The sequence below is a fragment of the Rhipicephalus sanguineus genome, chromosome 8 (genome assembly GCF_013339695.2).
Source record: "Rhipicephalus sanguineus isolate Rsan-2018 chromosome 8, BIME_Rsan_1.4, whole genome shotgun sequence".
NCBI lineage: Eukaryota > Metazoa > Arthropoda > Arachnida > Ixodida > Ixodidae > Rhipicephalus > Rhipicephalus sanguineus.
This window is the reverse complement of record NC_051183.1, coordinates 72,522,534-72,666,712: the sequence shown is the minus strand read 5'-3', so window position 1 is coordinate 72,666,712 and position 144,179 is coordinate 72,522,534. Positions and strand designations below refer to the sequence as shown.

The window sequence follows — 144,179 nt, the reverse complement described above, 5'->3', positions numbered from 1 at the left end:
CGAGCCTTGCGTGGCTAGTACCTTCGAATCGCGTGTAATTTACAGCACTCGTACTTTGGAAAGTTTCTGCGACATCCTCCAGGTCCTAGTTTTCAGCAAGCCGTGTCAGGGTTTCAGTGCTCTTATCTCTGAATGCACTACTGCTCGTCTTGTCGTGCGCGCTCAGGACACAGTTAAAGTCGCCCAGCAAGATTAGCTGCCTTCCCGAACAGAGCCGTCCTTATACGCCATGAAAAAAAGAGGCCCCTCTGTTCAGCCTTATTGGGCGCGTATACGCACACAATACGCCACTCGGTGTTGTACATCGAGAAGTCAAGAAAGGCACACCGGCCCGACGCACAGGAAAAGTGAGCATTCACCTGAAGCCCCGGCAATTTTTTTAACAAAAAGTAAGCATCCAGCCGATGTGCCCACTGCATGACTGACTACAACAAAATATCTAGACGCGAAACGTTGCACCATGCTGCTGCTCTCTTCTTCTCCATCGACTTTCGTTTCCTGAACTGCCAGCAAGTCTATCTCTCGTTCGGGGACACGTCGGTAAAGCTGGCTTTGTTTTCTTTTCCCTGCAGGTCCTCTAACGTTTACCGTCGCGAATTTTAAAGGGCAGACAAACGCCATTTTAACGACAGGAAAAGGGACCAACAGCATGGCGCCTACCTCTCGCGTCTAGCACGTGGCTAGACGATGCCATTGCCGGCGCTGCCATCTGGCGCCGGTACTTGGACTTGGCCTATGGGCTCCGCGTTGCCGCCGCGCTTGTCGGAAGACACGTTCGGGCGCGGTCGCAGAGGTGACCACCGTACTTGGGCTGTCTTTGCCGGGGGTTCCTCGACGCCAGGCGCCGTCGGTTGGGTGCCATGGTTGCTGGTCTCGGGGCGGGGTGGCTTCGATACGGTGGCGGCTTTGGTAGGCTTGTGGACGCCACTCCTTTCCGGCTGTGTCTCTACCGAGGTCTTAATGTCACCGACCTTGGCAGCTGGTTGACTGTCGGTCGCTTTCCCTACCGTCTCGGTTGACGCAGCCCAGTCTACCGCCGCCCTTTGTTTGCTGGAAGGACACCTTTGCCGATGTCGCCTCCTGACGACACTGCATGCAGAACCTGTGATGACGGCTCGTTGCCCGTTGACCCAGACGCGTCGCCTGCACTTTGCTGCACCCCAGGACAATCCGCCTTCGGGGCGTCACTGCCGGAAGGCGCCGTCGTGTCCTGTGACCCCGCCTGCTTTCCTGCCTCCTCGGTTCTCCTCGTTGCCTCCTCCGCCTTGGTGACATTCATGAGCTCTTCGTTGTCGCCGACCTTTGGCCGACCGGTAGCCGACGCGTAGGTACGGACGTAGTCTGAGTCCGCGTGTCCGTAACGCCGGCACTTCGGACACCGTGGCGCCCTGCAATCCCGGCGAACTTGTCCCGTGTCGTGGCAGCGCAGGCACTGCATTGCCCGGCCGGGCACCACCACGAGGGCCAACTCGCCGGCGACACGAACCTGGTGGGGCAGGTCGAAGACCTTTACTCCCGGCTTCAGCTTGAACAATACGGTCCTTGTGGTGGAGCCCTTCTCTCGCATGCCTTGTACGCGCCAACGCTCTCGGGTAACCTCGGTGACGTTCCCGAAGGTAGCGAAAGCGGTCCGGATGTCGTCGTCTTGGACACCGTGAAGCATCCAGTGCAGGCGCAGTTTGACCTGCTGGTCCTCAGGGTCAAACCCCACGCACCGGCGGCCTTTGACCTTCAGCTCCTTAACCGCTGCTAATTTCTTCGTGGCTTCACCGGATTTCAGGGTCATCACCCTGACGTGGTTGATCTGGTACGACCCTAACGCCACGACGTCAGGGAGCACCCCAGCAGTGGCGAGGGCGTCTCGGAAGTGTTCGACCTTGTAGGGCCGCTCACGCACGTCTCCGTGCGAAAACAACGTGTTGAGAACAACAAGGCCAGTGGGCAGAGTAGGCAGCACAATCTCGTAAGTGTTATCTTCTTCGACAGCCATCCTGTTACCGCGGCCGGCACGGGCCGCTATCGCCGCTCCATCGGAGCCGTTCATCCTTCGACCATTCGCTGGCGCGTCCGGAAGTAGAGTGCAGAGCACGCTATTGCTCGAAACTGCTTCGAAAAAAAAAAACACTTTATAAATGTGATGTACTAGAAGGAGTCTCCTTAACACATGTAATATTGCGTAGCAAAAGAGAGCAATCGCACCTGGCATCAAAACAAGTTGATTGAGCAACGAGTGTGCATTTTAAAGGCCCACCGCTTGCAAATGGCTCAGACACTTAATCATCATCAGCTGCAAAACCATCAACAAAGTCAGCGGCTGCCTAGGTTCGCGTGTCGCCTTACGGGTGCATAGTAAGCGCTTCACGAATTCGAAAACGGAAGAAATATGAGGTAGTGGGCACTTGAGATCTGTAATTGCAGTAAACATTCTGTGATAATTTGAAACGGTCAATGTTAGGCGTACAGTCGTTCGTTTCCTTACGGCACGGTTGATGCATGCACTTAGACCCCGCCACTGTGGTCTAGTGGTTATAGCGCTCGAATGCTGACCCGAAGGTCGCGGGATCAAATGTTAGTCTAAAAATGTATTGTGGGATTTTCCTTTCACTATTGTAATAATCGCCGTCGCAAGACTTTTTATGTCAGCGGTATCACGCAGGTAAGCTTCAGTTTACAATGTCCTTTATAAGCCGATTTCATTTTACACATGCATTTTCTGTTCACTTCATCACCACTCCTGACACCTGGTGGTCCTCGGCTCCGTTCCCATCACTCGGTGTCAACTGTGTCTGTTATCTGTCCTTCATATTAAGTGACCTGCCGAAGAGAACGCCTTTTTTTAGATTCGAAGCATCTCATGGTGGAGCTCAAACGGTGCGCGGCGTGACGACCCTTACTGCGCATGCGCAAACCCTCTCCACACACCTCCTCTTCACCCCCTTTTCCCGTCAACGTCGGCGGCAAACTGGTAGGGATAAAATGCGGGCTCGACATGCCGAAACGCAACGGCAGCGTCGGCAAGCAAACCCCGCCGTACGCAACGCCGACGTCAAAGCCAAGCGTCAGCGTCGAGCCAACGCCTCGGCTGCGGACACAAGACGCGAGTCCAACGCCCGTGCAGAACACCTCGCTAGAAAACTTCAACGCCCGGGCTTAGACGGTGCCGACGCCCGGTTACAGCGCGAATTCCTCGATCGGAGCTTCGGACACACCTGCAATGTGTGCGACCGACTTTGGTTCGATAACAATCTGACCGAGGTCGGTAGCATGCGCAACGTACCCCAACGGAACGCGATCGTGCAAGTGCTCCGGCTTCGCATCGCCTCGTGGTCCCCTTTAGCGGAAAATGGTGCAATTTTTATCCTGATATTAACTAGGATACCGGCTACCCCTGTTGCTTCTCCAACATGGTGTCGTCCAATTGAATCCTTTTGCATTAGCAACTGCCTATGCCAGTGCTTTTAGAGTGAAAAAATACGAACTCATAAAATATCACAGAGAGACAAGCGTAGATCAACGCACCTACTTGCGTTCTATTGAAAGCCACACAGTGTAGGCGTAATAGGGAGAACGTCCATAAAAAAAGATAAAACAAAGGACACACCGTAAATATCAATACAACAGACGCAAAGGGATGACGAACCCACGTTTTGCGTTGCGTTAATTTCGGTGATAGCGTAGTTGACTGCGATTTTTTTCGACATTTTTCCGTTGCCACCTTTATCCCAATGTGTTCGGCAATTTGAGGTAGCGACATTTGTTTTTACTCTCTTTAAACAAACCCTCTGCGGGGCACAATATAACATATAGTGCTGTAAAAAAAGATAAAGTCATGTTAGGTGTTTCTACATTGTTACACCAAGAACAGCGGGGAATGACGACAAATTGCTAGCACTTTGTTCTCACCCACAGTGCTCGCTTTCCCTTAAACAATGAAAACACGCACACTTGCATTCAGCAAATTTTTCAACTGCCTGAGTAACGTGGCTGTGATGCAATGTAGAGCACCGTTTCCTGAAACCAGGTTTCTCTCTAGTTTGATTAAAAGGAAATGTTTCGTTCCTGGTATTCAAAGTAACGATCATGAATATCTTGTATAATACTGAGGGTAACCGCACGGGCCTACAATTTTCTAACTCATCGATGGCTCCCTGTGTATTAATATGGGTATTATTCCAGCACAAGGCCAGATCTGCGTTATTTAGATATTCTGTGTAGAGCGTCGTGACAGCTTTTAATATGACGTTCCAGCCATCATTGGTAAGATCTACTGTTATGTCGTGTTTTCAGGCAGCCTTTCGGCGTTACATATTTCGGATGGCATTTAAATCTAACCTCAAAGTAATAGCACACGGCATGATAGTGTCCTGTTTAGCTTTTATTTAAGTTTGGTAGGACAACCTCTCTGCGAACTGCACTGTTAAGAAAAAACTACCTAATAATAATAATAATATTATCCGGGGTTTAACGTCCTAAAACCACAACATGATTATAAGAGACGCCGTAGTGGAGAGTTCCGGAAATTCGGCCACATGGGTTCTTTAACATGCACCGAAATCTAAGTACACGAGCCTCAAACATTTTCGCCTCCACCTAAACTGCAACCGCCGCGGCTGGGATTCGATCCCGCGACCTGCAGGTCAGCAATCGAGTGCCATATCCACTAGACCACCGTGGCGGGGAGAACAAAAGTCTTCTGCCACTTACACGTCATTGAAATCGCTAATATTATGATCCTGCTTATATTTTAATGTATGCTCCTTCGGATGCATAGTCTCTCTCTAGCTGATTCGATGTTAGCGCCTCTGTATACACATATCTCTTTGGCGTCATCATTCCGTATGTCTCCGGCATTCCCTTTTCTTGGCCATCTTTGATAGTTTCGCATATTCCATCTCCTGTGATACGAAAGCAGGGAAATTTAAGGGCGCGTTTTTTTTGTAACGCAGATGCCCCAGTGTAACCCTGGCTCTATATTGAATTTTTTTCTCATCAGGCACGGTGTTCCACCCCCTTACTACGCCACTGGTGCAGCCTATGAACATATTTAAAAAATGAAGATATTTCATTTGGGACCAAGCACTCATGTGCGGGCAGGATCTTCAGGATCTTCTGTTTGAGACCCCTGTTTCACAGCATTTTTATCAAGGGCAATCCTAAGTACCGGTGCTTTCATCCTTGTTGGTGAAACTTGCATTGTTTTTCAAAGTCGGTAACAAAACTCACAGGGTTCCTTGTGCATTCACCTAAGATCACTCGACGGAAAAATCTGTTATATCGTTCTTCTGTGTCCATGTATGCAGGAGATTACATGACTGGCCGGTCTTGTTGGCTCCCTAGATGTATTTATCCTGCCGCGCCACCTCCTAAAGCTTTGTGCACCGAGCGCGGTTTGGCACTGCATCCATGATCGAAGGCACCTCACCTGGTTTTTCACTGCTTCCGAGATCAGTCCGCCTTTGACCAAGCTACAAGGTCATGTGATGACGGTGTAAGCTATGCCACAGGAATGAAGGAACGACACAAGTGAACCAGAATCGACGCCAGCGGAGCACACGAGCCGTGGCTTCACGTGCCACTGCGAAGCGCCGTCTTTATTTTCTTCTCTTGAGGTCGCACGCTCTCTGGTTTTGTTCGCCGCCCAAAGAAGGGCGCGACAACGGCATTATGTGGCGTTAGGGCACATGACGTCACGTCAGCATTTGTGACGGCACGATGACGTCACAGATTCTTGCAATATCTGACGTCATGATGGCGTCATATGGTGACGTCATCACGTGACGCTTTTTTGCACCACTCGTCCCCAACGCCGAAGACGCCAGACGTCACCGACGACGCGGGAAGCCGACGCTGGCGGTCAAATTTTGTGTTTAGTGAGGCATATAAGGCTTTCACCTTAATATCTTGAATTAAGACTTTGCCTCGTATTTTACTTCATTCTGCGCTTTTCTTTTCCTGAAATTTGAAGTTTAGAAAGGCATGTCTTATATATCCTAAATGACTTCCTGGCGAAGATACCTGTGTGTTTTGATTTGTGAAATAACTTTTTCAAATAGCAACATATAAATGAAATTTAGAAAGGACACTATCAAACCGCTCATCGCGCTATCGCCATGCATCATCTATTTGCTGACATACCATATTACAATACACAAATGGTCTAGATGGTATCAAACCTTTTGTGAAGTACCTACAGCGCAAGCAAAGTTTGTAGGGTTTTGTGGCAGCTGCTAGCCCTGAATCCTATAGAAATGAGGCCGAGACAACAGCGTAAACATCTTTACTGCATCGAGCCTCGGCCGCAACTGCCCGCTGCTGGCGGCTGCCGCGTGACACGAGCGCACATGCGATCGTCGTTGTCTTCTATGCGCTCACAACCGCCGAGCGCCCCCATACTGCCCCCTCCCCTCGGAAAAAAGTGAGCGAGAATTGCGTGGGCAACTTCACAAGGCTAGGGCGCGCAAGTGTCTTGTCCTGGCTATCCTTGGCCACGGCGGACTGCACGTGGCACACACGACCACATGCCGGCGCTGTCCGTCCACAACACCTTGTGGGACCTCTCGGGCTGTTGGACGCCGTAACCACTGACTCGCGCAGGAGTACCGCAGCGCTGCCGCTGATGTATGGCGCCGTTGTCATAGTGGACGTCTCGGCGAGTCAGCTTTTCCCGTTGTAGTCGTCCGGACCATTCCCGTACGGGTGGCGGCCACTCCTCCAGGTAGTAGTCGAACGCTGGCGACTTCGGCAGCCATGGGGTCGCGACACCCGCATAGAAGGCTTGATTGCCTTTGCCTCCAGCGCTCACTCCTCTGTCCTCTCTGATGTTGGTACCTGATCGCCTTTCGTACTCTCTCTCGACGCAGCTTTGGTCCTCGATGACAGCCACATAGCACGCCAGGTCAGACACGCTGATGCAGTTGCTCGCGTTGGCCGCAGCTTCCTCCAACTGCTCCACCTATGCTGCCACCCTCTCCACGAATTCCTGCAGCTGCGTCCCCTCTTCTTCCAGTTTGGATTGTTTGTCTGCTTGCTTCTGCCTTGCCTGAAGCTTCGCTTTCAAGCGCCCGTTCTTTATCTCTGCCACGGCCAGCACCTGTTTGAGCTTCGCAAGCTCTTCCTTCGTGGTCTTTTGTTCAGTCTCGTTTTTCTTGAGGTTGTGCAACAAAGCACGGAGCTGCTTCTCCAGTTTTGAGACTTTTGCCAACAAGGTATTCTGGCCGGCCTCGAGCCCTTGGATCCGCTCCTGGTTCTCCTTGCACTCGGCTTCCTTCTTGCTGAGTTCCGCAGTTGGTGCCTGCGCTCGACTGAATTGTCGGTCGCAGTCCTGCTGGGCCTGGGAGAGCTGCGCACGGAGATCAGCCGCCTGCATCCGCAGCTCGTCCAGCTGATATTCCTGGAGTGCACGCTGTCGCTGGAGCTTTTATTCGTGGGTGCGCCGCACGTTTGTCAGTTCAGTGTCCCTCTCCAGCAACTGCTCCTCGAAATTGGCATACTGCTGCTGCTGATCTTTGAGGCGCTGCTGAGCATCTGCAAACAGCCTCTCCATGCGACTGCACTCCAGCGAGTCCGCGGCCACCTCGTCCAGCTGCTGTTCGAGCTGTTTCTCCAGAGTAGAGACCATGTCCTTCAGGTCGGAAATGTGGCGGTCCTTTTCGTTAATCATGGTGGTTGCCTTCGCCTTGTAGACGTCGTACTAGTGTCTGAGACGATCTACCTCAGCTTGAAGGGCAGCCTTGTCCCTCTCAAGGTCACAAGCGCGGACCACCTCAGTGCGGGACTCCGATACGTCTGCTGTTAGGCTCGTGTTCCTGTGTTCCGTTACCTTCCGTTTTCTCTTCGCATTCCTCGTCTTCTTCCTTTTCGCCACTGCCGTTGCATCGTTGTCATCCCGGGACTTTCTGACCTCTGCTTCAAGGTCGTCGCAGTCACCGGCCGTGTCACCAATAGTCGAGTCTTCCAACGCCATGTTCGCGTCACCGTTCCTGGATGCTGCACCCTCGCTGGCGGACGATGCGTCGCCACCGCGTCGCTGGTCGTCCCGCGGTACCAGCCCACCGCACGAGCTCGCACAAGCTTCGACGCCGACCTCGTGAGTGCACGCGTCGTCGACGCTTTCGTCGTCGGCCTTAAGTGCCGCCTCGCCACACGAGCGCGCCGGACCGCACTCCAATGTTTGGGAAGCTTCGCGATTGCTTGACATCATTTTGTTAAGATTAAGCAGAGGACGCGAATAGTCACGTTTATTCGAGTTGTTTCGCGAGCACCAGCGATAACGCTAGAACATTCGATGGTACATATATCAATCTCGACGCGCCTTACCAGATATATCATTACCGTCCGCCGACACTCTGTTCGCAGAAATCAACGTACAGCGTGTATTGTTTTCTATTTAAGATTTGATCTTTCCAAGCAGGAGTTCCCCAAACTAGAAGTTACGTATTTCCGAGTTCTGCTAGAGCCTCCTTCATCATCGCGGCCACGTGAAAATAAGGTAGTTTTCCTACCCGAACGCGCTATAGTATCTCATATCAGTCTTGCGCTGTGCATATGATTACGTGTCTCCGTTCGTTAAAATTCTTTATGTCGATATAGCGGAATGGATGATGGATGAAAGAACTTTATTGTTTGTCCGGCAGATTAACGCTAAAGAACTTAAAAGTATACTAGGCTGGTATGACGAGGCTATGAGTCCCATATGTATGAACGCAAAAAAAATATAGTATTTGGTTTTCTTTTCGTCATGATTCAGCGCGCCGACTATCGTTTCTTTGCTGCGCAGTTGAGTTATCCACCGAGAACCGAAGTCAGGCTAGCCATTGAGAAGGCACTGTGCACGGGGCCAGATTACGCTATCGCGTTCTACTCTTGAAGGCGAAGATCAAGCGTCATCCAAGTTTGTTTTTTTTCGCTGGTTTAGTGTTGCCAAATTCAACGCATCTGGGTAAATATGTGCATATGTTGCAGGTAGTTCTGGTAGAGTAAGATGTACAGATTTAAGTAACGTGTCCAAACATCTGTGAAACAGGGAAGCTGCCACCTTTTTTTTGAAAGTCACACTGTTTCCGCGCAATAAGAAGAACATCTGCAAAATAGAAAAAAAAATATATGAAGATATAACATAGGACACCTCGTAAATGTCTTTGCAACATACGCAAGCAGATAGGCGAGCCAGTCACCCGGGTTGTTTGATTTTGAAACACGAGAGCGACATGCACTTATGTTGGAACATTTATTTGACTTTCTTCGGTATTTTCAACAAGTGACATCTATCGTTGACTTTAAACTGGCATGATGGGTCGAGTCAGAAAGGGCATTGCTCGCTGGCAAAACGAGAACTGTCTGACGTTTTAAAAAAATCGTGCCACATTAAAGAGCATAGAGGGAACCGGCGACAAATAAACGGTGTTTCAAACTCATCTACTACGCACGCTTTCTGCGTTAAAAAAGACAATGGGGACTTCTCTGTAATTGTTGATGCATTACGTACGCGTCTTCCTTCCAATGCACGTCCCTACTGCAAGTCCTTGGTTTAGTAGGTGCGGTACTTGTTGATGGATAAGCTGGATAAGGCGGATGTGGTCGAAACAATAGTGGATGAACTCGAAATTGTGCTGGTAAGAATGGCGTATGATTGTGAAACTGCAAAAAAATGGTGGCTGATGGGGATGGTGGTGGCGAGCTTCTTTTCGTGTTCCAAATGGCCAATCATGGTGAAAGTGTAAAATGCTGGCTGATGGTGGGATTTTGGTGGATGGCTTGGTCAGCAACCTGAATGACGGTGGCATGATGGAAGGAAGCCCGGAGCAGAAATTAAGTGGGCAACACAATGGCCGCACAAGTACGAGTAGCTGGGAGCATGTGGCAATATGTGAAACCAGGCGGAGCGTGTAGCTAGGATCACTGGAGCCCTGGAATAGGGACCCGCCTACACTGCTCTTTCCCATTCTACCCCTTCTCCTGAACAATCAATAAAGAGTTTCCACCACCACCACCACTGTCATTTTTAATGTTTCCTTGTCGAATGTGCAGAATATATGTAAAAAAATCAGAAGCCAACGCCGATCGTGCCGCTTCCTAGCACGTGCTCCTTTTTTTTTTAAATGAGAGACATTTCCTAGCGAACCTTTGGCGCTTTGAGCGTTGCTCTCTATCTATCTATCTATCTATCTATCTATCTATCTATCTATCTATCTATCTATCTATCTATCTATCTATCTATCTATCTATCTATCTATCTATCTATCTATCTATCTATCTATCAGCCGCCTACGTCTGGGTGCTCCCAGGATCGCCTCCTTAACTTGGTGTACACCAAAATTGGCATGGGCCCCGCCACGGTGGCCTAGTGGTTATGGCGCTCGACTGCTTACCCGCAGGTCGCGGGATCGAATCCCGGCCGCGGCTGCTGCATTTTCGATGGAGGCGAAAATGTCTGAGGCTCGTGCAGGTGCACGTTAAAGAACCCCAGGTGGTCGAAATTTCCGGAGCCCTCCACTACGGCGTCTCTCATAATCATATCGTGGTTTTGGGACGTGAAACCCCAGATATTATTATTACTAAAATTGGTATGGGAGGGTGAGAGGGTTTGACGAATGTGACCGTCAGGTTATGACATGAAAAGTCGCAGTTTCGCCGCAAGGGCGAAGCAATGATTGCGATAGCAAGAAAATGGAATGTCACACGAGGAGCGACAAGCAGCTCGATACTTGCAGCACGCCGCTGAAGCACATAGAAGGACGCCCGAAAAGAACGCACAGGTATACACAGGACATGGCGTGTGGTTGAGTTGTATAACGCAGCGCGCTGGGGAGCGAAGGCTCGAAGGTTCCAATCCCCGGTCGGATGCATCGGAATTTTTCTTCTGCTTTAGTTTTGTACCATATATATATATATATATATATACCCGGGGCATGACGGTGACAACGACGACAAAAATTCGCCTAGAATGTCAATAGTATTGCTTTCGCAATAATAACGCGAAATTTCTGTTGCATGCGTCGTCAAACCCTTTCCTCCAGACACGTGTGACACATGCCCGTTTATCACGGGCCGCGATGTACGGGTGTGCGCCACAGGTGATTGACAGTTTATATCTACCCCGGAGCGGCGAGAAGAGACATTGGTAATTTAAATGCGAGAGCGTTAAAAAGCCAACTTCGGCAGCGTTGACCGAACGAATGCAAAGAACAAAAATGAGCATCCCAGCAGTTATCGAACCCAAGCCTTCTGCGTTGCAATCGGGTATTCTACCACAGAGCCACGTCAGATTTAGAAACTGTTCGGGAGAGACATCCTGTGCAGGCGCAATGTCGGTGGTATGCCAATTGTGGTTGTGGTGGTGGCTATCTAATCGTACAAGAAAGCAATAAACACTACATATTGTTACAAGTAGCTTGTTTAATAACTATTCACAATGCACAGCGCAGGGTGGACAAGATGGCGACAGTTCAGCAACAACCAGAAAGCGACGTCGTATTTCTTATTCATACACATCTACACAGATGTGGTCGAAGGAGGGTAATAAGGCTTGAGTCGAGACACGTGAACGATGTTGCTCGTAGCTGACGATGACGTCGTTGGATCGGCTGCGATGATCTCATACGTGACGTCAGTCACCTGGCGAACGACACGGTATGGTCCAGTGTACCGTGACAGCAGTTTCTCAGAAAGCCCAACACGCCGACTGGGTGACCAGAGAAGCACAAGAGAACCCGGGGAAAACTGCACGTCTCTATGACGACAATCATAGAGCTGTCTTTGGTGCTCCTGCGAAGCTTCTAAGCGGTTACGGGCGAGTTGGCGCGCGTGGTCGGCGCGGGCGATGGCTTCGGCGGCATATTCGGTGGCGGAGGGCAGCAAAGTATCCAAGGCTAGCGCGGGTTCTCGTCAGTATAGGAGATAGAATGGCGAGTAGCCGGCAGTGTCGTGACGCGAGGAATTGTAGGCGAACGTCACATATGACAAATGATTGTCCCAGTCCTGGTGATCAGCCGCAACGTATTTCGCGAGCATGTCGGTTATGGTCCTGTTGAGGCACTCCGTGAGACCGTTCGTCTGTGGATGGCACGAAGTTGTAAACTTGTGCTTGGTATTGCAAGACCGCAGGATTTCTTCAACGACAGCTGAGAGGAAGGTGCGGCCACGGTCAGTGAGAAGTTGGCGTGGGGCTCCGTGCACTTAAATTATGTCGTACAACAGAAAGTTCGGAACGTCGGTAGCGCAACTCGTCGGAAGTGCTCGTGCGATAGCGTACCGCGTCGCGTAGTCTGTGGCGACAGCAATCCATTCATTTCCGGAGCTGGAGAGTGGGAAAGGGCCAAGCAGGTCGAGACCGACTCGAAAAAAAGGTTCAGCGGGAACCTCAATCGGCTGACGGCAGCCAAGTGGAAGGGCAGACGGCTTTTTGCGGCGCTGGCAGGGCTCACAAGCGGCGACATAGCGTCGAACAGAACGGGCAAATCCAGGCCAAGAAAACCGACGACGTGCACGGTCGTATGTGCGGCAAACGCCCAAGTGGCCCGCCAAGGGAGCGTCATGAAGTTGTTGAAGGACAGTCGAACGCCGATGTGCCGGTATGACGGGGAGTAATTCGGAACCGAGTGGATCGAGGTTGCGGTGGTATAGGATCCCGTCTTTTACGAGATACATTAGTAGAGGCGCGTCACGAGGTGCTGGCTCAAGTTGGTGAATGATGGCTCGTAAAGATGCATCCCGGCGTTGCTCTTCGCCAATTTTGAGCAGCTGCGACACAGAAAAAACGTCTGCGATGGTGTCAGTATCGGCTGCTTCCTCCACAGGGTAGCGGGATAAACAATCCGCATCCTGATGCAATCGCCCTGTTTTATACGTTACAGAGAACGTGTATTCTTGCAGGCGTAGTGCCCAGCGAGCAAGTCGTCCTGTGGGATCCTTGAGTGAGGCTAGCCAGAAGAGCGCGTGATGATCGGTGACGACACGGAATGGGCGCCCGTATAAGTATGGACGAAACTTGGCGACTGCCCACACAAGAGCGAGGCACTCGCGCTCTGCGATTGAATAGTTGCGCTCGCCGGAAGATAGCAGTCGGCTTGCATAGGCTAGAACACGGTCGTGTCCACGTTGATGTTGCAGTAACATTGCTCCTATGCCGTGACCACTGGCGTCAGTGCGGACCTCGGTTGAAGCTGATGGGTCAAAGTGGGCAAAGACTGGCGGAGTGGCAAGCAGAGTTGTAAGTTGAGAAAAGCATGAGGCTTGATCAGGGCACCAATAAAAAGGGGCGTCTTTCTTCAAGAGCTCGGTGAGGGGGCGTGCAATGGTCGCAAAGTCCTTAACAAAGCACCGGAAACTTGAGCACAGTCCCACAAATCTTCGAACATCCTTTGGGGACCTCGGAACAGTAAAGTTTGTAACGGCGCGAATTTTCTCAGGATCTGGGCGCACGCCTGTGCCATCGACTAGGTGGCCAAGTACAGTGATTTGACGACGAGCAAAGCGGCATTTGGAGGAGTTCAATTTAAGTCCGGCTCTACGGAAAACGTCAAGAATTGCCTCTAAACAATCGAGATGCGAGTCGAATGTGGGTGAAAAAACAATAACGACGTCGAGATGACAGAAGCACGTGGACCATTTTAACCCTTGGAGCAATGAGTCCATCAATCTTTCGAAGGTGGCCGGCGCATTACAGAGACCGAAGGGCATCACCATGAACTGGTATAGACCATCACGAGTGACGAATGCGGTCTTCTCGCGGTCCATCTCATCGACGGCTATCAGCCAGTAGCCAGACCGAAGGTCGATAGTTGAAAAATAAGTAGCCCATATAGGCAGTCTAGGGCGTCGTCGATGCGGGTCAAAGGATAAACATCTTTTTTTGTAATCTTGTTGAGGTGCCGATAATCTACACAAAAGCGCCATGTTCCATCCTTCTTTTTGACAAGGACGACGGGAGAAGCCCAGGGGCTGCACGAGCGCTTGATAATGTCTTTCGTGAGCATCGTCTGGACTTCCTGTTGTATTACTGTACGCTCCGCCGCGGAAACACGATAGGGACGCCTGTGGATCGGATTCGCATCGCCAGTATTGATGCGATGCGTAACGACGGTCGTTTGGCTTAAGAATGTACTGGAAAATTAAAAAAATGTCGCAATGGCGCTCCAGAACGTGGTAGAGAGCTTCAGCTTGATCTGACGTGAGGTCCTATGAAACCATCCGTTTAATGTCGACGCCCGAGGAAGGTGATGAAGTTGAACCTTGGGCTGAGCTGCAGCAATCATCCACTCTGAAGGGCTCGACATGGTGGTCCTGAAGAGCGGTAATTTGGGCCAGAGAGATACCCAGAGGGAGAACTTGTGCCGTCAGCGCGAAATTGACAAGGGGAAGGCAAGTGCGGTTTCCCGTAATTGTCAGAATCGTGTGCGGAACAGCGACACCACACGTAAGCATCACGGCAGGAAGCGGTGCAACCATGTAATCGCCGTCAGGTACAGGTGGCGTGGAGGATAAGTCGACGTGTGTAACGGAGGACAAGCCACCACGTAATACGAGAGGGACAAGGACATGTACGCTTCAAAGCACCTCGATGAAAAAATGCATTTTCTGTGAGCTGACTGGGCATTACACGGAAGATTGCAGAAGAAGCATAACGATGGACCAGAAGAAAGAAGCCTTGCAGCGGGAGAGAAGGTGTTTCAGATGTACGAGGCCTTACCATACGGCGGAGATATGCCGCGCCAACGTACGCTGCAAGACATGCAATGGAAGGCACGCAACATCCATATGTCGGCCACGAACATCTGGAACGTCAGCTCAACAGTCAAGCAGTGGTGGCGGACAAGTACGTCCAAGCGCCCAACTTGATCGGGCAGACGCCAGCAAGTCCTGCAACATGCACGCACAGCAGTTTGGTGAGCAGAAGTGCATACTACTGCAGACAGCCTTTCCATGGACTGAGGGAGAAGAAAGTGGGTGCTACGCAATGATGATGCGGGACAATGGGAGCCAGAGGACATTCACCCTCGAAAGATTGTCGGGAACACTAGGGTGCAAAGTAAAAACACCCGAAAAAATCACCCTTGGATCGTTTGGAGAAGGAGAGGTGGAACTCGACTTGAAAGTCGTCGAAGTCAACGTGAAGAAGGGCCCTACATCCGAACACATCACTATTGAGGCGCTCGAGATAGAAGTGATATTCTGCGACGTGCTACCATCTCCACCTTTGGAAGTGCAAGAAAGAGTAAGATCTCCAGGAATTTCTTTGGCTGATGACAGTAAGAAGGCGGGCAATGATGGCGAAAATCTCGGAACTTCAATATTAATTGGAGCACATTATTACTGGACCGTAGTCACTGGTTGCATTCGCGAGATACAGCCGAAAGTAATGACAATAAAAACGACGTTGGGATGGACGGTTCAAGGTCCCGTAGATATTCGTTCTGTTATGTTATCAACGGTTATTGTCTTCAAGGTCAGTGCCAACTCTGACACGAGCACCGATGAACTGCAGAAGTTCTGGGATTTGGAATGCATGGGAATCACGGAGAAACCCGAGACAAAGCCAAGCGATGACCGTGTGATGCGGTACGTCAGAGAAACAATGAAGTTCAAGGAAGAAACGTATCACGTGCGGCTACCATGGAAGAAAAACGTAACGTTTGGCGACAACAAGGCAGTTGCAGAGACGAGGTTTATGCAGGTGACAAAGAAATTATGAAAACTCGCGATGACCTTCAAGCCTACGACAAAGCTATTCGAGAGTACTTCGAGAAAGAAAGAGCAGAGAACGTCGAAGAACCTGCCGGATCAGACATACGGGACAAATTTGTCTATTATATTCCCCATCAGGCTATGATCAAGAAAGAAATAACGACAAAGATACGGATCGTATTTGACGCATCGTCAAGTCAGAACCCAGGGGAATCACTGAATGACAACTTGGAAAATGGGAAGTACGGACTGCTGGGCGAGTTGGTAACTCATCTTAATGCTGTGGTGCGCAAAGGAACGAAACACGAAGGAAGTTTCGTTTGCCTTCCTTCGTGTTTCGTTCCTTTGCGCACCACAGCATTAAGTTGGAAAATGGGCGAAACCTTAACCCCGATATCACAAGTTTGCTGATGAACTTTCGACAACACAGAATTGCCATGTCATCAGACGTGGAAAAAGCGTTCCTGCAGGTAGCAATACAAGAAAATTACCGAGACGCACTGAGATTTTTGTGGTGGGAAGAAATACCCAGCGAAGCTATGAAAAGCCCGGAGATAAGAACATGGAGGATGACGAGAGAAGCTTTCGGCACTACACCAAGTAGCTTTCTTCTAGCGGCCACAATTCATGGACACTTGGATGACTTCGAAAAAAAATATCAGTCAGTTGTAAAGCAACACCGGAAAATAATTTACGTCGACGACGTCTTACTAGGAGCCGAAGATTACTCGACAGCTTCTAAACTGTACAAAGAAGCAAGATACCTTTTTCGTGGTGCAGGAATGAATTTAAGGAAATGGACTTCAAATGACGCCAAACTACGATCTATCTGACGAAGAAGGAGAAGATTTAGATAGAAGAATCAGAAAAGATGGACAAATCAAGGTTCTGGGTTTGAAATGGAATTTCATAGACGACCTGCTGAGCTTCCCAGACACTACGGGCGACAGGACATGGATACAAGACAACTTTCAAAACGCCAGGTTTTGCAAGCTACGGCAAGGCTATACGACCCCTTAGGTTTTTTGACACCATTTTCTGTTAGAACAAAGATGTTGATGCAGAAGATTTGGATAGAAAACCTAAAATGGGACGACCCGTTACCAAGCCAGCACCGATCAGCGTGGAAGGATTGGGCAGAGGAGCTTCAGCATCTGGATAACTTCACTATTAGCAGACGCTATGACTACAACAAGCAAGCTGAGGTGAAAGCATCAACTGTACAAGTTTTCTCAGATGCAAGCCCAATGGCATACGGAGCAACAGCATACCTTGTAACAGAATACTCAGATGGTAGCAATGAAGGCAGTTTACTCATGGCAAAAGGTAGAGTCGCTCCAATCGAAAAGATTACACTGGCAAGAATGGAGTTGGCCGCCACAGTATCAGTTCGATTGGCCAGTACTATAACCTTGAATTTCGTCAGGAAAGCAAGAAGCGTGAGATTCTGGACTGACTCTGAAATTGTGCTTTGTTGGATCCAGTCAAGCAAGACGAAAGTTCAGTTTGTTCGTAACCGCGCAGCAGAAGTCAAGAAGAAGTCCAAAGAAAGTCAATGGGGTTATGTTAAAAATGATGAAAATCTTGCGGATTTGATGACAAGGGGTGTGAAGATGCAACATTTACTGAACAGTGAATTATGATGGAATGGCCCAACTTGGATCGGGAACGAAAAACCAAGGCCCGATTATGACATCATGCTAGAATCGAACAATGATGACAACAAACACGACGAAGAGATCACGACAAGCCTAATTACCAACACGAGTCAAGAAAAAAAATATACGATGTTAACAGGTTCGGATCGTATGAAAAGCATTGCGAGTTAGAGCCTGGGTGATGCGGTACATTGGAAAGCTAAGAAGACAAGCGAAAATAGGTTCGCTAATAGGAGAAGAAGTGGACAAGGCAGAGTTGGTGCTGTTAAAGAAGGAGCAGAAGACGTTACAAAACGAAGTGACACGAATAAATGGCAAAAATGAAACTGTACAGCACGAAAATCTTGGAAGACAATCAAGGTGTCGTAAGAGTGCAAGGGAGGCTTCGATGGAGTGATTTAAGCTTTGATGTAAAGCACCCCATTATTTTGCCAAGGGAAAGTCGCTTGTCAGAACTCTTAGTACTGCATGCGCATCAAGGTACCATGCACAGTGGCATTGCATCAACATTGATACACCTAAGGACTGAGTTTTGGATCGTTCGGGGAAGACAGATGGTAAAATACGTTTTAAAGAAATGCATCACGTGTAGGAAGTTTAATTCCCGACCAATGACGCAAGAAACGGCACCGCTCCCAGCTGACAGGATAACGCAGACGAGGCCATTCGACATAGTTTGTGTGGACGTCATTGGGCCGCTAAATGCTGGAGAGGAGAAAGGCAGCAAAAATTACGAAGTTCTATATTGTGATATTTACGTGTGCAGTACAAGAGCTGTACAACTAGAGTCGGTCAAGAAGATGTCATCGGAAGCGTTTATACAAGCGTTCACAAGATTCGTAGCTAGAAGAGGCTTGTGTACAACAATTTATAGTGACAATGCAAGAGCCGTCAAGCAATCTGTGAAAGAGATAAACAAACTAATAAAGATGGAAGACGAAATGGTGCAACAATATACCAGCAACCTGCGAGTAAAATGGAAGTTCATTGCAGAGTTAGCTCCATGGTGGGGAGGATTTTATGAAAGACTCATCAGAAGTTTTAAGACGTCAATGGCAAAAGCTATAAAGATCGACTTCTGGATGAAGACGAACTACGGACTGTGGTTGTTGAAGCAGAAGGTGTAATTAACAACCGGCCTCTTACGTGTATGACGATCCCAACGAGCCACAACCCATTACACCGGCTGATGTTAAAAGAGGCAAGCAAGTAATCAACAAGCAAGACAACAAACCTGGTGAATACAGTTTGCTGAATTACTGGAGTAAAAGAAAAGAGGCAATGATGACGTGGTGGATCAGGTGCAAACAAGAGTATTTAAGGGAACTGTGAAGTGTGCTAGCAGAAAAACGGCTGGTCACACAGCTATACAAGAAGGAGATGCGATTCTGCTTGGAGAAGCGCGTAAAAGGACTCAATGGAAACTCTGTAAAGTTGAAAAGATTTTCCAAGGCAGGGATGGACTAGTGAGGGCATGTTTGCTTCGGACACCTGAAGGAAAACTGGTCAAGAGACCGATTCAGTTGCTGTATTCGCGCGAAGGCTGCATTGGTTGAATCTGGCTGGCGGGAAGATGTAGAAAACAGATTGAAGATGGAGCTGTCGACGAGGAGGAAGAGGTGGCCAGGGGCACGCTCTACATCCTTATTTTTTATTTGGTCGTTCTGACAAAAATAAACCGAAGACGTATCGGTTCTGCGGTCTCTCTCGTACATCTGACACACATACACATACCATTAATATGGTATGTGTTTCAGATGTACGAGAGAGACCGCAATAGACTTGTAGGAAGAATGCTTCTATCTTTCACAGCAAGCTGTCCACCACTTCAGTCCCTTGAGCAACTCTACGATGAATATTTGCATAACAGATACCACAAAAAGTTACGTCATCTTGCGCCAAAGAGGCCTTACAGTACACAAGCAGTAAATGTTGAACATCATGGCTTAACACAGGCATATCATTATATACAAAAATCCTACTCGAAAATGGGCCCAGGGTGCATTAAGAACAAGTATTCGAGGAGCAGTGGCTCACAGCAAACAATTGTAATTACGCATTAGCTGTCGAATTTTTCTATCCTTGTGTATTACAAAAAGGTGGAATATACAGCCTGCCATATAGGTAATTTGAACACAAGAAAACTCCAGGAGCACTTCTATCAAAATATTAAATAAATATATCTGTGATCAATGTGTAGCATGGATAACAATAAAACCATTTATTGTGTCACATCATGAGTGCTCAGCTATCAAAAAGCTTAAGATTCAGTAAAAGACCAAGAATGCCAGACGGGACAGAAAAGATTGAGTACTGTGTCAGTTTTTCTATCCCTCTGCTGTTCGTGCAGTTAATAAATATTTGGCATGCTTTAGCAACATCCCCAATTTTCTTCTCTTTAAAAGCCATCCTTGCTGTAATAAAGTCCATTCATATGCAGACCTGGTCCTGTACTCTAGAAGTGTCTGTTAAATTTAATGACCCCTTGATCCACTCCCCTTTTGTTCTTTCATAGCGAGGGCCTCGTGCCAGCAAACTTGATGCCCTCAGGTAGCACATGAACGTTATTGGTCAGCTACTAGTCCGTAAAGAGTTCACAGGCTATGCGACACCAGCATGGCTAAGAATGCTGGTGTGGCACTGCGGGATTACACACACAGCGGTGCCCAGCGGTGTGGATGAGAGAACGACTACATCGTAGTGGTGGAGTGTCAGGTGCAATACTTTCTTGCAGGTTCAGGCCTTAGCAGCAAAATTTTGTATTTTTGTCCACATTAATTCCTCTTGTCTTATGTCATGATCACCACACTAATTCAAAAACGACGAATATTCTCCCCAATGCCTTTCTTGGCTTCATTTTTTGTTGGCTTGATCAGGTTGTGCGTAACAAAAAAACTCAAGCAGTTCAATTTCCCAGTGCAGTAAGCACGCCTGAGAACATATAACCTCAATATTGTCTGCAAACATGTATACACATATCGGAAATCGCATTCTCTAATAACGTCTTCATAAACTAAAGCAGCATTGTCACCGGTTTCGCTGAATGCTACATCTTCGTTTTGCATCCTGCAAATAAGAACCCCCTTTGAATTTCCTCCTTCTTTAGCAAAGCACCAAGGAAAACAAAAATGTACAGTACAACACAATCAAGTAGTGTTTCGAAGCACAAGCACAGCCTAGACCATTTGGGATAAGTTTTGGTATTATGTTACTTCACTCTTACAGAAATTTGTATTAGAACAGGTATGCTTCATCAAAGAAAGAAAATATGAAATGACATCTCAAATATCTGACCCAATTTTTATCAGACACAAACACAGCAGCAAGCATATCATGTACTTGCTTAATAAGCTTAATTGAACTGAGACTAATTATCAAAAAATCGTTAACTACTTTTTATTACAGACTTGAGCGCAGCTGTTTATATTAGAAAATTGTGGTGCTTGACAGCTTCTCGCATACCAATGTTTGCTTGAAATGTCGTCGCTTTTTCGTCACGTGTAGTTCAGAGACATCGCGTTTCCTGCGCTCCGGGCGCGCCCAGTTTTGATATCGACATTAAAATTCGAAGTTGAAAGTCTCGGATTACGTGCAAATTCTATGATTTCAAAAAAAAGAAAGGAACAATTGGCACGCCATAACTTGGCGCGCGTTTTAGCGTTTTAATATAAACTACTGCCCACAATAAATAAAAAGTGGATGAACGAGTTGTTTGCGGTAATTTTGCTTGCGGTAAAGTGTCTCCAACTCGACCTCAGGTTTTTGTGCGAAAATGACAGGTACCTGACTGTCACACAACGTTTATGAAAAATATATAATGCCTAAACAGAAAACACACACTACATGCATGCTGTGCGACTTCCCGTTGAATATATTTGCCGTTGTATGTGTGTACTTCCTGTTACTACCGGTATCCATGGCGTGACTCACACAAATTTATCGCTTGCTGTGGGCATCCAGCACACATCTAATTGCTACGAACCGCGACCTTGCGCAGCCAGATTATTATACTGTGCATAACGCAATTTTCCGATTTACTAGCAAAAACGACTCAGCACGGTACACGGCGACGCAACCAGAGATATATGCTCTGAGCAGTATAGCGTGTGCATGACAGCAGTGTGTCTTTCTATCTGTGTTGCCGTCTACCTTTGCGAGTTAGTTTATACCTATGTTTAAGGAACTATAATTTCAATTGGATTTATATCATAGAAAGGGTGTGGAACGACCAGTGTGTTTAAAAGCGGACCCACTTTACAGTGACAAGGCACTGTGTAAGTCTCTCCAAACGACGATCTCGCGCAGCCAAGGTTTAATGGCTCAACAACACAAGGCTCGCGCGAAAAAAAAGCACAGAATCCCGTAATGGAATACGCATTCTTGAGCTTGTTTTCAGCTGTAATCAAGGCACACCGCAACCGCTCCGTAGAAAAGTGTAATGAAGTACTTTACTCAGTGTATTGAAGAGCTAGAAAGCAGAGATACTAGCGCAATGCGTATTTTCGTATCAGGCCATTTAGGTTGCGGAGCATCCCTGCTGTGGTACCTCGCCGCCCGCCTGGCCACGCTTGCCTGTATAAGAGTACTCATGCACTAAGGTAAATATATAGCACCATTTGGCGACATTCTTGAACTCACCGAGGTGTGGCAGCCGCTGCGGCGACTGTCTCGTCAAAAGGCCCGTGCTTGCGTGCTTGTTCAGACAAACCTGCACGTCCGTTGTTTTACCCAGCACTACGTTCGCAACCACATCGCAAACACTTCGTTCGCAGCCAGAGCAGGTATCTTTTCAACGGGTCTGAAACAGCCTGAACTTCACTGCGCCTGCGCGGTCTGTGCTTTGAACTGATTGGTACTTGCTCAGCGGGCGATTTCAACCTTTGAACTGAGTTGCGGCAGCGCTCTCTTCGTCCGTCTGCTGCACCTTCCTGTTCATGGCTTCCGAAACTGCGCCGCCGCGCAATCTCGGGGGCCATGCCTTGTTAACCACTTCTTTATTTTATTTATTTATTTATTTATTTATTTATTTATTTATTTATTTATTTATTTATTTATTTATTTATTACATACCGCTGACCTGTTTACCAGGCCTTAAGCAGGAATGAGCATACAGAAATCTTCGCTGCAAAAGCAACAGAAATACCATCACACAGGCATAGTGACGTGGGTAATAATTACAAAAAATAAACTATACAGAAAACACGATATACAGTGCAAAAAGTATGTATTAGAACATTGCTGTAACGATTTAAGAAACACAAAACAAGAACATGCATTGCAACGAGTAGCGTGATTTTACCCACTGAAACACTGAACGCAAAGCGAAACGTTGCAGATTTCTGAAAAATGTGTGGTTATACATTCAATAATAGCACATTTTGTTGATACTTGTTTAGTGCATTTACAAATAAATCAAGTGTTGTACATTCCACAACATCGGCTGTTAGGCTATTCCACTCACGGGCAGTTCTCGCAAAAAAAGAAAACCTGAACGTACCTGTGCGGTTTGCGTAATCTACAACTTTCTTTGAATGACATGAGCGTACAGCACATTCAACCAACTGCTTAAAACGTATTGCTTTGCTGATTCCAGTCTTGCCATGAAAAATGAGGTAAAAAAGCTTCAGCCTCTCCGTTCTTCTTCTTTCTTGTAGTTTTTCAAGCTCGGCTTTAAGCAAAAGAAGTGAAGGTGATGTGCGCCAGCTATAACAGTTAAACACAAATCGAACAGATTTTCTTTGAACCATTTCCAGTTTTTTTTTATATTAGACATAGTAAACGGATCCCACACATCAGCTGCGTACTCTAACGTTGGTCGAATAAAAGTTTTGTATGCCAGAAATTTGATGTGTGGTGTGGCATTTACGAGCCTCCTTCGCAGGTAACCAAACTTTTTCATGGCCTTTCTTTCAATATATTCAGCTTGTTCATTCCATTTTAAGTCTGATGTGAGTATTAGTCCTATATATTTGTGTTTAGTGACCTGCGATAAAGCATCACCATCAATGTGATAGGTAACCAAAAGCGGTTGTTTCTTACGCGTAACTCTCATTGCCACTGTTTTTTTTTTATAATTGTCACCTGCCATTTTGTGCACCACCTTTGAAGCGTTGCTAATGCTGTGTTTAAGGTTTCTTGATCAGTATAACTATGAATGTCTCTATATAATAATCGTCTGCGAAAAGCTTTATTTTAACGGGTAAATTTAGCACAATATCATTAATAAATAACAGGAAGAACAACGGCCCTAAAATTGACCCTTGAGGTACACCTGACTTCACGGGGGCGGAAGCCGAGGTTACACCATCAATTGTTACACACTGGCTTCTCATTGAATGATAGGCTTCTATCCACGCAAGTAATTTGCCATTTTGCAGCATTGGTTTGCGTTTAAGTAGTAATTTCCGGCGACTCACACGATCGAAAGCTTTTTCGAAATCCAGGAATATAACATCTACTTGACCATTCATATCGATCGCTGCTGCCAGGTTATGAAACGTTACGATAAGCTGGGTTACCATAGAATATCCTTCGCGAAATCCGTGCTGAAGGGGGGTAATTAGGTTATTACTTTCGACAAAGACAGTCAGATGCTTGAATATTATATGTTCTAGAATTTTCACACTAGAACATAGCAAGGAGATAGCCCTAAACGAGTATACAAGCGAGTGGTCATCAGTTTTCGGTACTGGCGTGATCTTAGCGTGCTTCCAATCCTTGGGAAGCTCAGCGCGCGAAAGAGAAAATTTAAAAATCAAGCTAAGGTATTTGGCACTCCATACAGCATACATTATAAGAAATGCGTTAGGTATGGAGTCGCTTCCTGGCGATTTTTTTGGATCGAGATTAAGCAGAAGCGATAAGACACCTTCTTCAGTAATACTAACATCATCGATATGCGGTATGACGTCATAGGTAGTGAAATCAGGGGCAATGTCATTATCACGCGTGTATAATGAACAGAAATAATCATTAATTGCCTCTGCTATTTCCCTCTTATCTGTTATAAAATCGCCATTAACGGGTGAGCTTGACACGGTGCTTTTTTTTGGGTGAAAGGTACTGCCAAAACTTATTTGTTGACGTCAAGAGGAAGTTTGTCAAAACCTCACTTTGATATTTTTCTTTTGCGTTTTTCAAATTGCCTTTCATTGTATGACGCAACTCTGATATTTTATCTAATCCAGACAATGATGGCTGTTTTATTTGCTGCTTTCTTGCCTATCTGAGCTTGCGTCCCAGGCGCACGATTTATTTCGTCATCCAGGGGGCTAGACCGGTTTAATACTTTGCGTTTATGAGGAACAATGTTTTGAATACATTTCGTTACTAAGTCCTTGAAAAAGCACCACAATCGATCAACAGAGCATTCATTTTCTTCAGAAAGCGTTAGGAAATAGGAATAAAAATGGCCGATAGTGTCTATAATGTCTATAACACTAGCACGCGAAAACACAGGTACAACGGTGGTGTTTTTATGAGGCTTATTTGCGAAGCATTGTTGAAAGCATAAGGATACGATTTTATGGTCCGAAATGCCGTCGTAAATTTCTACTATCGGACTGCGACGATCTGTACCTTTTTTTGTATACACTTTTTCGATATATACTTTTTCGAATGCGCGCTTGTAGTGTACACTCTAAGCCGAAAATGGAAAAAGATGAGAGTAACTGCGGGTTTTAGTCCTAAAGACCAACTGTTACTCCCCAAATAGACCAAGTGGAACAACATGGCTGACATGTCTCAAGTTGGGGGCGTAACCGTTTAGCGTTAGGTTGGAAGGGGGCAACAGAAGGACGAACGGCAATAGTTGATCTCGGCGCGTAACCGTTGCTCTCCTGCAGGACGCACCCTGTATCGGTCGATGCATGGGCCACATTTTCTTGCGTGCTGGCGTAAGGAATCTACTTTTGTAAACTGAACAGAGAGATATACACGCTAATAAGGACATTTAGCTTGTACGTATACTTTTTAACGTTAGCGTGTTACCGGAACACATGTTCTAGAAAAGTTTAGCTCCCCGTAAATGAACGTATACGTACGTACGTAAACGCATACGTTTACGTTTGAATAAACCACGAAATGGTGAGAATAACGTCATTTAAATTATATTTAATGTAGATAAGATTGTATCACCGCTGCGGCAAAATCACCAGGGGTTTTTAGCGTGCACAGCATCCCGATATACGCAAAGATGTGTGGATACCGGGTTATCCGACGATGGTGTCGCCATCTTGTGACGTCTCGCGCAACCATAGTCATGGACACGTTTGTTTTTGTCCAGTGTTTTTGAGGGAAAAAATGGCTCAAAAGATAACTCATTCGTAATTACGCCGCAACAAGGCCTGTTTCCTTTCAGACGGCGCAGTAGCGTGTGGTAGCGTTGTGGTTAGCGTACGCGCATGGTGAATAAGTGGTCGCGAGTTCGAATCATGTGTGTTTGTTCGAAATTTACTGAAATTTATTTCTGATTGAGATGTATGTATATCGTTTTACATCGAGACAAATATTTGTTTAAACCTCAGTATGCTCTATAAGTAAATTAAAAACGAATTTTTTTGCCCAACAATAAACCAAGCAGTAACGGGAAGGAGTAACAGTTGGTCCTCAAGGAGCAACTGGGGGGACTAACTGTTCATCCCCTGAAGGAGCAACTGGAAGGAGAGCAATAACGGTTTGTCCCCTTGCCGTTGCTCCTTTTAGGAGAGTAATGGGGGTGGCAATGTACTTGCTCCCTCAAAGGAGGAACCCCTATATCCCCGTTGCTCCCTATTGGCCTAGCGTGTACAATCGGGTGGCCGCAATGTGTCATCTGCGTCTGATCGCTTCTTAATACTACTACTGCGCTTTTGATGTTTAAAAATACACAGCATCTGTAAACGAGTCGTGCGTTTTAATTACTACTAAAGGTAACAGCTGCTGTATTTACGGCTGATTAAATGTGTACGTCCGTGTGTGTGTGCAAGCACACGCATGAACATACATGAACATACATACAAACACACGCGTGAACATATATGAAGGGCAGTTAAACCCACCCCCAACACCCCGGAAAAAACATTCTGGTGACGCCCTTGATGCATACCATGCACACAATTTGTGAACTTTCAAACCATGCCTCCACGCCCAACCCATCTTGATTTTTCAGTCATAGCGGGAGGTACAGGCTTCACAGTAAAGGATTGGTCGAGAAGAGAGAACTGCGAAGAATGTTCACAAAAGAAACGTAGAGTTTCAAAGGTAAGGGTGCGAGGAAGTTCTGTAGGTCCGGTGCACATATGGTTAGAGAATTGAAAGGGCGTGCTTACGAAAATTCTGTGCATTCCAGTGGTTTGTGAACGTTTTGGCAGTGGCACAGCCTTCGTCACAGTCAGCACTTTGATCACCACGCACGCGCATATGTGTGTGTAGGTGTGCGTGTGTGTTTGTCTTTGTGTGTGTTGGACTGACTCACAGCATTAAATTTTATTCGGGATTGATCGTACTAAGTGAAATAAATGCGGCTGAGCAGGGGTTATTGGCGCGGGAACTACTTTAAGTCGCGCGACATTTCCATCGGCAGTGAATAATGCATCGATGGTATTTTCATTGGAAACTACTCAACAGAAATACTGTTGATGAAATATTTCCTCAAGTGTGTTTCGAAATAATTGCGTCAATTGAGTTGTTATTACAAATTGCTCAAGAGAAATATTGTTTGCGAATTATGTCCTCAGTGGTATTTCGATCGAAAGGAGTGAGTGAAATTGTTTATTGCACGTGCTAAACAGGCATATTGTTTAGGAATTATGTCCTCAAGGTATTTCGATTGAAATGAGTCAATAAAATATTTATTGCAAAGTGCTCAAGAGAACTATCCTTGAGGAAATATTCCCTCAATGCTATTTTGACAGAAATGAGTCAATGATATTTTTATTGCCAACTGCTCAACAGAAATTTTGTTGACGAATTATAGAAGCAGATGAATGAATATTGCGCAGTCACTGATAATGAATAAGGTCAATAATTCGATCATACTCCAAGAGAGGTCAGTTGTCGTACTTGTTGCGCTCCTTGAGCAACAGGATATATAAAGCGACGCGGCGACATTTGTAAACGTAGCTTTTGTGTACATCTCGTGTACCTCTGAACCTCGCCACGAAAATCCCGGGGTTACGCGTTTCGTCTTTGATCCAGTATAATAGCGTTATAACGCACAGGCAGAGAAAGTATAATGGACACAGTGAGTTTTAAATGTAAAAAAATTGCACAGAGTCTACGAGTGTACACGTGCTTTTTTATTCATTGCTCAAGACTGCTGTTCAACTATATCTCAGTAGTTATGTCTTCTTTCGTAGAAATGTTCGCATCTTCGGAACCATCCTCATTCGGCACTGACTTGGTAGTGCGTTTTGCTTTTTTGGTTCTACGTGTTGCGGGTCTCTCATCTGGGACGCATTCTCCATTTATACATATCTGAGGAAGGAAGGTAAACATCACTAGGTAAAATAAAATTAGTGCATGCAAATAACACAGAAAGAGCTTTACGATTTCCAGTGACACAAAACGGCGTTATTTCAAGACAACTCTACGTTTATCAGTGGCAGCATTGTATAAAAATAGTGCCATTTTACAATGCGTGGAACAAACGATTACTTAGAAGAAATAATAGGACCATATTTTTCGCAATACGCACTAGCAGGATGGGCGCTAATATCTTGAAAAATCTGCATGCAAACGTTTACAAATACAGGATAACATTTCTAGAAAAAAAAAGGATAGTGCCACTGAGCTTCGATGCGCATGTTTTGGTAAACATCACAAGTACAAAATTGGAACTCGCAATTATGCTCGCTATGATTGTTGTTATATGCAGCTGTGGTGAAGTTCATTGACGCACACCGACAATGACAGCGAACCGGCTACACGAACACGCAAGCACGACACCAGCAGCAGAAGCGTTCAACCTGTCGTGACAGACGCTTTGCTACATGGGCCTGTACGGTAAAAAAAAAAACGTAAGGTCACAGTTTCGCCGCAAGGGCGAAGCAACGAATGCGATAGCAATAATTTGGAATGTCACACGAAGAACTACAAGCAGCTCCAGACTTGCAGCCGCCGCTGGAGGATAAAGAAGGGCGCCCGAAAAGAACGCTAAGGTTTACACAGGACAACCGTGAACTGAAAACTGTCACAGTTACGTCTTTGTGCTTGAGCAACGCGCTGCAGGAGTCGACAATGCAGAATCAGACGTCATAGGCGATCGAGTCCACGACCTTTCGGTCCGCGACAACCCATGCCGGGCGGCAATTCACTGCTCCACGGTCACATAGCCTAATTGCTTGCAAGCGCCCCTTTTATATCTCACACTTTCACCTCGCAATGCTCTTGGTCGGCGGGGTGGTGTCGGCGTCTGGGTACGTTATAGTGAAGTAATGCATCATGACCGGGGCCTCCGTGGTTAACTCCTGCAACGTGTCTGTTCCATTGGGCGCGTTCCTAATGTCAGTGCATTTTTTGAAATCCTTAACACATCCCCATGTGGCGACATCACCCTCGTCCTCGCTCATAGCATCCATCCATATTAAAAAATCACAGCATATCCACGGAGTGAATGATGATGAGTGGGCGAAGCTGCGGAGTTTCATCGGTAAACCGTGAATCTTCCGTGAATTCTGCCCAGTACATCATCACCGACGTGAGATCGGGCGCGTTTATACTAAAGGTTCGATGAGTTATGACGACTTGCAGCTCACTTTAATTTTACATGTACGCTGTGAATTTTCATTGTTTAGAAAACCATTGCTTTAGAAAAATCTGGCGTCTTTCGTTAAACAGTTGGCGTCTTTTCGTTTTGCTTTAGAAACATCTGGCGTTCTTTCGTTCTGCTTTTACAAAACATCTGGCGTCTTTCGTTGGTTTATTTCCTCAATCAACGGCGTTTTGAACAAAATTTTTATTGTTTAATCACGCACAGGAGAAATCTCACCAGGCACTACCTTGGAGGTAAACAATGGCTGCTAATGGGAATGAGAGACAAAAGAAGTCGGCTTTTAGCTAACACTTACACTTCTACTTCTACTAACGTTTCCTACTGGAACATGCCAATGGCTGCTAATGGGGAATGAGAGACAGAAGAATTCGGATTTTAGTTAACGCGCACGCTGCGAATTTTTTATTGTTCAACAACGCACAGGAAAAATCTCCCACCGGCACCACCTTGGAGGTCAAAGCGTAAGACTTGTTACGGACTACGACTACTACTACTACCACTACTACGACGACGACGACTACGAGGGACGAACGGGTGCCGCCTTAAGGAGCTTCGCCCCTAAAACAGCTCTGCGACGCGAGCTTGCCTTGACCTAAAGGACATGCTTCTGGGCTAGTTGGTGCATGTATTGCTTCTCTGTCTTCTCTTCTGCTTCTCCCTTTTTCAAGAAATGTATTTCGCGCCTCAGTCTTCTGTACCTAAGCAATTGCCTTGACCTACCTCGCCTAGCTGTAACACCGCGTTCCCCGCTTGTGGCTCATTCACAGTGGGGAATCCGACGGCCACAACGACATGAATTCGAACGCTGCCGAAACTCCACATTGTTCACAGTACTTAGTAACCACACCGCCAAAATGTGGGCGCCTAGTTGTCATCGTTCCATCGCACGAAGGAACGCTGGCATCAACGCGCTCTGCGTTGTGTTCGCGTTTCGTTATGGCGAAGCAGGCACAGCAGTGCCTGCTGTGCCTGCTGGAGAGCAACTTTCTGGCGATGTCAGAGAAGGAGAAACATGCATTCGCCGAAAAAGAAACGAGGCAAGCAGTTGTGGTTGGTTCGTCCTGAATTGCAAGACAAGAGAAGTTTGGTCGAGCCGAGATATTGCTACCCGTTCTCCGAGATCGCGATGGTGCAAAGATGTTAATCGCGACAACACTTGGCCGATGTTAACAACTACATGATGATTACGAATGACTTCGCTGTCGCTACGGGCGTCGACGACTGCGATATCACAATCAAGCCGCCATTTTTCGAATGTTCCACGGTTCGACTCTCGTTCAGTGTTTAAAAATAACTACAAGCGTGACGCGAAAAAGTCTGTCACTTCTGTTTCAGGACACCGCGGAATAAAAAATATACTGTATCCATAGATCTTCATCCAGAAGAGCGTTTGCGTAATTCCTTCCACCAGCGCATCCGGGTTCGTAATCACTTTTGCGGTAAATACCCCCTCGAAGGCCCTGCCCTTTCGAGCTCGTGAGTGATAGGGTACGTCGCAATTCGAGTTTATTGCTTGATTGTTTTTTTTTTAATTTCATTGATAAAAGCCTGCCTCCTGGTAGGAGCAGCCGTAATTCAGTTTTAATACGCTGAATTTTCTGTTGTGGGCGCGTCGCTGACGGCCCTGACGTCGGAATGCCCATTGTGAAGCGGCCACGCCATGTTACACGTCCTCCCTTCGCTTTCCAGGGTCAATAGCCGACAGTTAAAATATCACAGTTTCGGTTACGGGCGAAGCAATGAATTTGATACCAACAAATTCTGTTGGTATACGAAGTAAGGCTAGCAGCTAACACTTTTTGGATACGATCCCGCGTAACTCAACAAAACGCTAGTTTAATTTAATATGGCGGTCCCGGGAACCAAAGCGCTTTTTGTGCGGTCAGTTATTTAAACGCGAAGTAGCGTTCAGAACACAGCAAGTTCAGAACACAGCAAGAACACAACACCTGGCGTCCCTGTATGCTCCTTACGAAAAACGAGCGGAGCGTTCCCTCTCTCTTTGATGAAAAATAGATGGCAGGACTCACACGCGGGGTGATGTTATCACATATGCGGCCTCTGTGGGACGGAGACGGCCGGCTCGTTTCATCCCCGCTTCAGCCTTACTTCAGCCGCATTCGTCGCCATAGCTCGCGATCTTTTACTCCAGGGTAAAACATACGATGCGCGGGGTAATTTTATCTATTTGTAATTTATCGCAACATGACGGCGACGGCAAAAGCCCGTCGAGGGTGTTCGTATATTTGTTATTTCAATAAGAGAAAGAAATGAGGAGCAAGTTCATTTTGTGAGATGGATGACCAGCGAAGATGTTTAGTGTGCGGGACAGTGGCGACATGGTGAAGGCCACATCGTTTTATACAAGGCCAGGCTGTTAGCGTTCAATACGCAATATTATTGTGAAACCCTCAGATGTCTAATCAAACACGAAAATTGACCATCGGCTTTGGCAGCGCCAACAGGCGTGATGCGAAAAACATCATCACGTGATGACGCCATCATGACATCATCGAACGCTCAATCTTGTCACGTTATACACCGTGGAGTCACATGATGATGTAATCACATCCCATGGTCGCATTGCACTGCCTCATTGATCGGTGCGCCGATCATGAAGACAGTGGAAAACCAGGCGAGGTGCAGAATGCTTGCAATGCCTCCGATCCTGGTGGCGGTGCAAAACCACGTTAGGTGCAGAAAACTTTGATAGCAGTGCGGGGGAGGATCAATACATCGAGTGAGAAGAAAAAAGTTGACTTTCATCTTAGAGTCGTTTTAGGCAAATGCATAAGCTACCAAGTGAGTTTTTTTTTCCTTTTTGCACTGGTCCCTAGAGGGCACTAGGGATTTTTTGGCGTCCAATCGGAATTTCCCAGCTATATGCAGCTTCGCTCTAAAAAGAGAGCGAATATTGTTAAATCATGTAGTCCCCCACTGAATGCACTTTCGGGCATTTTCATGGAACCTTGACTTTGAAGCGGAACTCCATCTTCCAGGCAACCCGCTGCATGCTCATATGATCGCCTGGAAGCGTTGTGACAACGCTGTTGCTACAGCACAGAGAGGCCTCAAAAGAGGAAGGGAGTTCCAGAAGAAGTTCGTTTTTTTAGGCTAGCTAAGTGACGTCTTGTTGCACCCAGCAGTACAGTCGATTGAGAAGAAAAAGAAGGTGGCTGTCGCCTTGTATTCGTCTTAGGGGAATGCATTTGGGGGATTGCATTTAGCAATGACGCACTCTTGTAAGTCGCGGCATTTGTCTACCGCGTTTGCTGACAACGATAAAAATGTATTTAGAGTGTTACTTTCATTGAGCCAATATTCCGTTTATTCCATACTTTCAAACATAATCGCCGCAGAGTTTCTTCCAGAACACGCGACTGCATGACCCCCGTATTTTTGTATTATCCAGTGGAATATGGAGTGCTCCTGAGATGATTGGGCCGATGAGGTTTAGAATGAAGCGAAATATTTGTAGCTCTTCATAAGAGTCCCATAATAATTATTGAGGTGCTTGAACGTAAATACGACGTGCTTCTCCAGTGTACTGCAGGATGCAAAATAGCTGCTCCAGAGTGCTCCCAGGTGTAAAATTACCTGCTCCAAAGGGCTCCCAGATAGACATTTTCGCTACTCTAAAGAGTTCCAAAATGGAAATTTTACTCCTCCGAAAATTGCTCCAAATGAGAAGTCTTCAGTAGCATCACTTGACAAGTGAAAACGTGCCTGATGCGAAGGAGGTGCATAGGGAAATCGAAGGAGGTGCATAGGGAAAACCACGACATGGTCTAGGTAACAGACGCACATAGACCAATATAAACCACATAGAGTATTATCCATAAGTAGCTCAAACATAGCAGGCCGTTACAAAGCCGAATAGACATGACGTTAAACTCATGTAGTCCGTCAGGCGTAATGAACGCAGTTTCCTGGCGATCGGCTTCAGCCATTGGAAGTTGCCAACAGCCAGACCACAAGTCCAGCGACGAGAAGAATTCTGCTCCGTGAATGGCGTCAATGCCGCCGTCGATGCGCGGAAAAGGATAAACGTCCTTGAGGGTTATCTTATTCAAACAACGGTAGCCCACACAAAACCGGATATATCCGTCTTAAGCACCAGGACGGCAGAGGACGCCCAGGGAATGTGCGATGGTGGAATAACGTCTCTACGAAGCATATCTTCGACTTGGTCGTTAATGAAGCGGCGTTCTTCAGCGGAGACACGATAGGGTCCTTCATGCAGAAGCTGGTGTAAACAGGTGTCAACGTAATGTTACAGTTGCTACGTGCGGCCCAGTTGAGTTTACGAGACATCGAAAAAATTCCCGAACTCGTGCAGAAGATCAAGTAGGTCAGCTTGTTCGGCTGGGGCGAGGGTATCAGCTATGGCACTGGAAAACATGTGGCTGGACGACTCCCCGAGTGCCGATAGGGCATTTGGTTGATCGCAGCAGTCATCCGGGACGTCAAACCGAGACGAAGAGTCGAGATCGTCCACGCGGCCGAGACATTCGCCTGCAAGTAGCGTGACATGTGCGGAGAGGGGATTGAAGGCGAATATATTGCTGCTGCCGGCGGCAATGTCAATCGTTGCGAAAGGTAGCGGCAGAGCTCTGCGATGCGTGAAGACATTGGACGGAGTGAAAAGACCGTAGCGTCGGTGTGGGCGTTGCAGGAAACGGGAACGAGTGCCAAAGTGGCAGGCGGATTGTCGGTATCCTCACGAACGAGCAACCTAGGCGGCTGATGAAAAGAGTCAAATAATGGGGCGTCACACATAAGTGAAAACTTAGATCGGCGCGTGCGCAGTCGATGACGGCATTGTAGCGGTATAGGAAGTCCCGCCCGAGGATGACGTTATGCGAACAGGCAGAAACGACAATAAACTCAACGATGTACAGATTGCCTCCAATGAACACTCTTGTAGTGCAGGCTGCGAGAGGCGTCACTTGCTGCGCGCTTGCGGTGTAGAGCGACAGTCCCAAAAGCGGCGTTACCTTGCGTAATAAACGATCGTGATTAGTGGGTATGACAAAAACGGCTGTGCTGGTGTCTAAAAGTGCAAAAGTACTAACACCTTCAACACTTATGGCAACCACGCTAGCAGGGGAGGAGTGGGGGCTTCGACAGATCGAAGGTGGAGTAGATGTTGCCTCTGGAACTGCAACGGTTAGTTTTCCTGGTTGGAGGTTCCGGGACGGTGACGCATGGGGGAGGGCGATCGCCGCCGAGGAGATGGTAAGCGCTGCGGCTCGATGTCAGGGCGGTGAGTAGGGGCATAGCGCGGTGATTGGCCAGGAACGTATTAGGGGAAGGGCTGACAGCAGGAGTGCGACGACCGGGCACGGTCGCCGAAAGTTTGGGGGCGACGGCGGCAATAGCAGGCGACGTGTCCGAGAGTGTAGCAGGCGTAGCAAATAGGTCGATTATCAGGCGTCCTCCACCAATTGGCGATTGTCGATGCTGCCCAAGATGCAATATAGACAGGCGGTTGCGTGGGCTGTGAGTGCGTGGTGTAAGGCCGTAGCAGAAGCCTACGCACAACGTTCGTATACGTGAGGGGCGCGGCCACTGGCTACACGGCTTGCACATAGGCGACAGGAGCGGCCACAGGCTGCGCTTCACGCGCGTAGTGAACAGGGCTGGATGGAGGCGGCAACTTCCTCACAGATGAAGTCTCGGACCTGCTGAAGCAACTTCGAATTGTCAGACATGGTGTCGAGACTGCACAGCGACTCGCCACCCCGCAGAGGCTGCCGAGTGAGGGCGCGTTGCTTCTTCAACTCGTCGTAGATTTGAGACAAGTTCGCGACTTCTGAAACTGTGCCCTGGATTCCTAGCCAAGAGCATTTGGAATGCGCCGTCGTCAATGCCCTTCAGGAGTTGCTTGATCTTGTCAGCTTCGGTCATGGTGTCGCTGACACGTCTACAACGGTCCATGACGCCCTCAATATAATTTGTGAAGCTTTCTCCAATCTGCTGTGAGTGCGCGCAAGCGCTGCTCTGCGTTCTGATTGCGGACAGCTGGTCGACCGAACACTTCTGAGGAGGACGCCTTGAAGAGGGTCCATGTGGTGATGTTATGTTTGCCGTTGTTGTACCACAATTCGGCGACGCCAGTCAGATCAAATATCACGTGGCCTAGCTTTTTGGGGTCATCCCATTTATTATGCGCGCTCACCAGTTCTAAGTGGTCAAGCGAGCCTTCCACGTCGATCTCATCTGCACCGCTGAAGACCTTTGGGTCCCGTAGATGAGGAAGCCCGGTGCAGGTGACGCAGAGGGGCGAAGGCGCCGGTGGGTTTGCGTTGTAATTGATAATCGGCGGAAGCATCCGGCTTCGAAGCTAGGGGTGTAGCAACGGGGATTAACAGCACCCTCAACCAATTATGAAGAGGATTGGTTGTTCAAGAACGTAATGGTTGTCAGCTGCAAGGCAGCGAGAACAACCGTCCAGAGGCACAGCAGCATTCCGAAACACGAGCCGAGCGAGCCGACCTTTGGCGATGCTGCTAGGGGGAGGCGCATCTTTCTCTTCACAATGCAAACAAGTAAGCAAAAAATAACAACCTTCGGTTCCCTTCGTATTCAACCCCAGGCCTTCTGCATGGCGCTCAAGTGTTTTTGCCGCTGAGGCATGCCGCGCTGGAGGCTGTTTCGGAAAGAAAACCTGTACAGGCGTCATTTATTACCAGATATCGCCATCAACACATGCAATATTTCGTGTCAGAACAAGGGTAGTGTCACAGCATTCTTCACAGCATGCGAATTGCGGAGCGAATAGGTGGTTTATTGGCAGACCGTTACAGAATGCTGCGGTATAATTAATGATCATAATTATCATCAGCACCGACAAGGTGTGACGCTGCGCCTATGACGTCACTGACGCATAGTATTTTCTTTGATCGGCAATATGGGAATTATGGCGTTATGGGCACTTCACAACTTCGCTCTGTGCGCATTCCGCTTCCTCCGTCCTGTCCATAGTCAAAGCAAGGCAGATGGGATGTTAAAAAAAATATTTTTTTAACAAGGCTCACACGTCCTCGAGGGCACAAGGCAGGGCAGGCGGAATACAGCACGCGAACAGCAACATGCGTTGCGCAATCCTCTTAGAAGCCAAAAAGATCACTGTCCTCAGACGCGCGCAGGTGGCCTCTGACACGGAGCACACGTTGGCCACTACAATCGCCATTGCACACCACACGGCGTTATGAAGCCAGCACGCTATACTGGTTCCCACAATTAGAAGCAGGTATGCATTCTAGCAGGGTACGCCCAAAGACGACTCTTTCGTCGCGGCACGGTTGGACTGTCTAAAGTCACTGGAACGGGAAAAGTACCGCGACCGTCGTGCGCGCCGCCATATTTGGTCCAGCGCGGCCGAAGCTGCGGCTGTGCGGTGTTGATTTCACGTGGAGTAACTCATGTTTTACGCATTGCGTGCGCTTTTTCAGCCCGGAATGAAGCATACCGTTGTTCTCTGACTGATTAGGAAAGAAATAGCGGCAATTTTCACTTGCCTACATGCGCACGCACGCGTACTAACGCGATAAAGAAATGCGAAATGCGCGGCATTTACGCGCTCGGCTGTCTGCATTTATTAAATGCAAAGCATTTATTAGCGAATTTCTGTGACTTTCTTTCTATCTATCTATCTATCTATCTATCTATCTATCTATCTATCTATCTATCTATCTATCTATCTATCTATCTATCTATCTATCTATCGGCCCCGGACTTTGTGCTGTCCTGGCCGCTTCGTTAATGGGAAGTACACCAAATTTGGTATGGCGTAACATGACTGTATGACGAATTTAAATTAAGGTGATAACATGAAAAGAATGACATGAATGCCATGTACGGCATGATTTACATGCCACGCTCAGGGTGCGATCGCGGCCGCTTCGATAGCTTGATACACTTCAAAATTGGTACGGCGTGACAAGAGTGTATGACGAACATAAGTGACTGGTTATAACGTGCAAACATGACAGACATGCCATGTAAAATGTGATTTACATGACATGGTTTCGGGGCGCTCGTGGTGGTTTAATGAAATGCATATATACCAAAACTTTTATGACAAGCAATTTCTGTATGACGAACGTTAGTGATAGGTGGTAACATGAAAATCACGACTTCCATGTCATGTACGGCATGACTTACTCGCCACGCTCATGCTGCGATGGCGGGTGGTTCGCTAGCTTGAAATGCACCCAAATTGGCATAGCGTGAGGTGACTGTAGGACGAGCACGAATGACAAGTGGTAACGTGAAAATCATGACGGTATTTATGTTGGTCATACAGTCACGTCACGCAATTCGATTTTGGTGCATATCAAACAAGCGAACTGGCCGCGAGAGCATCATGAGCATGGCATGTAAATCATGCGTTACATGACATGCGTGCCATTATTTTCATGTTACCACCTGTTATTTACGTTCGCATTACAGTCACGTCACGCAAACCGATTTTGGTGCATATCAAGCAAGCGAACCGGCTGCGAGAGCATCATGAGCATGGCATGTAAATCATGCCTTACATGACATGCATACCATTATTTTCATGTTACCGCAGGGTATTTATGTTCGTCATACAGTCACGTCACGGAATACCGATTTTGGTTCATATCAAGCAAGCGAACCGGCCGCGAGAGCATCATTCATTATTTTCATGCTACCACCTGTTATTTGTGTTCGTCATACAGTCACGTCAGGCAGTACCAATGTGTAGCAATCAGTTTTCATAGCATGCTGATCATTATATGTGAACCCAAAGGCGTCAATTTTACGCCAAACATAATAAAATGTTATTGTGCATGAACCTCCTGCGACAACTACGCGAAACAAGCTGCACTAGTGCAGGGTAGGCGCAAACATTCCCCGAAACATTCGCGAATTCTCAATGAAGCGCTTACCTGACAATGCGAGTATCAGTCGTGAGAACAAATTTTTCCCGCGTAATTCTGTGCAGCCACACAGCCCGTCGTTTGGCATCCTTTTTCCCGCCGGGAATAGCAAAGACGGCCTTACCCGGGCATTCTTCGATGCCTCGATAGTCTTTCGATGAAGTCTCAGAACGATACGGGATGTCGTAATGTTGCTGCACGCTTTCCTGAGCCTATAAAAACAATCGCCCTCCAAAGCGCCGTGCGTCTGCGGCCGGGAGACACTAGCGAGGCGAGCGAGCTGGACCATTTATGTGGCGAAGCCGCCGAAAGGGCGCGGCGGCGAAGAGAAAAGGAACGCGGTACTTTTCCCGTTACAGTGACTTTAGGACTGTCCACTGAGAAGCGACGCCTGGCGACAAATGAGCAGCTGATGCGAACGGGGTACGTTGAAGCTATCGTTTTCTACTTTTGAAGGCGAAGCTCAAGCTTCCTCAAGGCTTTCACTTTACAGAACTAAGTGCATTACTTTGATAAGTCGGAATCTTACCATTTTTCTATCGCTTGTGCATGGACTGCCATCTATGAGCCACGCTTCCCATTGGTGATCAGCTGCTTGGAACTGATATCCATGAACAAAACAGTGTATCATGCAGCCTTCGTTACCCAGATCCTGCAAAGGGCAAACCACAACTATTTGAACCAAGAGCGCTGTATTTATCAAGCTCCTTTTGCCTCACGATGTAAGCGAGAATGTCCGCTCCAACGCATCAGCAAGATAATAGCCTATAGTGCATGGGCAAAGTTCAGTTGCTAAGTGCACCCTTTTATATTTTGTACCAAAAGATGAAAAGAAACAGAGAATAGTATTCACGCTATCTGTTTTTACTCAACAGATAGTTGAGGCGGCATTCTAGTTCTGGTGTGGCGACTGGCGTGTGATCGATCGCTAATTTGCTGCGTGCTTATTATTACTCTTTACAACACGTTAAATGTAAATCGTAGCTGCAGTGCATAGAGTCTACACAAATGGTCTTTTAAGCATATACGACCACGAAAGATCACGTTAAATGTAAATCGCAGCTACTGTACATGGAGTCTACACAATTGCACTTTTAAGCATATATGACCACAAAATATTGTTACGCAAAATGACACGAGGCGTGACTATTTACAAGTGTATTTACACTGATGTGCACAGCATCCATCAATATGGAGGACAGCACCCACAGCAGAGAGACAGGCCAGTCCTCTTTGTCGTCTTCTGTACGCAGAATGTCTGGCTCTTGATGGGTTACCTACGTAGCATTACCCCCGGCGGGAAAAGCGCCATCTCGGTGCGCTTTAAACATGTTCTTCAGAAGGAGGGCGGCATTCTTTTAGCCGACTGACGTGCACTACGTCACTGGGCGTGTTTGCAGGCGGGTTAGTCTCGGAGACGGGGACGATCTCGTAGGTGACATCCGTTACCTGGCGGACGATACGGTATGGACCGATGTAGCGGGATAACAACTTCTCTGACAGACCAACACGACGAACTGGGCACCACAGGAGAACTAGGGAACCAGGCGAGAAACGAACGTCGACATGCCTGCTGTCGTAGAGGGTCTTCTGGGTTGCTTGTGAAGCGGACAGCCTAGATCGGGCGATCTGACGCGCGTGGTCGGCACGCGCGATAGCATCCCGTGCGTATTCGCTCGGCAGAGATGTAGTAGCCGGAAGTAGGGTGTCCAGTGGCAACGTCGGATAACGGCCATAGCGCACTGCATAGAGTCTACACAAATGGGCTTTTAAGCATATACGAACACGAAATATCACGTTAAATGCAAATCGTAGCTACAGTACATGGAATCTACACAAATGCACTTTTAAGCATATATGACCACAAAATATGACGCTGAATATAAATCGCAGCTGCAGTACATAGAGTCTCCTCAAATGTTCTTTTAAGCATACACGACCACAAAATATATCTCCATTCTTCTGCCAGCCTACCTATTTTCGTAAAACAGGCCGTGTGCTTAGATTGAGGCGCGTGTTAAAAAAACGCAGGTGGTCGAAATTTTCGGAGACGTCCGCTACGGCGTCACTCATAATCATATTACCAAGCGCGCTCATTATGTTATTTTACGTAACCTAGTCCGTTGCACGCGTAGCCGCTGCCTTGCGCAAGCCGCAGCCTATTGCGACTTGCGAAAGCCAGCGGCTACGCGTGCAACGAACTAGGTTACCTAAAAAAATGTCAGTTTAGCCGCAACGGCGAACCAATGAATGCGATAGCAATAAATTGGAATGTAACGCGAAGAACGGAAAACAGCTCGAAATTGTCAGCGCTTCGCTCGAGCCCAAAGGACGCACGAAAAGAACGCACACAGGACGAGCGCGAACTATCATGCGTCGCAGCTCGACACTTGCAGCGCAGTTCTCAAATATAAAGCAGGATGAAGTTCACCAAAGTGGTAAAGTGGGCATGTTGGTATTCCATGTTTAAGAAGGGTAAAAGCGCATTGAAGACGAACACACAATGAAGGCACACACACTATGCGTTATGTGCGTGCGCTATGTGTGTGCGTGTGTGTGCCTTCATTGTGTGTTCGTCTTCAGTGCGCTTTTACCCTTCATAAAGCAGGATGCACGAAACCAACGAACAGGTGCACACAGGACGAGCGCGAACTAACTGTCAAAGTTGTTACATACTTCTGTTTGAACAGCGCGCTCCTTTCGTAAACGCGGACGCTGAGCTAGCGAAGTGACCTTCATACGCTCTGTGACCAGCGCGGACATCGCGGGGAAAGCACAAGAAATACAACCGCCCACTCCAACCCCCCGCCCGCCCCTTTCTTTCCCCCATGACAAGCGCACGAAGGCGACCACACCCTGTAGGGCGAAGAGCAACGGCGTTTTCAGGAGCGGGGCGACGATCTTGAAAGCGCGCCACGCGCGCCATCTATGTGGTGACTAAGAAGGCATGCTGAAGTGCATGGTGTATATAAATAGTTCGCCGTTAGCATGCTGAAAGACGCTACTGTTGGTGACCTAACCGTCTAACGCCGAGCGCTGCAAAGCGAGAGGTCGCCCGTCCGATTCCGCGTGTCAGAGAGTTTTTCTGAATTATTTTTCTTTGTGGCTTATATATATATATATATATATATATATATATATATATATATATATATATATATATATATATATATATATATACGGTGCATGACGGCGGCGACGGCGAATATTCGCCGAGATTGTCCATATAATGCTATCGCAATAAAACAACAAAAGAAGCGCGCATGGCAATATCCTTCTTTTGGGAGGTGTAACCACAAGAATACTTAATGAAAACACTTCTAAACCCGATGACACACACAGACTGGTGTAGTTTCTGCTTTTTGCTTGTATGCAGTTGCTGAAAATAATGCATGAAACGTCTAAGTAGCTTTCTTCCAGTCTTCCTCAATACACGCAAAGACGTCGTATGTGTTCTTGTATTTGTAGCAAAAAATCTAAAAGCACGCTGGCGTATTTGTTCACAATAAAAAGAACATCGCAGGTTTCTCCTTCGCATCATGATGTGGAATTCTTGTGATGGGGTTACGGAAGTTGAATATTTAAATATGGGCATCACTTTTTTACAAAACCATGAACTAGGTGCCTGCCGTCGCTTCCGAATCTACTTCAGTTTACCTCTACATATGTTATTTTGTTTCAGTTTTCTTGTCAAAAAATATCTCGTCACTTCTCCGTAAAAATAAGGGTGCTTTTCATGGAATATGATGGTGTTGCTAGCTTGCGCGAGTTGACAACCAAAAAGGATTCCAATAACACTTTTTTATATTCTTTCCACATTCAACATGCTTCCAGCACCTTTTAGATAAACCTTGGGCTATTCTTATATTTCGGCCTCTGAACCCATTCATTCATGCGTCCTATTATCAAAACCCTTATTATTTGTCTACCTAATTCTAATAATTCGCCGATATAGTCAGTAGTACTAGTTACTCTGATGTTGCCAACAGTGCTGAAAAGTGTTTTGCAGATTTTTTGAATCTCTTATAAAAGAGAGAAAATTGGTAGAAGAAATGACTGCCAGTATTTGAAGTTATGTGGAATGAATCTGAATGCACATAATAAGCTTTGTCTTTTCAAAAATTTGGATGCACATCAAGCTGAACAATACGTTGGACTGTGCAGGTGTGATCACAATTTGAAATCTTGATGACTGAGAGCCTCCTTGAAGATATACAAAACCTGTAAAATTTCTGTATATATATATGGTCATTGATAAGCTGAAGCTTGTAAACTCGAACGATATAACCGCTGTACCTATGTTGACTATAGGACGTCCTACTTTCTGTTTGTTTGTTCTGCAGTTCTAACCGTATTGTGTGCTGCAAACTGATACTGAAACGGCCAGCCGGAACTGATACGCGCAAAGGCTATGGAGCCCGGGATTCAGGGCCGAAATTACCGAGGGTCATTTGTCCCTATTTCGATAATAAAAAAATTGCACTGGCTTAGCTCGGCGATGCCACTATATACGTAGCGTTAGCAAAGGTTCGGCTGATTATTCTTAGCTGTCCATATTTTCTAGTGTCATTAGGCTTTTTCTGTTCATTCTTCGTACGCGGAACCGCTAATTGCCAGGGAACGACTTTGGGATCGAATGAGATAAGCTTCTCGCCTCTTCTGCGTCGTTGAGCACCATTTGCGCTCTCCTTCTCCATGGCGTTGTCCACCTACAAACGCCAGTCAGAAGCGCTATCACACGGCTCCAGCGCTGTGTCAGACGGCGACAGCACAGCGAAGGCGAATAGTTGCGCGCGCGCTGGCGCCAGTGTTTCTACCATGGCTACGACGTCACTCCTCTCGAATGCGCAGACCAGCAGCGGCGAGTAGCGTGCGGCGGTGGCGGAGAGCGCGTGAGTTCGCGGTGGCGGAGAGTGGTGAGCCAGCTCTGGACATGTCTGAACCTTGCGCATGCGCAGCACGGCTCATGAGGATCGACGCGAAATCGGCTCCGGCTAGGCAAGTGTAGCTAACGCTACGAAAGCTTCTCTCTCTCTATCACTCAGCGCCTTCAGAGGTTCAGGTCATGGTACATAGAGAGAATATCTAAGATATCGTTCTAAAGTATTTTGTTGATTATTTTATTGAGCAATATAATGTACTCGTCCTCGTGCATTGTTGCAAACATCGTATATTATAGTAACCGTCAGTTCTTTATTCTGTACATGTCTCTAACGTAACACTGGTGTTCTAGATAGAAAAGATTATTTAGATATACAAATACCCTATAGCAACGGTGCTCCCGTTGACGACACTTGTAGATCGCTGGAGGCCACAAACTTAACACTTCTAAGTACAGAGCATACCGCAAGGGGAAAAAATAGAAATAGGTCAAAGTTCTACGTTGTGTTTGTTGGCATATCCTACTTGAGGATAAGAGTGTAGCGAACCCGACATAGGACGCGGGAAACACAGCACAGAAACGCTCGCAGGTGTACGTTTTTTATTCACTCGTATGCTGTGTCAGGCGCCATATGCCACTATTCTGCAATAGAAGTAACCCAGATGAGAAAAAAAAAAGGTTCACTGACGATTACGATAATGCCTAATGCGAATTCTGGGCGCAACTTCGTGTTGGGGCAACGTCATAGATTTAGTACAGGCTCTAGAGGAAAAACTCCCCATGGGACCCGTGCAATAGAATCTCTGGCCACAAGGCGCCGCCAATACTGTAGCGCGCGAGCGTTACGAGCGTCTGAGACACATGCTAGGCTTCACGGTAGTATTAAGTTTTCATCGTAATTAATGAAAGTGAGCTCACGTGAAGTGGAGTTGTACGTACGTGTCAACAGAAAGCGTAGAAGGCGACGCACTGCGACTCACAACTCGGTCAAAAGACGCGCAATCGGCCGCGATATCGAACTCAAGTGTATATGGCGGCGCCCTCTGGTAAAAGTGCCTGCGAACGCATCCTCCTTAGTCGCGGTTCCACGCACAGTAAAATGCCTAATTGGACTTAAACCTTGCTTAGAAATCTTTTAAATAAACGTTAAACACTGTCTACATGTTGTTATTTGTGAAAATTCCCGTGTTTGATTTTTATTGCCAGTATTACTCACATTGAATAGCGCTACTTGCAGCCGATTTATAAATGAATGCAAAGACAACAATCACAAAGGTACAGTAATGGCGGTGTACATGTGGTCGGCGCTCATTCGGCTCAGCTTTTCCTCTAGCGTCTGTACTAGCTCTATGAGCAACACCAACTAGTTGTGTTTGATGTTTTGGCTTTCAGCAATGTATCCGGTACGATATAAATCATATCTTTTGTGAAGTAGGACAGCACCCACTACGACATTATTTGTCTTTCTGTGGATAAGCGAAGCACCCGCTATACATCTGTAAGGTGTTTTGTGCACTTTGTTGATGAAAATGAAGAACTATCGCTCAACACTTTGCAGTGGGTGGGAAGCATTAAACCGCACCCTCGTTCAGCAATTGGCATTGTGTGTTGACTGGTTCTTATTTTACTATTCTGTCACGCTATATTACATAGATTAACCCGATTCCTTGTTTGACATAAAGCCTGTATAGGGTCTTTTTCCAAATGAATTTCAAGCACCAGCGTGGCTCTGTGGTAGAATACACGACTGCCACGCAAAGGGAACGCGTTCAAATACCATCCGATCATGGGTATTTTTTATTTCTTTTTTTATTTTTTGATGTCTCTCAGTTACATTTTTATATGTATCGGTTACGCCACCGATGGCGATGCGACGCCGCTCTGCGCAGGAACAGGAGCCTATGAGCTGTGCTTTAAAGAAGTGTGTATGATTCCGAGGAGGGTGAGGCGAGCTCAGCATAGCAGCACGAGGTAAAATAAGAAGATCCTGCATATTTCGCTGTCCTGAACATATGCTTCATGTATGCGCGCTGGACAATCTACAAATATACACGATACGCATACGCCTGTCGGCGCTGTCGACACTATTATTCATTATACAGAATGACGTGTCTTTCAGACAACATAAACTTACCCTCATATAATATGTACCTGCAAGCTCTGGGTAAGTTAGCTTGCACTGCTTGTCTCTGCTCAGAAACTCCCCGGGCAGCCTATAACGCGCCTTCCACCTCTCAGCAATTACTGCTGTGTCGTTTGTTCTCAAGCAAACACCTTCATATGTCCTAAAAAGGAAGGCGTGTTTATTAAATATAGAATAATTTACTATGATTCTGATACCATCTGCCATTTTCTAAGTGGTAATGATCAAACATTACCACGTTATGTATGAAAGTGCACGAACGGTTACACAGCTGCAACACAGAGACACTTCCAAAAATTTTCCACGCCTTCTTCTACCGAATACTATGAGCCAAAGTTGTTTAAATTGCTGTCCAGAAACTGTAACGAACATTTATTCAACCGAGAACACTTATTACTTAAATGACATAGCCCATCATTTCAGTTCGTACTCGTATGAAGAAGACCTTCACGTGGCATCGTATATAACTGTGACGGAAGCAAACAAACTGTTTCTGACAAGCTGCACTGCTTTCTTGTTTGAACAAGTAGACTAGGCCTACGAAATATCAAGTGCGCGCTATTAAAACGCACGCGTGCTCAAATCATATCACCTTTCTCAAACAGGCTGACTGCAAAAACGAGCTAGTTATATTCACTGGCCTGAGGGGGGGAGGGGGGCTGGTAACAGTATTAGTATAGCTTGTGAAAGCTGAGTAAATACTGCACCCTCAACATTTCATCCCAGAGAACACGATGCCTTTTCCGCTGAAATCGTTTGGAATGACGACGCCTGCTTTTGAAGAATTAACTCACCTCGACGCGCTCACCTCAACGTTAAGCAAACTGACAGAATGTATGCTTGTGACACACATCACGTGGTGGCTGATCGGATACTCTTCGTATCATCTTGGCCCAATCGGGTTCCGTCCACATCTGGGCATTGAGGAATGTGTTGCCTACCTATCGTGCATGAATTCGTTCCATTCTGTCCACGGACAGTCGCAGGGCATACAAACATGGGAGCCACGATGTTCTTGCCAAAATTGTACGCTACCTATAATTCTATAGCCGGATCGGTGCATGGCTAAAGGAAGAAGCCGCATCGACGTCTCTCGCGTAAGCGTTCTCCGCATGAAGTGTGCTGTCCAAAGACGAACAGACAGATTCAAAATCACGCAAAAGGTGTCACAGAAATATATGAGAAATCAGAACAAATCCTTTCAGCTTCTTGATCACCTGCAGCATAAAAGCGGCTTAAGCTGCAAGCAAAAGCAACCCCATTTCTATAACGCTCACTGCGGAAAAGCGAATGACGTGGCCTTTGCATTTGCTTTTATAAATAAACGTTATTATTATTATTATTATTATTATTATTATTATTATTATTATTATATTATTATTATTATTATTATTTGATTTGCATACACAATGACACAGAAAAAAGAGGGATAGAGCAAGCAGGCAACTGTCACCTAGAGGCAGGGTTGCCAATGGTGGCTACTTTTCGCCAAATTGGCGAATTTGAGAGGCCCGTGGCGACCTAAAATTATGAATGGGGACATGGCGAATTTTTGGCGATTTTCAGCTTAGGTCTCCACTGAGTTATGCATCCTAAGCTCAGTGCCTTCCCAACGAGTGAGCGGCATTATTCTCTGTATTTTTCTGGGTTTTGAGGTGCACATTGCGCGCCGTTCTGTATGTACGTCCTGTAACTCGTGTGCATCTCCTCAATTCATCTAGATGCTTCTAACTCAATTCATCTAAATTCATCTAGATCGATGCTTCAGAGCTTCGCTAAAGTTTCGCTTCTGAAGGGGCTAGATGACGGGCTGGACGTGTGTTCCGGCCATTTGTTCCGCCAAAGCTCCAACTGTTCTGAATAGTTTGGCGACTTATTCACTGCTGCAGTATCCCCTAATCGAGCTCGTCTAGCGAAGATTGGCGGATACGCGGGTGTTCGTGCAATAAAAAATTATTTATTCAGGCATTTTCTACTCTTCTCGGTGAGCGTGTGCAATGAAAACAATTGCTATATAACATTTTACAACGTCTACATGTTCAATTATAACGCACTGGATTGACGCGGGTAGAGATAAGTGATTATATATGAAAGGGACAGTGGCGTCCGGTATCATATTAGTTCACACTGAAAGGCATAAGACTCACTAATGAACGATACCTGTAAGAATTCTGTCTTGCTACTTTCAATAAACCTGTTAATCCTTTTTTTCATATGAGGGGATGTAAATCTGTCTACAAACAATGCCTTCGCGGCTTTCGCCTAAGGTTTACCACACTTTTGCCTTTGAAACGAGCGGACAGGTATGGAAGGATATCATGAGCGTTTTATCCTTTTATACTTGCGCCTCCGCGCACATCTTGCGGCTAGTCGGAGAACCAGGTGCACCAAGCACTCCCATGGTGAAGGGGCGATGCGCCTGGTATTGAGAAATGTCAATATATTTTAAGGGCTTTGAATGGCACTGTATTTACGGGGCTATTAGTGATGCAGAACTATCGATGGTACTATCGATAGTATCGATAGTTGAGCCACTATCGAACTATCGATAGTTAAAGATACTATCGATAGTGCTATCGATAGTAAGTACTATCGATAGTTTAAAATCAACAGCGCGAACTCATTGCAGAAAAAAATTACATCATCTCCCACTAAAGGGAACCATGTGGGGATGTGAAGCAGCGCATGGGTCGACTTAAAGTTCCGTTCATCACGGGCACCTTGCCCGATGTTAACGCGTCCTTGCAAGTGCAGCACACCATGAAATCACTGTAGTTGCTGTTACTCGTCCCGAACTCTTGTTGAAGTACGCCACGCGGGTTCATCGCAGAATCTCGTTCCCTGACACTATCACATGATTGCTGAGAGAGTGTAAGGAGGACAGGCCACAGCGTCTTACATAGCCCCTTACACAGGCCCGAACGCGCTAGCGCGTGCCAGCACACATGGTTTTGTCTGCGTTACGCCAAGCTAGGACAGCATACGGCAACCCGGGCCCCTAAAGTGATCTGCACGTATCATCGTCAAGACGGTCGAAGAACAAGAGGAGGAAGACTTCTCCTTGGGGCAAGCGCGCGCTCAGATGGCTATGCTAGGTGGTAGAAAGCGGACGGTCGCCAATGGAACTACGGACCTACGGACACAGCCCCGAGCAAAAGCTGCTTCGCATCTAGTAAATTTGGTTCCCCGCCCGCTTTGTACGTAGTGGAGCCGGAGGAGTAGGCTGTAGCGGAAAGGAAGCCGTTACATGGGGTAGAACTGTGCGGCTTGAGTTTTATATTGCATTTGAGTATTTCAAAATAAAAAAAAATTATCAAGAACTAAGTTTGTTAACTGTAAGATGTCACTGGTTGCTTTTAAATATTATTTATTGATGGACATATGCCGCCATTTTCACTGCGCAAATAATTTCTCTCTATAAAAATTTCCTCATAAATTAGGCGAAGCTGATAGTAGGCTATCGCGAATATTTTGGCAATTTGGCCAGCCAGCAACACCATCGTTATTCGCACCACTATGGATAGTTTGTCACGTGGTTGTGACAGTGAAGAATTCTGCAGCAAGACTGGGAAATACGAAGCTCTTCTTTTTGGTTGAACTTGTGCCCAGAAAATCAATACTCAGAATACCAGCGATACACGCTGCGCACTGACTGCGGCGAGAACAGTCGCCGGCCGTCGAGTAATCTGATAACCGGTGGAACGTAGTGACTCTAGTGGAACGCTTCGTCTTTTATACATCAGTCATCAAATCTTCCAGCGTTATCGCTGGTGCTCGCGTAAGCTCTCGAATAAACTTGAATATTCGCGTCCGGCGCGTAATTTTAAAATGTCAAACAATCGCGAAGCTTCTCAAACATTGCGGCGCGGTCTGCGTCAAAAACAGCTAACAGTCTGTGGGTGAAACCCGAATACATCAAAACAAAGCAATAAACACGCGTGGCAGTAGTATCTCTAGTAATATTACGGATGGTACTACCGATTCGACTATCGATAGTTTATCGATAGTAGTACTATCGATAGTTTGTTTACACTATCGATAGTTTCAAATAAACTATCGATACTATCGATAGTCAATTTACCGATAGTTCTGCATCACTAGGGGCTATACATCAGTGGAAATTCTTATTACTAGGATATACCGTACATATCTAGAATGGCGACTTTTTTGGCGAAATTCGTAAAAAAATGGCGACTTTTGGCGACTTTCTGCTCGTCGTTTGGCGACATTTACTCAAAAGTCAGTGGCAACCCTGCCTAGAGGGGCACAATGCCTGCCTGCTATTTCGGGAGGAGGGAAGAAATAGAGCAGCCGTTTCTGTGTAACATGTGTTACCTGTTCGAGCGTATGGCGTATAACGTTGCGAGACTGTTTCTTTTAGTGAAAGGTCACAGGACCGCATTGCCGGGTCTAGACAAGAATTCCGTCCGCCAGTGACAAAAAGACACGTGTTTCGTTTCCGTACAAACTACAAAACTGAATCTAGCTTAGTGAAGGTATGTTTACAGCCTGAAGTAAGCCCGCACCAAGAAAATGTGGAACACAAGGTCGACCCATGGTTGATGTAGAGCAGGATTCCCATTAGCAATACCATAATGATTCCCGGCGCGGCATCTACCGCAATACCACGTGCCTGGCAGGAGCAAGAACGCGCAGCTTGATGAAAACATAAAAATACATGTCATACTTTAGCGCCCATGCACACGTACTCAGCACACTCGGACTAGCACCTACAAAAGGAAAAGGAGAAGGTTTAAGATGTACAAAGAACAGAAAGAGAACACTATACGTACGGTTTTATGAAACATGCGAAATGACATGAGCATATAGTATAAAGTCGTTTATTTGCTTCAAATTCAGAGCACCGCTAATGTGGGCTTTAACAGGAGGGAGCAGACTGCGAGCACAAACGGCCATCCCAATGCAAGCGCAGACGATAATGGCCCAAAGGTAGGAACTCGGTCTTGTTAATAACACATACTTTAAATTATTTAGCTATAAAGCAACGCAAGGACAGACAGGGAGAAACAGTGGAGGTGCGCTAACTTTCAACAAAATCATTTATTGAATGAGAGGCACAAATGTATACAGTGGTGACGGCTACACCCTGCACCAAGGTGCCATTACACCACCCTGCACCCTGCACCGAGATGCCATTTTTGGTTTGATTTCACCTGATAAACATAACTCTAATGAACTCTCGCACTACTACAACTTCAAGAAATTCAATGCCATATCCGACGAGGACAAGTTCTTTCTGGATTGTGTAAGCTCTCCGTCGCTGTCCTTGTCGGATAAAAAAATGGTTTTCTTGAATATGAATTATTGTGAGAGTTTATTATTGTTAGTGTTCGTCACATTGATGCGGAAACATGCGTCTCTGGGACATCTTTGCATGTTTCAGCGTAGCGAGGGAGGTGCTCAACAGCCATGATGACCCAGAGGTTACCAGTCAATGTTTGAGAAAGTGGCCACAAAAAATCATTTCTAACGCATCCAAACAGTGGCCATGACGAGGTGAAAGTTCTAGATTACTTAAGGAGAGGTAGCATAAAGATCTCCAGCGCTTACAATCAGGACAAAAGTGACGTTCCGAACATTGTTGCACATTACTGGCTAGAAGTACCACTCTAGAAGGCGCTGTCTTGAAAAATTTCTAGTGTACACACTGTGCATGAGAGCACGGAATGGAAACTACTTCGTGCTGCGACTGAATACAGGCAGCCGTCGGAGGTATAATGTCGTCGGTCAAGGTTGCTCAAGCAAGCGTTTGAAACTTTGAAAGTGAAGAAATAGTGAGGCTTACGGCGCAACATGCGAGTGGTTACAGATGCGAGGTGAAAAGGGAGTGGATGTCTGTGTTTGTGAAACTGAAGGTAAGTATAATCGCAGCAGTTCTATATTCCTTGCGTTGTTCAGAAGCGGTGCTGTGAAGGACGATGGTAGCAAAACGCTGGGTACCGAGCTGTCGTCATTGCCGTAATATAAGAGAGAGCAATTAAAGGCATCGGTGTCAGAATGCTGGTGTCGATTGCCATGACGCACTGTCGAACGGGAAACGCAGCCTAAGCAAACCTTAAATGCGAACACCCAGCCTAGTGCATGATGGTCCGCGGCGACATCTAATGGGTGGGCAGAAAAAGACACCTAGAAGGGTTGTAAAACGTCGTGACGTTAGATTTGCATAAGACGCCGGCCTTGACAAAAGCCGTCTTCGGCCCATCATCGGTTGCTTCGGGCGCGTGCCAGTACCCTAACCGCTCTGGAGATAAAATGCTCGTATTTTAGGCTGTTAATGGGATCGAGGCGGTGTCTATTTTATCGCGATGAAGTGCAAGGTACAGTTGGAGGATGTGCATATTGTAAGTAGTGGTTGTCGGACTATTCCAGCAACACATGACTATAGTTCGCGGAGTCAATGTTTATTACGGTGTGATAAATGCAGATAGCCAAAACTACGCCAACTGGCGTTGCGCGGACATTACGCTTGCGCCGGTTTGTTTTCCAAAGCAGCTTCATGCAGTGGCGTGAATCTGTGGTTGAATACCTGACTGCCACGAAGAATGCCTGCCCTGGATTTCGGCTTGAGTCTTTCCTTCGATCGAGATTTTTCCCGCACTTTAGGCAGCACGGGCTCCTTAAAGCTACCACGTTAAGATTTCATAAGTCTGTTATCACTGACCTTGCGTTAATAAAGGACGTGAAAAATAGCTGTGTTATGCGGGTATGTGCCACATGTGACTGGTGCAAAGGGTTCGATCACGCGCGCGACAGGCAGGTCATGTTATTCATGTCGAGACCTGCACATCGTTTTCGTCCTGCACTAATGTCCTTCTATATCAAGTTTGGTACATACCAAACTAAGGAGACGACCACGCGAGGGTTCAGAGGTAGGGGTGCACATAGATAGATAGATAGATAGATAGATAGATAGATAGATAGATAGATAGATAGATAGATAGATAGATAGATAGATAGATAGATAGATAGATAGATAGATAGATAGATAGATAGATAGATAGATAGATAGATAGATAGATAGAGCGGTAAAAATGCATTTTGTTCGCTAAGAAATGCTTCGCATTTCGCAAAACAAAATAAATAAAAAAATAGGCAGAAATCAATATGAACACGGCCCCACACGCCCCAAAACCGAGTGTCTTCACAACCGGGTCGCTCAACCATACTTCGCAATTTAAAGATATTTTCACAGACAGAACGAAACAATACCTTTTAGTCGGCACTACTAGAATATTTTCTAAAACCCCTCATCGTGGTCTTCTTCGGCGATTGAGCCAAGCTGACTAAAGTTGTGTTAGTGTCATGGCATTACTTCCCTCCCTAATAAGCACCGTCTCGATGCTAGACTATTACACAGAGTGGAGATTGCCATAGGGAAACAAAAAAGAGTAGATAATGGTTGACGCGAAGAGCTTTGCTGTCAACGGGAGTAGTACGGCTTCAGCCTTGAGATGCGAACGACGTGCGATTTCCGCGGACGCCGGGTACGGCGGATGATTCCTTCGCCTTAAGGAAGTACTCGTATGTAACGTCGCTGAGTCGTTGGACACTTCTACAAGCGTCAAGGTATCGGTGCTGAAGTTTTAAATTCGAATGCATTTCTTAGTCGGGGCATGTCAGGCGTCTGTCGGTCGGCAGGTGTTATCTCTCCGCTCTCACTCCCTCTCCCATAGCAACAGCTGCGGGCGCGCGCGTTTATCCTCGCCCCTAGCAACCGGAGCAGGTGGTGCGGGCGGAGTAGCGGATAGTGAGTGGAGAGGAGGAGCGCGCTCTGGCGTGTGAGGGCGCTCGCATCGCGGGAGCTCGGCGGAGCTCCTGCGTGTGTGGACTTGTGGAGAGAGCGTAGGAGAGTGTAGGTGCACTGCTTTGCCCTTCCTTCTCTCGCCGTTTGTTCTCTCTCTCCTCCCTGCGCCCCACTCTCCCGTCCGCTCGCTCGTAAGTATATATAAATGGAGTGAAGCGATTACTACGCCGTGTACACTCGGCGCAAGAAATGCATTCGCATTTCCTCACGATTCCCTTCGGGAAGGTGGGGGCATTTTTTATGCACGACCACGCTAGCGGATCGGCGTCCACACCTGTAGGTTATCACCTGCCTGACACGTGACGTCTCGTTGGCGAAGGTTATATCGACGGCGTCGTTGGGTTGTTGACAGCCGTTACGCACCCGTGCGAGCTGGTGGGATTCTTCGGCGCGTCGAGCGAATTCGGCAGCATTACTGGCAACGTTAGAGCAGCTAGTGGATAAAATCATAGCTTCCAGCGTCGTCACAGCCTCCCGGCCATGCACCAAGCGGAAAGGGGTGAATCTGGTAGTTTCTTGTATGCGGTATTATATAAGACTGTGGCGTATGCAAGGATAGTGTGTCAGTTTTGGTGGCCGACGCCAACATATATGCAAATCATGTTGGCGTCATTCAATCATTCAATGTCATTTGACAAGTTGTCTCGCACTGCGTACTGATCGGTCTTCTCAGCGGGTCAATGCCGCTGCTTCTGTTTCTTTATTCAGCGCATTCGTTTCATTTGGTGCTCACACAAAACGTGAGCAAATGCGATGTCTTTTTTAATGCTCCTTAATTATCGTTCCGTTTGCATTCCAGTGAACTTGCCACTCTCTGTCATCAACAAATTCATAGACTAAAGCTTCACCACTTCGAGATTGCTGGTTAAAGAAGAACCGGTCTACGAGACCGAGCATGTAGTAGCATGCGACGCCTAGGAAAAGAAAGAAAATACAGTAACCTTTGCCGGACTTGTTCTGCAAACGTCGGCTGTGAACTATGACCCACATGACTTGAAATAGCGGTGAATAAAATAGAAGGTATTGCAGCAACCAGCAGCCGCAAAACAGGATAGTAATTATTTGGCGTGTACCCGAGCAATTTTGGCAGCAGTGTCGTGTCTAACGCCAACAGGGTCGCATCTTTCCCACGTAAATAAACGTCTGCAAGAAAATACACGGGGTTGGCCGGAGGGCCGATCACGGAGGCAATGCAAAATTTATGTAGCTTATGAAGAAATGCATTCCTCATCAAGTGGGAAGGTTGCCCGTCGACGTCCCGCTTCGGCGGCGTCAACACGATTGATGCAAATAAATAATCGTCACGTGATGGTGTCACCATATGACGTCATCATGACGTCACAGATCGCCAATATATGTAGCGTCATTATGACGTCACATAATGTGACGTCACATGATGACGTATCCACACGTCATGGTCGCTTTGCATTGCCTCCGTGATCGGTCACGGAGGCCGTGCAAAACCGCGTTAGGTGCAGAACGCTTTCGGAGGGGGGCGCGGGAGAATCAGTACATCGACTGACAAGAAGATGGCTTTCGCCTTCTAGTCATCTTTAACGAATGCATACGGGACCCTGTGAGTTTTTTAATTCAACGTATCTAAACAATGACTTGCGCATCTGCAGCCGATTTTGTGAACGCTGAGCACGGGGCCGACGATCAAGACGTCGCATTGGAGGGTTCTGAGATGCAATCGCACGTGGTAAAAGGTAGCGCTTTTACCATCCTGTGGCTGATAAGCATCATTTGCCGGCGGGAAGCGCGGGCGAGCCAGCGTCTCAGTGCGCACTGTCTGCTACTCACCGAACATCGCAGGCCCGACGCACTAAGAAAAGTCTTCGTCGCGGAAGTGCTTGTTGCACACAAGACTCGTAGCGGATGGCTACTTGCCGGTTCTTAGCTTTACAACCAATGTTTCACGCTGTTTTCACTCCAGTGGTGCCGACCGAAAGATCATGTATGGTTTTGTCCGTGACAAACTGGTGGAGCGGCTGGGTACATGTCTATGCAATCCCCCCCCCCCCCCCTCCCAGGAAGCTCTCGACAACGCTTCGTTGTCTTGGGCGATTGCGCCAAGCTGTTTCAAGTTGTGTCAGAGTCTTGGCAATATGAATGCGTGGTCCTGTGGTGCAGAACAAATGCAGAGATAAAGAGAACGCTCTCTATAAATTTCGGTTAACTTTCGTGGTGATGGAATAAATTCCCTCTCCAGGAGGACCTCGAAAGCAGACATGGAGAATTTTGCATAGAAAGAAATTGCTGCTTTGCGAAAATTTCATGCCAAACAGGTGTTTCGCCAGGCGACTTTTAAAGGCCTGCTCAAAATGCTGACAAATGCTAAAAGACCACCGCGATGGCCAAAAACCGTGAGGCCGGAACCTAAATAAAACGATATGCCTACGCATCGCAACATTGCTCGTAAAGCAGTTTTTGCGACCGCCAGCTCCGCTGGTCGCTCACCTTAATAGAGTGGAATGAAACGGAGATATTTTTTTTTTCTTTTTGGCGGCGTCACGTTCGAGCGAGACGAGACGCGACTAGATCAATCGCCTTGGTCAGCGCTGACCCGCGCTGTCGCAGCGGATGTCCATAGTCATGATGCAAGTGCCGGCTACATTAGCTGGTAGGTGCGTGAGATCTTTTTTGTGCTAGTTAAAAAGAAATTTAGTACGCTTTTAATACGTAGTTAATAATTTCTGAGTTTTAACGGTTGTAATGTTTTAAGATGCTTGTTTTTCAATAGGACATACGAGGAAACGACCGCTCATGGAAGGATACATAAAAAGAACCTTAGTAAGCACAGAATGCGAATTTTGTAACACAGGTTCCTTTCTCCTGTAATGAGTTTCAAGTCTCTGCATTATAAAGCGAAAATTCGCGGAAAAATCCGGCGCCATCAGTCGCCTCGACTCGCATATTTTTTTTTTCCTTTGTGGCTCACGATAGCCTGGTATGTCTCTGTACCATATCTCAGCACATGAAGTGTGTGATGTTACTGCGTTTACTCTTGAAACAATACAATGCAGACTGCCGAATTTAAGTGTAAAAATCGCCCTCTTGACGTCCTGGTATTTGTCGGTCTTACCGCGCTAAACATATAAAGCCGTGCATCCTTCCCAACCTGCCCAATACGGCGCAAATAGGAACAATCACCTCAAGTCCCACAGGCGAAGGTATCGGTGGGCTGTTGGAAGCCGGCAAATTCATCATATCGTTAAAATGCTTCACATTTCGGACGAATTGCGATTTGATTTTCGGGCTACAATTTTCCCGTTTTTTCTTTTAGATCTGTTTAGTCGCTTTCCTTACGTAGCTTTACACTTACTCTATCGGTGAATGATGTGACCAGAAATGTAGTCCGAAGCGAGTCTTCTAAGAACATAAATGAAAAATAACTTATGTTGTGAACTCAATGCTGTATAAAAAGCGCTAAAAACATGTTTCCTCTCAAGTACAGTTTTTCGACTCGTAATTATTTCTTAAAAACACTGGTTTATAATAATGTCACCTGCGCCGCATCATACCATGCCATTTGAGCTATATCGTAGTCGCAGCAAGAAGAAAATCTCATGCTGTTGCTGCCTTTTTCTTCATAGCTCATTAGGTTACCAATATCCCAAGGACATCTTAAAGCGTCAGGCGTAAACGTTTTGCTATGCCCTGGTGCCCTCGTGCCATCGTGCGTGCATCCCAACCTGAAAGTCACCAAAAAAAAAAGAACAAGAACGTTACATCAATAGCCTTCTTTACCTGTTCTGAAGGCTACAGTAAAGCTAACAATTTAGTGTTTAATGCCAAAACATATGTGGGCAGCAAGGTTGATGAAACCTAGCAACGGCAGTATGACTTTATGTGTCCTTAAGATTAAAAAAAAATATGCATGAAAACCTACTTAACACTGTGGTAACTTCTCCCACGGTAACTCTTGTATAAGCACAAGTTTAATAAAGATATATGCACTTCAACGATTGTTCGCTCTCAGCAAAGCGTAGTATTGGCAAGCAAGCTTCACCGCCTGCCGAATGCAAATTGAGTTCTTTCTTTCTTTTGTATCTGTTCCTACACTGCCCTCTCTGCTGCTTTCTCTCTCTTAACCCTCACATCACTACTCTTCATCCTCACTTATCTTTCCCATCCATTGCTATGTTATAATGTACAGCGCGGTCCACTGGTAAAGCGAATACTCGAAGGAGCACCTTTCATATTACGGGGCCCCTAACTGCAACTGGTTGCAGAAACACCGTTCGTACACGGCACTAGTCTTTTAAAAGGAGTCAGAACAGCCAACCAGTAGCCTCACGCAAATCTCAGCCACTATGTTTTTGCAAGAATTATCAGTGCTCCTTACCTTCACTTCACTTTCCCACCCCTTGCTAAAGTATAATATGCAAAGCTATGCGATGCTTTACCATCTTCTCTCCTTTTCTTCCTCCTTACCTCCACTTCAGTCCTACTCACCCTCGCTTGGATTTACCACACCCTTCCTATACTATTCTATGCATGGCTATGCAGTGCTAGGAGCTGCTTGGCAAATACCTGCTTTCAAAGGCGCATACCCACTTAACTAGTTTTATTGCAATAGCCATTATATGAACACTGTCGTCGTTGTGTTCCTGTCCCCGTTATATTCCCGCTAGGTATATATATATATATATATATATATATATATATATATATATATATATATATATCACAAAATAAATAAGAAAAAATTACACCATCTCCCGCTAAAGGGGACCATAAGGCGATGCGAAGCCGGAGCACTTGCACAATCACGTTCCGTTGGCGTCCGTTGGGCATGTTACCGACCTCGCGTCGTGGAACGCGAAGAGGAACGCTACGCGCATCGTGTCGTCCCTCTAGGCTGGCCGTTAATTCTCACAGGGCGAACGGGGAACGCGGTCGACAGGTGCGCGAGAGGGGGAGCGCAGGAGAGGAGAGAGAGAGACAGGGGACGCGCATACGCTGGCAGTCATCGCAGCGTTGCGCAGGAGAGGGGGAGGGGAGAGGAGGTGTGTGGAGAGGGTTTACGCATGCGCAGTAAGAGTAATCCCGCCGCACACCACCACCATCACCACCACCGGATTGAACTCCATCATAAGATGCTTCGCATCTAAAAATTCGCCAGATCTCATGCCTTGTGGGAATCTGTTTCATGCGAAGCAATCAGCAAGTAGTTGTCTACACAGCCCTTTCTGGCTTTGAGCCAAGCGTTACTAGGTGGGTCGGCGTGTTAATCTAAGCGTAGTAGTTGTGTACACATCGTGGCTTTACCAGGCTCGTCGACTACACTGTCGTTTAAAGGGTAACTTACGGTCTGACGTAACGTCAGCACTGAATTTAGACCACGGACGTGAGCCTCATCGAAACGACCTGCACTCTACGGTGAGATGATGTGACTGTCATACGTAACTTCCGTTACCGCATTTCTCCGGGGACAAGCAAAGCTTCAATATAGATTGCTGAATTTTAGGAATACAAACGCGATGTTTATTAGACTGCTGTAGAAGCGGAGCGAACAATGTAACTACAATTTGCGTTAACCCGTGTCACAAACGAGCGCCTTATAAAGCGCGCGCGGCCGCTTTCAAACGGCAGCGGGAGACAGAACGGCGCGAGCCGCGCGCCCAAGAAGCTCGAACGACGAAAAAACAAGCATCAAAAGACGCCGGCGCGCCACATCCTCCTCACCCACTGGAGCCAGACCACGGTGTAAGAATATACTCAGGTGATGACACTCTTCCCCCAACGCATGGGAAACCGCAATCCGCGCGCGTCCAGATAATGTTCGGGTTCTTATCAGATGACTTGCAGAGGGCGCTACGAAAAGCGGGGCAGTCGTCTCCATAGCAACGCGCATGCTGCTGATAACGTGCATTTTTCTGTGCCATTTTGCTGGATAATGTGCATCCGCCAAGCGGCGTCGAGGGGCGAAATCGAGAGAGCAACAGGAGAGGGAACGGCGAGAGCGGCGGCGATGACGCAGCACCACCGTGATTCGGCTACTCGCGGGCGCTCTCCGCCTCAAGCCATGAGATGGCGCACCGCTCAACGGACCGACGACCGAACATTTTCTGGCCGCTTAGGCGCGCGCAGTGTCAACACCTGAATATTCTTACACCGTGAGCCAGACGCAGACAACGCGATCAAACGCCCGGCAAAACCTGGATGTTTCTAGAAGGAAGGGGGGACGCAGCACCGAGCGACGCCGCCGCGAGAGGAACCGGCGAGAGAAATCTCGAACTATCCTTAGCCTTGGCTGTAATGCACGCCGAAGAGCTCTCCCGACGCTTCTAGAAACCGGGGGAGAAGGGATAAAAGCGTTCAAACAACGACGAGTCAGGCAGTGGAGAGAGTAGGGCAGACAGTAGTGAGTTATTCGGTCCGGATATCGTGAAGTAAGCTGAGTGTGGCTCCGTTAGCCAAAGAAGAAGTGTTTATGATGGTGTGCGGTCCGTCGATCGTCGATCTGGAAGCATTAGAGGACGACGCCGTGTGAGCCGCGACAGGTTACGACGACGGTTGAGCTACGACGATCAACGCTGGAGCTGGCGTGAGTGTTTCCTTGAAGAGAAGCATTCGATTTGTGGACTGGATACGACATTCTATATTCAGGACTTTACCTGTCATTGAATAGCTGTAATGCACGCGATTGCATTTGTAGCGTGTGATCTGTTTGTTAGCTCCCGTTATGTAAACACCGTCTGAGTTATATTGTGAAGCTGTAGCTGGTACCAGCCGAGTGTGCACGTGTTTGTGTTATTTGTATTGCCTTAACTGATACTTATTTCGTTTTCGTTTGTGTTATCGACTCTTGGCTCTGACTCGGTCTTTGGACTACAACCGGCGTTCGCTGGCGCACCAAAGGACCAACTCTGAATTGTCCGCGCTTTCGTGGTGCGTTTTCGGAGGGCCGTGACGCCAGCCCTTAGAATCCGCCCGGTGATTGCCAACCCGATTAACGGGAAAAGTGACAACCCGGCATGACGCCTATCATAAGAGTACATATGCAACATTTATTTATTTCTTGTACAATAATATAGCCAGTACTACGACCGCAATTGACGCTGCATCAACATTACGCCTGCATAGGGTCTTTTTTCAAAGCAGTTGCAAGACGTGGCGTAGCTCAGTGGAAGAATATCTGACTGCCAAATATATTGCTTGGGTTCGATTCCTGCTCCGATACTGCTTTTTATTCTTTGCATTCGTCGGGTCAATGCTGCCAATATCGGTTTTTCATTACTGTCTCGCAAATACATTACCATTTCTATTCTCTCCGTTCCTGGGTAAACATAAACTGTCAATCACCTGTGGCGGATACCCGCTTACCCTACCCGTGGTATACGCCTATGTGCCACACAGGTTTGACGACGTACGCGACATGATTTTCACGTTATTCATTTCATGACCAGTCGTTCATATTCGTCAAACGCTCTTACTCTCCCATGCCACTTTTGGTCTAAACGAAGCTGAAAAGGCGATTAGACAGCACCCAGACGAAGGCGGCTAGCTAGCTAGCTAGCTAGCTAGATAGATAGATAGATAGATAGATAGATAGATAGATAGATAGATAGATAGATAGATAGATAGATAGATAGATAGATAGATAGATAGACAAAAACGCTCAAAGTGCATGTGGTTCGCTAAGGAACGCATCGCATTTAAAAAAATTCGAAGTGCGCTATCGCGCATTGGAACCTGCGACCCCACGCTCCGCAGCGCGGCGTGGTAGGCAATCCTGCTACGCGCCATATATCCTCCAGCGTACTGATGGCGATATATTTTTACACTTTTACAGCTGGCCATAGAGCTTCATACTACAGCACCTAGAAGGAAATGCGGCGCTACTGTCTATGGGTGGTTCCTTGAATGGTGATTCAACCACCATGAGAATGACGGGAAGTACAGGCTTTGAATTTGCTTCTGATGGCTTTCGCTCTTGAGATTCGCGGCACTTGTTTACCGAGCTTGAAGGAAGACGATATGAAGTTTTTCTCTTTAAAATTTGCGTGACTCTCTCGTACGTCCAAAAAATGTGGCTGGAGTGTTTATACAATTTTGCTAGCGCAAAAAATAAGGATAAAAGCCCAGTTCTATCAATTGTAATGCTGATATTACAATACATGGGTATAGTTACAACATACAGCCTTCAACGTTACGATCACCACCATGACCGGCGCGATGGTATTTCCTATCTCGTGAACACAATCCCCTCACCGGATGATCTTCAATTAATTTTCCTTCCTCTAGACGTTTTCACCTGGTGCCTGCAATGTTTCTAATTTATCTACATCAAATAATCATGTAATGTCCTCGACTGTACCTCCAATTACATGCGCATCAAAAACAAGGAGCAATATATAAGTCATTTCTTGATCATGCACTAAGAACATCACATTTGCTGTAAGTGCCCTGCAGCACTGCAAGATAGAGCCGTATCTCAGAAAAACCTCGGTGACCAGAGGGCGACGTATTATGCCGCCAACTTCCAGGACGCGAGTTCGAAAGCGAACCACAAAAGCTGCATTTCTATGTTCGAGATATGCAGTAAAAAGTAGAAGGCTTAATTTCGAACAGCTTACAGTGCTAAACAGGCGAGGACGAACAAAAAAGTGTAGTTCTCTATGAAGCACGATCTAAAGTGAACCATAAGCAATTAGCCCATGTTTAGAACAAAGCAATAAACAGTACATGTTTTCTCCTAAGGTAGAGGCGTCGTGCCGCATTAACCGCAATTTTAGTTCCAGTGTTGGCTCCGCTTAATAAGCGAGTTCATTGGAATACACTTGTATTCCAAGGATTCAGGAAGCTAACTGAAGAGTTGCTCGACTCCGGAGGAATACGCTAGCGAAATTTGCCTGTGATATTCACATCATGGCATTGTAAAGTGCATTTGCTTTCGGCAATACTGACGTCTGTGCTAGAAAGTGAGTACTGGCTTTACGTCAATCCATAAGTTACCCTTTAAACGACACTGTAGTCGACGTGTCTCGTAAAGCCACGATGTGCGCACTACTACTACGCTTACAAAAACACGTCGATGCACCTCGTAACGCTTGGCTGAAAGCCAAAATGCGCAGACTAAACAACTTCTCGCTCACTAATTTGCATGAAGCCGATTCGAACAACGCGCGGGATCTACCATTTTTCTTTTGTTTCTTTCATTTGTGAAGATGTACCTATACATTTTGTCACAGCAACCTTTATATACACTTTTTCAACCAACCAACCAACCAACAGCAACCGTTAAGTTGGATTCTCAATCCTGCAAAACATGTTCCACAGCACAGTTTAGCCCTGCAGTTATTTGAAATATAACAAGTACTACAAAACCAATTTTCAACTCTCTCAGTAAGTCCATGTGGCTGGGCTAATAGTGCTCACAATAACATGAAAATAAAACTTAACTAATGAGATAATATTTCCCAAGTTCATCTGAAGCTGGGCGCTTATATTTCCTGTGTGATACCTTGTGGCGCAAACATTTGGCTGTAGCAATTCTTAAACGGATCAGCGATGCCATTTCTTTTTTTTTTATTTCGAGTCTGTAACTGTATCGCCCTACCGCTGCCGGCTTACACAAATGCGAACTCATCGCAGTTGAAAGCAACCTTCGCGAATTCGCGCGAGCGCACGGAGACAAACAGACCCACAAAGACGAGCGCTCGTTTTTGTATCCCTTCTCTGTCACCGTGTGCTCGCGCGAATCCATGAAGATGAACGTGCCCCAACTAGGCCGACTTGCAGGAAAGCAAACTACTACAGATAGTAATCGAGTAGAAAGGGTGGAAACAGCATACGTGTGGGCAACTTCGTGCGCCGTAATGCGTATTCCTCGATATGTGTACGGTGTATCTTCGCCGAGCTGCTGCCGGCTATCCGAGCATGCGGAAGCAGCGAATGCGAATCCTGTAAAAAGAAAACATTCTTTCTTACTACAGAGGCCCATATTCACATAAGTTCAGTGTGTGAAGGTATACTGCAGGATAATAATTTCCGGAGTTTTACGTAAAAAGAGCGCGATATGATTGGGGGTTACGCTGAACTGTAAGACTCCAGAAATGTCGACCTCCTGGGGTTCTTTGATATGCACGTAAATATAGGTAGACCGGCATATGGCATTTCATCATCACCCTGACTGCGCCCACTGCATGGCAGAGGCCTCTCCCATGTTCCGCCAATAAACCCGGTTCTATGCTTTCTGCGGCCACGTTATACCTGCAGACCTCTTAATCTCATCTACCCACCTAATTTTCTGTCTCCGTCTCGCGCATTTGCCTTCTCTTGGACTCTAGTCTGTAAGTGATAACGACCAGCGGTTATCGCGCATACGCGTTACATGCCCTGCCCATGCGCAGTTCTTCCTCTTGGTTTCGACTAGGATGTTCTTAACCCCCTTTGCTCTCTGACCGACGCTCCACTCTTCTTCTCTCTTAAGGTTACACCTAAAATTTTCCTTTCTACTGCTCACCGCATCGTCCTAAACCTCAGTTGAATTTTCTTTTTAACCCTCCAGATTTCTGCTCCGTAGGTAAGGACCGGCAAGATGCAGGTGTTATAAACTTTCTTCTTGGGGGATAGCGATAAACTACCATTCATGATTTGAGAATGCCTGCCCCAATGTGATCCTCCTCATTCTTATTCTTCTAGTTACTTCCGTGTTATGGCTTGTCTCCGCGGTCATTACCTGTCCTAAGTAGACGTGTTCCTTTACCACTTCCAGTTCCTCGCTACCCATCGAAAATTGCGTTCTCTTCCGAGACTGTTGCAGATAAATTTAGCTTTTTTGCGTACTAATTTTCAGACGTAGCATTCTACTTTCCTTGTTTAATTGAATAAATATGAGTTTAACTTCGTCCCATGAGTTACTCATCAATGCAATGTCATCAGCGAATTGCAGGTTACTAAGGTACCCTCCATTATTTCGTGTCCATAACTCTTCCCAATCTAGGGCCTTGAAAACCTTCAGCAGGCACGCGGTGACTAGCATTGCGGAGACTGTGCTTCCCTGCCTTACACCCTAATTTATTGGGATTATGTTGCTTTCTTTATACATGACTATGGTCGCTGTGGAAGCGCTGTAGTACATTTCTTTTAGCATTTTGTATAAGGTTCGTCAACGCCCCGTTTCCGAAGTGCCTGCATGACCGTTGAAACTTCGACCAAGTATAATTTCTTCTCGTAATCTATGAAGGACTGCGCATGCAGTCCTTCATAGATTACGCATGAGTGCGCATAAGGTAGGATTGCGCATGCAACTTACTTACGCGTCACCTCAATTCATTCAAGGTTGGCCTGGCCAACGCCTCCTCAGTCCTGGCCCCACACACCCAGAAAGTATGCTATTCCTTGAAGCTTGATGGTGACAAACGCGCCAGCAAGGACGCCTCGCTGGGGACGAGACCCAGCCAGACGTCCGTCCCCATCCAGAAAACGAGCCCGGCGTAATAGAAGAATCGGCAGACGCGAATGGTGTTCTGAGCGGTGCAGACGTATTTTACCTTTAATAATCGTTGAACAAATGGTTCGTTGTGTCGAAGGCGAAGCATTTCTTAGCGAACACCAGGCACTTTTAGCGTTTCTATCTACGTATCCATCTAGCCGCCTACGTCTGGGTGCTCTCATGATCGCCTCTTCAGCTTGGCGTACACCAAAATTGCCTTGGGAGGGTAAGAAGATTTTACGAATATGAGTGTCTGGTCGGTGCATGAATAATGCGGAAATTCTATCCCCCACGACGTCACACCGTTTCCACCAGACACGTGTGGTACATACCCGTATAGAACGGGCTCCGGTATAAGCGGATATGAGCCATAGGTGATTGACAGTTTATCTTCCCAGGCGGGGCATGAACAGGCATTCGTGATTTAAATGCGAGAGTCCAAAGAAAAACGGACATCGGCAACGCTCACCGGACGAATGCAAAGAATAAAAAAGTCACAGTTTCGCCGCAACGGCGAAGCAATGAATGCGATAGCAATAAATTGTAATGTAACGCGAAGAATGGAAAGCAGCTCGAAATTGCCAGCGCGTCGCTCGAGCCCAAAGAACGCACGAAAAGAACGCACACAGGACGAGCGCGAACTAATGCGCCATAGCTCGACACTTTGAAGCGCACTGCTCAAACATAAAGCAGGACGCACGAAACGAACGAACAGGAACACACAAGACGAGCGCGAACTAATTGTCACAGTTGTTACTTATTTCTGTGTGAACAGCGCGCTCCTTTCGCAAACGCGGCCGCTGCAGCGAGCGAAGCGAAGCACCCCACCGGCCACCCCTTCTTTCCTCGAGATAAGCGCACGACAGCGACCACGCCCTGTAGAGCGAAGACCAACGGCGATCGCAGGAGCGGCGCGCGCACGTCGCGCCATCTATGTAGCCACTAAGAAAGCATGCTGAATTACGTGGTGTATATAAATAGCGCGCCGTTAGCAGGCTGAAAGACGGTGCTGTCGTGGCCTAACGTCTAATGTGGCGGGCTGCAAATCGAGAGGTCGCCAGTTCGATTCCGCGCGTCGGAAAGAATTTCTGAATTTTTCTTTATGGCTTTTTTATATATATACATACTTATACATATACGGTGAATGACGGCGACGGGGACGGACATTTTCCAGACGAGACGGTCCATATAATTGCTGTCGCAATAAAATCAGTATCCCAGCAGGAATCGAGGCCAAGCATTCTGTGTGGCATTCAGGCGTTCTACCACAGAGCCACGTCGCCTCATGAAACTGCTTTGGTAAAACACCCTATGCAGGCGTAATATCGGTGCAACGTCACCTATGCTTTCAGTGTCGGCTTTCTACTTTTAGAACAAAGAGAGAGAGAGAGAGAGAGAGAGAGAGAGATGCTCTTTATTAGAAATACAGAGATTTTTGCCGGCGTCAGTATACCGCTGGCATGCTACTCTGTGTAGGGATGGGGAATGGGATTGACAGATTAAAGAAGAGAGGGGAGGAAATAATAATAGAAAGAAAGAATATAAAAAAAATGAAATGAGCAAGTGAACCTGATAGAAATATTTACAAGGAGGGTGTCAGGTAAGATAAGGCTTTGCTATGTGAAATAGCCAACCATTAAAGCTTTTCGACTAGGCCGATTTTTGATAGGTAATTAAACAGTGCCTGTAAAACCCGTCGCTGCTTTGAAGGGCTGGTCACTGGGCCTAATAAGTTGTGTAATGTTAACTGATCGTGACAGATCATGTCCATTTGTCTCTCAAGCAACTGTCTCTCATCGCGGTACGCGGAACATTCCAGTAATACGTGCTCCACAGTCTCTATGCTGCCACAGTTATCACAGCAGGGACTAGTGGTGTGCCCTATGCGGTACAAATAACAGTTCGTGTACGCCACATTCAGTCGAAGACGATGGTACAGCGTCTCAAGTTGGCGAGGAAGTGTTGGGGAAATTTTCACTCTCACTTCTGGGTCAATGCATCGCAGACAGTTATCTTGGTGGAGCGGCAGATTCCAGAGGCGGTCTTTTTCTTGACAGGCATATTTTCTTGCGAACTTCGAGGCGTCGACTTTAGTAAAAAATATCCTTCTGAAATTCCGGTAGTGGAGTCCTTTTCGGGCTGCTTCATCCGCTTTTTCGTTTCCTGAAATACCAGCATGGCCAGGTATCCATTGGAACTTAATGTAATGTCCTGCAATCTTAGCCTTGTGATGAAGATAGGCGATATCAGATGCTACACTTTGGTGATTACCATGCTTATACCTGTTCCACATACTTTGTAGGGCTGCTTTAGAGTCTGTAAATATCACCCATTTTTTGGCAGCTGCTGTCGTAGTATAAACATAAGAGCATCCTTAATGCCATATAGCTCAGCTGACGTAGATGATGTCGCTCTCTCAAGACGATACGAGAGGGATTGTCCTGTAGAGGGCACATAAATTCCGTACGACGATCTACGTTGGGTTGTAGAACCGTCTGTGAATATGTGTGTTTCGGTTGCGTATTCTTTATACATATACTCCAGCGCTATCTGATGAGTTGCTGCTTGGGGCATTTTCCTTTTTGCACTGATTCCGGGGATATATGGCACAATTTCTAGCGGTGCCAGTGTCCAGGGTGAGATGTTCTTTGGCATAATAGGTGACGCCTGAGCAGGGATCGAAATGCGTGCGTATATGCTTCCGACGGCCTGCCCGAAGCTAGATGCGGCATTGGCTGTAGAAATATTCTTTAAAAAGTGGGTCTTGTTGTGAATAACGTGTCTGAGGTGAATCCGAAGTGTCTCCTGTGAAGATATCACTTCAAGAGGCAGGCATCCAGCTTCTGCTACAGTTGCTAATCGAGACGATCCCTTTGGAAGGCCAAGACATATTCGAAGACAGTTGTTGCGTGCTGCCTCAAGTTTTCTCTTGCTTGTATACGACATATTATGCAGTATGGGCAGGTAATAACGCAAGGTCCCGTCGACGTAGGCCTTTTGGAGGAGCACCATTGATCGGCAGTTGCTGCCCCACTGTGACCCGGCTAAAAATCGGAATACGTGCGATGCCGACGAAATCTTCTCAGTCAGTTTCTTCACTTGGGGAGACCATGTGAGATTCCTATCAATCGTAACCCCAAGAAACCTTTGTGTCTTCACGTATGGAAGGGTGCGACCACTCAACACTAGTGGATATTTTTCCATTCTCCTCCTCGAGAAAGCCATAGCAACGCTTTTGTCAGGAGACAGTTTGAGACCTCTTGAATTTAGGTAGGCCGATATGTTTGCCAGCGCTCTCTGGAGACGTTGTTGGGTGATTCTGCGGGAACGTGCCGCACTCCAAATGCAGATATCGTCCGCATACAGTGTGATGCTGACGCCACGGGGCAGGTTTCTTTTCAGATGTATAAGTACTAGATTAAATAATACTGGGCTCAACACAGCTCCTTGCGGTACTCCCTTTTCTACGGCATGAAACGTTGTAGGGCCCTCCGGTGTACAGATGAAAAGTTGGCGCCCTTGAAGATAGTCTGCAATCCATGCGTAAAGCCGTCCTCCAAGACCAAGGGTTTCCAAAGCGTCGAGTATTGATTTATGATAGACGGAATCATACGCGGCCTTAATGTCTAAAAATAATGCAGTAGGTGTGTTTCCACAAGCCAATTCTTCTTCAACTGATGCGATCAAGGCAACGACATTGTCAATGGCAGACCTATTTTGACGGAAGCCATTCATTTCCTCCGGGTAAATTTTCTTAGTCTCCAGAAACCAATTGAGTCGTTTGTGAATCATTTTTTCGAATAGCTTCCCTACGCAACTAAGTAGAGATATGGGTCTGAAGGAAGCGTAATTTGTTGGCTGCTTTCCTGGCTTCAATATAGGAATAACTTTGGCTAGTTTCCATTCCTTCGGAACCTCCCCACTTATCCACGAGGCGTTATAGTACTCCAAAAGACGTAGGCGAGATGTGGGGCTTAAATTTGCGAGGGCTGCATAACTCACTCCGTCATGGCCAGGAGTTGATCTCTTGTTCGTGTCGCCGATTGCTGCATTGAGCTCTTCAATTGTGAAAAGTTCCTCTAAGTCAGAAAAGGTCGCTCGAGGAGTACGAGTCTGATGATTTGCAATGTTCAGAGATGGTGTTGTCCCGCTGGAAAGGAGCCTACAGTACTGCTCTGCTACCTCTTTCAGCGAAGCGCGCTCATGCAATGACAGCGCGAGGAAAGCAAAGATATCAAGATAACATATATTATCCTATGATAGAGGCGTCATGGCGGATAATGGCAATTGTGGTTCCAGTGCTGGCTCTGCATAATAAACATTACACTTGCACTCCTACGATTCAGGAAGCTATATTGAAGCGTTGCTCGACTCCGGAAGAATACGCTAGCGAACGTTACCTGTGGTATTCACATCATGGCATTGTAAAGTGCACTTCCTTTCGACAATACTGACGTCTGTGCTTGAAAGTGAGTGCTGACGTTACGTCAGTCGATAAATTAACCTTTAAACGCCACTCTAACCGACGTGCCTCGTAAAACCACGATGTGCACACGACAACTACGCCTACAAAAATGTCACAATTTCGCCGCAACGGCGAAGCAATGAATGCGAATGCAACAAATTGGAATGTAACGCGAAAAATGGAAAGCAGCTCTAAATTGCCAGCGCGTCGCTCGAGCCTAAAGGACGCACGAAAAGAACGCACTCAGGACGAGCATGAACTATCATACGTCACAGCTCGATACTAGAAGAGCACTGCTGAAGCATAAAGCAAGACGCACGAAACGAACGAACAAGTACACACAGGACGAGCGCGAAGTAAATGTCGCAGTTGTTACTTATTTCTGTTTGAACAGCGCAATTATTTCGCAAACGCGGCCGCTGCAGCGAGCGAAGTGACCTTTGTACGCTCTGTGACTTCAGCGCGGACATCGCGGGGAAAGCACAAGACATACAACCCCCCGCTACACCCCCGCCCGTCTGCCCCCTTCTTTTCTTGATATAAGCGCACGAAGGCGACCACGCCCTGTAGGGCGAAGAGCCTCGGCGTAAGCAGGAGCGGGGCGACGACCTTTAAGCGCGTCCAGCGCCCAGCGCACACATCGCGCCACCTCGCTGGTGAGTATGCAAGCAGCTTAATTGGCCCCTCACCAGGCCACATAGCAAATTTTAGTGAGACGCTGGAACTTGTTGTGTGCCGAATGAAGTGGAGTATGCCGCAAGAATTTTTCAAATCGGTTCATTACGAGCTGAGAAAAACAATCATTTGTAGCGGCGCGAAACCATGATGCGAGGAGGCGAGTTTCAAACCCTTGCCACTGGTCCCGTGTAGCCTTCGCAAGCCAAATCCCTTCCCTGCTCTCTTCACTTGACACATACGCATGAACACGTCATGCGCATGCATGGCCACGTGCGCATGACGTGCCTGAGCCAGCCCGAGCACGCGAGCGGCGTTGCACGGCCGCTACCTTTTTTTGTGTAGCGGCCGTGGGCGTCTTGTCGGCGTTCTCTGTGGTGTACTGCCTCTTTCTGCGGGACGGGCATGAAAGTTGAGACATTTCTACTGGCACGAGAGTGGCGATATCATGAGCCAGTGCCGCATTAACGTTTACTTGGACGCGGTAGAATAAATGAGCATAATGAGTGCTCGAACGTGTGAGAACGTCACTTTCGTTTCCTGAGCTGGCGTCTGCTCGATGCGCAAACCGCGGGGACACGAACGCACGGGAAAGGGAGGCCCATTAGCCTCGAATCTTGCTGCAATTCACGAAAAAAAGATGGAAAAGACGCACACATTCCCTCTGTGTGTATCATTATTTCTCTCAAGTTTTATTAATCTATTCAAGCAACAAATTACACAAACTACACATTTCGTGTCAAATAATTATCGCAGTGTCACGTGGTACTGTTGGCGACGTCAGAGCACAGTCGTCTACGTAGAGGAGCGACGTCACAGCACTACCATCTACGTAGGGCCATTTTCTAATGTACGTCATCCCCTCATTATCTAAAGCGCGCGCCCGCGAGAGGAAGGGCAAGCAGCGTTCACATTCAAATTTGACCCATTTGCGCGGCGCGTAGCGTTGCAAGTTTTGGCAGACGTGATCGTGAACGCCCAGTGTATGCACTGCGCTCGTTAGCTCAAAATTGTCAAACCTGGTGAGGGGCCCTTTAAGTAAATGGTGTATATTAATAGCTCGCCGTTAGCATGGTGAAAGAAGCTACTCTCCGAGGCTTAGCCGTCTAACGCCGCGCGTTTCGGAGCGAGAGGTCGGCCGTTCGATTCCGCGCGTCGGAAAGTATTTCTGAATGTCAAGACGTTTATTAGCGGGCACTCGGCGACGGCGACAGTCAAAAGCGGGGCCGACTCTCTGCACGAGGAGCGTGCTCTCAGAGAAGAGGCGACCCACTAGAAGGCGCTCGAGAGGACCACCCATTACAGACTACGAACGCTTCGCTACAATTACCCCGGGTACGAAAAGGGAGCCGCCTGGCGACCTAGCAGCTTGTCACTATGCGCGAGTCATGGTAGGGCTTCAGGCGCTCCACGTTGACAATGTCGCGCCCTCGACGGCGCATGTCCGAAGATGGTTCGATGGTTTCGATCAGATAGTTGACCGGGGATGTGCGTTCCACGACACGGTAGGGGCCTTCGTATTTGGGCAGTAGTTTGGAAGAGAGGCCAGTTGCAGTGGTCGGGACCGACAGCCACACGAGCGCTCCAGGGAGGAACGTGGACTCAGAAGTGGTGGTGTCACCGCGAATGCTCTTCTGCCGCTCTTGTTCGTGCGTTGTAAAGGTCTTCGCAAGCTCGCGACATTCTTCAGCAAGCCTGGCTGTGTCCGAAATAGGCGCACATTCAGATTGATCTGGCTTGTAGGGAAGGATGGTGTCGATTGTGTGCGACGGGTGCCTGCCGTACAATAAGAAAAATGGTGAGAAACCAGTAGTGCTCTGAGAGGCGGTATTGTAGGCGTACGTGACGAAGGGCAGAATGGCATCCCAATTTGTGTGGTCGGCGGCGACGTACATCGAGAGCATGTCGCCGAGCGTGCGGTTAAAGCGTTCGGTGAGGCCATTCGTCTGCGGGTGGTAAGCAGTAGTTGTGCGGTGAACAACGTTGCACTCTTTGAGAATGGCTTCCACGACTTCCGACAAGAAGACACGGCCTCGATCACTGAGCAGCTCCTTGGGCGGACCGTGACGCAGCATGAATCGTTGGAGCAGGAAGGAGGCCACATCGCGCGCTGTAGCCGCAGGGAGGGCGGCAGTTTCAGCGTATCGCGTGAGGTGGTCTACAGCGACGATGACCCAGCGGTTACCAGCGGATGTCAGAGGAAGTGGCCCATACAGATCGATGCCAACGCGCCCAAACGGTCGGTCAGGGCAAGGTAGAGGGTGCAGACTTGCCGGGGACAGGTGTGTTGAAGTTTTGCGGCGCTGACAGTCGATGCAGGAGCGAACGAACTTCTGCACGTAGCGGTACATGCCTCGCCAAAAATACCGTTGGCGAATGCGGTGGTAGGTTTTCGATACGCCAGAGTGTGCACACTGCGGATCAGAGTGGAACGACTCGCATATGTCAGAACGCAGACTGCGCGGTATTACTAGTAGCCACCGGCGGCCGTCGCCGTTGTAATTGCGTCGATGGAGCAGGTCGTCGCGAACGGCGAAATGGTGGGCTTGACGACGCAACGCGCGAGTAGATGGTGTGGCTGACGGATCAGTCAGTAAGTCTATCAGTGAGGCAATCCATTGGTCCTTCCGCTGTTCGGTAGCAATGGTCTGAATGTCGATGGAAGAAACGGCAAAGTGAGACACTGAGCTGTGGGCATTTTCGTCAGGCAAGGGAGAGCGCGACAGGGCGTCGGCGTCAGCATGCTGGCGTCCGTTGCGGTACAGCACGCGGATGTCGTAGTCTTGCAGGCGAAGTGCCCAACGGGCGAGACGGCCTGAGGGATCCTTCAACGACGACAACCAGCACAGTGCATGATGGTCGGTGACAACATCGAATGGGCGACCATACAAATAAGGCCGAAACTTCGCAAGGGCCCAGATGATTGCCAGGCATTCTTTCTCCGTGACGGTGTAGTTGGTCTCGGCTTTAGTAAGCGTACGGCTTGCATATGCCACGACATATTCTGGGAACCCAGGTTTGCGCTGCGCAAGGACAGCGCCGAGGCCAACAGCGCTGGCGTCCGTGTGTACCTCTGTAGGGGCCGTTGGGTCGTAGTGGCGTAGTATGGGAGGAGACGTCAACAAACAACGGAGCTTTGCGAAAGCGTTGTCGCACTGTGACGACCACGAATTGAGGGGCCCGTTGCTGCCAAGGAGCTTCGTCAGCGGTGATATGATAGTCGCAAAGTTTCGGATAAAGCGCCGAAAGTAGGAGCATAATCCTACGAAACTGCGCAGTTCCTTGACGGACGTAGGCTTGGGGAACTCTGTCACGGCCCGAAGCTTGGCTGGATCAGGAAGAATTCCGTCCTTGGACACGACGTATCCTAGTATCGCAGCTGCCGCGCTGCAAATCGGCACTTCTTTAGATTCAGTTGTAGGCCGGCCTCGCTCAAACGCGTCAAAACATGCCGCAGGCGTTGAAGATGCGTGGAGAAGTCCGGGGCGAAAACGACGACGTCGTCGAGGTAGCACAAGCACGTGTGCCATTTCAAGTTGCGCAGAACGGTATCCATCATGCGCTCAAAGGTCGCGGGCGCATTGCACAGCCCAAACGGCAGGACGTTAAACTCGTACAAGCCGTCGGGTGTGACAAACGCTGTCTTCGGTCGAGCGTCATCAGCCATGGGGACTTGCCAGTACCCTGAGCGCAAATCGAGCGATGAAAAAAATTCTGCTCCTTGCAGGCTGTCAATGGCGTAGTCTATTCGAGGTAGGGGATAAACGTCCTTACGGGTAATCTTATTGAGTCGTCGGTAGTCCCCACAGAACCGCACAGAGCCGTCCTTCTTCGCAACGAGAACGACAGGAGAAGCCCACGGGCTGTTGGAGGGTCGAATAACATCGCGGCGAAGCATGTCTTCGACTTGCTCGTTAATTACACGACGCTCTGCGGGCGATACGCGATATGGACGTTGCCGCAGTGGTGGTTGGGTGCCAGTGTCGATGTGATGCGTGACAGCAGACGTGCGGCCGAGAGAAGTTTGCGCGACATCGAACGAAGAACGAAATTCTTCCAACAGGCATAGAAGCTGGGAACGCTCGACCGATGTAAGGTTGTCAGCAATCGAGGAACCAAATACATCAGCGGGTGACGAATCAGATGTGGAAACAGCACTGAGCGAACGGGAGTTGGCGCAGTGCGTGTCACCCGGTGCGTCCATAACTTTTGCGTCTTCGAGGGCTTCCGCTCGGCCAAGACATTCCCCTCGCAACAGTGTAACAATGTACGGGGATGGGTTCGTAACAAAAATATCGGTGTCGCCCTGAGTGACTTGCACGGTCGCAAATGGCACCAGCAAGCCTTTCCTGTTGAAAACGCGGTCAGATGGAGAAAGGAGTGCAACGGTGTCAGCGAGACCGGTGCAATAGACTGACACAGCCGTTGACGAGTTTGCAGGAAGTGTGGTGTCGTCTTTGACGAGTACCTTGGTCGCAGCCGGTAGACTGTCCGCCGGCGTCGAATCTGGGTGCGCACCGAATTACGGCGTCGTGACGTGCGAAAAAATCCCATCCCAAGATGACGTCGTGGCAGCATGAACAAATTATGATGAATTCGACGGCGTACAGAGCGTCTTGAATCATGACACAGGCGGTGCACACCGCTGTCGGGTGAATAGTTTGGGCGCTGGTTGTACGGAGGGACAGCCCGGAAAGTGGCGTCGTCACTTTTCGTAGTAGTCGGCTAAATTTAGCGTCCATAACGGATACAGCAGCTCCAGTGTCTACAAGGGCCGATGTGCGCACACCATCTACAAACACGTCTACTACGTTTGATGGGCTTTGCTGAGGGCTTTGGCAGTTCGATAGCGTCGCAGCCCTTGCCTCTTGGACTGCGACGACTAGTTTTCCTGTTCTCGTGCGACCGGACGAGGCCGCATCGGCGACAGTGATCGGCGTCGTGGGGACGGTGAACGGCGGGTAGATGAAGCTGGGCGTGACGTCGGCGACATAGGCGGCGGCGGGTCGTAATACGGGCGGCTGGACTGGTTGGTGACGGTTGATCCGACTCGAGGCGGCTGCACGCGGTTGCAATAGCGGGCGACGTGACCGGCCCAACCACACGCAAAGCAGATGGGGCGGTTGTCGGAAGTGCGCCATCGGTTTGCCGGGCTACGTCCCATCCATGTCGCAGGACGCGAGGGACGGGGCGACGGCTGATATGACTGCACGGTGGTCTGCAGTCGAGGCGTATGAATGACGTCGGCGTACGCAGCCGGCACACTCGCTTCGAAGGCCTGAGGCCTGGCGACGGCCCCGGTGTAAGTTAGCGGGGGCACCACAGGGAGCGCTGGGGGCGGCCTGGCTGCAACTTGCGCGTAACTGAGAGGCGCAGGCGCTGGAGGGGGCTGGTGGTATTCCGGCATGACCTCCGCGATTTCCTGCTCGATTGCCCGGCGTAGGGGAGGCAGCAGTGTGGTCGACGACAACATCCTGCGGGTGAGAGAAGGCCAGTAAGGAGAACTGGCGGGCAATTTCCTTCCGCGCGAATGACTTGATTTCGGCGAGTAAGACGGAGTGGTCCGACACGGCGGACAAGCCAGCGACATCGGCGTCGCGTGATGGAGGTCGACGCGTCGTAAGCCGCTGCCGGCGTAGCTCCTCGTAGCTTTGGCACAGCGTGATGATCTCTGCCACAGTGCGAGGGTTTTTGGTGAAGGCATCGTCGTCGATGGCTTTCATGACGTTCCGGATCTTGTCGGCTTCAGACATGGTTGCGTTGGCCTTCTTGCACAAGTCGAGCACGTCTTCAATGTAGCTCGTGAAAGACTCGCCGGACTGCTGGGCACGTTCACGTAAACGCTGTTCGGCTTGCAGCTTGCGAACGGCAGGGCGGCCAAACACGTCGATGATGGCGGTCTTGAAAGCGGACCACGTGGCGAAATCGGATGCGTGGTTGTTGTACCATAGACTTGCCACACCCGCGAGGTAGAAAACGAGGTTGCTCAGTTTGCCTGCCTCGTCCCATTTGTTGGGGACGCTCACACGCTCGTAGATCGTGAGCCAGTCCTCGACGTCGGTGCCATCCGCGCCGGTGAAGATAGGAGGGTCGCGGATGCGGGGGACACCCGGACATGGCGTCGGTGCAAGAGGAGGCGTTTGCTGGGCGGCGTCTTGAGTCATGGTAGCAGGCACGGTAGGGGATCGAAGCTCCAAGGGCATCGAATGCGGACCGTAGTTGTTTAAAGGGCACAGCACTCTCCACCAAATTGTCAAGACGTTTATTAACGGGCACTCAGCGACGGCGCACGGCAGCGACAGTCAAAGCGGGGCGACTCTCTGCACGAGGGGCGTGCTCTCAGAGAAGAGAACGACCCACTGGAAGGCGCTCGAGAGGATATATATATATATATATATATATATATATATATATATATATATATATATATATATGTGTGTGTGTGTGTGTGTGTACGGTGCATGACGGCGGCAATGGGGACGGCGATGGCAGAAATCATCCGGGACTGTCCATGCAACTGCTATCGCAATAAAACACGTCGATGCACCTCGTAATGCTTGGCTGAAAGCCAAAATCTCATTGATCGGCAGAAACCGATTCTCACAGACGTGGTTTTTTAGTGACCATTTTTTAGTCACCGGACTGCTTAGCTTTGTGGACAACATACGAGCGCCTCTCTTGTCCAGAACGCTTCATTCTGTTCTGTCTTCTTGCGAGCCAGCATGGCCAAGCGAGCGTCCACAGGTGCCTACTCATCGATGCTCGGACCGGCGTCGATATCAGAATCGCTCTTTTTCCAGGGTATCGAAGTGAGAATGATTTGCGACGTCGCGGATAGCAACGATTTCCAATACCTCAGTATATTCGTCAGCCTGCTATATTATTATGGTGCAGGCCGAGGTTTTATTTTTATATTATTTTATTTTTTTTTCTATTTTTTTCTTTCTTTTTCATACCTCACAATAAAGAAAGTATATTCGTCACCATTTGTAGACACTGATGATGGCGTGGAAGACGGTGGTGGTGACGAAGACATGGCTATACGTCGGCGCAAGCAGACGTAATAAAAGCTGGAACTTGTGTCACCGTTTTGTGTGACCACGCGATCAGATGGGGGCCCTTTCGGGGCGTGACCGCACGGCAGCGTTGCTAGTGCTGCGAAGCGGTGGGATTTGCACCCGTTATGAACCCCGCTCGTTACTTGTCATACTAATGAATATTACAGATATTTATTCATCCCCCCGTGGCACTATAAGTGGTGAATTGGTAATAGGGTGTCGGTAGGTAGCTACACGTGGACGAAAAAAAAAAAAAAACTCGATACGCGTAAAGCTGATCTCACTGCTCATATAACGCATTGAGGCTTCTTATTGAACGGCAGTGCTACTTCAAGGTCGTCATCCCCACCGACTCCACGCAAGTGTATCGCGTTATCCGTCGCGTACTCCAATCCACGGCGTTTTCAGACGTGATCCATCAGCTGTCAAGAAATTTCAGTGCCACGATACGTATCGAATGTGTTCCTTATGCGACAGTCTTATGGCGCAGTACTTCACTTCGCCGCTTGCAGAGAGCGACACCACCCCCACCAACCAAGATCACTGTTAGAAGAATAAGGTGTTAGAGAGATAAGGCGCGTTCTTCAGGCCTCGTGCAAGTGCGTCGGTAGCGCTGTAGGCAGAGCGCCCGGCACCTATTGTCGCGGACCGAGAAATCGTGGGCTCGATTCCCAAGTGATTCGCGTTAATGAAGGTGTTCCTTCTATTTTGTTTCTGTAATTCGTTAGTGTGCATCTTACCAACGTCATATCCGTGACAGAAATGCGTCAGCGAAGTCTTGGTGAACCTGGCATCAAGCAGTTGCGTGATAAATATTTCAGGAGATCCCACGCGTTGTGGAAATCATGCGTAGCAGTCCGCGAGTAGCAGCCTATGCCGGATTTTTCGCTTTGAGTCAAGCGTTACGAGGTCGATCGACGTTTTAGGCTAAATTTAGTAGTTGTCCGCCTAATGCTGGTTTGGGAAGAATGTGAACTACCCTGTCTTGTAAAGGGTAGTTCACATAAATTGGGCGCTACTCGCGATCCAATGCAGATGCCCTTTTTCTGTAAAAACATGCCATGTTCAAACGAAACAAAAGTATGGTTGAGATAGGCTTCTAGGAGGGTAACAAAGTACGCCATCAACAACTCCGTTTTAGTCACAAAAGTGGCTTCGCCACTTTCCTCGATACACTGCTTTACTGCTCGCAGTAGCTTTCGATGCGGAACCGAGTAAAAATGTCGGACACGTCTTCGGAATGTAAATATCCTGTTTCCCGACTTCCACGGCAAAAAATCAAAAACTTCATTCGAGTTTTCTGTCAAGAAAGGGTCATGAAATTCAAGAACTTTCAAGGATTTGAGCAAAAAACTGTTGACCTGGTATTCCCTTGTGTCACGCTCACTAATAATGGTACGGAAAGGGACGTCTACTTTATGTGTCTTAGCACTGAAGAAAGCTTGTAAGAAAATATTTTTTGCTCTTTCTGATCTGTTTAGCTAACGTTTCACGCCCGATGTCCTCACACAAAGAAACCACACCTTTCTTAACTTTCGACACGCTCACTTTTATGGGCTTGAAGTTCTTGTTGATCGTTTCTCGTGCTCTTTCGTCAAAGGCGTGTGTAGGTAATGCCACAATCCGCCATCCTTATCGGACTGCATTAGACAGAGTTCCTTATCTCTAAAAAATTGGCCGCGTATCTGCGTGCTTCGCTGCAAATGTCGTCTAAAGACGATAGAAGAGGCGCTGCGTGAGATATGGACGCCATCTGGCAATACGTCGGGAAACATGAGTGCTGTGTTGCGGGCTGGTAGTCCCGGCGCAGAAGCGACCGGCGGTGACCAACGCGACCGGCGGGGACGCCAGCCAGCCCGAACACGCGGTTTGGCGCGAAGCGCCGAAGCAGAGGGAACGTCCGCACTCAACGAGTACTCTCCACACACTATTTTATTTACACGTCGCCTGCCTAAAACAGGAATGCCAGAGCGGCGCCCCACGGCATTTGTACAGTGAAATACTGAACCGAAACCGAAACACAACATTGAGCTCGTGCAGAGGGCACGGAAGAAGGCAAGTTTCAGCGCAGTCGCAGTTTCTGCGCAGCTTAAGAAACTAGAGTCTCTAGAATTACGTATCTATGTATTTTCTATTAAAGGAACACACCTCCTAATACTTACCTAGTGATGTTGCGCTTCAGATATGCGTAATGTTTGCTTTTTGATCAACAATGTACACAAGTATGAACCTAGTCAGCCGTTCAAGATGGCTGGCCCTTGGACGAGTGTTTCAACTTTGGCCGGGTGGCTGAATCGAGTGACGTGCCGACAAACAGAAAGACAGACAGAGAGATAGAAAGACAGACCAAAATTTCTGCGTTTAAGTTCCCCAAGAAAGACTACCGTCTTTAAAAAAGAAATTGGGGGATCCTTAAGCTTCGCCTGTAAGAGTTGAACGCGATAGCGAAATCCGGCCCCCAGTGCGCACTTCAACCACTAAGTGCATACTTATTAATGTGTATTGTTACATACACACGCACGCACGCGCGCGAATTTTACAGGCTTTCGATCTAAAGCAAGAGTCGCATGGCCTCCAAGATATACGCCGCGCGCCCGCCCTGTCAGATGCCATGAAATGTCGAGACATATTTCTCACAATGCCTCACAGATGGCAGCGCATTACCTAGCGTTTGCTGCGTTGGCTTGATATGTTTTCCGCTAGATGGACATAGTTGTCCATTTTTAGAGCTGTTTGAAAGTTCGTGTGTGTATTTAGCGGCGATGGCTGCACTATCCCGGCATTTTTCGACGTAGTTTGATGGCCTCGCGAATGCGCCTACATATCGCCGTATGGGCTCGTTTTCGTCGTGACACCTGCCGAACAAAATGCGTTGAGACTCCTTGCACTACATGACATTTATGTAGTGGTTGTTTCCGAAGCAGCTGCAAGTAACATCGTGGCTTTGTGGTAAGACCGAATATCGTTTATTTTATTTGCTACTTTCTCGATTTTTCGCTCACGGATGATTTTTCGCTCACAACCAACGGTGCCGACGCCGACACCGGAATTTCTGCGACACGACCTCTCTAACGCTATCGCGTTAAAAATCACAGCATATCCACGGAGTGAATGATGATGAGTGGGCGAAGCTGCGGAGGTTCATCGGTTAACCGTGAATCTTCCGTGAATTCTGCCCAGTACATCATCACCGACGTGAGATCGGGCGCGTTTATACTAAAGGTTCGATGAGTTATGACGACTTGCAGCTAACTTTAATTTTACATGTACGCTGTGAATTTTCATTGTTTAGAAAACCATTGCTTTAGCAAACATCTGGCGTCTTTCGTTAAGCAGCTGGCGTCTTTTCGTTTTGCTTTAGAAACATCTGGCGTTCTTTCGTTTTGCTTTTACAAAACATCTGGCGTCTTTCGTTGGTTTATTTCATCAATCAACGGCGTTTTGAACAAAATTTTTATTGTTTAATCACGCACAGGAGAAATCTCACCAGGCACTACCTTGGAGGTAAACAATGGCTGCTAATGGGAATGAGAGACAGAAGAAGTCGGCTTTTAGCTACATATCGCCGTATGGGCTCGTTTTCGTCGTGACACCTGCCGAACAAAATGCGTTGAGACTCCTTGCACTACATGGCATTTATGTAGTGGTTGTTTCCGAAGCAGCTGCAAGTAACATCGTGGCTTTGTGGTAAGACACCTGCTTGCCACGCGGACGGCCCGGGTTCGATCCTCATTGGGACCGAATATCGTTTATTTTATTTGCTACTTTCTCGATTTTTCGCTCACGGATGATTTTTCGCTCACAACCAACGGTGCCGACGCCGACACCGGAATTTCTGCGACACGACCTCTCTAACGCTATCGCGTTAAAAATCACAGCATATCCACGGAGTGAATGATGATGAGTGGGCGAAGCTGCGGAGGTTCATCGGTTAACCGTGAATCTTCCGTGAATTCTGCCCAGTACATCATCACCGACGTGAGATCGGGCGCGTTTATACTAAAGGTTCGATGAGTTATGACGACTTGCAGCTAACTTTAATTTTACATGTACGCTGTGAATTTTCATTGTTTAGAAAACCATTGCTTTAGCAAACATCTGGCGTCTTTCGTTAAGCAGCTGGCGTCTTTTCGTTTTGCTTTAGAAACATCTGGCGTTCTTTCGTTTTGCTTTTACAAAACATCTGGCGTCTTTCGTTGGTTTATTTCATCAATCAACGGCGTTTTGAACAAAATTTTTATTGTTTAATCACGCACAGGAGAAATCTCACCAGGCACTACCTTGGAGGTAAACAATGGCTGCTAATGGGAATGAGAGCTAGAAGTCGGCTTTTAGCTAACACTTACACTTCTACTAACGTTTCCTACTGGAACATGCCAATGGCTGCTAATGGGGAATGAGAGACAGAAGAATTCGGCTTTTAGATAACGCGCACGCTGCGAATTTTTTATTGTTCAACAACGCACAGGAAAAATCTCCCACCGGCACCACCTTGGAAGTCAAAGCGTAAGACTGGTTTCGCACTACGACTACTACGACTACGAGGGACGAACGGGTGCCGCCTTAAGGAGCTTCGCCCCTAAAATGACACCACACGTTAAAACACTCGCACTTGTCATCCAGGTCCGGCCTTGGGGGCTGCCCTATGTAGACTGTCGACACCTTCCAGCAGGCAACGCTCGCGCTGTTCCTGGGGTGCGTTCCTTGCTACTTGCCGATTCCGCGCAAGAAGTTCTTGTGCGGCACCTTGAGGCTCAAGGCCATATTTCGGCCACTTATGTAGAAGGTTAGCTATATCGTCGGGAATATCGGTGCACCAATAAATCTTAGCCTCTCAGGCCGCTCTTTTTTGGTGGAAGACTTAGTCATACTCGCCTGCAGGCACGAGAGCATGATCTTCCACGTAGCTTCTTTGGCAGTACTCACGACCTTGCTGTAGTCCTTCGATTTCCTTGTAGCCACCCATGAAGGGAAATTAGTGTGACACAGGCACTTGAGAATGTCGTTGAAAAGCCTCACTTGACGCTTCTCTCCTTTTTCAAGAAATATATTTTGCGCCTCCGTCATCTGCACCTGAGCAATATACGCACCAACTAGCCCAGAAACAAGTCCTTTTGGAAGCAATGTCTCTTTTATCGCGACAAAGTGCAAGCTATGGTTCGGTGATGTGCATATCATACGCAGTGTTCGTAGGCGTATTCGAGCGTAACTTGCATACTCAGTGTTTATTAGAGTGTTATAAATGCAGATGGCCAACACTGCAGTTAGCGTTACCGCGATGTCGCGCTCTCATATAGTCCTTTTTCCTAATCAGCTTGAAGCAGCAGCGTCACTCTGTGGTAGAATGCTTTATGCCTTGCAGGATGCCTAGGTTCGATTTCGGCTCGCCCCTGATTTTTAGTCTTTTATTCGATCGGTATTTTTTGCTCATCAACAACGCCGTCACCGCCGGCACCATATTTTGTGGAACACGGGCTCATTCACTCGGTTACCTTAAGATTTCTAAAGTGTATCTTCACTGTCTCTGGGTTCATACAGACTGCGAATCACCTGTGGTACATAACCGTATACCACGGGCCGTGCAATGCAAATTTGTGCCACAAGTGACTGGTGGAAGGGGTCTCGTGACGTACGCGACAGGAAAATCATGTTAATCATGTCGCGGCCTGTGCAGCGTGTTCGTCATGCACTCATGTCGTCCTGGTATATGCCATGTCGTCCTTGGTATATGCCAAGCTATAGAGACGACCACGACAGCGCCCCGATGTAGACAGCTACATAGATGGCTAGATAGAAACAGTCAAGGTGCCTTTGTTTCGCTATGAAATGCTAAGCGTGTAAAAGGAACGCCTTCGAACTTGTCAAGAAAGCAATTGTAGAAAGTAAGCATACTGTGTTAAGGCTTCAAGCGCACTCTTTTTTCAAGCATTGCCTTTATCGATAAATTTTAACACACTTTTTAGCAACGGTAACCTTATTAGCTCAGTCAGCCTAAGTTTTAGAAGCATATGAGCCCAGCTCTGATACACATCTTTCAAGAATCACAATCAGACTGACCTGAAAGGCTGTCTAGTCTAGTCGTTCCTTGTATCGCCACCATGTTCATCCTGGTGAAAAATTTACAGTGATCTGTTATCATATCAACGAGCAACTTGTAAATGTGCGAGAACATTATAGGTCAGCAAAGAAAAGCTAACAAAGAAGTAGGACAGTTTTACTGTGTCATTTAATGCAAAATATTGGCACTTCGCTTGCAGGTTAAGATTTCAAAATGAACTCAAGATTAAGCGTTGCACTCCAATTTGAGCTATCATGTTCTTGCAACAGAGGTGACCGAAATGACAGAGCGCTCCTGCCTGCTAGGTCCCCTGTTGCGCTGCATGAAACGTTTCTCAAAGTCTGCTATGCGTGACTCTATTTTGACAAGATGAGCAATGCCGATAGAAGCAATGCACTAATTCCACCTAAATAGTGCTGGTGATGTGACTGACAAGAACCCAACTTCAGGTTAACGCCTAATAAAACGCGCAGTTATGTTTTATTGGGGTTTCTACAGGGGCTTTTGGTACAGCTTCACAGCTGAATGCACTGCCAGCTTTGGACGATATAGTAGCAACGGCGACCTGGATTATCTAGCTTTGACCCGTCTTCTAGTCCGACGCTAAACCTTCGTAGTGTGTTCTAAGATGACTACATGATTATTTTTGATGCATACTGCCCGTCTACTACTGCTGCTGCGGCCAATAGTTGTGCATTGCAGCAGTCGGACTTATCCGTGCATACATAGCCGGCAACGCTCCCACCTGAGCTTTCTATGAATTGCTCGCAGGGGTGTGTTGCCATGTGTTCAGTAGTCCCGTGTATCGCAGGAATGCAGTCGGCAGTCGTTGCAGACTCTTATCGATTAGCGCGAGTTGTCCGGAGAAAATGACGCCTTCAAAAGTCTAGCGCGTAGGAGGACTCTTTTTCAAGCTGTGGATCATCGATTTTCCTTCGAACTGAGAGCACAGCCAAGTGGTTGTTCATTGGGTATGATTTCAGCACAGTATGTACACAAAAATGTGCTGTGTTAAGCACTGTTTTTTCCTTTTCTTATGCAATACCCACAGGCCCAACGTCGTTCACTATTACACAGAGTGGAAGCGCAACACCTATGTGTACCTCAGTGTAGCCAAGCCGCACTCAATATGAAGTCCGTTCCATTATGGTACAACAATGATGCTTCCTCACGGGTATGTCCATGGATCACGCAGGGTTGGGTGCAGTATTGGAGATCAACAGCTTTCAGAAAATTGGCTGTCCGTTCCTTGTTAAGGCAGTTCTATCCAAATGGCGACCGATCTTGATCTGAGCCAACAGACTATCCTATACTCGCCCTACCAGATGCCACAACCGCTCACACAAACAACAACGCAGCATTCTAATATGCTCGAACCGCAAGCGTTTCGCTTCGCCACAGACCGCTAAACAAACAGGTTTGCCTAGCTATGAAACGACTAGAATGATCAGCAATAGCGATAACTATTTCTGTCAGTATTTCAAGTTACCTATTTTGCATGATCAACACCACTAGAAAATGAACTTCTCAGTGCTAGAGCCGAGGTCAGTGCGCCGCGTGATAAATGCTCCACGGAGCGAGGCGTTAGAGCACACGGCCATAAACGCATACATGCTCCAGCCTACAAAAGGAGAGCTATTTATAGACAGCATTTACCGTTGGTGGTGCGCACGTCTCGGAGGTGCTTAAGCGTGGAAGGTGCTTGTTGACTATGACCCGGAAGATGGCGCAAAGGGCCAAAGGGAGCGATAAGAGGGCGTCGCCTGGCACGTCTTTTGTTGCGCCGCATGGATTTAGAAGCCCGATGGCTCCTAAATCCATATGACTTAAAGGGCGTGGTCGACTGCGCTCGCGCGCCTATCTCTATAGAGGCGTGCAACCGATGTCCTCTAGTTTTGTAGGTGTTTTGTTCTCACTGCCACGTTTGCCTTGAATCTATACAATGCACTAATGTATCTACAGTTTATTGCTATAGCATTTATTGATTCGCCCTTGCAGCGAAACTGTGACTTTTAACAGCGAAGCGGTTTAGCAGATCATTCTTCGTGAGTCGATTGCAGAAAACCATGATCATCTTAATGCATGCTTATCTGCCACTGTGCGGCTACCTGAGAACGAGTGCAGAGAGAGATGCATAGAGAGGAAAAAAGAAAGGACTGAAACAAACAGAGAGACGAAAAGAAAGATATAAGGAAAGAGAAAATTTTTGCCGAGAAAGAATCCTTCACGAGACGGCATTCGAACCCGCGTACCCTCGATCCGTAGGCGAGTGTCCACTCGGCTACCCGTGAACATTAGCAGAGCATACCATAGCCTTGTGTAGTACAGCGCAGCAAAATGGTGGGAAAGGGAAGTGAGCGCAAGGAGCAGATATGTGATGGTGAGGAGGGCAGAATTGAGGAGGGGAGAGAGTAAAACCTAGCACAGAAAAAAGTGAGAAAGAGAGAAACAGAGAAATAAATAAAGAAAGAAAAAGAAAGAAAAAAAAATATCAACGAAAAAGAGAAAACGAAATAGAGAGAGAGAAAAAAATAGAAAGAAAGAGGAAGGAAGCAGCGCGTCGTCTAGCTACCTCATACCGCAACATCTGGCCAAGCCGCGTAAATGCAGTAGCTTAGCCACGCCCGCCGACGGAGACACAATGGGCAACATCTGCTCTATAAAGCATAGCCTGGCTGCGCCCGATCGTGCTTAGAAAGTCACGGGGCTTCCTAAGAAAGCCCATACTCCAGAGGAGGAAGCTGCGCACCTTGAAGATACACGTGTCGGTCGACGGGGAGTACGAGCGACGACAAGTCCGTGCTTTGCTGTGCAAAGCTTTGCGCGACTAAGTTCAAACTTCCCGCAATATTTTTTTCATCTTCAAAACCAATTATTATTAGTATATGGCAGCATTAAAGGAAAGGTACACTAATCAAGGCCAATGTGTCTGATCACTTCACGTTGTTCTAGGCTGTGACGAGGCCTTTCGCCGATCTCCCGGATCCGTGAATTCAGAGTCGCTCTTCCTTTTTTACAGCGCAGAAGCCCGACAGCAGCAAGCAGTCGGTTCAAAGGAAAAGACGTGAAAATAATTAAGGCAGCTTCGCGTTAGTGGTGTAAAGCCTGAAGGAAGTGGGGAGCCGGGTGACCTTCTTTGTTTCTCTTTGACTTTCTGTTTCTTTCTTCCCCTCTATCTTTCGTTTTCGTTATTTAGTTTTTTGTGTTTTTTCCTGAGTGTCTGTCTTTTTGTCTTTCTTCCCTTCCTCTCTCTGTTTCTCGCTTGCTTCCTCTTTTTTGTTTTCTTTTTAATTTCAACGTATTCTCACGTGGTCGTGACGTCGACGAAGACAGCGGCCGTCGTGTTCAAGATGAACTGTTTATTTGGCTGAACTTGTAGCCGGAAAATAAAAACTCAAACTATAGCAATGCACGCTGTGCACTGATAGCAGGGCGAACAGGCGTCGGCCGTCAATAAAACTGCTCATGGCTGGGGCGCGCCGTCTTTTATACATCGCGCATCGAACTTTCCAGCCTTATCACTGGTGGTCGCGCAAACCCTGGAATAATCTAGACTATTCACGTCCTGCGCACATTCTTAACAAAGTGATCTACTAAAATCACGAAGCATCTCGAACACTGCGGCGCGGTCAGCATCGAGCGTTGATAACCGCGCTTGCTGGTCAAACCCGAATACATCAATATAAAACAAGAAGCGAGCGCGGCAGTATATCTCTTTCCCTACATTAGGTTTTTGCGATATCTTTCTATCTCTTTCTACATTTGTTTCTGTCTATTTCTCTCATGCTCATTCTCTATATGTTATGCTTTACTCTCTCGCCCTGATTGTCCTCCTCCTCAGCCTCACATATCTCATTCTCACCCAAACTTCCCTTTCTCCTTTTTTTGGCAGCCACAATTTCTCTCTTTCTCCTTCTTGCTCTTTCTATCTTTCTTTGGATTTCTTCCTTTTCATTCTCCCTTCCTTTCTCTTTACTTCCGCTTTATCGCTAATTTTTTTCTCTCTCTCCATTTCTGTAGTTTTCACTCTTTGCATGCAATGCTTTACAAACTTCCCTCCTCCTTATTCACCTTTTCACCCTCACATCTCTCTTCAGCCTATCTTCTCTTTCCCACCCCCTTGCTATGCTACACTATACCACTATAGAAGGCTATGCTATGCCTTGCTAGCTTGCCTGGATAGCCGAGTGGTTACGATGCTCGCCTTCGGTTGGTGCAAACGCTGGTTCAAATTGCGCCTCGCCAAGAAATTTTTTTCACGAAGAACTTTCCTGTTTCTTTTTTCTAGTGTTCTTTGTTTTCTTTTTCTCGCTCTATTTCATGCTCTCTCTGTACTCGTTCGCTCGCCCATCAGGCTATTGTATCTCGTGCCGGAGAAATAGCCGCACGTGTTCCGGGAGCAAAGCAGAAGATGAAGACGACGACGAAGGCGAAGACGAGGACGTAGAGAGCGCGTGCCGGCTCATGATGCTGATTATTTCTGTTTCCGACCGACAAGTTATATAACAAAAACGTTTCGACGTGCAGCATGAGTCACAAATAATGAGTGCCTCTTTCATAAAGAAAGGTGGCTGAACACGAAGGATTCTCCCATGCCAACTCAAAGTCCAAAGCCAAAGACCACGCGACTAACTCAAGAAATGCTGAGCGACCCGATGCGATGCATATGTGATCTTATTGCTTGTTTGGAATTGTAATTTCTGAACGTTGAAGTTGAATGAAGATACGTTTCTTTAGGTTGCGTAGCCTTTATTTTGTACCATGTAGCCGCTGATTACACGCGCACGCTCACACTTTCATGGAGGACCCTACATTTGCGCAGCATTACCTTGTGATCGCTGTTGTGGACGGTAAGGGGCTTCGCCATTCTAACGTGGCCAACTCCCAGCGAGGACAACGACCAGCTGCCTCCCTTCTGCACTGCCAATGTCTAAACGTACCCTCCGATGCATGAATGGTCTATCCAAGCTGAACGCCGTGGAGGAGCGACTGGTTGCGCCTCGACTGCCTTTCATGTGCATCCCGCGCTTGTCATGCACTCGCGGCCAGTTCGGCATGGTGGGACAGATAGTCAATAATTCCCACTCAAACATGAATGGCAGCCAGTCCCTCCTCCACAGCGTTGAGCTTGAGTAGAATTCGAGCATCTGCGTGTACGTGTAACCATTCGCGCGGCTGAGGATCGGCAGGTTGCAGCACATTAAGGTGCCCTGGCACATGTCGCACACTCGAACCCAAGCTGAATCGCCGAGACCCGGGTGGCAGTCGCGAATCACGTCGCACGCCTTGTCGCACTGATCGTCCGTGCGAATGCCCGACAGCGAAAAGACCTGATTGTCCAACTAAAGTCGATCTCAAACGGCACGCACATAGCTATGCAGATATATACAGCTCGTCTGGGTTGCGTGCATTTGCAGTTCTCATTGTTCTCGTCGGTACAGCTGTGAATGCAAACTGTAGTGTTCCAGGTTGCGCGTGTCAACCGCCATTGTTTTATAGGGTGCGCGAATGCGCAGATAGTTTCATTGAGTAAGTTGGTCTTCCTGCAGTGCATTTTCGGCGATCACGGACGAGTCATTGAGACTTACAAAGTTTACTTTAAAAGTAAATAGAGTGAATTTGCTCTCTCTACAGTGCTGCTGCCGACAGGTCGTGCGGCGTTTCCGGCGTAGGTCAAAATAAGACACCTTTACTGTTCATACGGTCTAGGATACTGTGAACGTTTCTTTTAATAAATAAAAGTTGAATATATGCCATTTCAAATAATACTTTCTTTATATCATGTACAATCCGGTACCAAGAGTTATCCCCTTAATGTTGGAAGGATAAACACGGACTCCCTCAACTGAAAGCTTGTTCGAACTAAGTCTCGTTTGAGGCCTCCCTGTCACAGGGTGCTTCCTCCTTTGAATAAAGGGTCGTTGGTTTGATTGACATTGCAGGTGGCCATGTGATAGGGGTGTAAGGCTGTTACCTAATCCAGTCCTTTTGAAATTCAGTCGCATATACTTTTTCTTGAAATGCACTGTTCAGTTTCCAAAACTATGATGACTTTCCTTCCAAACTCCTTCAAAATCAGCTATCCTCCATTAAGCGCGTCGCCGAGCCTGACTCAATAATAGAGGTCACCAAATGTAAATTCGGTATTTCATTCTCGTAGTTCATAGGCCACTTCGTTGACGTGAGTGCCACCGTTCGCTTCCTTGCATAGGCTAAAGCCATCACTGAATAATTACACCCAAATTGGTAGCGCAAAAGGCTTCACTTAACACTTATATCCCTAAAGAATCATCACTGTGAGCAGTACAAGAGGGGTCGTGTTTTTAAATGTAAACATTCAAATTACAGTCCCCATATATTCAACCTACAGCAATTGAAATCCAGAGCACTTTAAGGAACCTATTATGTATTGAGTATAATTGCTTTAACTCAGTAATGTTGCAGGCGATCTACAAAATATGCCACACTTCGATATCCCAAAATCTGCCAGCTTGTTAGGACCGCAATTAACGCAACCAAGTCCGCTTCAATGGTTTCATAATTAGGGCCCTTTGGCCACCACCTAAACAAGTATTAGGAAAAGTCAATGAAGGCGTAAATATCGAAGCGAACTTTATTGCCAGGAAATAGACGGCTTTTATACGAACAAACAGCCACTTACAAGGGGCGGTATTAAGAATTAATTGCTCTCATCCACGCTTCAGTAGCAAGACTAGTTTAAAGTCGAACTCATTGCCCTACTAGATCGAAAATAAATGTGTTCCATTTCTTTGGATGCCCGTGCTTTTCAAGTGATTCCACTCTGCTATATTTGTACCCGTTCAACAATTACCGCTGCTTTTTGTCTCAAAATATCCACGATGTCTAGTTTTCTTTTTCTGAGTTCGAAAAGTAGGACTGCTCGCGTTTACATCAGGCAGCGCGCTTCATGCGCGTGTTACGAAACGCTTTCGTAACAGCAAAGAGAAGCCGTCAGTGTAAACTACAGTTAAGTGCTAAGGCATCGACTGCAGTTTATATAGGTACCATTTTGCAAATGCAAATAACTGTTACCATGAATTGTTAACAATTCGCGCAAACCACTGCCGCTCAAAGACTTGGTACCCTATCGCCAACAACTTTATCGCTAGCAATAAGGCATTCTTGGCACGCGTCTGCTCGTACACTCAAACCAAGTGGCCTTTGCGAGCAGCGGCCTTTACCTGGCGCTCTGTGGCCATCAAATGGCCCTTGCGCCATAAAACGCCATATATCATGATTTACAAGCGTCATCTTTTGTTTACTTCGAAACAGAGAAAATAAGTCAAATATATCGCCTAAGTGCGTTTACAGTATTTCACACTTACCCTGTTAAAAAGTACACCAAGTCGTATTTCCCGTAAAACTCTTCCTTTTCCTTGAAGAATTTCACAATATTGGTGATGGACGCAAAGCCATCAATATCGTTACCTCCAAGGTAATGATAATATGTTTGTTCCTGCCTTAGCTAAAAGAAAATAGTGTGCGCTTAGTATCCATCAAGCAGAGGTCAGTCCTCGATGAAGTCAGTCAGAAAGAACAAAAGTTAATGCCTTGCGGGATTCTCCCATAGTGTTATCTTCCCACAAAACCAATAGAAAGAGGACATTTCTAAGGTCATAGCAGACTAATAGATTTATGGAAGGACTGAAAAAAACGTGACATAGTCGCAGGAAATTTCACGAAACTCAGTTCGCACTTGCTAGAAAGCCTACCTGGACTCACTGGACTCAATGGTGCAGAAGAGCCGAGAAGGTTATGTCATCGGATCCCGAATTAGTTGCCTGACAATTAGCGCTTCAGCGTAAGAAGAATGAACAGAGCAACGCTAAACGTGCTGCGAAAAGCTAAACGTGCTGCGGAAATCAGGAAAGCTCAGAATAATCAGCTGAACCTTTGCTGACGCTACGTATATCCTGGCATAGCCGAGCTAAGCCACTGCAAATTTTTTTACCAACTCGCTGAACTTTCAGTATTACTTCTCGCTGTCTTTTCTTATCAACAGCAAAGTTCCCATTATCTGAAGCGAATTTTTATAAGAAAAGGAACGTGCGCTATGGAAAATCTAGTGCGCCATAAATTTGAGGCAAGCATGGCATGTCTTTCTTGATAATGGCATTTGAAATAATGCTACAGCGCCTATAAACGGGAACTCAAGCAAGACATGAGAAGACGCACACAGACGATCGAGCAGCAACTGCCATTCAAGCTGCAACTCTGAAGTTTGATTATAAGGGCGCGGTGTCATCAGGCATCAAAAACGGCTTCTCTCCCTGGAGCGGCCGTATTCTCTTGCACCACCGGTTTGTAGTTACGCGACATTGGACCCAAAAGAATTAGCTACCACCCTTCCTTCTTATAACTTCACAATTTCTTGCTGTCGCATTTATTGCTTCGCACTTGCGGTGGAACTGTGATTTGTTTATTCTTCTCCGCACGGGACCTAGACGACCAACCAGGACTCATTCCTAGGGCCCAGCATGCGATCGCGGCCACAGCATTCTTGGACAGTGGGACTCTCCCACCTAGGGTGACCCGATCTTACGAGCTCGGGACACTCTTTTGGAAAATAAAAGTTTATTTTATCATCATCATCTCTACGCAGAACATCTACAAACGCCGCAGATGAGGAACTCGCGCAATAAGCGTGAACTCGAGCAACGTGGTTGTGTCTTCGTGGGTCAAACTACAGCCGCAGACGTGTGGATGCTGTCTTTGATAGGGGAGCGAGAGCACTATGCTCACTACAGCGACGAATTGAAGTGACTGCGCTCAACAGTTGCCTTACATGTCTTATATGACGTCGCAGCTTTTCAAAAAAGAAAAGCGGCCCGTGATAGCCGCGCTGCTACGCTGCAAAAACATCTGCCTCCCGGCAGCAACTACCGCGGGAGCAGACAGCGGAAGGGCAAGGTTCTCCCTGCGCAAATATTACAAGAAGCGAGCGAGCTGGCCGACGAATTTTAAATGCGCCTGGTGCGCTCCTCACGCCATCTCGCTGGTAATGAAGAAACAAATATAGGCGCCTGCCGTCTCGGAGTCCTGCCAGCGGTAAAGGGTCTCTATATAACGCTCGCCGTTAGCTACGTGAAGGATGTGCGCTTTGTGGCATAGTGGTTAGCACCACGCACTGCGAAGAGAAGGGTCTCTGGGTGGGTTCCGCGCTTCGGAAGCCTTTTTATTGCGATAGCAATTATATGGACAGTCTCGGCTGGAAAATGTCCGTCCCCGTCGCCGTCATTTATCGCATATGTGTAAGTATGTATATATATATATAGAAAAGCCACAAAGAAAAGTAATTGAGAAATTGTTTCCGACGCGCGAAATCGAACGGGCGACCTCTCGCTTTGCAGCCCGCCGCGTTAGATTTTAGGCCACGACAGCACCGTCTTTCAGCCTGCTAACGGCGAGCCATTTATATACAATTCAGCATTCTTTCTAAGTGGCCACATAGATGGCGCGACGGACGGGCGTGTGGCGCGCTTTAAAGATCGTCGCCTCGTTCCCAAGGTCAATCTAAATAGGTCGCGAAAGTCAGAACGAAAAGTGGTCGGAAACCTATTGCGACAAACATCAACAACCGCGTGACGATTAAAGCGCTACTAGGTGAGGGGGAGACAAATAATGAAAACAAAAAAATTAATTAAACGTTTATTTTCATTAGTTTTAATTTTATTTGTTACGTATTAAATTAGTAGATTACTTTAATCAAACTCTAGTCTTGGGTATGTGGTTGAGTGGCCAATTGTTTTCGTTTATTTTCAGAAACAGCGGGCACATGCAGGCAGTCTGGTAACATGGGCCAACGGTTTTGCGCATTTTCAGATGCAAATGGCGTCGCTCGTTTTTGTGCAGTAGGTTTGTGCCTGTCGTCCGTAGGTGATTTCCTCGCATAAGCGTTGTTTTCTAGTCGTGGTACTTGGCAGAAGGTAATATAGCCCATCGCAGCCATCGGGAACCGTTTCAGTGACTGTGTTTTGCCAGCGCACGGCCGGCGTGCTGTCGCCCTTTGGGACGATGAGTCCGCCACGCTACGCGAAGAAACGCTGCGCTGTCTACGTATCCAAGAACAATACGTGTGCAAGCTTTGTGTGCACGTTGAATTGTTATGCTACTTCTGATTTGTGTGCTATATATTTTGGGGTAATATCCTGTTTAACTGCAATATTTCGCCAATAAAATACACCTTATTTATCAAATCTGTCTTTTTCGTCTTCCCGTTATCTTGCAGGTTTCCATTATGGAGCCGTCATAGTAATAAGAAAAAGAACGTGAAGCTTTAAAAAAAAAGAAGCGGCGCCCTGTCAAAAAGTTTCATAATTTCGCTCCCATCGCGTTAAAACGTGACGTCATTTCCGCTTTCGGTTGTGACGTCATCTTTTTCTTTTTTTATTTCTGTTTGTCCCCTCCTCACATAGATGGCGACTGTTGCAACAAGAGCCACCGGCTTGACACGTGGGCTGCCACGGAAGTTACGCTACCAGCTTACATATAACTTGCCGTTCCTGCGAACGCTGTTGCTCTTCGCTCTACAGGGCGTGGTCGCTTTCGTGCGCTTATCTCGAGGAAAGAAGGGGCGGCCGGTGGGGTGCTTCGCTTCGCTCGTTGCAGCGGCCGCGTTTGCGAAAGGGGCGCGCTGTTCAAACAGAAATAAGTAACGACTGTGACAATTAGTTCGCGCTCGTCTTGTGTGTACCTGTTCGTTCGTTTCGTGCGTCCTGCTTTATGTTTGAGCAGTGTGCTTAAAGTGTCGAGCTGTGACGCATTAGTTCGCGCTCGTCCTGCGCGCGTTCTTTTCGTCCGTCCTTCGGGCTCGAGCGACGCGCTGGCAATTTCGAGCTGCTTTCCGTTCTTCGCGTTACATTACAATTTATTGATGTCGCATTCATTGCTTCACCGTTGCGCCGAAACTGTGACTTTTTCTGAATTATTTTTTGAAGACTTCTATATACATGCATACTTACACTTATACGGTGCATGACGGCGCCGGCAAAAACCAGCCGAGACTCTCCATATAATTGCTATCGCAATAAAACATCGAGATAAACATCGCGCAGCTCACGTCAACACGGAGTACGTTGTCACTAGGGAGACAACGCTCGATGAGCACCGGAAGTTCAGTGATGTACATTGGACATACCCATTCACATCGGCAGCCGGTGCTACGTACCGTGGAACAATGCTATTCGCGAGTAGCGATTCGCTTCTTTAGGTCACATAGGGAGCTTAAATCGGCCTGTAAATGATAGTCAGGACTTTACCGGCTCAATGCGTTTACACAGAATTGTCAAAACCGTTTCAGGGTCCTTTGTGCGAGATATCGATAAATTGAACGTATGTACACACCATCCATCAAAGGCAAGGCAAATTATATGTTTTCGCTTGCACTTCTCAATAACGAAGCATTTTGTATAGGACAAAAAAAGATGATAAGCTAACACCACCATGAAAGCATTACGAGAATTGCTGTAATGCCCACTTCAGACCTCAGCTACTCGCACAACTTGCATGAGAACAGGTAGCAGTTAGGGAAAAGTTTTCATATCTTTCTTGAGTTATCCACACCACTATTATGGTTCCCTACGCAACATTATTGCGTGCCCGCGTCCCCTGATGACACGAGATAGCGTATCCTCCGTTTGTGCCCACTTTGGGCACAAACGGAGGATACGCGCAAGCGCGAACTCTTCTCGTTACTGAAGCATCACCCTTTCTCCGTAATGGCAGTGGATGGCGACCCTACATATTTCGAGCGGCCATCTTCCTGAATTTTGATGTGATCGGGTTTCGCCCAAAACAAACTCCTAACACCACTCGGCGCAGGCCCCGCCACAATGTTTGAGAATCTTCACGATTGTTTCAGAGTCTTCTCTTAAGATAACACGCAGGACACAGCTTTTAAAGTTTGTTCGGGAGCTGCCGCCTGCATCAGCGATAACGCTGAAATTTTCGATCACTCATCTACTAAAGACGACTTGTTTCGATGACCCTCAGATTACCTATGACCGACGATTGTGCTGGAGGCTATCGCTCCACTGAGTGTGTAACGTCTTTCTGGGCAAACGTTGTCACAGTAAAGTGTTTCATACTTAGCCGATCGATGTCTGCTTGCTTCACCGTCAAAGGCACATGACAATAATATTCAGGGGCTATTTTGCTTTAATACACAAAATCAAGGACTTACCTCACTTACTTCGATGCCACGCAACAAGAGCCTTACTTTGACGGTCTTAACTGTGCGGTACCGCAGGTTAACCTGCAATAGATGCATAAGCAGCCTTGTATTATTCCCAAATCAAAAACGACAAAGCTCAAAAGCTGTTACTTACAACTTGATAAACTATCATCACGTATTTGATCATCTTCGCAGTGGTGTTAAATCCTTTGTGAAAGACCGAATCACAAACAACAAATATTTCGGGATGAATCATCTTTACACTGAAGGCGTCTGGAAATTAATCACGGGAAACGTTTGCAATTGTGGATATTGTGTGTACTCGTATGTTACTTACTTGGATCAAAACCGGTCTTGGGATTCTCAGCGCGCTCGTCAACTTTCTTTGGATTAGGTATCCCTTTAATTAGAAATCAACATTACGAAAAATAATTATTACTATTCATATAATTGTAATGACATCTGCTTCCCGTCTCTAAATCTCCATAAAATATATTTAGTTCATTCGGAAAGGGCATTTGCACAAAAAAACAGGGACATAAAAGATAGAAGACACGAGATAAGCGCAGACTATCAACAGGATATTTTGTTCTCGGAAACACACACACTTATATAGTGCAAAGAGACGTGGCTAAGATCACAGGCTGGGGTTTTCATAAATTATTTCAACTTCATATTCGTTCACCGACGGCCTTGCCACACACATTTCACGGGATTATGAACGAAGAAAGCCTCAAGAATTTGACGCGTGGTCACGTCTTTGAGCATTGAAGCTTGATGATCGATGCGCGCCGTCAAGAATAAGAAGGGACATTTATTGAGGCTGTTTTTTAAAGTAACAACCCACTCTAGGGACTGAGGTTACGTCCATTACAACAATGGCTGAAGTGGCGAGCTAAATACCATGCAACCGTTGAGGCCGATATCAGGAGCCGAAGAAGCTACATTTTATTCTTCTGTTTCTTAAACACGCAGCTCGAGGAACGAGACACATGCACACGCACATGCGCCTGGGCACGCCAAACATAAAATGCGGCCGATGAAGATAGCGGTGGCGGCCAGACCTACAAACAAGATTAACGCTTTCGGGAGAGCGTATCGGAACGTGGCGCCTGGCCGTACTTGGTTTCTGGCTACCTAAAAAAACATATATCGTCTCCATGCGTCCAAGACCCCTTCCGCGTCAAGAACGCTCATGAAGTGTTCCAGTTCCTTGCAGCTGGGGGATTCTGCCCTTTGTCTGTGTTGAGCATGGACGTAGAGGACTTATTTTATTCTTTAGAATATGGTACACTACTGTTTGCTCGGGAATGCATACAGGAAGATAACGATGAACACAGTTTCTAAAATGATTATGGCATATCTGTAGGGGCATTTCAGGAACTACTAACCATGTATTTGGATTTAACTTTGTTTGGTTAGAAAGATCACTTTTATAATCACAGACATGGCGTGTCTATCGGTTTCCTGGTCGCGCCTATATTTAGTTAAATTTTCCTGAGGAAGATTGACCGCGACCTAGCAGTAGCTCTAGATGGCGTCGTGCGAAGATAGCGCGTTATTTAGGTGATTATATTCTCTTCGTTGAAGAGAATGGATGCGCCGATGGCAGATATTTAGTGATAAGTGTTGTGGTTTGAGCTTCTCTCAGGGTTCCTAAGAAGGGACGCATTCAGTTGCTGGACTTGAGTATCGCGACCGTGCTGGAACATACCTGCTTATTGTATTCTTCGAGGTCTGGGAATAATAGATTTCCGATCTCACCGCGCCAAGTGATTACCACGTCTTGTCTAACTTTCGTTTTGCGTAAGCGTGGCTCGCATCGAATGATGGAAGATTTTTGTAATCAACCGGACCGACTTGAACATTCAAAGTACTCCGCTAAAGCTTGGCTTTCCTGAGAGAACGGATATTGAAGAGACTATAACATGGCGGAAGGGGTCAATCTATTACAGGGCGTCCCATTTATGATAGGCTGGTCGTCAGCATTCCGTATAGGCATGCTTTTCTTGCGGTATGACAGAGATGTGTAGTCGTTCTGGTGTCACTGTCATGTTTTTCGCTGGGAGCAAGTTAGGTCGCATGTGCGAAATATATAAGAAAATTTGAGTCTCACGAAAAGAGGGAGTGTGATGTAAAACACTTGGCCAGGTTAGTCAAGTGTGGAAAGGGGTAGTCTATCGTATTCTCCTGTCATGTGGGAAGTGTCATATCGGGCAAACCGGACTCTGTTTGAATAACTGAATAATAAACCAAAGAACCTCGTTGAAAGGGCGGCCATCTTCAAATCTCTGCGTACATTGTAATTTTAACTAAATCAAACCAAATTTGTCATGGCTCAAACATGAGACCACGCGAGGTATTGTTGAGACTTTCCTTCATAAGGCCGGTGACATGTGTGTGACATTATCCATTAAATTGGTTATCTAACCGGCCGCCTGTAGTCTTAACCACGTGTTTTTGCCTCAGACACACACACACACACACACACACACACACACACACACATATATATATATATATATATATATATATATATATATATATATATATATATATATATATATATATATATATATATATATTGCCGCCTCCTCGTTTGTTCTTTTAGACGTTTCGTTGCCAGCAACTGGCCGCGCCCACTTGTGCTATCCGTTTGAAGCGAAGTCTTTTTCTGGCTATCCGATTTGATAGGGAGAGTGTTTCACCCTGTCACCACTAGACCGGTGTTATCGGCGTAATCCGATGGTCGCGGAGAGGATAACGCCCGGGTACAAATGCTCTCAGAAAAAACGCCGCGGCATTCGTTTTTCCTCCGACACTCGCCTTTGTACGACGCTCTGTGGGCAGCTACGTCGCAACTCGTATTTTTAAAGACGATAGTCTCTCTTGGGGAACTTAAACGCAGAAATTTTGGTATGTCTGTCTTTCTGTTTGTCGGCACGTCCCTCGGTTCAGCCACTCGGCCAAAGTTGAACCCCATGCACAAGGGCCAGCCATCGTGAACGGCTCACTAGGTTCATACTTGTCTACATGGTTGATCAAAAAGCAAACATTACGCATATCTGAGGCGCAACATCACTAGATAAGTATTAGGTGGTGTGTTCCTTTAATAGAAAATACATATATACGAAATTCTAGAGACCCTAGTTCCTTAAGCTGCGCTGAAAATGCGACTGCGCCGAAACTTGGCTTCCACCGTGCCCTCTGCGCGAGCTCATTGTTGTGTTTCGCTTTCAGTTCAGTATTGCACTGTACGAGTGCCATGGGACGCCGCTCTGGCATTCCTGCTTTACCCAGGCGACGTGAATATAAAAGAGTGTGTGGAGAGTACTCGTTGAGTGCGGACGTTTCTTCTGCTTCGGCGCTTCGCGCCAAACCGCGTGTTCGGGCTGGCTGGCGTCCCCGCCGGTCGCGTTAGTCACCGCCGGTCTTGCCTGCTGCTGCGCCGGGACACAGCGGGACACAAGCCCGCAACACAGCATTCACGTTTCCCGACGTATTGCCAGATGGCGTTCATATCTCACGCAGCGCCTCTTCTATCGTCTTTACACGACATTTGCAGCGAAGCACGCAGATACGCGGCCAATTTTTCATTGAAGTAATTGCGGAGCACAAGTTCGCTCCAATAAATCCTTCTGGCTACGGGACATCTGGCGGAGGTGCGGGGTATCCGAAACCTATACTCCCGGCAAGTTGCCACGCAAGTCCAACTCGTACCAGCCGCCGACAGCGAGGTCTTGAGCCGGCGTTTGGACTGCTTGCGTAGAAAGTAAAGAAATAACACGTCGTGGTCACCACCATGAACGACGCTGTCACTATGACCAATGCTACGAACCCTTCTATAGTCCTTCAGCAACCCAAGGAGCCGTCACCGTTTCACGGGTCTCCCTCAGACGATCCCGAAGATTGGTTGGAGCAAGTCGAATGGGTCAGGCTATTTAACTGCTGGGACGACGAGGAGACAATAAGGCACGTGTTCTTCTACGTTACGGATTCAGCTCGAACGTGGTTCGATAATCATGAGAGGTCCCTCGAATCTTGGCAGGTATTTAGGAGGCAATTTTTAACGACGTTCACCACGGTTGTGGCGAAAGAACGCGCCGAGGTCTTGTTGCAGACGCGCACGCAACATCCTAACAAAGGTGTTGTTGTGTTGGTCGGAGAAATGAAAGGACTCTTCAAGCCAGCTGACCCTGAAATGGCCGAAGAAAAAAAGTTACGGTTCTTAATGTGCAGCGTGAAGGAAGAACTGTTTGCTGGGCTTGTCCGTAATCCGACCAAAGCCGTCGCCGCATTCGTGGTCGAGGCTAGCCCAATTGAGAAGGCCCTCAAAATGCGTGCTGAGCATTATAACCGCCAGTTTGTTGCCACGGTGAATGCGAACTGCGCTGACCGGACGCGGATTACGACGGATACGTTACGCAAGATCATCCGCACAGTAGTACGGGAGAAGCTGCGGAAACTTCTCCCAGCGCCGCCGCAAGCCTAAGGCAATGGCCTACACCGCTGCCATTGGTCCCCATTGCCCGCTCGTAACTCGTCTCCAAGAGCCATCGTACCGCCGCTCTTCGTCGCCCGCTCGACCACCTACGGTGCAATACCCAACGCCAAGGAAGACCGAGGTGTGGCGAACACGCGACCATCGTCAGCTTTGTAACCACTGCGGAGAAACCGGCCACATGTGCCGTCGCTGCCCCTACAGAAAACTTGACCTACGATGTTTCTCTGTCGACGCACCACGCCCCTTGCCCCGCCAACGACCGAGCGAGATCGACGAGTACCTGTCTCACACTAGCCGTGGGCCAGCTCGCGTTCACCATCGCCGCACCCATACGGACCAAAATGCCGCCACAGCAAACCTGACTTCTCACGCGGAGGATCTGCAGACCGAGGAAGGGGAAACTAAAAGGAGCAGCTTCGGGAGGTCAAGCTGCGCCACGGCGAAAAAATCAAAACCCCCCAGCGACACACCGGCGCACCAAAGACGAAGACTCACGACGCTCCCACAGCCCGACGCTCCGTTGCAGCCCCGACATGATCCCCCAACCTGAAGACAGGGACACGCCGTCGCATGCACCTGACGTAGCCAAGCCCGCAGTTAACAAGAGGACGACGCCTAGCCACCTGCCATCAACACGAACAAGCCGTAATACGACGCCCAGACGAACCCGAAACTCGACAGCGACCACTTCTGACATACATCTATCCATCGACGGCACTAGTCGCACTAATCGACACGGGAGCCGACTACTCAGTGATGAGTGGACCATTTGCGGCGAAACTGCAAAAAGTTACAACCTGGGGCGATCCGCACATAGGCACAGCAGTTGGCCACCTCGTCACGCCTAGTGGAACCTCCACGTCACGTGTCACCATAAACGGCACCACTTCCACTGCTGTGTTCATCATATTTTTCTAGATGCTCCCGCAATGTATTCCTTGGCAGGGACTTTTTCACCGACAATGGTGCTATTATTGATTTACAAGCCAATCAATCAGTTTCTCGGCTGATCTTACCACGACGACGACACGAATCGCCAAACAGGCTGCTCTGAGTACTGCTGATGACCACGTCACCCTACTTCCTCGTGCAAGCCTCATCATCGTCGTCTACTCTCAGGAAGCCACTGTGGACACCGACGCTATCGTGCAGAACGACTACAGCATACTATTGGAACGCGGTGTATTTGTCGCAAGAAGCGGTTGAAGCAAGGAAACTCTCACGTTCTAATCACGAATTTCACCGACGAATATCAGCATCAGAACAGGGCGCTTCCATCGCTTTCTTCGAAAAAATTCAGGGAGTAACTGACGTGATCGCCGCGGGCGACCTTGAACATGAATCGAACGACATCAAGTATGCTCAACTCTTCGACGTGAACCCGGCGCTACCTCAGGAAAAGCGGGAAGAAGGCTTTGCTATGCCGCTACAGTGAGAATGTCTCGCCGACTTCGTCAGACGCCCCTTGCGAAGAGGCGGATAATTACCGAAGAAGGCAGCGGACCAATGCGACAATCAATTTACCCCGTGTCTGCCTACGAGCGCGAAGCGATTCGGACGCATATTCAAGACATGCTCGCCGACAATGTCATAAAAGCGTCTAAACGTCCTTGGGCTGCCCCAGTTCTGCTCGTGAAGAAAAAAGATGGCACCCTAACGTTCTGCGTCGATTATCGACGACAGAAAAAAAATCACATAAAAATACGTATTATCCGATGATTGCAGAAAGGATACCGCCGAGTTGCTAATACTCGCCGAGAAAAGCGCCGCCGCATTCGTTTTTCAGTCGACACTTGCCCTTGTACGTCGCTCCGTTGGCCGTTACTTCGTCATTTCTATATTTATTGAAGGTATTGCGGAGCACAAGTTCACTCCATTAAACATGGTCTTGTGCCCTCCCGAAAATAACATTTCCAATTGATAGTCTGCGTTTGTCTCGTGTTTGCTTTGTTTTACGTCCCTTGTTTTTTCCTGCAAATGGCCTTCACAATAGAATACCGACCCGCCCAACGCTCCGTTCCACTGAGTCATATTTATTTCAAAAAAAGTCACAGTTTCGCCCCAAAGGCGAAGCAATGAATGCGATAGCAAGAACTTGTAATGTAACGCGAAGAACGGAAAACAGCTCGAAATTTCCAGTGCGTCGCTCAACCGCAAAAGACGCACGAAAAGATGACACACAGGACGAGCGCGAAATATTATGTGTGACAGCTCGACACTTAAAGCACGCTGCTCAGACATAAAGCACGCATGAAACGAACGCACAGGCATACACAGGACGAGCGCGAACTAACAACTGCCACAGTTGTTCTGTTTGAACAACGCGCTCGTTTCACAAACGCGGCCGCTACAGCGGGCGAAGGTACCATCTTACGTTCTGTAACTTCAGCGCGGATATCGCGGTGAAAGCACGAGACATACAAACAGACCTTCCCCCGCCCCAACTCCACGATGAAAGCGCGCGCGCACGCCACCACGGCCTGTAGGACCAAGTGCACGGAGGCGTGAGCGCATCACTACGTACGGGGCGACGACCTTTAAAGCTCGCCCCTCGCGCACTTCGCGGCATCTCGCTGGTGAGCAAGAAAGCACGCTCAAGTAAATGGTTAGTGATTCTAGTGATTTTGTATTCTTTTAGTATAGGGGTAAGAAAGAGTAAAAGGAGGGAAAATGGGGGAAGAGTGCTGGATAACTGTCTTTGTATAGGACACCTCAACCAAAACACTCGTTGGGGGGGGGGGGGAATGAAGACGGTAGAAAGAGAGAAGAGGATGAGATAGTGAATAGAGCGGAGGCGGGAGAGAGAAGTCTGGTTAACCGTGTCGAACGGCTTACAAAAGCCGCTCGATCAGGTTCGCACGCTGAAGGAAGGAGACCAGGGCCGCAAGAGCTCCACGGAGGCGATCCTCGCAGCCAGTGGGGAACAGGAAGTCCTGTAGTGTTACACAGGGCAGGCCGTGGCGGTGGTACTCAGTTTTGAGCCGCTTCCGAGCGTCCACAAGGGCAGGACACTCACAGAAGAGATGTGCAACTGTTTCTACCGGGCCGCAATCGACGCAGTTCGGTGCAGGCGCGTTGCGGAGACGATGTTTTCGTTCCGCGGGCCTCGCCGAACCGGTCCTCAGGGTGAGGAGGAGCGCGCGATCGCGGCGGGAGAAGCCAGTTGCAGGAAGGGGAGGTGGGACGTGTCCAGCGGCGATCCGCGCGTCGGGATGCTCTCGCATCAACTCACGGCGAAAGTTGATGCGCGCCGAGTCGAACGATGTTGCGTAGTCCTTGTGCTCGCTTCGCGAGTTCGTCCGCCGCCTCGTTGCCCGCGATGCCGACATGGGATGGTAGCCACTGCAGGACCACGTCGCAACCACTCCGAAGAAGTGCCAGGAAGCTCAGGGCGACGCCCTGGGCGATTGGAGGGCCGCGGTCCTCCCTCGCGAGTTCGCGCAGGGCTGCCCGAGTCGCAGAAGATGGCCGCGCTAGTGACAGCCGGCGACTCTCGAAGGAGATCGGCAGCTAGCTGCAGACCCACCAGCTCGGTAGTGGTAGAGGAGGCGCAGTAGCTGAGGCGTCTCTGGACGTCAGTGGCGAGCTCGGGGGCGACACAGGCGGCTGCAGCAGAGTGGCCCTGTAGTACAGAGCCGTCAGTGAATACGTGAGTCCTGCCGGCGAGGTCCTCGTGCATCCGCGCTGCGGCTTCTTGAGCGATGGCACAGCGAGAGGTGACGTGCTTGGAACGGACACCGGGGAGCTCGAGGGAGACTCGCAGGGGCTCGCGGCAGTGTGGGGCGGGCCAGTGAGCAGGGGGCGTCGGCTCCTCGACCACCAAGCTGTCGTAGAAATCGAGGATTCGGCCGACGCGCGAGTTGGACACTGCACGCAGTCTGGTGAGTAGGGGGCCGGCGTGCGGGGCTCGGTGAAGGCGCTCTATGTGCCAGAGGGCGCGCATATCAGATGTTAATGACACAGGCCACGCGCGAGCTTCCGCAAGTGTTTCTGCCACACGGGAGCTGCGGGGAAGACCGTAGCAAATGCCGATCACACGCAGGTAATCCCGCTCCAACGCGCGCCGCTGCATTTCCCGGACACTGCACAGGAGAAGGGCGTAATGCGCTGCCTAAAGTGCGATTGCCTCGTAGATGTTGCTAGCAAAGGCGGGAGGGCACTCGCCACCACGGGCGAGTAGTCCGTGCACACAGGTATCGACACGACGGGTGGCCTGGCGAATGCGCTTCACAGCGGGCAGCCACCGTAGCCGGTTGTCGATCGTGAGCCCGAGGTAGCGCATGCAGCTCTGCCAGCCGATCGGCACACCGTGAAGCAGGAGGTACGGGAGATGGCGGTGCGGAGCAGCCCTGGGGTGAAACACGAGCGCCTCAGTCTTCGTTGGAGAGAGCGCCAGGCCGATGCCCTCCAAAAGGCAGCAACACACTCGAGAGCTGTCTGGATGCGTTCGCGCACAGCACTCCGCTTGCGAGTGGGGCCGCGCACGTACAGCGCGACGTCGTCGGCATTGATCACCGCGCGCACAGGGAAGTCAGCCCTGCACGAGCGGCGCGAGCACCAAGTTTAACAGAAACGGGCTTAGGACACTGCCCTGTGGTACACCAGAACGGACGGAGTGCGGTGAGCTTGTCGCTCTCCCCACGCGCACAGAAAACGTCCGGTCAGTGATGAAGGCTTCCACATATTTCAAGAGTGCCCTCAACACCGAGTGCGCGCACGGCACTGATGATGGACGCGTGGGGGAGCGAGTCGAAAGCCGACTGAACGTCAAGGAGCAGCAGGATTGCCATCTCCCCATCGTGCAGGGCCTGCTCATCCGTGCTAACGACGGCAGTGAGACAGTCAGCTGTTGCGCGACCAGGTCGGAAGCCGCACTGTTCGACGCAAGTACGCCGCGAGCTGCTGCGAGCCATTGAAACCGGTGAAGGGCCATTCCCTCCATCGTTTTCCCAGCCAAGAATGTCAGGGAGATGGGCCGATACGACCTGAGTTCACGGGACGGCTTGCCTCGCATTAGAAATGGCACAACCACAGCAGAGCGCCACTGATTCAGAAGGCCTCCACCAGTGAAAACTCGGTTGTATGCCTCTACCAAGAGAGAGCGCTGGGATGAGTCCAAGTTCCTCAGGAGCTGGTGTGTGATGACATCCGCACCAGAAGCACTGAGTGCTCGCTTCCTTTCAATTATCCGCTTCAGCTCGGACAGGGTGAAGTCGCTTTCGCAAAGAGAGTGGATGGCAGCCGTAAGAGCAAGGTCGGGTGGCGGGAGGGTTGGGGCCGTGTGGTTCAGGGCGGTCGAAGGTGTCTGGGCAGCAGCAGGAGGGGGCTCGAAGGATGAGGCAATGAGCTCTGCGAGCTCCAACTCCGTGATTCCATGCGCCACCGCGATGGTGAGAACGGGGAAGCGAGACACCTTCGGGTTGAGCATAACGCTGATGATGTGCCAACCGCGGCGGCGCCTGCGCGGGTCACGGAGGGAGTACACGCTCGTCCAGCTGCGGTCGCGCAATTGTTGCGTGTGGCGTCGGCACACGGCGTCCAGTCGGTTGTACTCTGTCCAGGCACCGGGGCCTGAAGAGCGCAGTGCCCGCCTCTGTGCACGCTGGCGCACTGCACAGAGGTTGAAGAGTTTATTGTCAGGGCAGGGCGTTCCAGCGGGCACCACACAGCGAGTGGTTGCACGCTCGGCACAGTCCGCGATACGCGCAAAGAAGACCTCACTGGACTGAACACTTGCGCACAGCTCGCGGAAGAGCGGCCACCACACAACCTTGTACTCGCGCACGGCACCACGGCTGGGTTGGCACGGTAGGAGCGCGATCGGGAAGTGATCGGTCCCCGGCGTGTCAGTGTCGCTTCCACTCGTAGGAGCAGCGTTCCGACACCAGGGCGAGGTCGATCACAGTGGCAGCGCTGTTTCGGCGTATGAATGTTGGCTCCCCAGTGTTTAGAACGAGGAGACCGGCCCTGTGTATCGCTTCGGTGAGGTTCCGACCGCGCACATCGGTGCTAGGGTCACCGCCGGTGACCTGGTTCGCGTTGACGTCCCCGCACAGGATGTGGTCGCGCGAGAGTGCAGCCACAAGTGGTGGGACAAGCACGTAGGTGGCCGCAGCGAATGGGCGCACATAAACACTCACGACGGAGGTGCCAACACCGTCTACACGAACTGTAGCGGCCACACATTCACATGTTTCTCTGGTGTAGTGTTCCGTGGGTATGAGAGCGTGAGCAAGAGTTGTTCGGATATAGAGGGCTGCGAGCGGCTTCCCAGGTGGGTGGAGGGTGTCACCGCACGGGACACTGGTGCAATCAGGCCGCACAAACTGCGTGGGGCTGCTGTAGCCGATGTAGCCGGGCAACGATACCTCCTCTGCGCGAACATTCGTTTCTTGGAAGGCCAGGACATGGTAGACGCGCAGAGGAAGGATCGCCGCAAGCACGGCTTGTCGGCGGCGCAGTGAGTTGCAGTTCCACTGCAGTATGCGCGGCCTCGTTTTACGGAGACGGTTACTCGCCATCCTGGGTTAGTGCCATTTGGGTGGCCAGCGCTGCAGTACAGAGCAGGCGAATGGGGCCATCGGAGGGCAGAAGCTCCAGTGCCGCTGCGAGTGCTGGCACCAAGACTGAGATGACAGAACACTTCTTGTCGCTGGTCGCGGCTGCGGGAGCAGTGACACCGGTGGCGGTTGCGTGGGATAGTCCCTTTATGACTGGGTGGTAGTTTCGTTGTTTTGCGGGGTTACCGGAAGCGTTGGGGGCCTCACTTCGCGAAATGGGCGTCAAGGACGCGACGCTCCCCCTGCCAACGTGGGCAACGCGGTTCAGTGGCAAGGTGCTTTGCGCCATAGAACAAACACTTTGGCTGTTCAGCCACGCACTCAGCCGGGGGGCGGGGCCCTCCACATAGCGCACAGCGCCGTGTGTACGTGCACGTGACGTTTATGTGGGCGTAGCGGGCACAGCGGCCGCACTGAGTTGGGCGGGGCCGTAATGGGCGAACAGTGCGGCGCTGTTTGTAGAGTTCGATGTCAGCGAGGGATTTGGACCCGCTGAACGTCACAAGAATGTTCCGGCCAGTACGGGAGCACTCTATGATCGGGTACAGCGACGTAACATTCGCAGTGAACTCTTCATTGCCTATGGAGCGGTCCACGTTGTATACAACACCACTACAGGTATTGATGGTCGCCTTTTTGCTCGCACTGGGATGCCGCAGATGTTGGCAATGGCGAGGATGGTGGCGAGAGGTGTGCCCGGAGCAATGTCGGCCGCGACCACATTGCGCCGAAAGTTAACTCGCACACGCACAATTCCATCAATGGGGGCAAGATAGGCAGAGATGGCTTCCTGCGTGGCAGTCCGGAAGGATGCCTTCCTCTCGGTAGGGCGAAAGAGGACTGCGTCCACATGTGTGAGAGTAGGTGTCTGTTTGGGCAGGGTTTGGGGTCCGTTTGTCAACACGCGTAGGTTTGGGCCGCGGGATTGAGACGAGCGGTGCGCATAGCACTGTTCCACTTGAGGATCCTGTAGGTGGAAAAGAGGGGAAGGGGTCCTCGGCTGGTAGCTGGCCCAATACACAACTTGGCCGAGAGGGGCGCTTGGGAAGCGGGCCTGCGGAGGCACCCTTTTAGATGCGAAGTATCTTAAGGTCGAGCTCAATCCGGCGGTGGTGATGGTGGTGGTGTGCGGCGTGACCACCCTCACTGCGCATGCGCATACCCTCTCCACATACCTCCTCTCCACTTCCCCTCACCATTCCCCTTCCCATCTACCCCTATCCCCTCTCCACTCACCCTCTCCCTCTCCCTTTCCACTTTCCCTCTCCCATCCCCCTTTCCACTCTTTGAAACGCGGGCTAGACATGCCGAAATTCTCTCCTGCACAACGCCGCGATGAGCTCGAGTGCATGCGCGTCCCCTCCACTTCTCTCTCCTCTCCTACGCTGCCCCCCCTCTCGCCCGCCTGTCGACCGCGTTCCCCGCTCGCCCTGTGAGAATTAACGGCCAGGCTAGATGGAAGACACGACGCGCGTAGCGTCCCTCTTCGCGTTCCACGACACGAGGTCGGTAGCATGCCCAACGAACGCCAACGGAACGCGATCGTGCAAGTGCTCCGGCTTCGCATCGCCTCATGGTCCCCTTTAGCGGGAGATGGCGTAATTTTTTTGACAGGCGTCAGTAAAGATGCCTGCTTGGGGGGGAGGGTAACACAGGCATTATTGCTGCGCTGCTCCTTTGTCCCTCCATCGACGACAGTCGTGGTCAGAGGGGGAGGAGGAGGGGTCACGCTCTTGGCTGTGCCGGGAGTGGGGGCTGCGGCTGTTCCTGGTAACTCGGTGACGTCACAGGCCGCAGAGGAAGGGACAGGCGTGGAACCTGTTGCGCTGCTCGCCGCTGTTGAGGCGGCGGGACAGGAGGAAGGTGGTGTGTCAAGGCCCGAGGCGAAGGAGGTGTTTCCGTCCGAAGTTGTGGTGGACGAGGGCGATGACCCTTTCATGCTTGTCTCAGGAATGCTGCCAGTACTGAGAAGGGGTGCTGGCAAAGGTTTAGCAACCACAAGGCTGAGATTACGGCAGTCAGGTACAATGACAACACAAACAGGTGCTGATGAATGTGTAAATAAATGGTTACGGTACAAATCCTCGTCTCGTCATTAATACGCCATTAAAATTACTACGCCGTGTAGTCTCGGCGCAAGAAATGCATTCGCGTTTCCTCACGATTCCTTTCGGGGAGGTGGCGGCATTTTTTTTATAGTTGCTCGGGAAAAATATGGCGGCCTTGTCAGTCAGGCAGAGGCAAAATGGCCCTGGCTGAATTCTCTAGAGGTTCCGCTGCTGCTCCAAGCGATGAGAAGAGACAGGGGCTGGTTGGAAAAGCCGGACAAGGGTTCACGGGGCCCGGTGTTGTCACCGCACGCTTGCGTGGTTGCGCGGGGCTTTTTCTTGCTCGACGCAGGCGTCTCCGAGGTGAAAGCTGTTTTTCCCCTCTTCATCTCTGATGAGGTTGCTCGCTTCTCTCAGGAGGAGCTCAAACGCTCGAGACCGCTTGGAGCTGGCGCTCAAACTTGGCCTCAAGGGTAGTTCAGCTGAGGTGCTATCGTCCATCAAGCGATGCGGTGAGGGAAACGAGGGAGGAAGGAGAACGGAAAGTGAGGAAACATTGTTGCGAGGAGATAGGAATAAAGAAAATAATTAGGTGAGGGGAAGATGCGATAAATTATTTCACTCCTTGTGGAGCACCGAGGGGGCCTGCACTCGAAAGTGCGTACAGAAGGGATGAAAATAAATTATGGTACATATAAATAGCTCGCGGTTAGCATGCTGAAAGACTGTACTTTTTGTGGCCTAGCCGTCTAACGCCACGCGTTGCCAAGCAAGAGTTCGCCCGTTGGATTCCGCGCGTCGAAAGGTATTTGTGAATTATTTTTCTTTATGTCTTTTATATATATCTATATTTTATATATATATATATATATATATATATATATATATATATATATATATATATATATATATATATATATATATATATATATATACGGGCCCAAACAGCGACGCCGACGGCAAAAACCAGCCGAGAGCATCCATATAATTGCTATCGCAATAAAAGCTACTACTAAAGTTAAATGGACAGTCTTCTAACGCCTAAATTCAATGGAAGTTGGGAGGAAGGATCATTTATCACATCTGTTACTCGGCTACTTAAGCCACAGAAACGGAAATTAACAACATTTTCTGTCATCCGGTCAGTGCAATCTCTGACACTTATTTTCAGACTCATGATTGACTTCTTTCAAAAGATCATGATGCGTGAAAGGAATATTTTTGGAAGCCCATGTCAGACAGCACAATTTTAAAAAGGGATAGCAGGACAGCACAATTTTAAAAAGGGATGTTAAGGGATAGCAGTACGTTTCACCCATTGAGTTCTGTTTTTTTCTTATTTACATAACTACGATGTCAACCAATGATGAAAAAAGAGCCACTTGAAAATAACCTCAATGTAGAACCATTCGCAAATTTGAGAATATAGAAGGGACAAGAATTTTAGGAACACTAAAGGTAAAAATTCTTAACTGGCGCGTTTGCGTCTGCTCTTGAAGGCTGCATAATACGGATGTAGAAAGACACGAGAGCAAATCAGGAAGTATATAGTTCAATCGCTTCGGGCAAACTGAGGCTGTAAATACGGTGCCGGCATAAGAATTCCCTGAGATTGACCTTTGTTGACGCGACCCGGCTCATCTGCCGGCATCTCCATGGCAGGGTTCTGCAGTCCGTTGGTGAAGATGCGTTTATGCTTCAGCCATCGTCGGCGTACGAGCAACGACCAGTGATTCGTTTTCAAAGGAACAAGGGAGAACTCCCTAATCGAATGTCACATGTTTATGCAGCCCACACAAGGGGATAGGTATATCGCTTGAGAAGTGTGAGGTGGTGGTGTCGTAAGTTCGTGAAAGGCCGCGAAGACTTGCGTGGCAATCACGTTAGGGGAGGCAGCATGCGGCGAATTCGAAAAGAGGCATCTCAAATTTAGTGCTAAGGTGGGACAAATGTATGAAGCGGTATGAGACTGCGCGAAAAAATTGTGTTAGCTAATAAGGAAGAAATCATATTTGTGATAACTTATATGTAGCTTATTTTGGCTGATCAAAAATACTGGCAGAAAGTTTCTCATCCGGTCTGACAAAGCACCTGCCATTCGTATGCACACGGCCCATGCGAGAGTACAAATGCGGCACTATCGCTTCTCGTATTCGACATTCCGGATTGGGGGTTAGACAACAGAAGCAATGCCAGGAATACATACCATACACGTTGTCAGAGTCCGTATCGTCAATATTTTCTACAAGATGAGCTTGACGACCATCAACCGATCGTTCCATGACATCCATGGGCCTGATCTTCAGCTTTGGACCAAGGACACCTTCCTGACGGAAGAGTTTTCGTTTTAAATACGAAGCATTTTTAGCGAACTTCTGCGACTTTGAGCGTATCTATCTATCTATCTATCTATCTATCTATCTATCTATCTATCTATCTATCTATCTATCTATCTATCTATCTATCTATCTATCTAGCTGCCTACGACTTTGGGCTCACCTGACCGTTTCGTTAATGGGATTTATACCAGAATTGGTATGTCATAACATGGCTCTATAAGCAAGTGAATGGTCATAACATAAATATCGTAACATGCATGTCATGAATGGAGTGATTTCCATGCCACAGCGTTGTGCTCCTTGCGGCCGTTTCGTTAACTTCATATATACCAAAATTGATACGACATAACAAGAGAGTATGACAAACATATGTGGCAGGTCCTATCGGGCAAATCATGACACGCATGTCATGTACAGCATGATTTACTTGGCATAGTCTCGGGGCGCTCGTGGCCGTTTTGTTAGGTGGATATATACCAAGGTTGGTATTTCTGTATGGCGAACGCATATAACAGGTGGCAACATGAAAATCTTGAGAGGCATGTGATGTACCACATGACCTACATGTCCCGCTCATGGTGCGCTTGCGGCCGTTTCGCTATCTTGAAATGTGCCAATTTGATATTGCATGATGTGACTCTATGAAGAACATAAATCACAGAAGGTAACATGTAAATAATGATATGCATGTCATGTACAGCATGATTTATATGCCACGCTCACGGTGTGCTGGTGGCCGTTTCGCTAGCTTGCTATAGAAAAAAAGTCGGTGTTGCGCGACGTGACTTTAAAAACGTGGTGGCATCACAATCATGATGTGCATATCGTGTAGGGCGTGACTTACATGCCACGCCCATGGTCTGCTTGAGGCCGTTGCGCTAGCTTGACATACAGCAACATTGGTATTGTGCGACGCGACTGTATGACGAACACAAATGGTAGGTGGCAACATGATAGTTGTGACATGCACATCGTGTACGGCATGAGTTTCACATGCCGCGCTCATCGTGCGCTCGCGGACGGTGACGTGACTTTATGACGTATTGCGTGACGGGACTTTTTGACGAACATAAATGACAGGTAGTAACACGCAAATCATCACATGAATGCTATGTACGGCATTATTACATGACAGTGTTGGTGCGCTCCCGGCTCTTTTTTACTGGATATTGTCACGTGGTCGTGACGTCGACGAAGACAGCAGTCGGCGTTTGCAGGATGAAACTGTTTATTTGGCCGGACTTGTGGCCGGAAAATGAGAACTGGAACTAGAGCAGTATACGCTGTACAATGATAGCGGCGAACAGGGCGTCGTTCGTTGATCAACTGACAAGCAGTCAAACGCTTCGGCTTTCATACAGGCGCTATCGAACTTTCCAGCGATATCGCTGGTGGCGGCGTAATCTCTAGACAAAGCTGGAACATTCGCGTGCGGGGCGCAATCTTAACAAACCGATCTACTACAATCGCGACGCTTCTAGAACACTACATCGCCGACAGCGTCGAGCGTTGATAACCGTCCCTGCCGGTCAAACCCGAATACATCAAAACAAGACAAGAAGTGGGCGTGGCATTGCCCCCCTCTGAAAAAGCATCGTCCCGATGCTTGTGAAAGAACATAGAAGAGAAAAAAAAAGAAGTGCATACACAAATAAATTACAATAACAAAGGAAAAAAATAGAGCCCCCAGGCTCGCTAACGCGCAAAATACGGCTTAAGGCGCACGACATGGACGACTTCAGGTCGCGCACGGCGCCGCTGAGAGTTCGTAATGCCGTCAGGGACAACCTCATAGTCGAGTGCGCCGAGGCGTCGAAGTACCCTGTACGGTCCGAAGTATCGTCTAAGAAGCTTCTCACTAAGTCCTCGTCGGCGTATTGGCGTCCATACCCATACACGGTCACCGGGTTGGTATTCCATGCGGCGTCGTCGAAGGTTGTAGCGGCGGCTGTCAGTCGTCTGCTGGTTCTTGATCCGTCAGCGGGCGAGCTGTCGTGCTTCTTCGGCGCGCTGTAGGTAGGTGGTCACGTCGATGTTTTCCTCGTCGGTCACGTTTGGTAGCATGGCGTCGAGCGTCGTTGCCGGGCTCCGTCCGTAGACCATCTTGTACGGCGTCATCTGCGTCGTTTCCTGTACGGCCGTGTTGTACGCGAAGGTCACGTACGGAAGGATGGCGTCCCACGTCTTGTGTTCGACGTCGACGTACATGGCCAGCATGTCGGCGATGGTCTTATTTAGACGCTCGGTGAGGCCGTTGGTCTGTGGGTGGTACGCGGTGGAGCGGCGGTGGCTTGTGTGGCTGTATTCCAGGATCGCCTGAGTTAGGTCAGCCGTAAACGCCGTACCTCTGTCGGTGATGAGAACCTCCGGGGCGCCGTGTCTAAGGACGATGCTCTCAACGAAGAACTTGGCTACCTCAGCGGCACTGCCTTTGGGCAGGGCTTTTGTTTAGGCGTAGCGGGTGAGGTAGTCGGTAGCCACGACGATCCATTTATTTCCGCAAGTCGACATTGGGAACGGCCCCAGGAGGTCCATCCCGATCTGCTGGAATGGTCGCCGAGGAGGCTCGATCGGCTGAAGGAAGCCTGCTGGTCTTGTGGGCGGTGTCTTCCGTCGCTGACAGTCGCGGCACGTCCTTACGTAGCGAGTGACGTCGGCTGCAAGGCGCGGCCAGTAGTACTTTTCCTGTACTCGTGCGAGCGTTCGGGAAAGTCCGAGGTGTCCAGCCGTCGGGTCGTCGTGCAGGGCATGCAGAATTTCTGGTCGCAGTACCGAAGGTACAACGATAAGGTAGCTGGTTCGGGCCGGAGAGAAGTTCTTCTTTACGAGGACGTTGTTTTTCACGAAAAATGATGCCAATCCTCGCCTGAATACTTTTGGGACAGCGATGGTCCTGCCCTCCAGCTAATCCACTAGACCCTTCAGTTCCGGGTCGGCTCGCTGTCGTTCGGCGAAGTCTTCGGCACTTATGGCTCCCAAGAAGCTGTCATCATCCTGGACGTCGGGCGGTGGCGGGTCGACGGGGGCACGAGACAAGCAGTCGGCGTCGGAGTGTTTCCTTCCGGACTTGTACACGACAGTAATGTCAGATTCTTGAAGTCTTAAGCTCCACCGTGCGAGGCGACCTGATGGGTCCTTCAAGTTAACTAGCCAACACAAGGTGTGATGGTCGCTCACAACTTTGAAGGGCCTGCCGTGGAGGTAGGGGCAAAACTTTGACGTAGCCCAGATGATGGCGAGGCACTCCTTTTCTGTTGTGGAATAGTTGACCTCTGCTTTAGACAGCGACCGGCTAGCATAACTGATAACCCTTTCCAGTCCGCCCGTCCGCTGCACAAGGACGGCGCCGAGTCCTATGCTGCTTGCATCGGTGTGAATCTCTGTATCGGCGTATTCGTCGAAATGCGCAAGTATCGGAGGCGTCGGCAGGCGTCGTTTCAGTTCATGAAATGCTTCAACTTGCGCTGTTTGCCACCTGAATTCGACGTCGGTCTTCGTGAGCTGCGTTAGTGGTTCGGCGATCCGTGAAAAGTCTTTGACAAAACGTCTGTAATAGGCGCACAAGCCGAGAAATCGGCGCACGGCCTTCTTGTCGGTGGGTAGCGAGAAAGCGGCGATGGCAGCTGTTTTCTGCGGGTCTGGGAGCACTCCAGTCTTGCTGATCACGTGAACCAAAAACAAGAGCTCCTCGTACGCGAAGTGGCACTTTTCTGGCTTCAGGGTGAGCCCGGAGTTCTTTATTGCTTGAAGTACGGATTGAAGTCGCTGGAGGTGTTCGTCGAAGTCGAGGAATACACAACGACATCGTCCAAGTAAACAAGGCAAGTCTGCCACTTCAAGCCAGCCAGCACGGTGTCCATGACGCGCTGGAACGTCGCAGGTGCCGAGCAAAGACCGAAAGGCATGACCTTGAACTCAAAGAGGCCGTGGGGTGTTATAAAATACACCATCTCCCGCTAAAGGGGACCATGAGCCGATGCGAAGCCGGAGCACTTGCACGATCGCGTTCCGTTGGCGTTCGTTGGGCATGCTACGACCTCGCGCCGTGGAACGCGAAGAGGGACGCTACGCGCGTCGTATCTTCCATCTAGCCTGGCCGTTAATTCTCACAGGGCGAGCGGGGAACGCGGTCGACAGGTGGGCGAGAGGGGTGCAGCGTAGGAGAGGAGAGAGAAGGGGAGGGGACACGCATGCGCTCGAGCTCATCGCGGCGTTGCGCAGGGGAGAATTTCGGCATGTCTAACCCGCGTTTCAGAGAAAGAGTGGAAAGGGTGAGGGGGGAGGGGAAGTGGAGAGGGGTATGGGAAAGGTAAGGGGAGAGGGAAAGGGGAGAGGGGTAGAGGACAGGGGGAGTGGTGAGGGGGAGTGGAGAGGAGGTGTGTGGGGAGGGTATGCGCATGCGCAGTAAGGGTGGTCACGCCGCACACCACCACCACCACCACCACCACCGGATTGAGCTCCGCTATAAGATACTTCGCATCAAAAAGGTCTTTTCTCGGTCTCTTTCGTCTACTTCGATCTGCCAATAGCCGGTCTTGAGGTCCATCGACGAAAAGTGCGTCGCGTTGTGTAGTCGATCCAGGGTGTCGTCTATCCGTGGGAGGGGGTACACGTCCTTCTTCGTGATTTTGTTCAGGCGCCGATAATCAACGCAGAAGCGCAGTGTCCCGTCCTTCTTCTTCACTAACACCACGGGTGACGCCCACAGACTCTTTGAAGGCTGGATGATGTCGTCGCGTAGCATTTCGTCGACTTGTTTCTTTATGGCCTCACGTTCTCGCGTCGAAACTCTGTAGGCGCTCTGTCGGAGTGGTCGAGGATTTTCTTCTGTTATAATGCGGTGCTTAGCAAGGGGCGTTTTTCGGACCCGCGATGACGACAAGAAACAGTCCTTGTATTGCAGGAGCAGGGTTTTCAGCTGGTCTTGCTTGACCTTCGGAAGGCTCCGGTTGACGTCGAAATCTGGTTCGGGACCTCGATTCGTTGAAGCAGGTTCGGCAGCATCGAAGAGGGCAAAAGCATTGCTGGCGGCCACACATTCGTCGATGTAGGCGACCGTCGTACCAATGTTGAGGTGCCTATATTCGTGGCTGAAATTTGTCAGCACTACCTTTGCTTTACCGTCACGCAGTTTGGCTATACCTCTTGCGACACAAATTTGACGGTTCAAGAGTAGTTGCTGACCGCCCTCGATGACGCCTTCAAGGTTCGCAGGTTTTTCGGTGCCGACGGAAATAATGACGCTGGAGCGCGGTGGAACGGTCACATGCTCTTCTGTCACGTTCAATGCATGGTTCCCTGGCGTGGCGTGGGGCGGGAGCGCTTTGTCTGAGGTTAGCGTTATCGACTCAGACCTCAGGTCGATGACGGCACCGTGGTCACTTAGGGAGTCCATTCCAAGTATCACATCCCTAGAGCAATTTTGTAGGATTACAAAGTTCGCAGGATAAGTCCGGTTATTGATGGTGACTCTCGCCGTGCAGACACAAATCGGCGTTATCAGGTGGCCTCCAGCTGTCCGGATTTTGGGTCCACTCCAAGCGGTCTTTACTTTCTTCAGCTTGGTGGCGAACGGTCCGCTGAAGACAGAATAGTCGGCTCCGGTGTCGACGAGAGCTGTGATGCTGTGGCCGTCGATAAGAACGTCGAGGTCGCTAGTTCGTCGTCTCGCGTTGCAGTTAGGTCGTGGCGTGGGGTCACGGCTGCGTCGGTGTGTTCCGCTGCTTCCATTTTGCGTCGTCGGGTCTTCGTTTACAATTTTTAACCAAAATTGACATGGCATGACATGAGTTCGTGACGAAAATAAATGGCAGGTTATGCATTCTATATATCCGCATATACAAGTTGTCCTACATAACATGAGCCAAGACTTTGAAAATGAGAGGCACTTCAGAGGCAAATTGGACCAAACGTATACTACTCGCACTAGCCTATAGATACTCAGGCTATTTATTATTTTCCACTAAACTAATTACTTAATTATTTTTCATGAACTTTTTAATTACTGGCTGAAAACCCAACATATGGCCACTGAGCTGTAGAGCACTTTTAGAAACCACGGACGTAATTGTTTGCTGTACGATACGTCTCACGGTGTTATTTTTTCCGCGTTGTAAAGAAAGCCCGCGAAATTTAAAAAAAGGCCATGTGACGGACCGCGAGCGCACTGCTATAGTGCTGCTCTCAAGCGTGCAACCGGTGAACGAGGTCGCCTGCGGCTGTCACGGGGAAGCGACAGGGTGCTTTGAAAGTGGGCGTTGTTTGGGCGTCCGTCTTTCGTTGAATGACGGTGCAAATGCACGCTGCTGGCCGAGCGCTACCGCGGTGATAAAGCGGTCACGACTGCGAGGAAAAAAAAAACAGCAGTTTGATTCTGATTCAGCACATAGGGCGAAACGCGACAGAACCATGGAAGGCCTCGACGGCTGCTGCAATTTCGCAGTTTGAACAAAAAGAGACCCCACAAAGCGTCTGCGTCGTGCGAACCATTCCTGACGAGTTGTCTTTCTTCAGTTATTCAGATGCTCCTCAGACACCCGTAACCCTTCGTGTTCCCGACAGCAACGTTACATTGTTTTAATCTGTGTAAGCAGCTGACATGCCATACTCGAATGAGCAACGAGCGGATTTGGTTCTCGCCCTAAGTGCATCACACGGACACAGAAGGCAGGCAGTTTCGACGCTGGCATCCTGGTACGCGGCCAAGCTCAATGACCATTGTGCGTACAGATAGAATCACACTTGTCTAGAGCAGTCGAGCGGCCGGCTGCTGACTGCAAAAGCGCCGCTCACCGGCAGTCAGTAGCTTCGAGATATGTTGGATACAAGCGCCAAAAGCCTGCATGCGTCATGACTGCTCGCGGCAATTTCTGTTATCGGCCTGTAGATTTTTGCACGAACGAGGGTGGGCGGGATCTGCGCTTATTCGCTGCCTGCTTTGTCGCGTGCAGCCGCAGCCGTAGCTGATAAAAGAGCAAAAAATGAAACACGATTCGTATGTTTTTGAAGCCGAAAGTCTGGCAGCGCTTAAGCTATTCATTTTTGAAAAAGCAAAGCAACTTGAGAAGGCGCTGAACGCAAAGTATAGAATACGTTGCTCATCCCTGGTCTCATTCTCACTTAGAAAGTAGTCTGCTCCTGATGCGGCAATCAGTAAGTCTTCTTCAGGCGATGTGGCCATTTGAGGGCGACCACGGGCTCCGTCTTCGATGACCTGCGTCACGGCACGCCTTTGAGGCTCTGCTCACTGTTCCCATTGGGCGCCCTGTCACATCACAAATGGCTCTACGGGTCATGTTACGCACCATTATTGCGATCGCTAACCGCTCTTCCTTCGTAAGCCGTGGAGCCGTCGCAAAAAATTCGTTTTACTTCGCGTCAGTCATCGTTTACGTCTATCACTTCATGTGCCAATTGGCGTTGACGTCACCATTCACCGAGACGCCAATGAATCATTGCCATCTTTTATCTTGAATTATGAGTAGTTCTCAGAACCAGTGCATGCATTCCGGTGCACATCATCGCTTATCACGGGCAGCAGTTGTTCCACAAGCGACCACAAGCAGAAAGCTAAAAAGGAGAAGAATAAGAAAGTAACATAACTGACTGACTATCACTTATGATCAACTTTATAGGCTGACATCGCAGATAGGCCGTAGTCTAGAACACAGCGACTGTCGGTACGCGGCACTGTTGCAGTCCGCAGCCGGCCGCTCGACTGCTCTAGACAAGTGTGATTCCATCTGTACATATGAAACGCTGAAAGAGAATGGGACATTTACCACGAAACGGCACAGATGTTCAGTTTTGGGCGAGGAAGTGGAGAGGAATATCCTGTCCAAGTTTTCTGCAGGAGTGTCCGTAGCGTGGGTGCTGAAGCTGGTGTCTCGAAATCTTCGGTGTGGAGAATATTAAACAAGACACAACTTGATCCCTACCATGCGCAGCTGTACCAAGAATTCGAGCCTCGCGACTTCCAGGATCGTACAGACTGCAAACTGGATCCCAATCAAGACAGAAGAATACCCAAGCTTCGTTAACAAGCTACTTTGGACCAACGAAGCTGACTTCTCACGCGATGCTCAAGCGAACATCCACAGCGCTCACTATTGGAGTGACAAGAACCATCACTGGGTTTGGCAGGCGCGTCGCCAATATCAGTGGTCTTTCAATGTGTGGTGTGGCATTTACGGTGGTACTATATCGTACCTATCTTCTTCGACAGCACACTTACAGACGAACGATATGTCGATAATATCTTGGATGGACCACTTCCAAATTTTCTGTGCGAAGTTCCATTGGCTAGGATTAAAGATATCTGGTTTCAGCATGTTGGAGCTCCTGCGCACAGAAGCAGCAAAGCGCACGTGCAATTGGCTGGATGACGTGTTCCCGCAGTAGTGGATAGGGGGGGGGGGGCACGGGCCCATTGCTTGGCCAGCAAGGTCTCCAGATTTAATCCCCCTTGATTTTTTCTTTGGGGGTACGTCAAGAGTAGGTATACCAGGCACCAATCACAACATCAGGTAATCTAAAAGAAAAAAATAAGACAACTTTGCAGCTCCATTCCCGAAAGTATGGTCAAGAACGTCACGGAAAATCTGATAAAGAGATGCCAGAGTTGTATTGCAGCAGATGGCGACCTCTATGGACATGTTCTGTAATCGCGGCTTAATTTTACGAGCACCGATCACTGAAAAAAAAGTCTCCTCATGCCGTTCGCACACCTACCGCCACGCGTGACTAGCTTCACGTCGTCGCCTCCTTTTACGCATCTCATGTTCAAAAGCGACAATAAAGCTATTTTCTTGTTCTATTTATCCGTCTTGGACGCTTATCTCGGCAGCGCTCGGCCAGCAGCGTGCATTTGCACCGTCATTCAACGAAAGACGGACGCCCAAACATCGGCCACTTTCAAAGCACCCTGTCGCTGCCCCGTGGCAGCCGCAGGCGACCTCGTTCACCGGTTGCACGCTTGAGAGCAGCACTATAGCAGTGCGCTCGCGGTCCGTCACGTGGCCTCTTTCAAATTTCGCGGGCTTTCTTTACAACGCGGAAAAAATAACACCGTGAGACGTATCGTACAGCAAACAATTTAGTCCGTGGTTTCTAAAAGTGCTCTACATATCAGTGTCTATATTTTGGGTTTTGGGCCAATAATTAAAACGTTAAGTAATTAAAAATAATTAAATGATTAGTTTAGGGGAAAATAAAAAATAGCCTGAGTATCTATAGGCTAGTGCGAGTAGTATACGTTTGGTTCAATTTGCCTATGAAGTGCCTTTCATTTTCAAAGTCTTGGCTCAACTTACGTGGGACAACCTGTAGATTTTAATATATAAACCATTGTTCATGCATGCATCCATGCCAAATATGGGGTATACAGTGAACTAGATGTCTTGACATAAATTACTTCATGTTCCTCAAAGAGAAACAAGGCGAAATAATGCAGCTCTTTACTGGCTGCTTCTCATTACATCGATTCCTACAGTGTGTAGGATCTGCCAGATTTCTTCACGCATGGAACAATGATTAGGAATTTAGTTAGCTTAGCTAATTGCACAATGCAGCGATCATTTTTTTTAAAACACTGATCACTAGGTCGGAACTGCAACAATAATTTTCGTTCTCTCTAAGGCAATGCAATAAACAGGTACATTGTCCGGTGCACAATAAGAACCGCAGCTTTGCAAGTCGACGACGCGAAGCTCGTATCACTGTAATCACTCATGCCTTCATCTCTTAGCAGCTTCCCTTAGCACGTATACATATAATATGACGTCATGGTTGAAACGACGTTTGTTAGACTCAAGGCCTCGGAAGAGAATGGGAAGAGAGCGCACACGTGATGATGATGATCAGGATAACGCACAAACAAGAAAGAAGCACATAACTAGTGCCCACAATACACACACACACACACACACACACACACACACACATATATATATATATATATATATATATATATATATATCCCCGTTACCGATGAACCTACTTTGGGACATCTGGGCAACACCACGCATGTCGTGCCCACGTCAGTGATGGTAGTTGGGTTCTGAGCAGCGAGGGCATTAAAGGCAACACCCATAGGCGTGCGCAGGCTTCTCCATTATGGGGGGCAAAGGTTAATCGCAGCGCCCCCCCCCCACCCTACTAATCAATGTATGGGGAAGATTTTGCGCTCCCCCTCCCGCCTCTTAGGTGACTAAAAGGGTCAATGTACGGGTCGGATTTTGCGCCCCCCCCCTCTTAGATGATTAGGGGGGGGGGGCGGCCGTCCCCCCTGCCGCCCCTGTGCGCACGCCTATGGCAATAGCCCCTATGCCCTTCAAAATGTGGCATAGTTTGTCCGATTCCGGCATCGACGAGTTGACACGCCAGCATCCACGATGTGCGATGTGTACGTCTCGCCGGGATGTTGTTGGCGAGTATCGAGGGTCCTCTTCTCGACCGCGGACCGAATGGCCGGTGTGCCAAAAACATGGCGGAGCTGCCGCTGGAAGGTCGCCCAGTCGGGTAAGTCAGCGACGTGGTTGAAGTACCACGTCTCTTCGACGCCGGTTAGATAGAAAAGGACGCAACGCAGTTTGGCGGCCTCGACCTACTTATATCCGACACTCACGCGGTTGCATTCATCGAGCCATTCCTCGACGTCTTCTCCACGAAGACCAGCGAAGAGCGGGGGGTCACGCTGGTGGCCATGTATGATAACAGGAGGTACGGCGTGCGGCGCAAGGAGCTTAGAGATGGCATCAGCACCGGCAGGCTTGTTCTGCGACAGGCTACCGGACAGCGGGGCAAGCGGCTGCCTGAACGAAGCTCCAGGGTGTAGAGCGGGCTGGGAGAGGACCGAGGACGGAATATTCACCTCCACCACGTATGACGTCTTGGTTTAACCGACGTTGATTAGACTCCAGGCCGCGGAACAGAAAGGGCAGAGGGCGCACACCCGATAATGATGAGGACAGAGAGACAAACGGATGATGATGATTATAATATTGCACAGATGAGAAAGAAGCACATAACTCGTGCCCACTATATATATATGTGTGTGTGTGTGTGTGTGTGTGTGTGTGTGTGTGTGTGTGTGTGTGTGTGTGTGTGTGTGTGTGTGTGTGTGTGTAACATGACCGCACATAATAAACAGGCGACGCTCTTCATGTCGCCATTTCTAACTTCTTTATTGTCCCCTGTCCCCCTGGCCTGAATTCTGTCTTCTTCTTCCTCAACTGCTTGAGCTTGCTACACTCGCCCCACCCTTGTTTTGATCCATACTAAGATGATATTTGAAAACATTCGCTATAGACGCCGATTCGACGGTTCCATTGGGACCTATATATCTGATCGTTCTTAAATGTCCCTGCTGGTTTGCTGTCTTGACAACAGAAAATGACCCAGTGTGATTCGCACCCGAGTTCGGCAATCCTTTTCTCACCAGCACGAAGTCTCCCACCTCTATTCATGGGTCCACTGCATTCTGTTTTTTGTCGAAGTTCCTTTTCATCCTCTCCCGGCACTTCACTTCGCTCTCTTCAGTTCTTCTCTCTTTTGTCAGGCGGATCATCGCTTCAACTCCTAAGGTCGTGTCATCTGGCAAATATGTTGGTTTTCCCGTGGCAGCAAACAGCGGTGTGCATCCCAGAGCTGTTATAGTATAGGACCGGTTATGATGCGCTACTGCAGCTTTAACGCAGCATTTCCATCCACCTGGGAAGTCCGGATACATACTTAGATACTGTTTGATATCTCAAATACCTCGCTCCGCTAGCCCATTAGCTGCTGGATGATACGGCGCAGTAAACCTGAGCGTAACTCCTCGCCGCTTTGAACATTCATTGAGTTGGGGACTCCGGAAGGCTGGTCCATTGTCTGTTACCAATACCTTCACGTTCTCAAACATCTTGCGGTTTAGAAAGGAGATCACACTGTTGGTGTCCTGCTTTCCAGCTTTTGCTGCCACCATCTTTGTGCACTCATCGACGCACAACAGGAAGGCTCGAGTTTTTTTCACACTCAGATTTTTTCGAAGCTCCGCGAAGTCCATGTGAATCACCTCAAATGGTGTAGTAGAGTGCCTTGTTAATACCATCTGTTGAGTCGGCTGTTTAAACATTGCTTTGTTGATCTGGTATTCATGACATGATTGCACATATCTTTTTGTGTCTTCTTTCATGCCGGGCCATGTGAACCGTTTGCTCAGCTTCATGTAGGTCCGCTAGAAACCATCGTGACCACCTGAATGAAACTTGTGTGATAAAGATCCAGAATTTTGGGAATTAGTGTAGGAGGCACTGCGATTCTTCCGGTTTGTGTGAGTTGTAAAGTTTACGTCCCTTCCCAAAGTTTGGCTGCACTTATTGTTTGCCATTGCACATCAACAAGCCTAATGACCCCCAGCCTGGACATTGCATCGGCGTCTTTCATTGAAGCTCCCGGGCGATGGTTCACCTCAAAGTCGAACCGTTGTAGCTCGCTTACCCATCGTGCGACTTTTCCTTTCAGCTCTGCCATTTTCAAAAGGTGGCTAAGTGCCTCGTGGTCAGTGTGAAGGAAAGAAGTGGAAATTTTAAGGGCTCATTTTTCTTTGTTTTACACAATATTATGAGCACTAACAGACAATAATGCCAAGGAAAGTATAGGGGACGTTATTAGTTGTGAATGTAATGTAAATGTCAAGAAAGAAAAGTGGACGAAAAGATAGCTTGCCGCGGGCAGGGACCGAACCTGCAATCTTCGAATAACGCGTCCGATGCTCCACCAAATGAGCTACCGCGGCGGCTATCCCCCCGTCCACTTCATGGGGTATATATATATATATATGTATTTAAACGTGGGAGCGTCAGTCAGCGCCGCCAGTAGTCATGACGGCGAGTGTGGAACACTCTTTTTCGGCCTGTTGGCGTCACGTAGCACGTGAACTTATTACGAGCTGGCAGCTGACCAATAATCCCTCGCATACAACCTGAAAGTATCAAGTCTGCCAGAACGAGACCCTCGCTATGAATGAAGGAAAGAAGTGGAAATTTTAAGGGCTCGTTTTTCTTTGTTATACACAATCGTCGTCAGTGTTTAACTTGAATTTTCGACTTTCCAGGTAAGAGCGGAAGTACCGAACAGCCTTTAGAACGGTCAGTGCTTCTTTCTTCGTTTTTGTATAGTTCGCTTCCGCTTTGTTAAAAGTGTAGCTGTGGTAACCAATCACGCGGAGTTGGCGATTACATGGCTGGCGTTCATCTCGCTGGTAAAGTATTGCTCCCGTTCCGTAACGTGATGCATCCGTGTTCAGCTCGAACGGAAGATCAAAGTCTGGTAGTCTGAGGACTGGATCAGACGATGTAACTCGTACCAGCTCTTTGTAGGCCGTTTCGCAGTCATCTGTCCAACAGAATGCTACATCTTTTTGCATCAGTCTTCTCACACACCTCGTTCTAAGAGCATAATCTTGGATAAATGCCCTAAAAGGACCGGCCAGCCCCCAAAACACACGCAATGAGTGGACATCAAAGGTTTCGCCAGTTTTGCGATGCGCGCCACTGATTCCTCCTTGGTGTTTTTCGTAGCGCCGTCCAGCACTACCCAAAAAGTAACCTTGGTTTTAAAAAATTCGCTCGTCTTAAAGTTGACTTTGAGGTCGGCTTCTGACAAGTTGTGAGGACCTGTACAACATGCTGTTGATGGAGAACTTTCCTTTTAGAATAAACGATGATATCATCCACGTAAACATTGCAAAAGCTTCCAATGAAAGGGTGTGGAACCGTATTCATCATTTTCTGGAACCAGCTAGGCGAGTTCTTCCATCCGAAAGGCAGCCGGTTGTACTCATAAATGTCGAATGGCGTTATAAAAGCGGTGTATTGCTTTGTATCCTCTTGAAGAGGTACTTGCCAGAAGCCTTTACAGAGGTCTATCCTGGAAAACCAGGAACATCCGCCTGTCTCGTCTATAATTCCATCTATTCTGGGCATAGGAAAGGGAATAAGATGCGTCTGCCTGTTAATGGCTCTGTAATCCGTTCAAAGTCGAAGGCTCCCATCCTCCTTGGGCGCTATAGTTAACGGCGATGCATATGGTGATACGGACTGACGGATAATGCCTGCATCCAGCATCTTCCCAAGCTCTTCCTTCAGCCATGCTTTCTTTTCCCTGGTGAGGTTGTATGGTTTCCTCCGTACAACCATTGTTCATGCAGTTTGAATGGGACTTCAAACTTTGTTGTACCTGGAGGATAGCCTTCTCTGCAGAATAATCTGGATATATTGTAGGGATGTCATCGGATTTTGTCACAATGCGAATTTTGTCTCTTTCTCACTGGTTGCACATCTTGGCTCACTGGCACAGTGTCATCCCAGTGAATGTGAAGCTTCAGCATTTTAATTTCTGGACGAGACAGTAGAAAGTCATACTCGATGCCTTCTATCACCAGTGCCAGTATTTCTACAGATTGTGACTAGTATTTCAGACGTATCCTTACCCATTCGCAGTGTTCTTTTTCACGGCCGGCACAGCCCCGTGCAATAACAGTTCTGCCTCTGATATGTCCTCGGGTTTTGCTTTGCTTCTTTTCATAAATGAAACTGAAGCTCCACTGTCTACAAGTGCTCGCATAGCTCGACCGTTCACTTCAAGTTATATGTGCAGTAAACTCGATGACACAAGTTGGACGGTCTCATGCGTTGTATGTATGAGTTTAGAATTATTTGGCTCTCCAACGTTGCATTCATCTTTCGAGGCCCTATTCTTCTGTACGAGAGTTGTGCTTCCACTGAAGTCAGAGGTGACGCGTCCAAAATGCGACGGGTACTTTTCACCCAAGTGGCTAACGCTTGCCGTCTCTGAAATATTTTGTTTACTTTGAAGCCTCTTTCAGCCCAAGGACGCGATAATAGCTTGAGTAGTTGGAGAAGCTCTTCGGGCGTTTTCGGACAGTGTATTAAAACCTGTCGTTGCAAATCTATAGGTAAGCCGTGAATGATAAGAGCAAGAAGTGACGAGGTCGACAATCCAGGTTCAGCTATGTGAAGAAGTCGCTGTTTTTCAAGAAAATACTCGAGTGGCGTTCCGGACTCAAAGCGGCAGAATATTGCCTCATGACACCGCTCAAAGGGATTCCTGTTGAAATTTGCCAGGAAACCTTATTTCCATATACACCAAGGTTCAGGCTCCTGTTTGCAAAATCTCCCCTCGTGCCACTTTCCTGGTATCCCGTGAAGGAACTGTCGCATATTCATCACCAAGTCTTCATCAGACAGCCATCCATTGCTCTTGGCAGCTTGTTCATAGAAAGCTATCCACACTTCTGGATTGTCGGACGTGTCGTCGAATATGTCTGGCTGGATTAGTCGCGACGATAGCTTTGCCCGCTTCGTCAAGTCCGCGACGAGAGTCTCAATGACAACGTTTTGCTGCACAATTTTCTGCTACTGACATGCAATGGCTCTCCGTACGGTCGTTAACTCATCAGACGGCGCTGGACAGGTCGTGAAATTCCTCTCTAGCGGTGTTAGCACCAGCTCGTTGAAGCTTCTTAGAGAAATGTTGACTTTCACGAAACCTAGCTTCAAAAGTTCCTCTGAAGACAGGGAGGCTTCGGTTAAAATGAGATTAGAAGCTCACCTGTAGTCACATATTCGAGAAGCTCCACGGCCGCGTCATCTCCGACTTGATATTTCTTGAATACCGCAGAGTCGCTGCGGCTGTCCACAAAGAAAGTCCCCCACATGATGTCTCTTGTCGCCGGCTGCGCCAAATTATGTAACAAGACCGCACGTAATAAACAGACGATGCTCTTCGTGCCGCCATTTCAACTTCTTTATTGCCCCCCGTCTTCTTCCTTAGCTGCTTGAGCTTGCTTCTATATATATATATATATATATACATATATATATATATATATATATATATATATATATATATATATATATATATATTAACCATGAGTTTATTTTGGGACACCTGGGCAGCACGACGTCATAATGACCAATAGGTCCCGGCTCTATGGTTTTCAGATGAACTATCAGCCACTGTGTACCCCGCAATCAAAGCACTATTTTCTTTCACCACGGTTGCCTGAATATTTATCTAGCGCCGAAAATCACAGCCAGTATGACAGCTGCAGAAAAATTGCTATGCTTATTAGAAATATATAATGTATTGGCCCTCTTTCCTTCTGCACTTGAGGACTGAGAATTGCAAAATGCAAAGCCACTACGCAGAAAGTTATTGCATCCCGCCGCTGAGGTGCGGGAGTTGGCCTTGATTGACGCGGAAGTGCGATGAAGAACGTAGACTTATTTACAATATGAGCATTAATAAAATAGGATGAGAAGACTGCAGATAAACATGGTTTCGGCCGGCAGCATCTCGTACGCTGCGGACCACGGCCAGGAGAACACGACCCGGCTTTCGATGGTTGTGCTTCTTATAAAGCTTTCCCACACGTCACTTCCAGCCAATCAAGAACTGGGGCGAGATGATGTCAGGTTCGTCCAATTGGCAGTCCCAAACAGGTGGCGTCACTTTCGGCCAATGGGAGACCCAGAGCCTTGTTGCCGGTGGACTGCACTCTTGCGTGTAAGAGCGCGCGCCTAGAGATGCAATGCGTCCTTTTCATCATGTTGCATCCCGGTGAGGCCATCGTCCCAGGATCGATGAACGTGGAATACGAACCACCTCGGCTCTGGCGCGAAGGCGTCGCTCTGGGGATGACTCACACTCCCCTGCCTCTGTGGGAATGCCGCACTTATCCGCTGAAAAGCTGGATGCTGCAATGGTGCGCAGTTCGTATCTAACAGCTCCTCCTCGCCCCGGAAGTTCGGAATGGCCGGTGAACACAATTCGCTGGCCATGAAGAACGGAGGTGAAGCCTGTAGCCCACTGGCGGCGACCGTTGTTCGATGACTTCCTTGGCCCACGTCCTGGACAAAGTGTGTCAAACAAACAAAACAACATAGCGCTGCTCCATGCGCAAGCGCAGGCCCTTGACCTTTGACTCGCCAGGCTTGTACATTTTCGAAATCAACACTGTCGTTATGCTCAATTTTGACACAAAAATTCGAACAACCCTTCAAAACAGCTTTCCATTTTTCCTCAAATGCCGACAAGGTCCGCGTGCCATTGTCGTTGCAAAGAAAAGTTAACGAAAGTGAACAAAAAATGAAAGCATTAAAATCATACACACACATGATTGGGAGCTACGTGGTTGACTTCCATCCCTTCTTAAAAAAAAAAAAAAAAAAAAAAAAACATATATTCAGGGAAGGAAGATCTACTGAAACCGGCTCAAACCATCCGCATTCCCGTTTAACTTGCCCTTTTTGTACCGGACGGTGAAGTTATATTCTTGGAGAATTAGACTCCATCTGAGCAAACGTCCGTTCTTTGGTGACATGTGTCGGAGCCATGTCAAAGGACAGTGGTCAGTTTCGAAGGTGAACTTGGCGCCGTATAGATAACAAGATAGTTTCTGGGCCGCCCAGACTAAGCAAGCGCATTCCTTTTCCGAGGCGCTGTACGCCTCCTCTCTGCATGTTAGTTTTCGGCTAGCATACAATATCGGATGCTCCTCCGCGTCATCCCCCACCTGACTTAGGACTACCCCCAACCCACGTTCGCTAGCATCGCATTGCACTATGAATTCCTTAGAATAATCGGGGGTTCGAAGCACTGGCCCAGAGCTTAGGACTCTTTTCAGTTCCTTAAATGCGCTGTCTTTTGCCTCATTCCACGAAACTTTCTCGGGCTCTCCTTTTCGGAGAGCGTCTGTCAAGGGGCTTGCTAGCTGCGAGTAGTTTGGAATATACCGCTGGTAATATCCTACGAGCCCCAAAAAAGCCCGGACCTCTGTCTTCGTTCGCGGTTGAGGAAAGCTAGTGATAGGTCCGATTTTTAGTTCTGAGGGCTTCCTCTTTCCCTGTCCCACGACATGTCCTAAGTAGGTAACCTGCGAACATCCAAAGTTGCATTTTTCGGCCTTTACCGTGAGACCCGCGTCTCTTAAACGGGCCAACACTTCCCTTAGGTGCCCTAAATGTTCGTCCCAGCTGTCGGAGAAGACTGCGATGTCATCTAAGTAGGGGATCGCGTAATCTTGTAGATCCTTCAAGACCATATCCATCAGCTTGGAAAAGCTAAACGGAGCGTTCTTCAGCCCGAAACTCAACATGAGGGGTCGAAACGTGCCAAGCGGAGAGGTGAACGCGGCGTAGCGACTTGCGCTTTCTGACATTGGAACCTGCCAGTAACCTCTAAGTCGAGGGTAGAAATATACTGGGCTCCGCTCACCCGTTCGACTCGTTCTTCTATGTTAGGTACAGGGTAGAGTTGGTCCCTTGTGATCGCATTCAGTTTCCTATAGTCCACACATGGACGCGGCTCCTTCCCGTTCGCTTCGACGAGTATCATCGGAGAAGTGTAATCACTCTCTGCTGGCTCAATGATTCCCAGCTCGATCATTCGTTTTATCTCTACCTCCATTATTTCTCGTTGACGAGGTGAGACGCGATACGGTTTAGATTGGACCGGCTCATCCGATGTCAACTCAATCTCGTGAGTGATAAGCGTTGTTTTCCCCGGTCGGCTGCTGAAGCACTGGTGAAATTCTTCGAAGAGTTTACGAAGGTCTCCCACCTGATTAGCATCGAGAGCCATTCGATTTACCGAGACATTCAGCACGTCCTCAATGGAGCACTTCGCGCCCGCCTTTGGTCCCAAAAGTGGAAGTTCGACCGCTACTTCCTCTGACGAATTTACTACCATGTTGACAACCTCTTCCCTTCCAAAGTAAGGTTTCATTAGATTGCAGTGGTAAATTATTCCTTTGTTTCTTTTCCCTGGAAATTCTAGGGTGTAGTTAGTCTCTGAAATCTTTTGGGTAACCTTAACGGGTCCGTCCCACTGCACCTCGAGTTTGTTTTTACGAGATGGCCTGAGGATCATGACCATGTCGCCTATCTTAAACGTTCGTTTACGCGCACTCCTGTCATAGTACGTCTTCGCATTTTTCTGTGCCTCTTTGAGATTTTTTTCCACCAATTCGCGTGATGTACTCAAGCGATCCAGCAACTCTAAGACGTAACTCACGACTGTCTGGCTTTCACCTGTTCCTTCCCACATCTCTCGTATCATTCTGAATGGGGAACGAAGCGTCCGTCCATACACCAGCTCGGAGGGAGTGAAGCCTGTTGCTCTGTGTGGAACTGTTCGCAACGCGAACAGTGTTGCAGGTAAACAATCCTCCCAGTCTGCTTTGTGCTCATGGCACAAGGCACGTAACACTCTCTTAAGCACCGAGTGCATCTTTTCAACACTGTTTGATTGGGGATGATACACTGAGCTATGTACGAGTCGCACCCCGCACCTTTCTAGGAACGTTGTTGTTAAGGCACTTGTAAATACAGTACCCTGGTCAGCTTGAATCTCTACAGGAAACCCGATACGCGCAAATGTGGACAACAGAGCATCCACTATCTCAGTGGAACTAAGTTCTTTCAACGGAACCGCTTCCGGAAACTTTGTCGAGGGACAGAGCATAGTCAAAAGGTACCTGCTCCCCGATCGGCTCGGCGGTAACGGTCCCACTGTATCGATTACCAGTCGACGGAATGGCTCTGTGATTAAGGGAACCAACTTTAAAGGCGCCTTGCGCTTATCTCCCGGCTTTCCCACTCGCTGACACGCGTCACAGGACCTCACGTAATTTTCTACATCTTTAAAGCATCCTGGCCAGTAATACTCTAGCAAAAGCCTCTCTTTGGTTTTGTTGACTCCTAGATGACCTGACCAGCCGTTTCCATGACACAAAGCCAGGAGATCAGCCCGATACCTCTCCGGAACAATTAACTGATCAAGAGTCCGGCTTTTTCGATCTCGGTAGCGCCTATACAACAGTCCTCCCTTCCTGTGGATGCTTACATTGCGCCTAGCCAGGCCCTCTTTCGCGTGGAAGTGTAAACGTGTAAGAGTCTGGTCTTTCGCTTGTTCGGCGATGAGCGACTCTCGGTTTACTTGGAGAAGCCTGTCAAAGCTACCCGAGGTAGGAGGAAGCACCGAGGCGTTCTCTGTCTCCGTTATTTGAGCTGACCTCATAGCTTCGCGGGGAGGGTGTTCCGCGGCGATGGTTTCTCGCGTCCCCTCGCCTATCGCGCTCTTTGTTTTTCCCGCCCTGGTGTCGGGTTGGAGTTTGGAAGGTGCTTTCTCCTGTTTGGCCTCATCCGTGCTTGGTTCATTCGCAAGCTGAGCCGCGATTTGGCGGGCTCGCGAGCGCGTTAATGCTTGCACTCTTCCTTCTCCTAACTCCTGACCGCGCTCCTTAATAAACGCTCTGAATGGTTTGAAAAGAGATACGGGTAGTCCATTGGCAGTGCCTTCGAGACGCCTGCCTCTGTCTCCAGGTCTCCGAAAGGACCGGATACCGTGACTCTCGCTATTGGTAAGCAAACGCTGTGTTCCTCTAGGACAGACTTTATCCAAGTTACCCCTCCGGTGTAGTCTTCCGCGCTTACAAAAGAAGGGTGAACTAAGTCCATGGTTGCTCCACTGTCTCTTAAAACCCGGCAGATCTTTCCGTTAATACGCAGCTCCTGCAGGTACGGACGAAGAAGCTCCAAGCTGTCTATGCTTCCGCTCACATAGGAAAGCACCACTGGCTTTTCTTTCTTGCAATCCGCGGCAAAGTGACCTAGGCCCTGACATTTATAACATCGGTACGGCCGTCTTTTCTCGAATTCTCGAGAGTCAACCTTTTTTTTTCTTTCTGCCGAAGGGTTGCTAACTCCGTTATCGTGGTTCCCTTCTGTTGTCTGTTCCGCAGTTTCGGCCCTCCGGGTAGCTTTTGCTGGTGTCTGCGTTTTTGGATGGATAAACCCTTTTGAATTATCCCTTCCATGTAAACGCGTGTCATCAGTAGTGAGCTTTCGCCGCATCACATACTCGTCAGCTAGCAGCGCTGCTTTCTCTACCGTATCTACGCCATCCCTATCTTGCACCCAAAGTCTCACTGCCTGTGGAATACTGCGGTAAAATTGTTCGAGACATATACACTCCACAACCTTATCTCTACTTTCGTAGACATCGGCGCCCTTCAGCCACTCCAAGAGGTTTGTTTTCAAACCGTACGCGAACTCAGAGTAGTCCTCATTACTCTTTTTGCTAGCGTCTCTGAAACGCTGCCTAAATGCTTCTGAGGAAATTCGGTACCTCTTCAAAAGCGTTGCTTTTACTTTCCCGTAGTCCTCCGCATCACTCACACTCAATCTTGCGACTACATTCGCCGCCTCACAGGGTAACAACGTCACTAAGCGCTGCGACCAAGTGCTCGGAGAAAATTTACACCTCTCGCAAGTTCTCTCGAAATGGACCAAGAACAACGCAATGTCCTCTCCCATCTTGTAGGGTTTATTCCACTGGTCCATCCGACATGGCTCGACATCGCTTGGTCTCACAAGGTTGTCCCCTTCGATACCCGCCGCTGCACGCGACTTCAGGATTTCAACCTGTATCTCAGCCATTTCTTTTTCGTGTTTTTGCTGTTGTCGCTCATGTTCTCTCAAGCGTTCTTCCCGCTCTAGCTCTCGCTTTTGCGCGTCCTGCAACACTTCCCAAGCAATCCGAATACTCTCATCGTCATTTTCACTTTCCTTAATTGCCTTTTGGATAGCTGGTTTTTTCATATTCTTGTCCACATCCACTCCCAACTCATCGCACAACAACAGCAGGTCTGACCTCGTCAACCTTCTCAGATCCATTTCAGCTGCTCTGACCGGTGGTTCGAACTGTTTCCTTAAATTTGTGCAAACACTCAGTTGCGACAAATCACCCGATTCCCAGAACAATTAAAATTAACACACAAGTTTTGAAGTCTGGCGAATCAAAAGGAAAAAAGCCACACGCTCACCCACGGATGCAACACCATGCCATTTGGTTCATCCGTCCGCTGCTCCCAGTTGCTCAGGACTTTCTGGGTCGAAGACTCCACTCTGTCTTTCTTCCCAGTTGCTCAGGACTCTGCGGGTTGAAGGCTTCCTCACTCGCCGTACCCAGACGCTCAGTCCTTCCGGAGTCCGTTCCCTGTCGCTGAGAACTTCTTGGATCGAGGGTCCATCCTTACCGCTGCCACCAGTTATTGCATCCCACCGCTGCCACCAGTTATTGCATCCCGCCGCTGAGGTGCGGGAGTTGGCCTTGATTGACGCGGAAGTGCGATGAAGAACGTAGATTTATTTACAATATGAGCATTAATAAAATAGGATGAGAAGACTGCAGATAAACATGGTTTCGGCCGGCAGCATCTCGTACGCTGCGGACCACGGCCAGGAGAACACGACCCGGCTTTCGATGGTTGTGCTTCTTATAAAGCTTTCCCACACGTCACTTCCAGCCAATCAAGAACTGGGGCGAGATGATGTCAGGTTCGTTCAATTGGCAGTCCCAAACAGGTGGCGTCACTTTCGGCCAATGGGAGACCCAGAGCCTTGTTGCCGGTGGACTGCACTCTTGCGTGTAAGAGCGCGCGCCTAGAGATGCAATGCGTCCTTTTCATCATGTTGCATCCCGGTGAGGCCATCGTCCTAGGATCGATGAACGTGGAATACGAACCACCTCGGCTCTGGCGCGAAGGCGTCGCTCTGGGGATGACTCACACTCCCCTGCCTCTGTGGGAATGCCGCACTTATCCGCTGAAAAGCTGGATGCTGCAATGGTGCGCAGTTCGTATCTAACAGCAGAAACAATTTCTACATTCCTCAATAAAAGGAAGGCTTTAGCACTCGATCACTTTATGTCCAAGAAACTACATGACGCATACAGATATCAATCAGATGAAAATATAAAACAAAGCATTCAGTGGTAGCCTTGTAACTCCATCCAACAAAATAGAACTTCAGGGCAACATAGAGACGTGTAGTGATAAGTCAACATTGTATGAATGGTGCTGCAACAAAAGTTTAAAGAAGGGCATTTTCCCAGGCTCGAGCGTACATCGCCGCCGTCGAAACAATGGCCCCAGCTCACTTCTTCTTCAGCGCTTTTTCACCACTTACATTTGCATGTTGTTCTGTAATACGTCTTCGCCTACTGAGGTATATCGTATTTGAAATGCCGAACTGTCATGTTTAACTACAAAGACGGCGCAGATATGATTTTAATATGAAAATTCATTTAGCACAAACTAAAATTATTCTAGAAGTTTCTAATGCGTTATCTCTGGTGTAATAGGTTGATGCTGTCTTTGTGTCACTATATGAGCTATAATGTGATGCGCATCACGTGGTTACTTTAACACCTGTGTGACAAAAGACATGCAACTTCAATCTTTTTGGGAACACTAAGATAGCAGTTTGGGCTTGTTGGTGATTCTTTGAAACTTCTTCATGAACTATTAGAGACGTAGCTTCCGCCTTTACACGCACCACTTGCAGTCTCCCTCCTTCTTCCGAAATTGTCACCACCGCTAGGCGTCCCGCATCGTGATACATATCCTTTTGTAGTTCGTCAACGTTGAACTGAAAGATAGAAGCAAAATTCAGTTCAAGACGAGCGAACATCTTAAGATGCAGATAGTATCTCTCGATTTACATTTTGCATAAAAGAAACCATGCATGTTTATATGCCAAATACATAAAAACCCTCCTCGGAGCCTTAAGAATCGCCTTCGTCAGATATGGGTTCAGCTGCGGCAAGTATACATTTGAAAATGTTATTAAGTTTATATCTAATCTATCACAAGTAGCACCACAGTGATTGTAATAGAAATTTATTTATGTCGAAATGCATGAAAAGACTAACCTAGTTTACGCACCTGCAGTGTATTTTGTTTGCATGTACGATAGTCACGCTCATTCTCGCGGCTGTAGCGCGGCGGCGCGTTGTTTTCAATGAATATACATACTGATGACAATAGTATCACCACCTAGGAAGCCCCCTACACCGTGACAAAATAGAGCTCTATCGGCGAGGTGTTGCTCAAGGTTGCATTTCCATCTCCCACCTAGCGTACTGTACGTTTCCCATCAGTCATCGTGTTTTCGATGAGTATGTTGATATTCAGTAACACGGGTGGTTATCCAGGCGAAAGCAATGCCCCATGAAGCTCAAACTCTGTTGGGCGTCCGGCGTTAAGATCTCGTGCTACCGAAGCTGACGTCACGAAAATATAACGTAAAGTTTCAGTGTAAAGTGATTTTTTTAAATACTGCCAGAATGTCTTTGTTGGATATGCTTTTTTTAAATGTTGATGCGGCGGACTAACGCACTACTTTTCCGTCATCTATTGTTCCATTTCGCCTGACGTCAAAGTCGCGTCTACACAACGCAAGAACGGGTCCACAACAGCAACACCAACGCAAAATCAAACGACCCTCCGGTTGACCGAAAATTGCCTTTTCTTTATTAGAAAACGAACATTCTTGCCTGCTCTGGCATGATTGATTTTCTGCCCTTCTGATATGACTCAATAAGAGCGTTGAAGTGGGGATGGCTTAGATGAACTGAGCTCGGAGAATTAAAGCAGCGGATCAGGTTCTCCGTGCGTTGTTCTCCGTTTGGCTCTGCTTCCGTTGCTTATCGTGCGGTAGCTTGCAACAATTACGGCAGCTTGCATGAAGACGTTAAATATACGCATATTCAGCCATGTTTGTGGAGCGATATCGTAATGAGCATAGGCCGTTCGACTACGTCATGCAAAATTAAAGCCAGTTCCACGCCTGTGGAATCTTAGTAAACAGCGGAGCTGCCGAGCAAGCCCAACCACCTAGCGAACGCTGATTGAGTTGTTTCATCATCTGCGTCTCTCTTTGTGCTTGCATGCTCCTTCCTTCCTTTATCTACTTTTACATCTTCTTCCTCTCCGTCATCTTTCCTGTTTATTTCTTTACATCTTTCTGAATTGCCCTTCCTTACCTTTCCCGCCCCTTCCTACGCAATAGCTTACATGTTGCCATGGTATACTTTCTCACTTCCTCCCTTTCCTTACACATCTCGCTCCTCTTCACCCTAGCAACGGTGCTCCTTACCCTAACTTCGCTTTCCTATATGCTCGCCAAAGTATCCTATACAAGGCTCTGTCATGCTTTGATCTCTCCCCTCTTTTTCCGTTCTCCTAACAGTCGCATCACTCCTCCTCAAGCTTACTTCATTTCCCACTCCGTTGTTATACTATGCTATCCATAGCTATGCTATGCTAGAAGATGCTTTCCACATAACTATACTGTACAAGGCTATGCCATGCTTTTCCCTCTCCACTCAATATTCTCTTTATACTAACCCCTACCTAACTCCTCCTCACCCTCACTTCCCTGCCCTACCTCTTTGCTATGCTATGCTAAGCATGGCTATGATATGCTACCAGCTGCTTGAAACATACCCTTAGCTAGTTTTACAGAGAAAGCTGTTATGAGATCAGAACAGCCGATTTTGGCACCGTAGCTCTCCAACGCCGCCGCCGGTGTCCGTAACCACTGTCGCATGACAATGTCGTGTCATGCGTAACCACTGTCATGTTTGTTGTCATGTCATGTGTGTGTGTGTGCAAGTATCACGTACGTCAGATAACAATGTTGAAATGATTAAACCTTCAGGTGTGGCAGACTTGCATACAGTACTTAACAAATCACTAAGATTTCCTAACCATCTTTTCATTGCTCTACGGCCCATATTTTCATCGGCGAAGTGTATGAGCTAGTTCGCAAGGCATATTCACTTTGAACAAATTTTCATTGTTCTGCCTGATTCTGGATACTTTCAACAGAATATGCACGTAACGTTGAGCTTAAAGCCGAGGACGACAGCAAGGATGTAAAATACACACAGTACTAAAGCTTGCTTTATTTTGCGTACTTATCTTTGCACATATGTGTATGACACTCACAGTGTGCTCATTGATTTCAGGCAACATATGCTCGAGGCTCGAGGTCATTGATGACGCAAAAATACGCCGCAGTTGATCGGGAGCGCCAAAGAGCAGTTGCATGGCGTAGTACAGAGAGTAGAAACATAGGACTTTTTAGTTCTCGTGTAAAACGTAAGCAAATATTCAAGTTCAGTGCACGGAACCAGGTATTCTCAATGTGTACGGGTAATGCCTCATAGTGCAAGTACCATTGCATTGTTATCTGGTTCAAGTACGTGAAGCCTTTTCGTGTGCTTAGTAGCAGCATTTGTGTGGCGTCTTCTTTCACATTCTGTTCATCATCGTGCTCAACAATGGAGTAACGTTTGAACACTGAAGTCCTTACTATTTTCTGCTTGCACACGTCTCCCGTCTGTAGAATAAAATTATGTTGGTGCTTACGTATTTGTGCACTGCTACTCCCTGACGATATGTACGCAGGAAAAAGTTCTCGTGAAGGATTGAACTTGGCTCCAGGTTCAGAGTGATCTCGTCGTTGATCTTAAGAACTCTTGTGCGTTCATCTCGGCCATCGAAAATCTCGGGATACACAACAGCCCGGTATTCTGCTGCTGGAAAATATATGAAATCAGCATATATATAGCCACTGAGATAACACGAAAAGGCAATGGGCCCATGAACCTAAATGTTGTAACATAGCTATATAATTCGAAGTTTTCCGACTACCTTACACTTACTTATTAATAAGTGTCAGACTTATTGCTCTGTAAAAGGACGTCGTAGATGCGTGGAAGTTCAATACTGGATAAATCTGAAGTCCAAGCACGACAATACGTCGCTTTTACATTAGGATGGTGTTTTTGCCAGACATCCTGGTGTAAGTTATTGTTTTCAGTGCTTAATGCCTACGCATTAGAAGCCACACTATTAGCGCGAAGTGCCAGAAAAGAACACGGGAATGCTTCATCTGCGTGACACCTCTCTGGCGTTAAAAGTAAGAAATTTACAAGCCGAGTATAAGACAAAGCAAAATTTGCAAAAGTGGCAATAAAAAAACAAGAAAAAGATATGCATTGACGCAGACTTGAGTGGAACCGTACCGAGTAGAGCACGGACAGGTCGGCACTGTGTTCATTACGCTATGAACATTTCCCTTTTTTTGTCATTGTTGCACGTTGATTCTTGTATAAGAGAAGCGCAAAAATGACAAGGACAAGAAAGTGCACAACACGAGCGCTTACTCACAACTGAAAGCGTTATTGCTTGGAAAGAAAATATAAACCTAAACTCGGCCTAACACAAGAATGATTCAGGACCAGCTAGCCCGCCTTTCCGTGTTGTTGCGTGTTGTGTTGTTCTTGTGCTTTGGAAAAGCTCGTTCAGACGACTGACGCGCTTTCATTGCGGCACCGGCAAAGGGATCTGTTATACTCCGACTTCCGACGCGAGCGCGCGCGCGCGAGGGCGTTGCGTTTCGTCCCGCCGAGCCGGCGACGCTACGCCAGGCGCAAATCGGTCTCCGCTACAGTCGAGCCGGTTCCAACGCACCGGTGCGGTCGCATCAATAGCATCTCGAGAAGGGCATGCGCCGTAAAGCGAAGGACGCGCCGCGCCGTCTGTAGGGAAGCGACGAAACAGCCCGCGAAGCAGGTTCCTGTACATGGGAGTCCGGCGCGTCCGGCGCGAAATGCAGCAGGATCTACTCGGAGCCGAGCGACGACCGAGCGCGCCAGCATCGGTGTCCAGCACATGATATACTGTATTGCATCCTTGTAATGTCGATATTGTTGAGTACCATAAACAGTGACAGTCGCGTAATCACGACACGCATTCAAGTGCCGACGCAATGCCGAATTCTTTTGGAATGACACGTTAGCTAAACGGCGGGCCGCATCGTGCTAGTCTAACCGCAAAGTCTTCAGACAGATGTAATGCAAAAGCACAAAAGACATAAAAACAAATCTAGACTGAGCGTTGCCTTGAGGGTGCATGCCGAGAAAGCATTTCTGCACAATACATCAAATATATTCCCCGGACCAACGGCAGTCGTCATGAAGTACACCCGAACTCCAATTTCATTGAAGCGTTGTGCTCCAGAAGAATTTAGTGGAAGTTTTTCTAGCACCGTGAATTATGTCGCTGCTATGATTGCTACCGTCCGTTACTTTTGTGCAAAATACATGCTACCATTGCGTCAAAGAATCATCCATCCTACTTCCATTGCTTCATACGTACGTTGAAAATATTTTTCTTGCTGACGTAGTTTCATATGGTAATGTACGAGTTGCAGCATAATCTTCGCTACAACCTCTAGCCAATTCCTAAAAAGCGCTGCAAGGTATATTTATGTGGCTGAGTTCATGCAGGTAGTGCTGTTCACTTTTTATTACTTTAACCTGTGATGATCTGTGCCGTGTTCTGAAAGTTAACTGCATAATTGCGCGTCGGGCACTTGTTTCCAAGGGGTCTGCGTGGTGCGCGACATTGGCCAGTCACTCACAGCTGAGACACGGACAGCTCACATGTAAGCTATAGCATCATGCAGGGCATCACTGGCCATTGCGAAAAAATGGTAAGATTACGAAGGATACTGCGACTACGCAGTTATAATGCAGTCTATGATTGTTTTAAATCATGAGTCCGAAGCAGATCGGAAGCGCAAGTCTACATTGCTCGTAATATCTTCGGGACAACATAACATAAGGTATAATTCTGTTCGGGAAATGGTGTTACTAAAGGTGTTACCATTCGTTCATAATCCCAAAATCACAAATCCCGGTACAAAAACAAGCAACATAACATCACAAGTTTATAGTATTTTATAATTGTGAAGAAGGTGCGATCACATTGGAGCTTATTTCACTTTTTTGTTTCACATACTTTTACCAATAACACTGCATGATTGAGAGAGGTGGCGCACGAAACTTCAGCAAGACTTTTCATACAAAAATCTTATCGAATATTTTGGGTTATTGGTAAAAAATGTTGCACTGGCCTAGCTCGCCTATGCCAGGATAACACAGCGTTAGCAAAGGTTCAGCTAATTATTCTTAGCTCTCCTGATTGTCTAGGATTACCTTGATTATTATGCCTACTGTTGCTCCAATGACACACACATGGTATACATATTTTGTGGCACATGTATATTTATTTTGCCAGGCAAATACTTCGGAATCCAATGAGTTAAGCTTCTCCGCTCTTCTGCGCCGTTGATCAGCATTTGCGCTCTTCGTCTCCATGGCTATACCACACTGACAAACGCCAGTCAGAGGCGCTATCAAGCGGCTCCAGCGAAGTGTCAGACGGCGACTGCACAGCGAAGGCGAATAGCTGCGCGCGCACCAGCGCCAATACGTCTCCCAAGGCTACGACGTCACTCCTCTGGAAAGCGCACACCGGCGGCGGCGGCGGAGTGCGCGGGAGTTGCCGGCTGCAATGCGTGACATCACTGATCCTCGCGCATGCGCAGCGTGGCTCTTGAGGATCCACGTGAAACTGGCTCGGCTAGGCCAGTGTAGCTAACGCTACAAAACACATGCCTGCCGGTTTTCGAACCAAATATATATATGCTACTACGAGAGACAATGTCACGACTCACGGGGGAGCCTACAATCAATATCGGCCATTTTGGATTTTATGTTGACTTAGATACACCATTTTCAGTGTTATTTTGAATTTACTCGATCACAGGCAACTGTATGGTAATCGTGGTTTGGCGTATGGGATAAAAAGTTGAAGCAGCTTCACCGAGTCTACGTTGCGAATCAACAGCGGAACTCGGGGCGTGGTATTCTATTTCACTGCTTCACTTTGCCCACAACGTTTAGTGGACCGGGAGTTAGTAGTGGCGTTTCGCAGTTTCTGGGTCGCATACCCGCTGGGGTAGTTATAAACCGCGTCTTAATTTTTTTCTGTACCCAAGGTGAGTAGTGGGGTTTGGCCAAATTCTGTAGCACATACTTGCTAGGTGCTTGTTGGCACATACGCGCTTCGCTTGCTATGGTATGATGAACTTTATTCGGGTCCTGAAGATCAGCCCTAAGTTGACGCAGGCGGCTCCCACGTTGGGACAGTAAGGTTTAACCTTACCGCCATATGGTGGTGCCTTCTGGACGGCCTGTGCTTGATCTGAGAGAGCTCCACTGTGAAGGACTCTGCCACCAGTCTTTTTCCTTGTCACAGTCTGTGAAAGCCACAGGACACGGCCAAAGCATGTGATCCAGAGTAATGATGCCATTGCACTTCTCGCAATTGATTTGTAACTCCCTTTCTGGATATATCTTGCGAATAAAGTTTGGATTCGGGTAAGTGCCTGTCTGTAACAATCTCAGAGTCACCGCTTGAGCTCTACTGAGCTTAGCGTGTGGCACTGGGAATTCTCTTCTGTTCATATAATAATGCTGCTTGCTATGGACAGCTTCTTCATTTTAACTGGACCGGAGATGAACAGTGGGGGCTTGCCCAATTTCTCTGGCACATACCCGCTAAGAGCTGTGTTACGCTGCGCAGGGATTACCCGCAACCTAAATGTCTCCTCTATTGAAATCTGCATGCCGCAGCTTTAATGTCCCAATCACCCAGGCAACAAAACTAAGAAGCAAAACCACAGACAGCGGCGAACGACTGTACATAAGGAAACACCTGTGCCATTTCTCAGTAAACCGTCAATTGACAAAATCAATACACAAAGCCATGCAGTATGAAGCATAAAAACAAATACATAACACTAAGATAATACAGGAATTATCTAGGTGCTATTATATCGATACATGAGTGCATACTATATATGATCTCTTATTTGTTACTTCGCGCCAATTAGATACCGCCACCATAGAAAACAAGAAATAGAGCGTTGGTCTCAATCTCTGCCGCAAAAACGCAGCCACTCTCTGCATATAAAATATCCCGTCTATACACTTTGTTTCAGCAAAGAAGCACCAACTACTAAAGAATTAAACATAGCGCTACGCGTCTCCAGTTAGCGCAGTAACATTCCTAGTCACATAGAGCCCGTCAGAGTGTTTTTTTCTTTCCAATCCGCCAAGCTCGGCAATTAACAAAGACTACATAATAAACTTTTTAGATAGTAACTCTAGAGAAAAATCTTCAGCACAAAAGTTGTAGCGCTTCTTCAGAAACATCAATTTTTTTATTCTATGCTAAGATAACTCGCCTGCTTAATTTTTCTCAGCCTTTCTTCAAATCGCGCGAATATAAAAAAAAATTACACCATCTCCCGCTAAAGGGGACCATGAGGCGATGCGAAGCCGGAGCACTTGCACGATCGCGTTCCGTTGGCGTTCGTTGGGCATGCTACCGACCTCGCGTCGTGGAACGCGAAGAGGGACGCTACGCGCGTCGTATCTTCGATCTAGCCTGGCCGTTAATTCTCACAGGGCGAGCGGGGAACGCGGTCGACAGGCGGGCGAGAGGGGGGCAGCGTAGGAGAGGAGAGGGAAGGGGAGGGGACGCGCATGCCCTCGAGCTCATCGCGGCGTTGCGCAGGAGAGAATTTCGGCATGTCTAGCCTGCGTGTCAGAGGAAGAGTGGAAAGGGGAAGGGGAGAGGGAAAGTGGAGAGGGGAAGATGAGAGGGAAAGTGGAGAGGGTGAGTGGAGAGGAGGTGTGTGGAGAGGGTATGCGCATGCGCAGTAAGGCTGGTCACGCCGCACACCACCGGATTGAGCTCGGCCTTAAGATACTTCGCATCTAAAATATGACGTGACTGCCGCCTAACGCTCGGCGCATTTAGTGGCCTAAAATGTAAGTTTAACGAATTACCAAAGGCTGCTCCGCGCGCGAAGGTCGATTGAGCAGGGCATCGGCGACTGTGACAGACACTAAATGATTGCAGGGGCCGTACCGTTTAAACAACAAAAAAAAGAATCTACGGAACAGCCGCCGCCACGCGTGAGTGAATATTTTATCTCGGCCCTTCACCACACTGTCACATTCGCCCCTTCCAATAAGTTTCTTCATTGGTGCAAAAATAAAAGAAAAAAATGCCTACGCTGCATCAAATGCTGCCTACGATAACTGATGTGTAATTTGCTTCATGACTCCCAGTTTTTCTTCGAAGATTTTTTTGTTCTTGATGAGTTCTCCTCCGTTCGTCGCTTAAAAGGCATCGATAGCGTGTTCATTCGACGTCCGTGCGCAAAGCAACCCTTCATAATTCGTTCAACTTACATTTGAGGGCACAAAAGGCGCCGCGGGTTAGGCGGCAGTTACGTGGTATTTTTATGGAAATGCGTACGCTCAAAAGAAAGGTCGGAAAAATTAAGCCGGGGAGTTATTTTACCATATAATAAAAATTCGGTGTTTCTCAACAAGCGCCACAAATTATATATTGAATATTTTTATCTAGAGTTACTTAAAGCGTTCATGAAGCAATCTTTGTGAATGGCCGAGCTGGGCGGATTGGAAAAATTATGCTGACGTGCTCTATACGACTCATAACAATAGTGCGCTTATTGGACACGGGTAGCACCCATGTTTAATTTTTTATTGGTGGGCGCTTTTTAGCTGGAACACCCTGTATTTAGTAAACAAGATATGCATTCGTATAATTTGATCTATAACACTTCAGAGCCTTGTTTGTGTACTCCTTGATCATATTTTATACGTCGGCTTATCTTTGTAACAAAAAATGGCATTAATACTCACAGTCAGCGTTATGAAAACGTGGGAGCATGGATAAAATGCGTAGTATGCTGAATGACGTAAGAAGCTGCATTTCTAAACGTTTGATCCCGCTATAGCAGCAGGAGAAGAAATAGTGCTGTAGCCCTGCCTTCAAAGTGCTACGATTTCTCCATATGAAAGCATGAGATTTGGGTATTTGTAGGCGCATTGAGATTGCCGCGCTAACTTTTCGCAGAAGGCATTACGCCACTGTCTCTTCTTGCATAATAGATTGTGCCAAAGGTTTGATGTAAACCCCTAGTTGGATGTCACTGGATCGACCTTCAGGCAAAGTATTCACTTATCGCTGTTCTCTTCATCTTAACGTCGTGTATGGTCACATTTACTTTCCGAATAAATCAACTATCACACTCTAAATGGGGGCAGATGTCAATGAAAAACATTTACAAATGTCGGTTAACAATCTTTTGGTAGTATTCAGAAGCTCTAATGTCATAAGTTCAGTAGTGCCTGGAGATAGGGCATATCATAGGTAAATAGAAAAGCGATTCGAGGATTTTGACAATTAGCTACGTATTATGACAAAACTCCAGCTCGTATAACTTCACTTCGAGTAGCCGGACAGTTTCCTCTCTGGATTTGCACCGAGAACTGAGTAATCTGTTGTAGCCCATATTTCAAGAGTGTACGCTATAAGGTGTGTAAATTGCACACTTTACGCTTTTAATAAAGTCAGCTGTCACAGTGATGCAATGGGCGTTCACTCACGATGTAGAGTAGGGTCTGAGATCTACAAGAATCTAGTGGTGTGTAAACAGTCGTTCAGAGCAGGCGCCTCCTTATTTTCGTACGTACCATTTTGAAAGATTTGCCACAGATCTGGCTTGGGAATATGCATGCAGTGCCGAGGTTTTTTATTTTTAAATACTGAAAAAGTAACACTGGCTTTCTTAGCGTGTGGTGATGTAGGCTGCTCGGCGCATCTTCAAAGGCGGTAGTTTAGCACTAGTAAAGATGACGACAACGAGAGATGCACTAGTGCCCGTCTGTCCAGAGTCTTTTTCATTTTTGTCCTCATCTTCACTGGCGCTAAACTACCGTTTTTCAGTGCACTGGGGCACAAAGCAATCGCACTGCATATTTCAAAGCTGATCACGACAAAGTATAACCCTGCAGTGAAAGGAGGGTCAAGCGTAGCACCGCACTCCTAGAGATGAAACCCACTTAAAATTATGGGTGATTTTAGGTGCCCCGCTTATGCTCCACCTAGATTTCACTTTCAGGTCAGGAAGGTCACCACATCACATTCTGGTCTGGTACTTCGCAATACGAAGCCCATCTAACCTTCAGCTGTGTGCCCAGTCCGCATTGTTTCATCCAGTTTCTTGCACTGCATTTCTGTTCACATGATCTCATCCTGGGATTAGACATTTTGTCGCGCCAATGTGCCGTCAACGACTGCGCCCGTGCAAAAACCGCTCTCTCTGTGCTTG

At 48.1% G+C, this 144,179-nt stretch overlaps 2 protein-coding genes across 2 annotated transcripts; both read right to left on the bottom strand.

The window, feature by feature from the left end:
• Positions 1-6,952: 6,952 nt before the first annotated feature.
• LOC119403321 (uncharacterized protein alr4393-like) lies at positions 6,953-7,963 on the bottom strand. Its single transcript, XM_037670263.1, has 3 exons — positions 7,820-7,963; positions 7,439-7,690; positions 6,953-7,390 (listed from the first exon to the last, which is right to left on the bottom strand). The coding sequence occupies exons 1-3, from the start codon at positions 7,961-7,963 to the stop codon at positions 6,953-6,955; spliced, it is 834 nt and encodes a 277-aa protein (XP_037526191.1).
• Positions 7,964-27,603: 19,640 nt separating this feature from the next.
• Positions 27,604-142,820, bottom strand: LOC119402093 (venom metalloproteinase antarease-like TtrivMP_A). The gene is made up of 14 exons (XM_037669196.1): positions 142,708-142,820; positions 136,484-136,653; positions 133,605-133,697; positions 110,067-110,187; positions 95,086-95,148; positions 94,903-95,021; positions 94,758-94,829; positions 89,902-90,041; positions 82,555-82,604; positions 62,657-62,765; positions 56,378-56,548; positions 45,020-45,170; positions 38,533-38,655; positions 27,604-27,794 (listed from the first exon to the last, which is right to left on the bottom strand). The coding sequence occupies exons 1-14, from the start codon at positions 142,775-142,777 to the stop codon at positions 27,645-27,647; spliced, it is 1,602 nt and encodes a 533-aa protein (XP_037525124.1). The 5' UTR covers positions 142,778-142,820; the 3' UTR covers positions 27,604-27,644.
• Between the last annotated feature and the right edge of the window lie 1,359 nt (positions 142,821-144,179).

What these genes read in the sequence shown, in the direction of transcription:
- LOC119403321 (XM_037670263.1), bottom strand. Translation starts at nt 7,963, where the DNA reads ATGGCGTTGGAAGACTCGACTATTGGTGACACGGCCGGTGACTGCGAC. An exon ending in ATGCGAAGAGAAAACGGAAG is followed by an intron (nt 7,691 to 7,819) that starts GTAACGGAACAC and finishes CTCAGACACTAG; the next exon opens with TACGACGTCTACAAGGCGAA. An exon ending in GGGACACTGAACTGACAAAC is followed by an intron (nt 7,391 to 7,438) that starts GTGCGGCGCACC and finishes CGTGCACTCCAG; the next exon opens with GAATATCAGCTGGACGAGCT.
- LOC119402093 (XM_037669196.1), bottom strand. Translation starts at nt 142,777, where the DNA reads ATGCAGCTTCTTACGTCATTCAGCATACTACGCATTTTATCCATGCTC. An exon ending in GAGTAGCAGTGCACAAATAC is followed by an intron (nt 133,698 to 136,483) that starts GTAAGCACCAAC and finishes TCTATCTTTCAG; the next exon opens with TTCAACGTTGACGAACTACA. An exon ending in TTGGTGTACTTTTTAACAGG is followed by an intron (nt 82,605 to 89,901) that starts GTAAGTGTGAAA and finishes ATTTTTCACCAG; the next exon opens with GATGAACATGGTGGCGATAC.